This window comes from Gossypium arboreum, chromosome 12 (assembly GCF_025698485.1).
Source record: "Gossypium arboreum isolate Shixiya-1 chromosome 12, ASM2569848v2, whole genome shotgun sequence".
Classification (NCBI taxonomy): Eukaryota; Viridiplantae; Streptophyta; class Magnoliopsida; order Malvales; family Malvaceae; genus Gossypium; species Gossypium arboreum.
The window spans coordinates 87092355-87214549 of NC_069081.1; the positions used below are offsets into that span (position 1 = coordinate 87092355).

Sequence of the window (122195 nt, forward strand, 5' to 3'; positions counted from 1 at the left end):
TACCTAAATAACCAAACTCAATATATAAAATTTTAAAACTATATTTAATACAATAAAATATTTATTATATTTATGTTAGTGTTTATTAATATAAATACTTTTTAATGTGTTAGAAAATATTCATTTTAGTATTTTTAGTACATATAGTGTAGTATATATATTTTAAAATTTATGTCAAGATGGGGTCAAATCCCTCGTAATTTTTCTAACTGAATTGGTGTTTGATTGACTTGTGACACCAACTTAGTCAGGAGCTTAAATAATAATAAGAAATTATATCACACGTGTATGCGTGTGGAAACTACGTATTTACAATACAAAAGTGTATGTAAAAATAACATATAATAAATAATTAAATGTATGACTTGAAACTAATTAACAATAACACATGCAATATGCACATTATTAAAATGAAAAAATGTAACACGCCAAAAATCATAGTATTATATCAAAATAAAATATCGTGGACTATTGTACAAATTGCCATGCTAACATTGTTTAAAACTAATGTTTTACTCTTCATTCCCGTTAAAAAACGAACTCTTTTGAAAGGTTATTTATCAAGTTTAACTAAAATGAGTAATAATTAATTTAACAAAAAAATATAACTAAATTTGAAATTATACCACTATTATTAAACAAAGTATTTCCTTCACTTTATTATATGATAATCACATGTAAACATCAATTCCATTAAAAAGGTAAATTCTCAACAACTATATAACTCATTACAACTACCTTAGCAGTATATAGTAAACAACTACAAGACAAAAACTCAAAATTTTTTAGGATCAAAATTAAGTTATAACTTTTATGGGCAGAAATATAATTTCATCATTATATCTTTATAATTTTAAAAATTAAATCAAATTTTTATATTTTTAAGGAGGTGAAATATAATTTTATATTTATTAATTTAAATTTTTAAAAAAATTTAAAGAACTAAATGAAAAAAATTTATTTTAGGGGAAACAGAACCTACCAACTCCTTCTAATTTTATCCCTAGTAATTGAGCTGAGTTAAGCTTAAATACCATCAAGATTGAGCTCAAGCTCGACTCATAATTCAAATTTAATATTTAATTCAATATTAAAATTATATGTTAGTTATTTAATTTTTGGACAAACACTAAAATAAAATATTACCAAAAAAGTAATAAAAAATCCTTTTATCTTTTTATTTTATCACAAATTTATTAGTAAGATTCAATATAAAATTTACAATTAAATATATCGTATTAAAACTATTTTAATTTAAGAAAATTCTAAATAAAATGCAACATTTAAAATCATTATAGATTTTATTAGATTAAAACAATTTCATTATGATATATTTGATTGTAGTATTTATATTAAATTTATTACAATTAATAAAATAAAAAATAACCAGTATTAGTCGTAAGAGGCAGGAGTCCTGGGGCCATGATCCCCTAAAATAGAAAATTTTCCATTTAGATCCCTTTATAATTTATAAAATTATAAATTAATAATAGTAAAATTACACTTTAGCCCTCAAAAAGATAAAAATTTGATTTAATTATTTAAAATTATAAAGATATAGACTATTAAAATAGTAAAATTATATTTTTACTATCATAAAAATAAATAATTTAATTTTACCCATTGGAAAAATTTCTAACTTCGGCCCCACCCTGATATTAATTTTTTATTAATAATTATACTCATATTCAATATATATATTATATTTAACAAAATTTTTAACATATTAATAATTTTATACATAGATTTTAATAAATTGATTCATATATTTCATATTAAACATCTACATTCTTTTATACATATTTGTAATTTTAATTTATTAGCATGTATGATATGGGCATTTATCTACACACAATGATTTACTTGCAGTCGAGAGGAGACTTCAACGATTAATTAAAGCTACCTACCGGTAAGGCTTTCTTTTCTCTTCATTTATTTTGTAGTGTTAGATGATAAGATGAAAGTAAATTGAAAGGAGCATTGTACAACTATTTCATATAATAGAATTTGTAAATATGAGAGATGATTATATAAAATAGGAGCATCATATCATTTTATATATATTTTAATTATTTAATAATATTTTAATATTTTTTATGTTATTGATATATAATTTAGTAATTTTTGACATGAACTTTGAATCCTAAATTTTATATTTTAAACTTGGCATTTTAATTTAGGGTTCATGGTTCAGGTTAAAAATTTACCAAAATTATATACCAATAATATAAAAAAATTATTAAAGCATCATTAAATAATTAAAAAGGATACAAGATGACGTAGCACCCTATTTCATACGATTTTTTCTCTAATATAATAATATTATTTTACAAAATAAGTTATGTTTCAACAATATTATAAACTACTAATTATAATTTAATAAAATATTATTACTTACCAACATTATAAACTACTAACACGGCTAAGCAACCCAATGTTAAGATTATGTTTTTTGTTGGGTGCTGTAACAAGATGCAACATGTTTGTTGCTTAGCTTAAAACTACATAGACTACAAGTAGAGGAAGCACACCACAGTGAAACTGAAATACAAGATACTTTCTCATGCTTCAGTAGTCTGTGGTTCAGATTTCTTATTATTAAAGATGACATTGAAGAAATGAATCAAACACCGAAGAAGAATAGGCACGGCAGCGGCGAGAATGACGTAGCGGAACCTCACCGATTCGCTGGGAGTAACAGCGAAAATAGCGGAACCGTAAGTGAAGATCATGGAAATGGTGGCAATAACAATTTCGAGTTGGAAAGGGAAGCCGTGGGTGAGAGAGGTGATGACAAACATGGAGGCAGAGAGAGAAAGGGTGTTGGCGATCAAGAAAACACAGTAGTCTCCAGGCTGGGATGCATAAATGGCTCTGCCTGCACGAACTCCATCTTGCCATACTCCGCCAGGAGGGTTGACACCGGCTTGGAAGGTAACGGAAGCTATGAGGGTTGCTACTATTAACATAATGTTTCGAACATCGCCAGGCTTGTCTACTTTTTCTTTATACCGGAAATTCTTGTACCAGCTCTCGCCTGTGCTTAATCGCTGTAGCACCTTTTTTAAAACGACAGACATTGAAATCCGCTGAGAAGAAGACTGAATTTTTGTTGGTCAGTTTTCTTTTTCTGTTCTTCAATTTTAGTCAGTGGTGTATATATAGGACTATCATGCGTCACCTTTATGACGATTGCACAGATGATGTGGTCTGTTATAAATCCTTACATATATGCCAATGAGCCCATTATGAAGCTCATTGAGGAGGATGCTCCTTAACTTATAATTTTTGTTTTACTTGTGGGTTTTATTTTTTTACAAAAATTATGATTAAAAAATTTAAACAAAATAATATATATATATTGTTGGGAAGAAAACGAACAACCGAAACAAAGCGAAAGCACAACCGGTGTTCTTTCTCTCCCTATAACTCCTGTAAAAAATTATGGCAAGTACAATAACACAAAATATGTTCTCTAGGAACCTTAATCAACCACAAATCAACTAATGCAACTACAACAAAAATAAATAGAGACACCAATATTTTTACGTGGAAAACCCCTCTAAATCAAGGGTAAAAACCACGGGACTTTAGAGTCCGATAAAGAGCTCCACTATCATCAAATGTTCAACTATAAGATCACAATATCAAGCCTACAACAAGCATTCAACTCCGACAAGGCTAACAATATGTAATCTTTAGCAAAAGAGAGAAAAATGAGAGAACATCACCAAAAACATAGCTGCTGAAAAATGAGTATTTCCGACGCTACAAGACTTGGATGAAAAATCCGACCGTACAAAGTCAAGAACACCTTATCGCCTAGCTGCTGTCCAAAAATCAGCTCAACCGAACCACGGATGGACCTTCGATCGAGAGTTGATCACTGCTGCACCAAGCTTGAAAAACTGATTTTTCTATTCTCTCTTTTTCTCCAACGAGCTTCAATCTCACTCTCTGTTTTTCTCTTCTTTTAAATTGAGAATTTGACACTCAATAATAATAGAAAGGCTGCCCACATCCCACACATAAAAAGCCAAAAAAAAAAATTGGCTTTTGACAAAATCAAAGAAAGACAAAACATTGTGGCAGAAAATATGGGTTTCCCACATAGTGGGACCCATACCCAACAAATCTCCCCCTCCAACTATGTGGGGAATGCCTCCATGCCGGAGGTCAAACAACATGCTTCAAACTTTCCTCTTGGTAAGCCTTCGTCAACATATCAGCACCATTATCATTAGTGTGTATCTTCTCAAGCTCTAACAGCTTAGCTTCAAGAACATCTCGTACCCAATGGTACCTCACATCAATATGCTTAGATCTTGAAAAGTTGAGTTCTTACCAAGATGAATAGCACTCTGGCTATCACAATATAGGACATACTTCTCCTGAGTAAAACCAAGCTCATGCACAAACTTCTTCATCCAAAGCATCTCCTTACACGCTTCGGCTGCTGCAATAAACTCTGATTCGGTGGTGGACAATGCAACACACTTTTGCAGTCTCGATTGCCATGCCACAGCTCCTCCTGCATAAGTGATTAAGTAACCTGAAGTAGATCTCCTCGAGTCAATGTCTCCGGCCATGTCTGAATCTGTATACCCAACAAGAACAGGTTTCTCATTGCCGAAACAAAGTTTCATGTTGGAAGTGCCACGAAGATATCTCATAATCCACTTCACTGCATTCCAATGCTCTCTGCCTAGATTAGAAAGAAACCGACTAACTGTACCAACAACATAAGCCAAGTCTAGTCTCGTGCAAACCATTGCATACATCAGACTACCCACAGCTGAAGAGTAAGGAATTTTCTGCATCTCTTCCTTCTCCTTTTCTGTGGAAGGACAATGCTTAACACTTAATCTAAAGTGCATAGCAAATGGAGTATTCACCGCTTTAGCTTTGTCCATACTAAACCTTTGAAGTACTTTCTCAATGTACCTCTCTTGTGATAACCATAATTTCTTGGCCTTTCTATCACGTGTCAATCTTATGCCAAGAATTTGCTTTGCTGGCCCCAAATCCTTCATTGCAAAGGATTTACTCAACTCTTGTTTCAACTTCTCAATTCTAGAAGCATTCTGACCAACAATAAGCATATCATCAACATAGAGCAAAAGAATAATAAAATCATCACCAGAGAATCTCTTAACAAATACACAATGATCAGAAGTAGTCTTCTTGTAGCCTTGCTCCCCCATAACAGACTCAAACTTCTTGTACCATTGCCTTGGAGCTTGCTTCAAACCATACAAGCTCTTCTTCAATCTGCACACATAGTCCTCTTTCCCTTGTGTAACAAAACCCTCTGGCTGCTCTATGTAAAGCTCTTCTTCCAAGTCACCATGAAGAAAAGCGATTTTTACATCCATTTGTTCAACCTCTAAGTCATAACAAGCTGCCAAACTCAGTATAGTTCTTATAGAGGACATCTTCACAACCGGAGAAAATATTTCTTCAAAATCAACCCCCTTTTTCTGAGTATAACCCTTGACGACCAATCTAGCTTTGTATCATGGAGATGAAGACTTCTCTTCTTGCTTCAACCTGTAAACCCATCGATTCTTCAAAGCTCTTTTACCCTTAGGCAATTTCACCAATTCAAAGGTATGGTTCTTATGCAAGGATTGAAGTTCGTCTTTCATCGCTTCAACCCACTGATCTTTGCATTCACTCTCCATAGCCTCTTCATAACATTCAGGTTCTCCCCCGTCAGTCAAAAGAACATATTCATTAGGAGAATACCTGACAGAAGATCGTCGATCTCTGGAAGACCTTCAAAGTGGAACTGCTGGTGGAGCTATAGGTGCTTGTTGTTGATCATTCACAACATCATCCATAGGAGTATCAAAGTCACCTATAGTCTGATGGTCACATCTAACATCACCATGCACATCATCCTGGATAGGATCTGGTGAAGAGTCTAGGGGAACCGGATTCACATCGATCAAGTCACCACTACCTTGTGAATCCACTTTCTTCGTCTTATCAATGTCATCAATGGTCTGATCCTCAATGAAGACAACATCTCTGCTTCTCACGAGTTTCTTTTGAACTGGATCATAGAGTCTATAACCAAACTCACCATCTAGACCATAACCAATAAAAATGCATTGTCGAGCCTTGGCATCCAACTTGGATTGTGACAGCCCAAAATTGACCCTAGTCGGGATGTGGTTTCGGGACCACAAAATCGAGGCATAAAAATAATTTAAAATTTATTTTGATGCCTATGATATGTGTTAAATTGTGTGTGACATTTTTGATGATTTGATTTAGTGTTATAAATGTGAATTTCACTAGAAAGGGCCTAGTAGTAAACTTTGAAAGTATGATAGGGAAATGTGTGATGACTAATTAAAACATGCATGCAAAACAATGGACTTGCATGTCAAATACCCCCTTTTTATAGGTGGTGGCCGGCCATGGCAAGAGAGGATGGGCAAAACATGTCATAAACATGTTTTGTTGGTGCATTAGGGAGAAATAATAAACAAAGGAGTATGGGTAAGAAAAGAATGAAAAAATGTGTGTGAGTGTAGTATTCCCCCATTGCCGTGAGTTGTAGAGAAAGAAAGAAAAAATTTGTTCATCCTTTCTTTGAGCCAAAACTAAGGAAGAAGGAGGGATTTTTGCTCCATTTTTGGTTTAGAAGAGATCTAGAAGGAGATTTGGCTATACTTGCATCAAGATTAAGGTATGTTTGAGGTTGTGTCATGAGATTCATGCATGTTTTAGTTGCTAACTTGATGTTCATGTTAGCCCATGGTCCAAATCCTTGTTGTGCCATGGAAATGGTATTTGGCCAAGTTTGATATTGTGTTAAAGCCATTGCATGCTAAATGTGAAGCTTGTTGATGATGCATGCAATGATGGATTGACTACTCTTGAAATTTCTTTTAGCATTCTTGAGTAAGACATTGAATCCTTTGTTTAACCATGACCAAAAAAAATTAAAGGGGCCATGGTATGCTCATGAGCATGGTTTATGCTTCTTGCATGTTAGTTAAAATTTGTGTTTTGGATGGTTATGGACACCTTGAAATTCGGCCTTGCACCTATATGTGTATATATGTTTGCACATGATGTTTTGGTAATGAAGTAAGTGATAAATATGTTTGTTTAAAGAAGAAAGTGTTGAAGAATGTTTGTGAAATTGCAAGTACATTCGGCCTAGTACACATATGATGTGAAAATCTTACAATTTATTGTTGATTTTGTGCAAGTATGACTAAGTATAATCGGCCACATGAGGGGAATTATTGTGCATGCATTCGGTTAGAGGCAAGCTTAATGGTGCCTATTCTTGACTTAGGTAATCGGCTACCTTGTTGTGAGCTAAGGCCAATGTGTGCGTAATTAAAGAAAATTGACTAAAGTGCTTAGTTATGTGATGTTGAGTCAATGATGTGTGTATTCGGCCAAGGCTAGCAAGCGAGACTTTAATAAATTGAATTTGTTTGAATTAGCTCAAGAGCTTAGAGGGCCACAATTGGATAAGGGGAATGAAAAAGTGATCGAATAGTCGTTGAAGCCGTTCGACAACATCCGAGGTAAGTCTTCAAGTAATGACCCTACTTGAATTATGTGAAATGAAATTATGGATGTGTAATGATTACTAATATACGTGTGTATGAGTATTTGAATGGTACCCGGGCTAAGTCCCGAAGGCAATTACGCTAGTGATTATATTTGTGTTTGAGCCTTAGTAACGAAAATGAAACATGAATGTGTAATGATTATGGATGTATGTGTGCATGAGCAATTGAATGATATCCGGGTTAAGACCCGAAGGCAATTGTGCTAGTGACTTTATCCCGGCTAATACCCGAAGGCATTCGTGCAAGTTGTTATATCCGGGCTAATACCCGAAGGCATTTGTGTGAGTCGTTATATCCGGGCTAAGACCGAAGGCATTCGTATGCGTGTGGTTATATCCGGTTGTATTCAAGAAGCTTGGGTTGAAGGTGAGCATTGGTTGCTGTAATACATTTAATTAGTGCGCTCGAAAAGCCCAAAGGATAAGGTATGTTTACATGTGCAATGGAAAAGTCGATACGTTTGAATAATATTCGTCAATCGACTAACGAATTTTCAGCTCTTGAATTGGTTGATATCTTGTGAATGTATATGTTGATGAAGTGTGAAGTAAGTATGATTATGTGAATGTGTATAAATGAAATGATTCATTTGGCTATGTGAATGTAATGCTTTAGTTAAAGCCGATTTCATTGCTTGAGATTTACTAAGCATAAACACGCTTACCCGTTGCTTTGGCTCTCTGTTTTATAGATTTTGCTCGCTAGCGATCGGATTCGGGATCATTGAAGTGAAGTCATCCACACTATCAAACCCCCTTTGGTACTCTTTTAGTTGAACTTTGGATATGGCATGTATAGGACTACCCTCGGTTGTTTTCAAGTGCTTTTGTGATGTATATGTGTACGGCCATGCGAAAATGGTTCGTAAAAGTGGAGTACTGGAATTAGACCATTTGTGGTTTGTAATTTTATATGGTTTCATGATGTTATTATGGATTGGAATGGGAGTGTTGGTCACATGATCGGCCATTTGAATGGCTAAACATGATCATAGGTGGACCTATGTATGACTAGACTATAGTTGGTCCATGGAAACTACAAAATAGGTAAGGCCTACCTTAAAAACAGATGCTGCCAGTTGCAGTGACGTGAATGTGAAAAATCACCAAAATTTGTAGGAAGGGTATTAAATTGTGAATAAGTTATGCAAACAAACCTTGACGAGTCTATTTTCATATGAAAGTAACGAAACGATCATATAAACAGTATACCGAGAGATATTAAAGTTCTCGTGAGATAGGGCCAGAACGATTTCTGGGTCCCCTGACGCGACTTTGAAAATTTACTATAAATTATACAGAAAGAATTAGAAGTCATTCCTTATATGTGCAGATTCCATTTTTATTCTAGTTTCATTAGAAACAAACGGCACCAGTATTAAATCCCTGTACAGAGAGATATTCAAGTTGTAACGTACGAAGGTCAGTGTAGTCGACCCCTGTAACATGGGTGACTTTAACTAATAAACTGTACCAATCGGCCCAACCAAAAATTCTAGAAATAAATCCATGGATGGACATATGAGTCTAAATTCAGGGAAAATTTACGGAATCAGTTTCCGAGTTTTGAAACTCAAGATATGATTTTTAAGGCGACAGTGACGCAGTTTTCCAGCCTGTCTGGAAATGCCAAATTGGTCGGTACTTTAAGAGGATTTGTCTCGTTAACCCCTCGTGTCCGACACCGGCGATGGTCTCGGGTTCGGGGTGTTACAATTTTATTGGTATCAGAGCTACGGTTTAGTCGATTCTAGGACTACCGTGATATGTTTGGGGTCTAGCTATACATGACATTAAGTGATAATTGATAGTGTGGTGATTTCTGACATTCTGAATTTGTGTTTGTTTATAGAAATGGATCCCGATCCCAACCGAGCAATAGCTGATGATGTGGAGAGTGTGGCGCCTGCTCCCGCGCAAGGGACAGCGCCGACGGACTCTCAGCCTATGGCCAGCAATCCGAATGATGAGGCTAGGCAAGCCTTTTATAGCGTGATGAATGATTGGTTCAAGCAATACATTCGAACTAACACTACTGTTCCACAACCTCCATTCCCGACTAATGCAACCCCAAGACCTACAATACCTCCGTGGCTGAACAAATAAGGTCAAGTAAGCCCCGGTCGGCGAGATTGAAAACATGGGGCCACCGAATTTAAAGCTACGGATGACGACGATGCCGAGCAAGCTGAATTTTGGTTGGACAACACTATCCGGTGCTCGATGAGCTATCTTGTACACCGATGAGTGCTTAAAGTGTACTATCTCCTTGCTACGCGATTCCGCCTACTATTGGTGGAGTACTCGACTTCGGTTGTGCCTCTGAGCAAGTAACTCGGAGTTTTCCAAACCGAGTTCGAAAGAAGTATATTAGTCGAGATTCATCGACCAAAAGCGAAAAGAATTTCTTGATCTTAAGCAAGGCTCTATGTCCGTTCTCGACTACGACGAAAATTTGTTAGACTCGATAGATATGCTCGGAATGTGTTTCGTCCAAGCTATTATGTAAACGCTTGAGGATGGGCTGAATGATGATATAAGGATGTTTGTTGGCATTCTCGAAATACGAGTTTGTAGTACTTGTTGAGCGAGCTTGTAAAGTCAAGAGCTTAGAAAGGAGAATCAAAAGTTGATGTGGGAACTGGAGAATTTGAAAAGGTCCTCGGAAAGTCTCTTCAACAGCATCAAAGAGATTTCGAGAAGATGTGAGCGGTCTAGAGGCGCTTGGCCTTTTTAGACGAAATCGTGATCGACCCCGTGGGTATCGAGGCACTTCGGTCTCCGGTGTTGGGAATGATCGTCGAAACCGAATGGACTATCAGCATTGTGGCAAATGGCATTCGGGAGTCAGAGGTTCCGTGATCGCTCTGCTATAAGTGTGGATCGGCCGACCACTTTATCAAGGATTGCCCGAGGTTGCTTGAACAAAATGTAAGTCGAGTGGAAACCCGGTGCTACCAACGTCAAGTAGGCCATCCAAATACGGGCAATGCTAGTGGCAGCCGAGAGAGGTCGAGAGATGCTACAACAAGACCCGAGGCTCGTGCTCTGCTAGGACTTATGCCATCTGCCGCACGCGAGGATCTTGCCTCACCGGATGTCATTACGGTACATTCACTCTTTTCGATACTAATGTGATTGCTTTGATTGACCTCGGTTCTACTCATTCTTATATATGCGAAACCTTAGCATCTAGTAAGACTTTGCCTATTGAGTCTCTCGAGTTTGTAATTGGTGTCAAACCCTTGGGTCATTACGTGCTTGTCAACAAAGTGTGTAAGAAAAGTCTCCTAGTATTTCGAGGTTCTTGTTTTCCGGCAGACTTGATGCTTTTGCCGTTCGACGAATTCGACGTTATTCTTGGTTTGGATTGGTTGACCATGCACGATGCGGTTGTAAATTGCAAAAGCAAGACTATCGATCTGAGGTGCCCGAATAACGAGATAATTCGAGTTGAGTCTACGGACTTAAAGGGGTTGCCAGCGTAATATCGCAATGTTGGCCCGAAATATGTAAGAAAAGGGTGCGGCGTACCTTGCGTATGTGCTTGATGACAAGGAGTCGAAAAGAGACCCGAATCTGTGCGCTGGTTTGTGAATACCGGATGTTTTCCTCAAGAATTGCGGGTTTACCACTGTTCGGAAATAGAGTTTGGCATCGAATTGGTACCGGTACCACTCCAATTTTGATAGCTCCGTATCGTATGGCACCAACGGAATTAAAGGAGTTGAAAGCTCAGTTGCAAGAATTGGTGGATAGAGGTTTTGCTCGTCCGAGTTTTTCACCTTGGGGTGCGCCAGTGTTGTTTGTGAAAAAGAAGGATGGAACCATGAGGCTGTGCATCGACTATCGTCGACTTAATAAAGCGACGATAAAGAACAAATATCCGTTACAGCGATCGACGATTTGTTCGATCAAGCGAAGAACCTCGGTGTTCTCGAAAATTGATTTGAGATCGGGCTATTATCGTTGCAAATTCGAGATTCTGGACGTACCAAGACGCCTTGAGCGAGATATGGTCACTACGAGTTCCTAGTGATGCCGTTTGGGCTTACTAATGCCCTGCGGTATTTATGGATTTGATGAATCGAATCTTCGCACCATATTTGGATCAGTTCAGTAGTCGTGTTCATTGATGACATCTTGGTCTATTCAAGAAATGAGACCGAACATCTTTGAACACCGAGGTTAGTCTTTGCAAATTTTACGGGATAAGCAATTATATGCTAAGTTCAGAAGTGTGAGTTACGGTTAAGAGAGTTAGCTTCTTGGGGCATGTGGTATCTGCATCGGTATTCGAGTCGACCGAACAAAATTTCAGCCATACTTAACTGGAAGCCTCAGAAATATTACCGAGGTTCGAGCTTTTTGGGGCTTGTCGGTTATTACCGACGATTTGTAAAAGTTTCTCAACGATAGCCACGCCAATGACGGCTTACTCCAAAAGAATGTTAAGTTCGAATGGACGGAGAAATGTCGAAAAGTTTCGATCAACTGAAAACTTATTTGATGAAGCCCCAATTCTAGTGCAACCCGAATCGGCAAAGAGTTTGTCATCTTTAGTGATGCCTCCCTACTTGGGTTAGGTTGCGTATTGATGCAAGAAGGTCGAGTTGTGGCCTATCGTCGAGGCAATTAAAGCCACATGAGAAAATTATCCGACCCATGATCTCGAATTGGTCGCCATCGATTCGCCTTAAAGATATGGCGATATTACTTAGTTGGTGAGAAGTGCCATGTGTATTCGGATCACAAAAGTCTCAAATATTTGATGACTCAAAGAGACTTAAATCTGCGACAAAGACGTTGGCTCGAGCTGTTAAAGGATTATGAGTGGTCATTGACTATCACCCGGAAAGGCGAATGTGGTTGCGGATGCCTTAAGTCGTAAATCATTATTCGCTTTCTGACGATGAATGTGCACTTGTCCGCTCGATCCGAAAATGTGTTAGTAGCTGAATTGAAAGCCAAACCATTATTGATACATCAAATTTGTGAAGCTCAAAAAGTCGACGATGAGTTGGTTGCAAAAGGGCCGAGTGTGTTCGAACAAGGAATCGAGTTTTAGATCGATGATGACGATTGTTTGAGGTTCGTGGTCGTCTGTGTGTTCCAAAGAATTGAACTTATTTCGATAATTCGAACGAAGCCCATTGTAGCCGAATGGCAATCCACCCGGAGTAATGAAGATGTACAATGATTTGAAACGTCGGTTTTGGTGGCATGGTATGAAACGAGACATCTCGACTTTGTTTGAGATGTTTAATATGTCAACAAGTGAAAGCGGAACATCAAGTGCCTTCGAGGATTACTTGATCGATCACGATACCCGAGTGGAAATGGGATCGAGTCACAATGGACTTTGTATCCGGACCGCCATTTTCAATGAGTAAGAAGGATGCGGTTTAGGTCGTGGTAGATAGATTGACTAAGTCGGCTCACTTTGTCCCCGTGACGCACGGATTTTTCAATGGACAAACTAGCCGAATTGTGCGTTCTCAGTTGTGAGATTACACGGGTGCCTATTTCCATCGTGTTCGGATAGAGATCCGAGATTTACCTCGCGATTTTGGAAGAAGTTGCAAGAAGCTTTGGGTACCAAGTTGCATTTCAGACCGCCTTTCACCCCAAACCGATGGTCAATCCGAGCGGATAATTCAAATACTTGAGGATATGTTGAGATGTTGCATCCTCGAGTTCGATGGTTCATGGGAAAGGTATTTGCCTTTGATTGAATTCGCTTACAACAATAGTTTTCAATCAAGTATTAAGATGGCACCCTACGAGGCTTTGTACGGTCGTAAATGTCGTACACCATTGTTTTGGACTGAGCTCGGTGAAAGCAAAATTTTCGGGGTGGATTTGATTAAAGATGCTGAACAAAAAGTGAAAGTAATCCGTGAAAATCTGAAGATAGCCTCCGATCGTCAGAAGTCGTACACGGATCTGAAACGAAAAGACATTGAGTATCAGGTGGGGGATAAAGTGCTCCTTAAGGTTTCGCCTTGGAAAAAGATACTCAGATTCGGCCGTAAGGGCAAGTTGAGCCCGAGGTTCATTGGGCCATATGAGATATCCGAGCGAGTCGGTCCAGTTGCATATCGTTTGATTTTTCCCCCTGAACTCGAAAAGATTCACGACGTCTTTCATGTCTCGATGCTTCGACGCTATAGATCTGATCCATCGCACGTGATTAGTCTATCAGAGGTTGAAATTCAAGCCAATATGAGTTATGAGGAAGAACCGATTCGTATCCTATCACGTGAAGTGAAAGAGTTGCGAAACAAGCGGGTTCCGCTAGTGAAAGTGTTATGGCTCAAACACGGATAGAAGAAGCTACTTGGGAAACCGAGAACTCTATGAAAGAGCGATACCCAACCCTATTTACCGGTAAGATTTTCGGGACGAAAATTTCTTAAGCGGGAGAGTTGTGACACCCAAAATTGACCCTAGTCGGGATGTGGTTTCGGGACCACAAAACCGAGGCATAAAATAATTTAAAATTTATTTTGATGCCTATGATATGTGTTAAATTGTGTGTGACATTTTGATGATTTGATTTAGTGTTATAAATGTGAATTTCACTAGAAAGGGCCTAGTAGTAAACTTTGAAAGTATGATAGGAAATGTATGATGACTAATTAAAGCATGCATGCAAAACAATGGACTTGCATGTCAAATACCCCTTTTATAGGTGGTGGCGGCCATGGCAAGAGAGGATGGGCAAAACATGTCATAAACATGTTTTGTTGGTGCATTAGGGAGAAATAATAAACAAAGGAGTATGGGTAAGAAAAGAATGAAAAAAAATGTGTGAGTGTGGTATTCCCCCATTGCCGTGAGTTGTAGAGAAAGAAAGAAAAAAAATTGTTCATCCTTTCTTTGAGCCAAAACTAAGGAAGAAGGAGGATTTTGCTCCATTTTTGGTTTAGAAGAGATCTAGAAGGAGATTTGGCTATACTTGCATCAAGATTAAGGTATGTTTGAGGTTGTGTCATGAGATTCATGCATGTTTTAGTTGCTAACTTGATGTTCATGTTAGCCCATGGTCCAAATCCTTGTTGTGCCATGGAAATGGTATTTGGCCAAGTTTGATATTGTGTTAAAGCCATTGCATGCTAAATGTGAAGCTTGTTGATGATGCATGCAATGATGGATTGACTACTCTTGAAATTTCTTTTAGCATTCTTGAGTAAGACATTGAATCCTTTGTTTAACCATGACCAAAAAAATTAAAAGGGGGCCATGGTATGCTCATGAGCATGGTTTATGCTTCTTGCATGTTAGTTAAAATTTGTGTTTTGGATGGTTATGGACACCTTGAAATTCGGCCTTGCACCTATATGTGTATATATGTTTGCACATGATGTTTTGGTTATGAAGTAAGTGATAAATATGTTTGTTTAAAGAAGAAAGTGTTGAAGAATGTTTGTGAAATTGCAAGTACATTCGGCCTAGTACACATATGATGTGAAAATCTTGCAATTTATTGTTGATTTTGTGCAAGTATGACTAAGTATAATCGGCCACATGAGGGAATTATTGTGCATGCATTCGGTTAGAGGCAAGCTTAATGGTGCCTATTCTTGACTTAGGTAATCGGCTACCTTGTTGTGAGCTAAGGCCGAATGTGTGCGTAATTAAAGAAAATTGACTAAAGTGCTTAGTTATGTGATGTTGAGTCAATGATGTGTGTATTCGCCAAGGCTAGCAAGCGAGACTTTAATAAATTGAATTTGTTTGAATTAGCTCAAGAGCTTAGAGGGCCACAATTGGATAAGGGGAAGGAAAAAGTGATCGAATAGTCGTTGAAGCCGTTCGACAACATCCGAGGTAAGTCTTCAAGTAATGACCCTACTTGAATTATGTGAAATGAAATTATGGATGTGTAATGATTACTAATATACGTGTGTATGAGTATTTGAATGGTACCGGGCTAAGTCCCAAGGCAATTACGCTAGTGATTATATTTGTGTTTGAGCCTTAGTAACGAAAATGAAACATGAATGTGTAATGATTATGGATGTATGTGTGCATGAGCAATTGAATGATATCCGGGTTAAGACCCGAAGGCAATTGTGCTAGTGACTTTATCCGGGCTAATACCCGAAGGCATTCGTGCAAGTTGCTATATCCGGGCTAATACCCGAAGGCATTTGTGCGAGTCGTTATATCCGGGCTAAGACCAAGGCATTCGTATGCGTGTGGTTATATCCGGTTGTATTCCGAAGAAGCTTGGGTTGAAGGTGAGCATTGGTTGCTGTAATACATTTAATTAGTACGCTCGAAAAGCCCAAAGGATAAGGTATGTTTACATGTGCAATGGAAAAGTCGATACGTTTGAATAATATTCGTCAATCGACTAACGAATTTTCAGCTCTTGAATTGGTTGATATCTTGTGAATGTATATGTTGATGAAGTGTGAAGTAAGTATGATTATGTGAATGTGTATAAATGAAATGATTCATTTGGCTATGTGAATGTAATGCTTTAGTTAAAGCCGATTTCATTGCTTGAGATTTACTAAGCATAAACATGCTTACCCGTTGCTTTTGGCTCTCTGTTTTATAGATTTTGCTCGCTAGCGATCGGATTCGGGATCATTGAAGTGAAGTCATCCACACTATCAAACCCCTTTGGTACTCTTTTAGTTGAACTTTGGATATGGCATGTATAGGACTACCCTCGGTTGTTTTCAAGTGCTTTTGTGATGTATATGTATGCGGCCATGCGAAAATGGTTCGTAAAAGTGGAGTCTGAAATTAGACCATTTGTGGTTTGTAATTTTATATGGTTTCATGATGTTATTATGGATTGGAATGGGAGTGTTGGTCACATGATCAGCCATTTGAATGGCTAAACATGATCATAGGTGGACCTATGTATGACTAGACTATAGTTGGTCCATGGAAACTACAAAATAGGTAAGGCCTACCTTAAAAACAGATACTGCCAGTTGCAGTGACGTGGATGTGAAAAATCACCAAAATTTGTAGGAATGGTATTAAATTGTGAATAAGTTATGCAAACAAACCTTGACGAGTCTATTTTCATATGAAAGTAACGAAACGATCATATGAACAGTATACCGAGAGATATTAAAGTTCTCGTGAGACAGGGCCAGAACGGTTTCTGGGTCCCCTGACGCGACTTTGAAAATTTACTATAAATTATCCAGAAAGAATTAGAAGTCATGCCTTATATGTGCAGATTCCATTTTTAGTCTAGTTTCATTAGAAACAAACGGCACCAGTATTAAAGCCCTGTACAGAGAGATATTCAAGTTGTAACGCGCGAAGGTCAGTGTAGTCGACTCCTGTAACATGGGTGACTTTAACTAATAAACTGTAGCAATAGGCCCAACCAAAAATTCTAGAAATAAATCCATGGATGGATATATGAGTCTAAATTCAGGGAAAATTTACGGAATCAGTTTCCGAGTTTTGAAACTCAAGATATGATTTTTAAGGCGACAGTGACGCAGTTTTCCAGCCTGTCTGGAAATGCCAAATTGGTCGGTACTTTAAGAGGATTTGTCTCGTTAACCCCTCGTGTCCGACACCGGCGATGGTCTCGGGTTCGGGGTGTTACATGGATCTTTCATCCTTTGGAACATGAACAAATGCTTTACAACCGAACACACGTAGGTGATCATATGACACGTCGTTACCAAACCAAACTCTATCTGGCACATCACCTTTCAAAGGAACACTAGGAGACAGATTTATCACATGTGTCACTGTATTCAAAGCTTCAGCCCAAAACGATCTTGGCAACTTTGCATCTGACAACAAACATCTGACTCTCTCAATCAATGTTCGGTTCATTCTTTCAGCTAACCCATTTAACTGTGGAGTCTTTGGTAGTGTTCTCGATGTCGATTCCTGTCATGAGACAATACTCATGAAACGACCTGTGTACTCGCCACCATTATCGATGCGAATGCACTTCAACTTCTTCCCAGTTTCCCTTTCAACTGATGCTTGAAACTGTTTAAACACCTCAAAGACTTGATTTTTAGACTTCAAAGTGTAAACCCATAGCTTTCTTGAACAATCATCAATGAAAGTTACAAAATAAAGTGCACCACCATGTGATCTTACTTTTATCAGACCACAAATATCTGAATGGACCAACTCTAGCAATTCTGATTTTCTATGAGGAGGATAGCTTCTAAATGAAACTCTTCTCTGTTTTCCTGCTAGACAATGAGCACAATTCTTCAGTGTAGCATTCTTTAAACCCGAAAGTTGATTCTTCTTCGCTAAACAGTTAAGCCCTTTCTCACTCATGTGACTGAGTCGTTTATGCCACAACTCAGTTGAGCTGTCATTCACTGTCACATTCACCGTTTCTCGAGAAGTCAAAGCTTACATCAAGTACAAATTTGAGCTCTTCTTTCCTCGAGCCACAACCAATGAGCCTTTAGTCAAACTTCCACCGCCCTCACTTTGAAGGTGTTACGAAATCCTCATCATCAAGCTTTCTGCAAATCAAATTCAAGCGGATATCCGGTGCATGTCGACATCCTTGAGAGTTAACTTTGTTCCATTGTTACTCACCAAGCTAACATCTCCCATACCAATAACCGAAACCAAACCGTCATTACCCATCTTCAATACCCCAAAATCACCAGGAGTATAAGATGTGAAGAATTCCTTCCTTGACGTGACATGAAGTGATGCACCAGTATCAATCACCCAACTAGTCTCGTCGCATGCTAGGTTGACCAAATTCTTATCACAAATAACTAACAGATCTTCACGAGCAACAGTAGCAACACGCTCAGATTTTTCATCGTCATTCCGATCGTGTTTATCACCACCACCTTTGTTCTCTTTCTTCCACTTGAAGTAATATTTCTTGATATGACCTTTCTTACCACAATGATGACACTCAAGATTCTTGTATCTCGATCTTGACTTGCTTCGGCTTTTATATCTACCCTTTCTATCTTTGTCTCTGTTTCTTCCCCTGTTCTCGATAACCAACACCTCGGACTGTGATGTAGAACCCTGAGATCTTCTTCTAACCTCTTCATTCAACACACCACTCTTAGCCAAATCCAAAGTAATAATATCCTGTGGGGCAGAATTAATGAGCGAGACCCGAAAGGTCTCCCAAGAGTCTGGTAGAGTAGCAAGCAACCAAAGTCCTAAAATCTCGTCATCAAATTTGACACCCATACCAAGCAACTGATTCATCACACTCTGAAATTCACTAACATGGTCAGCTATAGACATTCCTTCATTATATTTCAGCACCATCATTTTCTTCAGCAAAAACAACTTGTTATTGCCCGACCTCGAAGCATACAAGCTTTCAAGCTTCTCCCACAATGTTCGAGCATGTGTCTCCTGATCAATGTGGTTGTAAACATTTTCTTCAACAAATTGCCGAATAAAGCCACACTCTTATTGATGCTCAAATTCCCATTCTTCATCACTTTTCGAATCAGGTTTTTGAGTAGTAAAGACCGGAAAATGCAAAGCCTTCACAAACAACAGATCCTTCATTTTATTCCGCCAAAGTTGATAATTTGTGCCATTCAACATAATCATCTTACTCGTATTAATTTCCATAATTATCTGACACAATAACCAAGCTCTGATACCAGTTTGTTGGGAAGAAAACGAACAACCGAAACAAAGCGAAAGCACAACCGGTGTTCTTTCTCTCCTTATAACTCCTGTCAAAAATTATGGCAAGCACAATAACACAAAATATGTTCTCCAGGAACCTTAATCAACCACAAATCAACTAATGCAACTGCAACAAAAATAAATAGAGACACCAATATTTTTACGTGAAAAATCCCTCTAAATCAAGGGTAAAAACCACGAGACTTTAGAGTCCGATAAAGAGCTCCACTATCATCAAATGTTCGACTACAAGATCACAATATCAAGCCTACAACAAGCATTCAACTCCGACAAGGCTAACAATATGTAATCTTTAGCAAAAAAGAGAAAAATGAGAGAACATCACCAAAAACGTAGCTGCTGAAAAACGGGTATTTCTGACGCTACAAGACTCGGATGAAAAATCCGACCGTACAAAGTCAAGAACACCTTATCGCCTAGCTGCTGTCCAAAAATCAGCTCAATCGAACCACGGATGGACCGTCGATCGAGAGTTGATCACTGCTGCACCAAGCTTGAAAAACTGATTTTTCTATTCTCTCTTTTTCTCCAACGAGCTTCAATCTCACTCTCTGTTTTTCTCTTCTTTTAAATTGAGAATTTGATACTCAATAATAATAGAAAGGCTGCCCACATCCCACACATAAAAAGCCAAAAAAAAAAAATTGGCTTTTGACAAAATCAAAGAAAGACAAAACATTGTGGCAGAAAATATGAGTTTCCCACATAGTGGGACCCATACCCAACATATATATATATATATATATGCTCGAATTAAAATATTTTCCGATAGTTTCATCATCATTAAATAGTTTATCTTAAAAAGTTTCGATTGAGTCTTAATTCGATTGGCATGGATATTGTTGATAATGCAGGAGGACATGGGTTTAAGTGTGCTGAAACGCATTATCCTTCTATTTATGAGTTGGGAAGGGACTATGGGCAGCTTTAAGTATTGTGTAAAAAATAACAGATATTATCAGAACCTATACTGAAATTGTTCAAAATCTTCCACCACATGAATTTGATTAATATTCTACCTCATTTTATTGTGACAAATGGAAACAATAAGATTATGCTACATAGAAGTACTTGCCAAAACGGAAAATTCAAATTACTTTAGTACATATATATATATATATAGATTATTTTTAGATTTATTCTGATAAAATAAAATTTGTTTATGGTTATTCAATATTATTTGACAAAATTTTAAAGGGGGGCTTTGGAGGCTGAATGACGCGGATTGCAACTCGCGATGTTGAAGGCGTTTGACAGTCGAAAGCAATTTGTGGCTGCGTGAACTAAGGTTGTGGAAGAATATATATTACAAGTCTGAAGAAAAGTAGATGTTTTTATGCTCAGAAATGTTTTAAGTTTTGTGATTATTAGACAAGTTTAATCATGGGGGTTATGTTTGGGATAATACTGCATGGACAGTGACTTTTTCTTGGTCTGTTAAGCATGTTTAGTTGTTTCATCTTTTATGTTTCTATTTATGAATGTCTGATCTAATTTGTCTTAAGATTACCTACTTGCATTTTCTGTATTATTTTAATATTAAATATTAGAAAAAATTTAAAAATATATAATTTATAAAAAAGGAATAATTGTCAAGTTTATTATTAAAATTTTAAAACATGCATGCATGCATGCATGCCTACCTCGATGAATAAGGGGAAAACGTACCGTGAATATGAAGCTATAGCCACGCTTGAGGACATCCAAAAGGAGAGTTCTTCTCCACATCATCTTAATGAAATCCTCGGACATTCCGCATAGGAATTTGTTTACAATATTTTAATTTAACTTATTTTTTAATTAATCTCGAACAAATTTATTTGATTTAACTTAAATTTTATTTCAATTAAAATAAATTTAAATCGAACTAAGATAATAAAATAAGAACTCGAAATTTTTCTTACTCGAGTAAACTTAATTTGATCGAGTACTTACTAGAAAAATTTTCATTCTCTAATTCTCCTATACTAACCATAATAATTAATAACATGCGATACTCGATTAAACATTATAATTTAAACTTCCATGAGGATGCTTTTAAAATTGAAAACTTTTCTAAATAATTTTTTATAATTTATAAAATTTTAAATTAATAATGATGAAATTGTACTTTTAACTCTCTTAAAAATTGTTAAGTATGATTCCTATTTCAGTCAAATTTGAGAAATAATCTTCTAGTTAAACTCTATTTATTTGTTTCAATCAAATACTGATTAGTTTAGATTATTTTTTTTAATATTTGACCAATGAATTTGGCCTATAAATAGGCTCTTTTACAACCTTAGAAAATACACCCATTAGATATTAGAACTCATAACACATTTAGAGAATTTGGCGTTTACATTTTGAGGGTTCTTTGTTTTCGGGTTTTCAGGGTTTAGTTTTTATCTCATCTTTTGTACTCTTCGTTCTTTTGCCATTATAGTAAAATTATCTTTGCCTGTGATTTTTTATCCTCTTTGGAGGGGTTTTTCCATATTAAATTTGTGTGTTCAATTTCTCAATTTATTCCGCTATTTTTTTTACTTGTTCTTAATCGGGTTAATCCTAATAAGTGGTATCAGAACTAGTTCAATTTTCATAGATTAGTCCATTCAGATATGGCAGCAACAAGGTTTGAAATTGAGAAGTTCAATGGTGAGACAAATTTTAATCAGTGGCTAGTTCGGATGATGGCAATTCTAGTTCAAACCGGCTTGAAAAAGGTTGTTACTGGGAAAAAGTCTGAGATCTAAATCAAACAGAATGGGAAGAGCTTAATGAAAAGGTATTGTCTGCAATCTAGTTGTGCCTCGCGAATACGGTATTGTAGGAGGTATTGATGGAGAAAACTTCATTCGCCTTATGGAAAAGGTTAGAAACTCTTTATGCGACTAAGTCTCTGGCTAACCATTTAGTGTTGAAACAACGTCTATTTATGTTTCGCATGAATGAAGGTGAGCTTCTTAAAGATCACATCAGTCAATTCATTACTCTTTTAAATGATTTAAAGAATGTTGAGGTTTATATTGACGATGAAGGTCAGGCTATGCTATTATTGTGCTCTTTACCCCCTTCATACAAGTCTTTCAGGGAGACCCTGATTTATGGTAGAGACAAACTCTCGTTCGAAAATGTGAAGGGTCATTTGTTGAGTAGAGAAAAACTCGACAATGAGTTTGGTTTGGCTAGAAAGGCAGATAAGCAAGCTTCCGTTTTGGTAGCATCAAAGAAACAAGATAAAAGGTTTCGCTATTGTAAAAAGTTAGGTCACGCCAAAGCAGATTGTTATAAACTGCGAAATAAAAGAGCTACTGAAAGTAACAAGGAAGATGTAGCTGGTGCTAATTTGGCCGATGAAAGCGGTGATGATTTCTTATTAGTGTAACGAGCAATAACTCCAAGCTCACGTCTGAGTGGATCCTAGATTATATTCGAGATATTCTTTCCACATGTGTCCTAATAGAGCATGGTTCTCCACATACAGTTCAGTTGAAGGTGGAGTTGTGCGCATGGGAAACGATTCATCTAGTTTAGGTAATTGGCATTGGTATTGTTAAAATTAGGATACACGATAGGACAATTAGAACACTCTCAGATGTTAGGTATGTACTTGATTTAAGAAAGAATCTCATCTCATTGAGTATTTTACACTTGAAAGGATGCAGAATCAACATCGAGTCGAGCGGCATTAAAGTATCTCGTAGAACTCTCGTTTGGTTAAAAGGTAAAAGAACTGTCAGTCTTTATATTCTGGAAGGTTCTACAGTGACCGGTGAAACTGGATGCCCATCATCTGTTACAGAGTCTAAGTCAACTCGTTTGGAGCGGAAGTAACTTGGTCATATGAGGGAAAAATGTATGACTGTTTCGTTGAAGAGAGGTTCTCTTTTGGATGCAGGTTTTGAAAAGTTAGGGCACTGTGTTCGTGAAAATCAAATTCAGGTTAGTTTTGATTTGGCAGTGTACAAATCAAAGGCTAGAAGTCTTCCAGTTTCTAAGCACAGATTCGACTCAGTTAATTCCCTGCATGGTTCAAGATAGGCTCGTGGCGGGCTTTGGCAAAGATGGCGTTGTGGAAGTATAAATCAAGGAGGAGATTTGTTAAGTATGACTCCTATTTCAGTCAAATTTGAGAAATAATCTTCTAGTTAAACTCTGTTTATTTGTTTCAATCAAACACTGATTAGTTTAGATTATTTTATTATTATTTGACCTATGAATTTAGCCTATAAATTGGCTCTTTTACAACCTTAGAAAAGACACCATTAGATATTAGAACTCATAACACATTTAGAGAATTTTGTGTTTACGTTTTGAGGGTTCTTTGTTTTCAGGTTTTCGGGGTTTAGTTTTTATCTCCATCTTTTGTACTCTTCGTTCTTTTGCCATTATAGTAAAATTATCTTTGCCCGTAGTTTTTTATCCTTTTTGGAGGGATTTTTCCACATTAAATTTGTGTGTTCAATTTCTCAATTTATTCCGCTATTTTTTTACTTATTACTTAATTGGGTCGATCCTAACAAAAATAGTAATAATTTGATTTAATCTTTTAAAAAATATAAAAATATAAACCATTAAAATTATAAAATTATATTTTTACTATCACAAAAATAAAAATTTAATTTAGAAAAAAAATTGCCAGCAGGCGGCTATCGTTATTGTCTGATAAGTTTAATTGCTGGTCGTATTGCCCACGTGATTGTACCTCTCTCTTTTTAATGTAATTCAACTCAGCTGGCTTTTATTTCAAAATAAAAGAAATTCGTAATAATTTTTTTAATTTTTTAAGAATAGTTTTTGAGAAATAAGTAAAATTTTAAATGATTCGTGAGAAATGGACGTGATTTTTGAAAAATAATAATGATAAATTTTATTTAATTTATTTTAAGAAATAAATTATTTACATGACCCTATTAATTTATTATATATATATATATATTTTTAATTGAGTTGGTATAACACGAGACACTAATTCAATAAATTTTTTATATATAATTAAAATTTTAGATAGTGACTTTGTCGGTGAAAAAATTAAAAACATAAAAAATTAAAAGGTGAAGAGTTATTTAGTTGCTAAAAAGAAGTAATAAAAAAATTAGAAATTCTATTATTATATGAGTATGCGGGTGAAAATAATATAATTAGAAAATAGTGATATATTTAAAATAACATATAATAAATAATAAAATGTATGGTTTGAAATTAATTAATTATAGCATATAAAATATATATGTACAACATTAACATGAAAAAATAGATTAATTTGTGAGTAAAATAAAATTTAAGCATAAAAACACATCATATTAAGAATACTAAATGGATACAATTGTTTATCACAAGATTGTTATCAATCTTGAGTTAATATCGAGTTGACTTTGACACCAACTCAATCATCTACATTATTAATATATGCAATTGATAGAGGTAGTTAAGTATGCATAATATGATAATATAAATATTATATTAAAATAAAGCTTTAGTTTAGTAGTAAAGTTAATATTTTATTAATGTAAATAGCATGGGCTCAAATCCCACCTAATTTTTCTAACCTAATTGGTGTTTGATTGACTCGTAACACCAACTTAAATAATAATATGAAATTCTATCACACGTGTATGCGTGTGGAAACTACGTATTTACAATACAAGTGTATTTAAAAATAACATACAATAAATAATGAAACATATAGTTTGAAACTAATTAACAATAATACATGCAATATGCACAATATTAAAATGTAATAGTCCAAAAATCATAGTGTCATATCAAAATGAAGTACATGTGGACTATCGCACAAATTGTCATGCTAACATTATTTAAAAATTAATGTTTTAACATACATTCCCATTAAAAAACAATTGAACTCTTTTAGTAAGATTAATTGTCAAGTTTACTAAAATGAATAATAATTAATTTAACAAAAAATATAACTAAATTTTAAATTATACCATTATTAAAAAACAATACTTTTCCCTCCACTTTATTCTATGATGATCACATTTAAACATCAATTCCATTAAAAAGTTAACTACCTCAGCAGTATACAGTAAACAACTACAAAACAAAAACTTAAAATTCTTTTTAAGGGTCAAAATTAAATTGTAACTTTTACGATGAAAAATATAATTTTATTAATATATCTTTATAATTTTAAAAATTAACTCCAAATTTTATATTTTTAGAGGGTAAAGTGTAATTTTATTTTTACTAATTTAAAATTTAAAATTTTTTAAAGGGCCTTAATGGAAAATTTTCTATTTTAGGGGGAGTCGGGGCCCTGCCAACCCCTCCTGATTTCACCCCTAATAATCGAGATGAGTTAAACTTAAATACCATCAAGGTTGATCTCAAGCTCGACTCATAATTCGAAATTTAATATTTAATTCAATATTCCAATTATATGTAAGTCATTTATTTATTTGGACAAAAAAAGTAATAACAAAATCCTTTACTTTTTTATTTTATCACAAATTTATTAGTGAGATTCAATATAAAATTTACAATTAAATATATTGTAACACCTCAGACCTGACCCAAACATTATGGCCAAATCTGATGATGTCACATGATAGGGTGTTTGAAAACTAAGTTTCTACAATAAATCCATTTCCGTTTAATTACTTTTCTTATCTCTTATTAAATCCAAAATCCTTACTCGTTTAATCTATTGTTTTAAACATAATTCATTGCGGAAGCTTTTAAAACCGTTTCGAGTAAATCGTGTGTTTAGAGAAAACCTTGTTTTTTTGAAAACTGAGTTTTGCAATGTCTAGCAGTTATAAATCCATAAAAATAGATAAAAAAACCAAATTTAAGCAAAAGTCTCAAAGAGTCCCCAAATTACATCCAAATAAACCATTATAAATAAAACCATAAATCATAAATTATAAATCGTAAAAGTCCAAAAACTGTGATCACCCTCGAGTCCTCCGCCTCACTGACCAGTCTAGGTCTAGGGATTACCTGTGCACATTAAACAGAGAGGGGTGAGTTTACGTAAACTTAGTGTGTAATCCCACAAAAAGCAAACAACAGTAAACACAGTGCACAGTTGAAAAACAGTCTTGGGCCTAAGCCCTTTTTAGTATCAATATTAGTATGCACAAGGGCCTTAGCCCATCACAGTATTAGTAATAGATATACAATATTCAGTAATAAAGTCCTACCCAACCAGCCTCTACACACTATTTCCATCCAACCCTACACTCCATGTGGGGATTAAATCAACCCACCCATCCCTACACTCCAAGTAGTATCGAATACGACACAAAATAGTATTTTGTAGCTGAGCTACCAGTATATTAGGCTTAAGAGCCTTTCAGTACACTTCCTCTAAGTAAAATCAACCCAACCCCATGCAATACAACATACAATACATGACATGCTAAACCAACCCCATGCAATGCAACATACAATACATGACATGCTATCTCATGATATCAGTACATATAATCAGTAAATGTATACATGCATACTATCATCATGCTCAATATATATCCATCAATCAGTCCGTTCACACAATTAGGGGTCTAAGTAATGCTTACCGACCTTACAGTAGGTTCATAGTTGACTTGGGCGACTCGTGCAACCTTAGCAATTAATTCAGTGAAAATGGGATCACATGCCCATGTGGCCTGTCCGTGTAGGCTCACACTCTCGTGTGGCCTATACGACCCAAATCTGCTTTGGCCCAAAATCCCACACACACGTGTGGTTACCCTTGTGGACCCATACGCCCGTGTAGCCCACACGGCCTGAATTATTCCAGTCCGTGTGTCGCACACGGCCTGCCTAGCCATCACACGGCTGTGTCATGCACGCAGGGCTTGGCCTCGTATAACACATGCCCGTGTTAGGCACATGGCCTACCACACGGGTGACCAAACGACCGTATGGCATCGACAGTAAGGTGTTCGGCTTTTGTCAAAACCTTGTTTTCTATGCAATTGAGTACACACCTGGTTTCAATTAAAGATAAAACGATCCCCGAGCACTCTAGAGTCTAGTTTCGACCATCCAAAAACCAATCTCAATCACTTAAACCAATACCAAACCGAATTGTTAAGAACAGACAATCCCAAATATTTCTGACAATTCATACCTTGAACGCACAATAAAGAAATCGTACTTCCTCGGCACCGATTGAAACCCACAGTCGCCTAAGGGTCTCCTAAACACGAAATAATTCCATTAATTACCGATTCAAGAATATCAAAACTAAAACACTCTTACCTAACTTATCGAAATAGATGAAATCAATGGCTACACCCAAAAAGACGATTTGAAAAAATAAAGAAAACAAAAAGAGCAGGGGGAAGAGAAGAAAAAATTGGCTGTAGAGAAAAAAGATGGAGGAAAAGAAAAGCAAAGAAAAAAAAACTGGCAGAGGAGGGAGTTAGGCGTCAGTTACAAAGATGACTTTGGGGAGACTGATTCACTCAATCCCACTACCCACATTATCTTAACCATCCACTATTCAGTTATTAATTACAAAAATAACTCTCCCTTGCCCACACAAAGATTCGAACCCACGACCTCCAGCATACTAACACTCCACCTAACCACCAGACCAGCAGGCCCATTCTGTTGTATACCTACCAACATTTAAATAAAAGCCTATTGGACAAAGTTAAGGCTTTACTCATTAAAATCTAAAATTTTTCCAAAAGAATGGCTTGAACTTGGGACTTCTCACACACACCCAGAACATTTAACCACTAAAGTAGATACACAGTTGTGTCACACATTCGTAAGAGCAAAAATAAAAATTTTAAGGCGTTACAACTCTACCTCCCTAAAAGAAAATTTCGGCCTCATATTTTACCTAATCATAATAAATAAGGATACTACTGACAAATCGCATCCTCAGACTCTCACGTAGCCTTCTCAGTGTTATGATTCCGCCACAGCACCTTCACTAAATGGATAGACTTCTTTCGAAGAACCTTTACATCGCGATCCACAATCTGAACCGGATCTAATTAGTGACCGATCCCACACGCTTTAGAATCTGGTACGGTCTAATAAACCTAGGGTTCAGCTTGCCCTTACGACCGAACCTTAGAATCTTCTTCCATGGAGAGACCTTAATAAAGATCAAGTCCCTCACAGAATACTCAATCTCACGCTTCTTTAGATCAGCATAAGATTTCTGTCTATCAGAAGCTGCCTTTAGATGATTTCGAATCAGTCGAACCTTATCCTCTATCTCAGAAACCAACTCAGGACCCAATATACGACGCTCACTTAATTCAATCCAATATAGCAGTGTACGACACATACAGCTATATAAAGTTTTATAAGGTGTCATCTGAATGCTAGACTGGAAGCTGTTATTATAAACAAATCTGCTAGCGGCAGATAGTCCTCCGAACTGCCTCAGAAATCAATAACATAACTCCTCAATATATCCTCCAATATCTTAATAACCCTCTCAGACTGACCATCGGTTTGAGGATGGAACGCAATAGTGAAGTCCAATCTCGAACCTAAAGCCTCATGTAACTTTTTCTAAGACCAGGACGTGAAGCGAGGATCCTTATCAAAGATAATCGAAACTGGTACCCCATTCAGTTTCACTATATTAGAAATATAAAACTTCGCCAGCTTTTGCAAAAAATAATCTGTCCTAACTGGGATGAAGTGTGCAGACTTGGTCAATCGATCCACGATGACCCACACTGAATCCTTCTTAGTGGGTGTTAAAGGCAACCCACTAACGAAATCCATCGTTACTCGCTCTCATTTCCATAACAGAATCTTAACCGACTGCAGCAAACTTGAAGGTAACTGATGCTCAGCCTTAACCTATTGGCATGTCAGACATCTAGCTACAAAATCAGTAACCTATTGCTTTAATCCTGGCCACCAATACAACTCTCGAAGATCTCGGTACATCTTATTCCTACCAGGGTACATACCGTAAGGGCTACTATGCAACTCTCTCAATATAGACTATCTTAAATCAGAATCATTCGGCACACATATCTGGCCTCGAAAACATAAGACACCCTCAGAGTTCAACCCAAAGTTTGTAATACTACCACTTTCAATTTTTCGAAACCAAATACCCAAAGACTCATCATTTAGTTGTTTACCCTTAATTTGCTAGATCCAAGCTGGTTTAACCTACAGCTTAGCCAACAAACTCCCATCTCGAACAAGCTAAATTGAGCAAACATCGCTCTCAAATCTGTCATAGCCCTATGACTCAATGCATCGGCCACCACATTGGCCTTGCCAGGATGGTACTCAATGGTACAATCATAATCCTTAAGCAGCTCAACCCATCTACACTGCCTAAGATTTAGCTCCTTCTGAGTAAGGAGGTATTTGAGGCTCTTGTGATCAGTGTAAATGACACACTTCTCACTATACAGATAATGCCTCTAGATTTTTAGAGCAAAAACTACGGTGGCCAATTCTAAATCATGTGTCGGATAGTTCACCTCAAGCGTCTTAAGCTGACATAACGCATATGCTACCACCTTACCATCCTGCATCAACACACATCCCAAACCGGCATGTGATGCATCACTATAAACTAAATTCCTTTCCAGGTTCAGGCTGTATCAGAGCAGGAACCCAAGTCAGTACAGTCTTGAGCTTCTCAAAGCTCTCTTGTTGCGCATCAGTCCAAACAAACGGTACACCCTTACGTAACAGCTTAGTTAAAGATGCTGCAATCAGTGAGAAACCTTCTACAAACTGTCGGTAATAACCTGCCAGCCCCAAAATACTGTGGATCTCAGATACATTTTTAGGCTGCTTCCAATCCAGTACAACCTCAATCTTTCAAAGATTGACCCGAATCCCCTCAGTAGACACCACATGACCCAGAAATGTTACTTTACGTAACTAAAACTCGCATTTGCTGAACCTAGTATAGAGTTACTTTTCCCTCAAAATTTGAAGAACAATCTTAAGGTGCTCGTTATACTCATCCTCAGTCCTCGAATAAACCAATATGTCGTCAATGAAAACCACTACAAACCGATCCAGGTAGGGCTGAAACACTCGGTTTATCAGATCTATGAAAGCTGTCGGTGCATTAGTCAGTCCAAATGGCATCGCTAAAAACTCGTAATGACCATAACGAGTCCTAAACGCCGTCTTACGTACGTCAGCCTCCTTAACCCTCAACTGATGGTACCCAGATCAGAGATCAATCTTAGAGAATACTGAAGCTCCTCGAAACTGGTTAAACAGGTCATCGATCCTTGGTAACGGACATTTGTTCTTGATGATCAGCTTATTCAGTTGCCGATAGTCAATACACATCCTCATGGATTCATTTTTCTTCTTAACAAACAGTACTAGCGCTCCCCATGAAGTTACACTAGGGCGGATGAACCCACGATCTAACAACTCTTGAATCTGGGCCTTAAGCTCTGAAAGCTCTTTCGGTGTCATTCGATAGGGAGCGATAGACACCGGAGCTGTACCAGGGAAAAGCTCAATCCCAAACTCCACTTCCTGACTCGGAGGTAAACCTGGTAGCTCCCTAGGAAAGACGTCCGAAAAATCTCTTATAGTTTGGATATCCTTTAATATAGAGTCTCTAGAAGCGAAAACACTTACGTAGGCCAAGTACGCCTCACATCTTTTACGAACTAGCTTCTCAGCCACTAGTGCAGAAATCACATTAGATAGGTAATTCTGACGTTCTCCAATCATGACTACCTCATCATCCTCCTCAGTTCTCAAGACGACCCTCTTGGTCGCACAATCCAAGCTTCACAATGCTTGACCAACCAGTCCATCCCTAAAATCAGATCGAACTCCCTAAATGGAAGCTCCATTAAATCGGCAAAAAAGATCGCCTCTTGAAACTCTAACGGTATATTTTTGAATAACTTATTAACCCTTATAGACTGCCCAACGAACTCAGTACAAAAACCTCACTCGTAGCGCTCTCAACTGATAACCCTGATTTTTAGAAACAGAGCAGGCTATATAGGAATGACTAGATCTTATGTCTATAAGAGCAAGATATGGTACATCAAAAATAAAGAACATACCAGTGATGACGTTAGGAGCATTTCTGTCTTCTCAGTGATGTGCCGCATAAACCAAAGTAGGCTGCCTCTCCTAAGTCTGTCTAGCACCTCTGACTGGTACTCTTTGTCCACGGCCCATACCGTTACCACCCCTAGCCGGACCATGGCCCCTCAATGGCTGCTAAACTACCCTCTGTGGCTGAGTAGTACCAGTACCCTGAGCTTGCATCTGATCGACCCTCAATGAACACTCCCTAATACGATGATCCAATAATCCACACCTCAGACACATCCCAGTCGTCCTTCAACACTTGCTGTTGTAGCTTCTACCACAATCTACACACGGCTGCAGCCTAGTAGAAGCGATAGGAGGCCTAGCTCTAATCGGCCCATCAGTCTTGGCCTTTTTCTTAGGCTTCTGTATCGAACTTTAGGGCTCTGAATCCTTATTGTTCTTACCCCTCTTTTTATCTTTGTTTTAGAGCTCAACACGCTTAATATCCTCGACAATCTTTTCCTTCTAGACCAGAATAGAAAAATCTCACTCCCTCTACGGAGCTATCAGAACTCTTAAATTATCTCTGAAGTTACCCTCAAAGAAGACACACCTCTCATACTCCGATACCATCATACCTCGCGCATAACGACTCAATCTTAGGAACTCAGCCTCATACTTGACCACTGATCGATCTCCTTGAGTAAGATTCAGAAACTCTCTCCTACGAGCGTCCACAAAACTGGCTCCCACATATTTCCCCTGGAAGGTGGTCTTAAAATACTCCCAGGATAGACGTTCGGACTGAGTGCCCTCCTTAACAGTCAACCACCACAGATAAGCCTCATCACACAACAACGAGACTACACCCTTTCTACTTAGGCATGCAATCCAGGTCATCCATAATGCACTCTATGGCCTCAGTCCAGTACTCGGCCACATTAGAGGCAACTCTAGTGGCACCCCTAAAAAGCTCAGCTCTATTGGATGAGAGTCATTTTGTAACAGACCCATAACCCTCAGATCCAGTATTAGGCCCAACGACCCTCTCAAATATCCTTAGCATAACTTGGGACAATGCTTTGCCCCTAGCCATACGATCTTGAGACCCAGTCTCAGTAGCAGGCGACACTAGAGTTTAACTCGTGTCCAGATTTGGCATACTACCCTATGAAGAGGACTCAGCTCGAGTCCCCTACGGTCTCTACCTTGGCCTCTAGTACCCCGTCCATAGATACGTCGTGCGCTCATGCCTATTCGAGTTTATGCTATTATGAATTCTATGAAACAACTACAGTTTTAGTATTTATTAACAGATGTTTTACGTAAAGCAATATCATAAGTTCAAAGTTTGTTTTTTACAATTACAGTCTCTATCAGTTTCAGTTTTAGTTTCACTATAGTTTTAGTATACACTAACTAGAGTGTTTTCAGAACAAAATTGCATAACAATTTACCAGAATACTTACAGGATCGGAATTGGAGACTCGGTGTACCACATTCTTAGTCAATTCATTTCAAACAATTTGAAAATCAACTATTAAAAACCAAGTTTTTAAAACCCAAATCCAAAGCCGAGTTTTTATAGCCTGGCTCTGATACCACTAAATGTAACACCCCAGACCGGCCCAGACGTTATGGCCGAATCTAGCGATGTCACATGATAGGGTGTTTGAAAACTAAGTTTCTACGATAAATACATTTCCGTTTAATTACTTTTCTTATTTCTTATTAAATCCAAAATCCTTACTTGTTTAATCAATTATTTTAAACATAATTCATTCTGAAGCTTTTAAAACCGTTTCGAGTAATTCTGTGTGTTTGGAGAAAATCTTGCTCTTTTGAAAATCGAGCAGTTATAAATCCATAAAAATAGATAAAAATCGAATTTAAGCAAAAGTCCCAAAGAGTCCTCAAATTACATCCAAATAAACCACTATAAAAAAATCGTAAATTAGAAATTATAAATCGTAAAAGTCTACAAACTGTGGTCACCCTCGAGTCCTCTACCGCACCGACCCTTCTAGGTTTAGGGATTACCTGTGTACATTAAACAGAAGTGGGTGAGTTTACGTAAACTTAGTGTGTAATCCCACAGAAAGCAAACAACAGTAAACACAGTGCACAGTAAAAAATAGTCTTGGGCTTAAGCCCCTTTCAATATCAGTATCAGTATGCACAAGGGCATTAGCCTATTAGAGTATCAATAATAGTTATACAGTATTCAGTAACAAAGTCCTACCCAACCAGTCTCTACACACCATCTCCGTCCAACCCTACACTCCATGTGGGGATTAACTCAACCCACCCATTCCTATACTCCAGGTAGTGATGAATGTGGCACAAAATAGTAGTTTGGAGCTGAGCTGCCAGTATATTAGGCTTAAGAGCCTTTCAGTACACTTCCTCCAAGTAAAATCAACCCAACCCCATGCAATGCAACATACAATACATGACATGCTATCTCATGATAGTAGTACATATAATCAGTAAATATATACATGCATACTATCATCATGCTCAATATATATCCATCAATCAGTCTATTCACACAATTAGGGGTCTAAGTAATGCTTACCAACCCTACAGTAGATTTACAGCCGATTTGGGCGACCCGTGTAGCCTCAGCAGTCAATTCAGTGAAAATGGGCTCACACGTCCATGTGGCCTGTCCATGTGGACTCACACGTCCATGTGGGCCACACAGCCGAAATCAGTCCAGCTCGTGTATCACACACAGCCTACCTAGCCATCATACAACCGTGTCATGCGCATACAGCCTAGCCTCGTCGGACACACACCCTTGTTAGGCACATGGCCTACCACATGGGCGACCACACGCCCGTGTGGCGTCGACAGTGATGTGTTCGACTTTCGCCAAAACCTCATTCTCTATGCAATCGAGTACACACTTGGTTTCAATTGAAGCTAAAACGATCCCAGAGCACTCCAGAACCTATTTTCGACCATACAAAAACCAATCCCAGTTACTTAAACCGATATCAAACCGAATTATTAAGAACAGGCAATCCCAAATATTTTCGACAACTCATATCTTGAATGCACAATAACAAAATCGCACTTCCTCTGCACCTATTGAAACCCACAGCAGCCTAAGGGTCTTCTAAACACAAAATAACTCCACCAATTCAAGAGTTTTGAAATTAAAACACGCTTACCCAACTTACCAAAACAAATGAAATTGATGGCTGCACCCAAAAAGACAATTTGCAAAAATAAAGAAAACAAAAAGAGTGGGGGAAAGAGAAGAAAAAAACAGATATAGAGAAAAAAGATGGAGGAAAAGAAAATAAAAAAGAAAAGAAAAACTGGAAGAGGAGGGAGTTAGGCATCGGTTACAAAGATGACTTTGGGGAGACTGATTCACTCAACCCCACTACCCACATTATCTCAACCACCCATTAATCAATTATCAATTACATCTCAAACTCTCGGTCACCAAACTGAGCAAAAATAACTCTTCTTTGCCCATGCAAAGATTCAAACCCACAACCTCCAGCATACTAACACTCCACTTAACCACCAGACCAGCAGGCCCATTCTGTTGTATACCTACCAACATTTAAATAAAAGCCTATTGGACAAAGTTAAGGCTTTACTCAAAAAAATCCAAAATTTTGCCAAAGGCATGGCTTGAACTTAGGACCTCTCACATACACCCAGAACACTTAACCACTGAAGCAGATACAAAGTTGTGTCACACATTCGCAAGAACAAAAATAAAAATTCTGGGGCGTTACATATATCGTATTAAAACTATTTTAATTTGAGAAAATTTTAAGTAAAATGCAAAATTCGAAATCATTATAGATTTTATTAGATTAAAACTATTTCAATATGATACATTTGATTGTAGTATTTATATTGAATTTCTTACAATTTCAATATGATACATTTGATTGTAGTATTTAATAATGGTAAAATTGTACTTCACCCCTCAAAAAAGATAAAAAATTGATTTAATTATTTAAAAATTATAAAGATATAGACCATTAAAATGGTAAAATTGTATTTTACCATCGTAAAATATATAATTTAATTTCACCCCTGAAAAAATTTCTAGCTTCACCCTGTTATTAGTTTTTTATCAATAATTATAGTCATATTTAATATATATTATTTTTAATAATTTTTGACATATTAAAAATTAAAGGCGTTACATATATCGTATTAAAACTATTTTAATTTGAGAAAATTTTAAGTAAAATGCAAAATTCAAATCATTATAGATTTTATTAGATTAAAACTATTTCAATATGATACATTTGATTGTAGTATTTATATTGAATTTCTTACAATTTCAATATGATACATTTGATTGTAGTATTTAATAATGGTAAAATTGTACTTCACCCCTCAAAAAGATAAAAAAATTGATTTAATTATTTAAAATTATAAAGATATAGACCATTAAAATGGTGAAATTGTATTTTACCATAGTAAAATATATAATTTAATTTCACCCCTAAAAAATTTCTAGCTTCACCCTGTTATTAGTTTTTTTTATCAATAATTATAGTCATATTTAATATATATTATTTTTAATAATTTTTGACATATTAATAATTTTATACATAGATTTTAATAAATTGATTCATATATTTCATATTAAACATTTAAATTATTTTATACATTTTTGTTGTAACACTCCAAACCCAGCCTTGATTTAAAACCAAATCTAGAAGAGTTACATCAACACATCGAAAACTGATTCAGTAATTATCCAGAAAACCTTCAAAACTTTACTTAATTCTTGGTGGAAAATCTTTTCAGAGTTTAAAGTTGAAAACCGAAATCTGTTTTGTCGACTTGAGTGATTTTGTAGTTACGCGTCAAAAATTATTAACTACTGAAGAATTTAGCAATAACTAAGACGAGCTCAGAAAAAAATTTTAAACCCAAAAGATCATGAACATTTTCACATTATTGCAAAAAAATCTGAGCTCCCACACCCCATCTGGTCCTAAGTCAGACACTTACCTGAAGACACAAAGATAAACCAGTGGTGAGCTATAAAGCCCAAATGTATAACCAACATCAATTACAATTAATAAAATGTAATACATAAATCAGAGTAACACGGAGAATACAATAACAAGTATAAAAGTAGAACGAAGCAGACCAAAAGGCATAACTAAAAATTCATAATGTCCGTAGCTGGTTCTAAAAGCACTGTTGCACCTTTCAGCTGATCAAACAAATCATTGATACATGGCAATGGATACTTGTTCTTGATAGTGACTTTGTTAAGCTGTCTATAGTCGATACATAACCGCACTGATCCGTCCTTTTTCTTGACAAACAATATAGGAGCACCCTAGGGAGAAAAACTAGGCCGAACAAATCCTCTGTTTGTTAACTCTTGCAATTATGCTTTCAACTATTTCAATTCTATAGGTGCCATTCTATATAGAGCTATCGATATTAGAAAAGTTCTTGGTACTAACTTAATAGCAAATTCAACCTCTCTGACCAACAGTAACACTGGTAACTCTTTTGGAAATACATCCGAAAATTCATAAAAAGACGAAACTAACTCTAATTTCAATTTTGAAGCCTTGGAATAAAATATATTAGGTACGTCTCATAGCCCTTTTTGACATATTTCTGTGATGACATAGCTAAAATAACATTAGATGTACAACATTAGATGTACCATCGAATCTATCTGATTCAACCCAGATTATTTCACTGTTCTGACATCATTTGGAAGAAGGCTTTTTTCGCCTCACTTCCCTTGCCCTTAGCTACAGGCCTACTATTAGCAACTCTGTGTACGGAGGCTTGCACATTACTCTCAACCTCACCGAAATCAGCTTGTTTGGATGACATCTTTTATCTATACCAAAATATAGTTCAATTTGAGTTAGGAGATATCACACTATCACATGTTATAAAGTGGCATGTATTTCTAGACTCCATACATGCTATGTTCAGTCCGAACTGATTAAATCTTAGCTTTAATACCACTAAATGTAACACTCCTAACCTGTCTCCATAGCCAGATTAGGGTTACGGAGTATTATCGATCAATCGAAAAGGAATTATCAATATAACATTAAAATAAATTAATCTCATTTAAAACATATCAAACATGTGCATTTTGTCCCTAAATTGAGCCTTTGAGGCCCTAAAAATAGCTTAAAAGCAATCCGAGACTAAATTGAAATAATTTAAAAATTTTAAGAAAAAGATGCAAAAATCAAACCATTTCAAGTCCAATTCATACCTAACTATTCATACCATTTGAGCATACATTCAATGGATTTAAACATCATTCAAACACATATAAACATGTCATTTCATACATTCTAATTCATTTAACCAATATGTCATTCAAAGGCACCACATTTATACCAAAACATCATTTACCAAAATGAACCAATATTGTCATATTCTAAGCATGCAAACCTAGTTCATTTAACAACTACATAATACCACAAAAGACCATTTTTAAACCATCACACACATACCAAAAGAGCCACATATACAAGTACTTAAGAATGCCTAAAATGACCTAACCTCAATAAGCATTAAAAGTTTATCAAATTCAAAAATAAACTTCACAAGCATGATCATACCAAATCACCATTAACACATTCATGAAATACCATTAAAAGATCCTATACATGCCATTATTTACCTTGGCCAAAATACTTAAAAACTACCAAAATGGTTGCTAAATAGTGTGATAGGACTCTAACGAGCTTCCAACCAGTCGAGCTTCCTATAATCGATAGAACAAAAGAAAGTAACTACGTAAGCAACAAATGCTTAGTAAACTTGTACAAACTTAAACACAACTTACCATTTCATTAGCACAATTCATAGTTTAAGAACAAAATCATTACCAATACCATAAGTTTAGTACAAGCCTATACAACATCATTAAACTCACAAGTTAGTGCACTTGTCCATGATACAAATGAATTCAGCTATAAGATAAGTAGATTTCCATAGATAAACACATCATTTAATTCATCAATGTTTTCATAAGATCATGATTCATCTCATTTGCATATTTACCTTTTCATTTCCTTTTCGTACCCATTGAACTATCTAGAATTACATCGGATACTCGGGAATGCTCACACATAGTGTGTCTTTCCATATAACCATAACCTTTCTTTTACATTAATGCTCACACGAGCTGTGAAATGGGCCTGCTAACACGAGCTGTGGGTTGGAATGTAAGCTATACGATGCTACTCACACGAGCTGTGGAGAATCTGTAACAAATGCATGACCTCAGCCATCGGTAGGACATTCAAGACCACTACCTGAAAATATGAAATCCCTAATGACATGTCATTTGTATCCTAAGAATTCTTAAGATTCAAACGAGACTCGTTATCCATCAATTCATCATAGCATTGATACACTTATATTCAAATTCATTTATATTAAAATAACATAGAAAAAAATCAATTTAGCTAACATAAAAATGATTATAGTTCAAACAAACTTACCTCGACAACTAAAGTCGTAGTAGTAGAGTCGAGCTAATCCGAAGCTTTAGCTTTTCCTCAATTTAAGTTCGATTGTAGTTTATCTTGATCATGCAATGATGAATTCAAAACGAAGCTCTCTCCCCTTAAACAATGATGGATTCGACCAACAAAGAAGAAAATGGGAAGATGATAACATTGTTTCATCTTTCTTTACTTAATTTTCTATTTAATTACTAAATTACTATTGACCCTTATCATTAATCAATAATTTTAATAAAACCTTGTCCATGCATATCCACTAACTCTTTAAATGGCATAATTACTAACTTAGTCCATTAGTTTAAAATTTCATAGCCATTTGACCCTTTTAACTAATAGACTCAACTTTTTGGCCTTTTACGATTTAGTCCTTTTCGCCTAATTAACCATTTAAACTTCAAAATTTCTTAACAAAATTTTAATCTGACCTTAATATATTATCCCATAGATATTGAATAAATACTAAAATAATAATTTACTCATTGGAATTGTAGTCCCAAAACCACTGTTTTTGACACCACTAAAAATGGGCTGTTACAGACTATGGGTGTAACATCCCGTTTTCTGTAAAGTAGGAACAGTGGTTTCGGGACTAAAAATATGAGGTTAAATAATTTATTTTAATATTATTTTGTGATTTAAAACATGATAGTATTGTCGTATAAAAATTTTGTTAAGAAATTTTACCGTTTACATGTTCAATTTGATAAAAAGGACTAAATCGCGTAAAGTGTAAAAGTTGTGTTCTATTAGCTAAAGGTACTAAATAGCTATAAAAATTTAATGAGGAAGTATTTATATGGTAATTAGACCATTAATGAGTTAGTGGATGATAATGGCTTGACAATCTTGTAATTATCAATGTTTTAAAAGAGTAAATAGGTAACTAAGTGAATAAAGACAAAAAGTTAGTAAAATTAAAAGTAAAGTATCATCTTTCTTCCTTTTTCGACAGAAAATGAAGAGGAAGAAGCTATTTTTGGCTGAGAAGCATTCGTCCAAGCTTCTATTGTCCAATTAGATCAAGAAAAGCAACGTATGGATTTAAATCGGGGAAAAGATAAAGTATTTAATTAAGCAACCGTTATCTCCGTGCGAATTTAAGGTAAGTTCGTGGACTCAAACTTAATTTTATTTTTAATTATGGTTTAAATTAATTAATGCTAAATTAGCTCTTGATATAAAATGTATGCATATTATGGAATTAATGTTAAGGAAAATGAATGAGGAATTTATGGAAGTAAATAATTGTACAATCATCGATATATTTGACTAGTGCTGGGCGCAATCTTTGTTAGCTTATCTGACTAGTGCTAGGCACACAACCGTCGGTTTATCTGGCTAGCGCTGGGCGCAAGTACTGTTGGTTTATCCAACTAGAGCTAGGCTCACAATTATTATCGTCAGTATATCCAACTAGCACTAGGTGCAAATATCGTTGGTTTATCCAACTAGAGTTGGGCTCACATTCAATATCGTTGATTAATATGACTAGTGCTGGGCACCGGGTGCCATGTTGCTAATAGATCTTGCGATAAGATTACTTGTGTTATCGAAAGAACTGAAATTTTATTTGGTTAAGTTATAAATTTTATACTAATATTGATTACTTTTGTGTTTAGCTAATAAATGGAACCTATTAATGGTAAATTGATTTACATGTTGGCACATAGTGTGCAAGATACCCATGTATCTAATATTATTCTAAGTGGTTCCACGGGCACAGTTCTATTACGAGGTTATATGAGTTCAATACGAACTAGTACAGGTATGTATGCAAAATACACGGAATTAGTATACATTTATGACTTATGAATACATGGCATGGCCAACTTGGTTGATGATTATGTGTTAAACTTATGGGACAAATTAAGTTGTGATATGCTTTGTTTTAAATTCTTAATTGTGGTTCAATGGGCATGAGAATAAAGAAAGATTGGCAAATGCTTCGATTAGAATTGCTATAAAAGCATGGTAAGGTATGAGTTTTTGGATGATTGGAATATGTTTAGTCATATGCTTGAAATATGAATGCACATAAGTAATGTGAACTTATGTTATGGTATTTTGAATTGATTTGCTAGTTATTGTGATATTTATAATGAGAGGTTATTGTTGTTAGGCTAAGGCCAAGACATGTTGGATTATTTTAAATAGATTATGCTTATTAATTGAAATGATAAGCTTTATTATTGAATTACAAACTTACTAAGCATTACATGCTTATTTTATGTTACTTTCTTTGTGTATTTAGATATCGGAAGCTCGCCCGGGGTGGAAGTTGTCGAAGATTTCATCACACTATCTATTGGCTATTTTGGTATTTGTGGTTTTGTAATTTTGGTTATAATGGCATGTATAGGTCATTTTGGCTAATGGTAGCCTATATGTCTTGTTATGTATTTAGCCATTTGATTTGGCTTGAAAATGGTATATGTTTTGTTACGTAAACATGTGTAAATATGTGTATTTAGCCATATATGTGTTTGACCATTTAGGTAGATTTTGGAAGTTTAATTGATATATTTTAAAGAAGCCAATTAAGGTGCCTATTAGTATCATGGTTGAGTGTGATTTTATAAGATGTTATAAGCTTTTTATTTATTGGTATTGAATGTCTAATTATGCCATGATTATATGCAAATTGAGAAGCTTAGGTTGGTACCAAGTTGGGTGAGAAATATGGCTTGGAAAATGGCCTATTTTGGTCCACACAGACAGAGACAAAGGTGTGTGTCTTAACCGTGTGTGACACACGGCCTAACACACGAGCGTGTGTCTTGGCCGTATGACCCTTGCACCTAATTAATGTAAATTAAATTGTCCACTCGGCCTAGCACAAAGGCGTGTGTCTTGGCCGGGCATGTGGCTTGGCCGTGTGACCCAAGTCAGAGAGTTACACAGGCATGGGCAAGGGTTGGGACATGGCCGTGTGCCTCACATCAAATACCGACATGGCATGAGACATGGGCATGTCACTTGGCCATGTGAGCCACAGGGCCTGGCCACACGGGCGTATGTCCCCTGCACTTAGGAGAAATTTTATGATTTTACGAAAAATTCTTTGAGCTTCCGGTTTAGTCCCGACTTGATTCTAATCTTTATTTTGGGCCTCGAGGACCCATATAAGGGACTTTATGATTGATTATGAATGGTTTTTTATTTGAATGTGAAATGAACATGAAATGTCTGTTTGTTCGATTATAAGTCTGGTAATGTTCCGTAACCCTGTTCCGGAATCAGATATGGGTTAGGGGTGTTACAATGAGTAGTTCTAGGCATTATTTCAAAAAAAATAGATATCATTAGAACTTATATTGAAATTGTTCAGAATATTCCACCACATGAATTTGATTAATATTCTACCTCATGTTGAAACTTTATTGTGACAAATGGCGACAATAAAATTATGCTACATAGAAATACTTGCCAAAACGGAAAATTTGAATTGCTTTAGTATGTATATATAGATTTTCTTTTAGATTTTTTTTTAGATAAAATGAGCTTTGTTTACAGTTCTTGAATATTATTTGACAAAATTTTAAAGGCTTTTATAAAAATGTTTCTAAAAGCAATAAATTTTCAAGAACTTTTAAATTATTTTCACTATTTTAAATATATATTTATATTATAAAAATAAAAATAATTATTTATTAAATAAAAATAGAACTTGACTCGATTTCAAGTGATTGTGATTTTCAAAATTGCATTTAATAAACCATTTAAGCACATCAATTCTTGTCATTTTCATTTTTTAGCTTTTCTTACTTGCCTTAGTTTTAAGATATCCTTATATTCGAAATCTTGACATTGTTAGAAATATAAAATTATTGACTTAAGATAATTTTTAAAACCAAATGAAAAATTTTAAAATAATTGCTTATGATTGTTAGTACCATATTTATTTCTATCCATAAACCTCGAAAATTAACTTAAAATCTCATATTGCAATAATTTTTTTTTTGAAAATAAAATGACCACAAGGGTTAACTCAATTTATTAACATCGCAAATTACAGCATTATGAATTTCTGACGAATATTCCATTTCGAAAAACACATTTTGGCTTCACTGTACATTTTTTTACAAATCAAATGGGCTACAATATTACAATTTCATCTGATCCAAGTTAATTTGGCCGAATTAAAGTTGTTGAACTCAGCTATGCATGTCTTAATTCGCATGCTTATTAAGGTGAGGTCAGAAGCTAAGTTCCTTCTCCTATTAACCAGGCCCACGTGATCCATCTCAAAAATTACCTTTATTTTCAATTTGCATGCAATTTTAATGCTTTCTTCCAAAGCCACGCACCTTGCCTCTTCCACTGACAACCTTAACCCTATTGTTAGAATTAAGTGACCCAAATTCTTATTTAAATAAAATACGATGGAAAATAAAATAAAAGTAAAATCCATATAGCACTAGACTTCTTTTATTTTATTTTAGAATAAGGTTTTTAAACCTTATTAAACTCCATCTATTTTATATTGATTAGATAAGGTGTTTCAATCCTACTAGAATATGGCTTTGCAAGCCTATAAATAGACATAGTCTATTCCTCTTGTATTTGAGTAAAAAATTTTCGACATAGTGAATTTTCTTCTCCTCTGCCGTGGTTTTTTTCGAAAGGGTTTTCACGTAAAATTTATGTGTTCTTTATTTTTATTTATTTTATTCTATTTTATTTTTCACAAATTGGTATCGAGCTTAGGGTTATTCATCTCGATCACGGTAATGGCGTCTTTGAAATATGAAATTCATTGTTGGATCGCAACACCGATTTGCGTTGTGGCAAATTAAGATGCAAGCGCTTCTTGCAGATGGATCTAGAGGATGCCCTGCTAGGATAGATAAGATGCCTTCGACATTAACGATGAAGAAAGAAGCGTAAGGATCGAAAGGCATTAACACAATTACATCTGCATTTGTCCAACGAAATTTTGCGAGGATGTGATGAAAGAGAAAGCGCATTGCATTATGGAAGAGGCTAGAACAAATATGTATGTCGAAAACTCAAACAAGCAAGTTGCATATGAAGCGGCGTCTTTATGCTCATCGTTTGGAGGAAGGTGCGTCGTACGAACACTTAATGTGTTTAAAGAAATTCTCTCAAACTTGGAGGCCATGGAGGTTCGATATGATAAGGAAGATCTAGGGTTGATTCTACTTTGTTCGTTGCCCTGTCTTATTCAACCTTTAGAGACACGATTTTATATAGCCGCGAGTCTCTCACGAGTTGATGAGGTTTATGATTCTTTAACCTCGTATGATAAGATGAAGCATCTTGTGGTTAAACCCAACTCTCGGGGAGAGGTCTCATTGTTCGTGGGAGACAAGACCGGAATGTTGATGATGATCGTGGTAGAACACGAACGGAATCCTCGTGGTAAATCTAAGGGTAGATCGAAATCTTCAAGCAGAGGTAAAACTTGCAACTTCGCAAGAAGAAAGGGCACATTAAATCTGAGTGCTATAAGCTACAAAATAAGATTAAAAGGGAGGCTGCGAATCAAAAGGAAAACAACCGAAAAATTCCGGTGAAGTGATGTTGTAGAAGACTACGGCGATGGTGAACTTCTAGTTGCTTCATCAATGATTCTAAAGTGGCGAGGAGTGGATACTTGATTCAGTTTGCACCTTCCACATGAGTCCCAATCGGGATTGGTTTACAACTTATGAAACGATGTCTGAAGGTGTTGTTTTGATGGGAAATAATGCTTCATGTAAAATCGCGGTGTTGGAACAATTAAAGTTAAGATGTTTGATGGAGTTGTCGAATACTTAGTGACGTGCGGCATGTTCGAATTGAAAAGAAATTTAATTTCGTTGAGTACTCTTGATTCAAAAGAATGCAGATACACAATGAAAGTGGGGTTTTAAAGATTTCAAAGGGTCCTTGTTGTGATGAAAAGGCAAAGAAAGATTGCCAAGTTATATGTTTCTGAGGTTCTCTTATCTTGGTGATGCAATTGTCGCTTCCTCTTCCTTGTCGATGATGATATTACTAAACTTTGGCATATCGCCTAGGGCATATGAGTGAGAATGGCATGGCGAATTAAGCAAAGAGGACTTCTTAATGGGCAAGGAATTTGCAAACCGAATTTCGTGAGCACCTTGTGTTTTGGGAAGCAAAGAGAGTTCGATTCACTAGAGGAATCCATAACACGAAGGAAGCGTTGGAGTATATCCATTACGATCTGTGGGGGCCGTCCGAGTGCCTTCGAGAGGTGGAGCTAATTATATGCTAACCTTTATTGATGATTTTTCGAGAAAAGTTTGGGCGTTCTTCCGAAGCGAAAAGCGATGTGTTTTCCACATTTAAGTCTTGGAAAATTATGATTGAAAAAGACGGAAAAGCAGATAAAATACCTCCGTGCAGACAATGGCTTAGAGTTACGCTACGATGAGTTTAATAGATTGTGCAAGTCGAAGGGATCATGAGACACTTGGCGATTCGTCATACTCCACAACAAAAGCGGCGTTGTAGAACGAATGAACGAGCGATCATGGAGAAGGTTCGATGTATGTTGTCAAATGCCAACTTACGAAGTCATTTTGGGCGAAGCGACCTCTCTGCATGTTTTTGATCAACCGATCTCCATCCGTTGCCATTGAGAAAAAGACTCCACAAGAGGTATGGTGCGTAATCCCGCTAATTATTACGATTTAAAGATTTTTGGGTGTCCTGCGTATGCTCATGTTGATAATGGAAAATTGGAACCGAGATCCATTAAATGCGTTTTTCTTGGTTATAAAGTGGTGTAAAAGGCTATAAGTTATGGTGTCTGAAAATAGAAAAGTTGTGATTAGCAGAGATGTTGTTTTTGATGAAACGCTATGCTACCTAACTTATCTCTTAAAGACTCTTCCAATAAAGAAAACCAAAAGCGGTGGAGCATTAGATTAATCTGAATCAACTCCTCAAGCCGAGACAAAAATTGAGAATAGAGTTGCTTCTTCACCGCAATACTCTATCGCCAAAAACAGGACAAGAAGAGAAATTAAACCTCCAAAGAAGTATGCCGAGGTTGATCTAGTTGCTTATGCTTTAAATGTGGCTGAAGATATAGATGCGAATCAAGAGCCATTTAATTATTCGAGGCGATTAGTGTGAAGACTCGAGAAAAGTGGATGTTTGCTATGCAAGAGAAGATGGAATCACTCCACAAAAACAGAACATGGGATCTTGTAAAACTTCCTAAAGGTAAAAAGGCATTCGTTGTAAATGGGTGTTTAAAAAGAAAGAAGGGACTCAGGAGTTGAAGAACCGGATATAAAGCAAGGCTTGTTGCAAAGGGTGACAATGAGTGCAATCTTTCTTACAAAAGATCAAATGTTTCATGAGAGAACAAAACACATTGATATTCGGTATCATTTTGTTCGTGATATTATTGCTCGTGGTGATATTGTTGTGAGCAAAATTAGCACTCATGAAAATCCTGCAGATATGATGACTAAGTCACTTCCTATAACCAAGTTTGAGCATTGCTTAGACTTGGTTGGTGTTCATTGTTGAAGTTAAACCCTTAAGGGTTTTTGGAAGAGGTGAAGAACTTGTTTATTGAAAGTTCGCGATGAAGAACTTGTTCATTGAGAATTTGTGTCAAGGTGGAGATTGTTAGAATTAAGTGACCCAAATTCTTATTTAAATAAATACGATGGAAAATAAAATAAAAGTAAAATCCATATAGAACTAGGCTTCTTTTATTTTATTTTAGAATAAGGTTTTTAAACCTTATTAAACTCTATCTATTTTATATTGATTAGGATAAGGTGTTTCAATCCTACTAGAATATGGCTTTGCAAGCCTATAAATAGACATAGTCTATTCCTCTTGTATTTGAGTAAAAAAATTTTCGACATAGTGAATTTTCTTCTCCTCTGCCCGTGGTTTTTTTCCCGAAAGGGTTTCCACGTAAAATTTATGTGTTCTTTATTTTTATTTATTTTATTCTATTTTATTTTTCACACCTATAAAGCCCCCCCACCTCCTAAAACAAAGCCCTCATCATCTCTAGCAATTGCCCCATACCCGATTCCATTTGTGAAAGTAAAGGCTCATTTATAAAGTTGTATATCCAGAACTCCTTATTCAAGCTGCTAGCTCTTTCCTAAATTATCTTCGCCTCCTCTTCTTTTCCTCTAAAGATGAAATTGTTTCTATTGTTCCAACAGTTCCATAAAATCGCCATGAGATTAGCCATTTTTCTTTTGTCAAGCACTCTTATCATGTCTTCCAACCAGTCAATACAGTGATCATACTTCTTTGAAATAATGCTGTCAGACCATCCACCTAAAGCGAGAACCGCACGAGATGTCGGGCAGTCTTTTAATGCGTGTAGCAGAGTTTCAATTTCAGCTCTACACCTTCGGCATCTCGTGTCAAAACTGTGTCTAATAGAAGCAATATTTTCGTTCGTCGGGAGGATTTCATGCCCCACACGCCAAGTAAAGACATGAATCTTCGGTAATGTATCAAGCTTCCATAGAGCTTTCCAAAAAATTTTGTGCGGGCCATACCTCATTTCTTTCAACTGCAACCATGAGTAAGCAGACTTTGAGATAAACCATCCATAAGGGTTGTGGAACCAAATAACTTTATCATCTTGGCCCTTGTCCCCTATTGGTATGTTGCAAATCTTATTACCCCAATCAGGCCCATACACTTTTAACTTTCTAAACATTCCAGCTTCTTCTATCCTCAAGCCACAGGTCTTTCATGCTCATCACATTTTGGTTGAAACTGTCTCCTCTAATTGTTTCCCCATTTGGATCTTCCATTCCCTAGTTGTCAGCCAGGATATTTATCATTTCTCCATTCCCCACCTACCACCCAAATCCGTCTTTAAGAACTTCTATTGCTGCCGCAATACTCGACCAGGTAAAAGAAGCTTTGTCCACTTTTTTGGCTTTAAAAAAATTACCCTCAGGGAAATATTTCGAAGACAGTACTTTAAAACATAGAGAATCTTTGTTGTTTATAAGCCTTCATACTTGACGCCCTAATAAAGCCAAATTGAAAAACCGAACATTTTTAATTCTAAGACCTCCCATTCCCTTCGGTTTGCACAGAGTCTTCCAAGGGACCATAGTCCAAAATCTGCCTTTATCTTTTCCTGCCCACCACGTTTTACTTAGCCTGGCTTGGATATCCTAGATCACTCTTTTGGGAGCTAAAAAAATCGACAGCACATACGTTGGTATAGATTGGAGAACTGCTTTGATGAAGGCTTCTTTGCTACCAAAAGAGAGCAACCTCTTGGTCCAGCTATTGATCCTGCAAGACAATCTATTATTAGTCTCTTTGAAAGCCTCTATTTTCTTCTTACCGACTGAAATGGGAAGGCCCAGGTAGTTGTTCAGGTTTTCTACCACCGTCATGCCTAGAAGATTACTGAAGTTGTTTCTTTGAGCTCTAGTAGTGTTGGGACTAAATTGTACCATTGACTTCTCGAAATTAATCTCTTGTCATGAAATGTTGGAAAAAAATATTAAGCATATTAACCAACATTTCAACATCACTCTTTTTATTTCTCACGAATAGAAGTGCGTCGTCAGCAAAGAATAAGTGATTTATCCTAAGCCCATTTCTACTGGCTCGGATTCCACTTAGGATATTATTATCCTGAGCTTGGATGAGCATTTTTAAAAATGCTTCCATGTAAAATAAAAATAAATAAGGGGAGAGCGGGTCCCCTTGACGGAGACCCCTCTTGGGGGTGATAATATCCGATAAAATATTATTACATTTAACCATATATTTAACCGAACGAACGCAATTCATAAATTTGACAATCCACTTCTCATTGAATCCCATATTCTTCATAATTGTTTCAATAAAGTCCCACTCAACGCGATCATATACTTTGCTCATATCGAGCTTGACAACGAACCCTTTGTTAGGTCCGTTTTTAGAACTTTTAAGATAGTGAATGAGCTCATGTGCAATTAGAATATTATCATGTATCATTCTCCCCAGCACGAAGGTGCTCTGATTTTGACTGATGCAGCTAGGAAGAACCACTTTGAGGCGATTGGCATAAGTCCTCAAGACGATCTTGTAGACAAACCTGCATAAACTAATAGGACGGAAATTAGTAAGCTCAAATGGGCTCTAGTTTTAGGAATTAAAATGATCATAGTTTCATTAAGGTTAAAATATTTTTGTGCCCATTAAGAACATCCAAGCAGAAGTTAATAGTGTCGCTTCCCACAATCTCTCAGTGATGTTTGAAAAAATTTCCTGAGAGTCGGTCAATACCAGGAGCTTTATTTGGGTCCATCTGCTTAATGGCCTGGTGGACTTCATCCTCTGTATAATCCCTCGTAAGCCACTCGTTTGTCTCTCTGGTCACACACTCTCTAATATACCCCATCTCATGTATATTAACCCTTTGTAACACCCCAAACCTGGCCTAGAAGTTAGGCCCGAATCTAGCGCGTCACATTGAAGTGTTTTTCGAAAACTATGTTCTCATTGAAAACCCTTCTTACTACTCAAAACCTCTAGCCATTTTAAAACCGTGAAACGTTAATTCCCTTAAAACCGTACTTGTTGCGGAAGCTTACTTTTAAATAGTTACGGAAATGAAATATTATGAAAACCAGTTGTTGTTTTGGAAAACTGTCTCTACTTCTAACAGATATTAAGCATACTAAATAAATTTCCCAAATAAAAAGTTAAGAAAATAAAGAGGCCTTAATACAACCCAAATCAAAAACCAAAGTGCTTAACTAAATAAACGAAATAGAAAAACATGTGCAGTTGTGTGGTCGTCTCCAAGTCCCTTTGCGACACCGATCCACCTAACGCTGGGGATTACCTACACAGTTAATAAACGGGGTGAGTTTACGAAAACTCAGTGTGTAATCCCCTTACTAGAGTAACAGTCGATGAAAGCATGAATTGAGAATCGATCGAGCGAGCCCATTACAGTAATAGTACAATCCAGTTCAGAGCATACGTGGGCCAAAGCCCGTTACAATATCATTTGGGTCACAGCCCATAACAGAATAAATTGGGTCTAGCCCATCTTAGCCTCAGTTGGGCCGAAGCCCACATTGCAATAATATCACAATAATATCATACATGCAATGCTGTGTAACCCACCCCAATAATCCAACCGTTACACACCAACTCCGTCCCCCGTACACATCATGTGGGGATGTAAATATCGATCCACCCATCCGATACACATCAATGGTAGCCCGGTTGCGGCACTACCTTCATTGCAGTAAGCTGCTAATCAAATATTAGGTTTAATAGCCATCGGTGGATCCACGATCGTCAAGCAACCATGCGATCCTCATATACTTCCTTCGTTCTATAATTCTCAACCCATGCAATATGTCGTGTATGTCATGCTCAATCATCACACGTGTATGCAGAATGGCCATACTCAGTAACAGTAAACATATATTAAGAATATATCAGTCATACAACCATAGTCAAGTCAATTAAAACGCAGTCATACATTCATAATCAAATTAGTCAAATTCGAAGTCTAAGTCAGTTATTTACCCTCAAGGGCAAAACAATTATTTTACCCTATAGGGGTATGTCGGTCATTTTACACTACAAGGGTATTTTAATAATTTTACAAATCAGGGGTGTTTCAATAATTTTACAAATTAAGGATATTTTAGTAATTTTACAAATCGAGGGTATTTCAGTAATTTTACAAATCAAGGGTATTTCAGTAATTTCACAATCGAGGGTATTTTGATAATTTTACAAATCGGGGGTATTTCGGTAATTTTACAAATCAAGGGTGTTTCGGTAATTTCTCTTTATTATGGGTTTATTACTTATATTGGCCCGTTAACAAGTCCTCGTTGGATAAAGTGAACAGATACTATGCACCAAGTAGGATTCTAGAGAAGAGGAGGTGAGTTATTAAGACCGCTTAAGTACCAAACTCTCCCTAGATCCAATCCTAGATATGCATATACCCATTGCCACACCTTAAGCTTATGACTCGTCCACGGTCGCGATTAATTAATTATTTAAGTTTTATGTCTGTTTGAGTAGTTACCAAAAACTAGGTCCACAACCCATTTACTAAACACTAACAGATCCACACTTATTCATTTGACCCCTTTAGGCCCAATCTCGTTCACATGGCCTAACAGGCCTAATCACATTCATTGGCCCATCAGACCCAACTACTTCCCACCTAACAGTTAGATTTACACAAGCGGGCCCACAGGCCCATCAAACCCATTCAGCCCATCGAGGCCCAGAACAGCCCCAGCACACAAGAATGCTCATGGCGGCTTTCTGCTTTTGTCGATTTCTAACAAAGAAGGGCGTGAATACACACTTATTTATGAGAACGCGCCAAAGTCCATGATCACCAACCTTAGTACATCCTGCATTGGGTCTTAATCACCTTTTTCTTTTTCATCAACTCATCTGGTTCGTTCTATTTAAAGCCAGCTTCTTACCATTTCCCATGCTAGCTTCCCGATGTGGGATTACTTTCAACCATTGGGAAAACTCCTTATTTTCTTATGACCACCTCAACCACAGAGTTCCAGTCCAACTCCACCTCCTACACAGCTCAAACAGTAAAATAAATACTCCATTGTGCATCCCAAGACTTGAACCTTAGACCTAACATTTACACAACATGCCATCTTGCCACTCCACCACAAGCTCTTTCTATGTCATATTTTATCCTTAATTAAATATAAGGTTTATAGGCCAAAGTTTAGGTTCCTTTAAAAGAAAAACCAAAATAAATTGCAAGAGCCAAGACTTGAACCCAGGCTCCCTTGGAACCTTAATGACGCTACAACCATTAGACCACAAGCTTCCTTATGTCATTTATTTACCACAATAATTTAAAAGGCCTTCATCCAAGCACCCAGGGTTTTATATCACTTATTACCAAAATTTTTGCTAAAGCCCAGGTTTGAACCCAAAATTTCTCCAACACTTCTCAAGGCCATTAACCACTAAAGCAGACATTTAATTGTATTATTTCCTTGTACAATCAAATGCTTATATACAACCTTCTTACAAACCCATACTAAAGGCCCAATACTTCTAGGCCCAAATTCGAGGCGTTACACCCTTTGACCTTTTGACCGAAACCATCTCAAGAAATAGTTTTTGGCCACTTGGCTAATGTCCTTGCTATTTGTCACCCAGTTTCCTTCCATATCTTTAAGCTTCTCTATAATATTTTTCTTCAACCGCCTAGTAGCTTTAGCATGGAAATATCGAGTGTCCGATCCCCCTCCCTTAGCCATTTTGATCGAGACCTTTGAGCCCATTAACTTTCTTCCCTAGGATAAAGAAAATCAAGCCTTTTACGAGTTTCCTTCAAAGTCCTCACACTATCCCCTCTACTAGTAGAGTCAATAATCAAATTGATTTTTTTCTCCAGTCTTCGCATTTCACTCTTCAATTTTCCATATTTTTTACGCTGCCAAAGACCAAAAACTGACCTAACCCTATCCAACTTATCCCTATAATCCGTATCAACCCTGTTCCATGCATTACCTATAATATTTTTTGCTTCCCTATCACTCGCCCAGCACAAATCAAATTTGAAACACATTCTAGGGTCATTAGATAAATCTTTTGGTTTATGACCCCATAAGTATAGGAGAATTGCATCATGATCGAACTGGGTTTGCCTCACCGCTTTTGTAGCCATATTACAATAACAATTATTCAAACTAAGCTAGGGTTTAAAACATTATATTATATACAATGTCAAGATTTTTGGTTTCAATTTACATTGGCCTTGGTTCTATATATATATATATATATATATTAAATGACGAGTTATTAATCCAGATTAAAAAATGGTATATTATATACATATCCTTATCCATATTTATAATTATACATTTCCATGCGAAGAACCCACTATTACTTTATTTATCAAACTTTATTTTTTTAAACATTAATTTCATTATAGATTTTTATCGTATCTGATCTTTTTAATACAATACCTAAAACTATCCATAGTTTCTCATTAACCCTTAAATAGAAAGATGATACGCTTCAAGATACTAAAACACATGTCCTCCTACACAGACAATACCAAACCTAATTTTGATTTTACCTAAAATTGTGAGGAGATTAAAGTTAGAAACCATTAACTAAACAAAACTCACAAGCCAATGTTAAGATTATGTTGTGTCTTGAGTGTTGTAATAAGATGTAACATTTTTCTTACGTTAAACTACAATTCTAGGAACCACAGTGAAACTGAAATACAAGATGAATATATAATACTACTTTCTCATGATCATTTTAATTCTCTAGATCAGATTATTTATTACTTCTAAAGACAGCGTTGAATAGCTGAATCAACCCCCGAATAATGAAAGGCACGGCAGTGACAAACATGACAAATAAAAAATTCACCAATTTGTCGGGAGTTACGGCAAAAACTGCCAAACCGTAAGTGACGATCATCGAAATCGTGGCAATAATAATTTCAAGATGGAAAGAGAACCTGTAAGTGAGAGAGGTGACAACAAGTACGGAGGCGGAGAGAGCGATGGTGTTGGCGATCAAGAAAATATAGTAAGCGGTAGATTGGTATGCATAAATGGCATGGCCTACACGATTTTCGTCTTTGTCTTCTTGCCATACGCCACCAGGAGGGGTGACACTAGCTTGGAAGGTAATGAAAGCTATGAGGGTTGCTACTAATAACATAATGTTTTGAACATTGCCAGGCTTGTCTACATTTTCGTCATATTGGAAACGTTTGTACCAGCTCTTGCTTGTGCTTAAAAGGTTTATCATTTTTTTGATTTAAGCAATGAAAATGATACTTAAGTTTTTGGTCATCCTTTTTTTGATTTAAGAAATGAAAAGGATACTCAAGTTTTTGGTCATCGATTCAATATATATAGGTGCTACTTTAATGGAATTGCATGGGTCAATCAACACGTAGGGAAGTTCTTTTATATGAATAATTTTCAACCCTTGACTTTTGAGTTGAGTGGAACTATTTCCATACATGAAATATCAAGGTACTGTTGTGACAATCGACTGGTTGGATTACCTTTTACTAATACAAGCCATTGTAGTATTCAAATTACATTACTAGTCACTCAATTATTGGTAAGCTTTTTTTGTCATTTAACTATGAAAAGTTATAAAATGCTCACCCAACAATTCAATTTTTTTATTATGTAGAGAACTTGACAGCTTTTAAAATTGACAGCATAACCACTTTAATCCTCAACATTTATACATTGTGTGATTTTAGTCTTGATTCTAAAAAATTTAACTCTTCAACATAATGTGTAAATGTTGAGGGTTATATTTTTTTTAGAATCAAGATTAAATTAACACAATATATAAATGTTGAGAATTAAAATTGTTATTATACCACTTTTAAAAGCTAGCACGTCATCTTCCCGTTAGTCATTTAACAGTTGGTGACCAAAAAAGGCAAAATCAAATAGTTGAGTAACCATTGTTGTAAGTTTTCATCATTGGATAACCAAAAAGGAAACTTACAAATAATTGATTTATTTTCTTCAACAAAAATAAAATAAAATTTTATTAATAATTGACAATCAAAACTTAGCAACCTAATGTATTGAAGATTGTGTTATGTTTGAGTGCTATAATAAGATGCAAGTGTCACGAGCCGTAGATCAAAGCCCGTGAAGAATTCATAGACTCATCAAGGTCAACTAATTAAACAAGACTCATTTAATTCACTTGAACTAGCCTATTCATGGAGCACATGGAAAAACTCATCTACTTGAAGTCTTGTGGCTCAGTGAAATAAAACAAAAGTTACCAAGGTAATTATTGTAGGCACTATATCAATCGTTGATGTAATTTGATCTGTACCTTTAGATCTGAGGAAACTCAACTATAAATAAAGGTCTTCCCTCTTATTTGTAATCATTCCATTGTATTTTATTCTTTGAGTTAAAAATATATTTCAAAGTATTTACTCAATCACTTGGTGTGTACTGCTTTTTCGTGACTGTTCAAATCTTTCAAGCTCCTTTATCTTTTCAGTTTACTTTGGTTATATTTAGATGCCTTAAAAAATTTAGAATTCTAATTTTTTAAAAATAAAATTAATTTAAACGAATTTGAAATAAAAAAAATCGCCTAAAACCACCCAATTTTTCAAACTGGCATTCTAACCCCTAGAAACAAATTGCGACGTGTTCCTTACGTTAAACTATTACAAACTGACAATCAACCCTTTGACTTTTGATTTGAAGGGTGTAGGTGAGTGGAATTATTTCCAAAAAGAAATATCATGCTACTTTCGTGACAATCAAATGGTTGGATAAATTGTTAAAATCTGAGACAAATTACGATGCTGGGTTTAATAATTTTCTTGTACTTGTTTTGATTTGAAATAAATAGTTAATTATTAATCGAGCTTTAACTCGATTGGTATTGCATTATTATAAATGCAGGAGGACGTGAGGTTAAATACACTTCAGCGCATTATCTTTCTAATTATTGGTGGGGAGAGATTATACCTAATTCTGAACATTCTATTAAACAGATAAGATGTAACGACCCGATAGTCACGGGTATAGAAAAGTGTGTTTTTGGATATCCGTTTTCGTAAAACAGATTCATAAATGTTTTTAATAAATATTTACGAAGCTAGTTGTGTGGTTAATTAGGTTTTAGTTAGTTGAATTAGTTTGAATTAAGGATAATTAGGTGAAAGGACAAGATTGCATATAGGGTAAAAGTTGAATTATAGAATAGAGAAAAATTAAGGGACTAATTAAACAATTAAACCTAAAATTTACAAGTGTGTGGTAAAAATAAATTCCATGTGTGCAAATAATAAACATATATTTAATAATAAATTATATTTACTTATTCTTTAAGTGAACGTTATTATATTTTATATTATAATATTATATAAAACATAAAGAATAAATAAAGGAAACAAAAGAAAAGAAAGAAACAAAATGGGACCAAACAGGAAAAAAGAAAAAAGAAAAAAAAAAGGAGAATTAGGGATTTTAGGGTTCAAACTCAAATTGGTAAGTCAATTTAGTCTCTTTTCTTGAAGTTTTTTATGTTTTTAGAACTCTAGCATAAAATACTACTTGATTTGTGTTGAAATTTTAGAAATTTGTAGATTTTTATATGTTGTTCATGTTGAATAATTGGAGTATTGGGGTTAAATTGATAAAATTTGAAATTAGAAATGAAATAGGGATTGAATTGTAAAATAAATTATAAGTTTTGAGTAATAAGGACTAAATTGGGAAATTTTTGAAATTTAGGGTTTTATAATGAAATTAGAGAGTTAAGTTTAGTTTTAAGAATAAAAATATAGAATAAATTGTGAAGAAAATAAAGTTAGTTTTGGTTAGGGACTAAATTGGAATTTGGGCAAAAGTTGAATATAAATTGAAATATTCAATGTGAGATTTTGTGTATTGATGATTTTTAATTGTTTCAATTTCTATAGCTGACTTTGTGCCGGAAACCTTGCCTAAGAAGGGAAAGGAGAAAGTCGACGAGGAATAGCCCGAAAATTCTGGTTTGTATTTCTATAATCCAAATTTAATTATTAAAATTATTGTATTTTGATTTCTTGTATATGGTAAGTATGAAAGGTGAGAATTATTGTGTTTACAATTGAGATGGATTAATTTGGTGTGTGATGAAATTGATATGAATATGTGATTATTGTGAAAATTGAACATTGGATATTGTTATACTTGGAAAGTGAATTGAAACCCTATTAACTATATCAGGTTGAGTCGGATATAGTTGGTATACCATAGGATTGGAAGAGTTCAGGGATACTTCGACTTCGAGTCGATGAGACATTGGGTGTCAAATTATTACTACGGATAAATTCGATGAGGTACTGGGTACCAATTTACTTTTGCATAGCCGATGAGGCACTGGGTGTCAACTTATTGTTTCGAATTATTGATGAGGCACTAGGTGCTAAATTGGTGTGTTTTGGTTGGATCCATGTATCCACCAAAGTCTGAGTCATGTTAATAGGGGAAAATAGAGCAAAATGTACTATGAATGGTATTGAAAAACATTGAATGTGGAATGAAAATGAATTGTGTATTATATTGAGAAAAGCTAATTGAAATAGCAAGTGATGAAAATTGGAAATGCCATGAATGGTATATTTATGAAATTGATTATTTGAATGATATTTGTTATGGTGAGATTAATTATATAATTATGGTCATTGTATGATTTAAATGTATATGTTATATTAATTTACCTTTAAGCATTCGGATTATAGAAATATCACTGAGTTCATACTCAACGTACGGTTTATTTTCCGTGCGCAGGTTAAGTGTTAAAGTTTATCGTCAATTCGGCATCCACAACAATCCCGATCTCAAAAGGTGTTGATATATATATATATATATATATATATATATTTCTTTTTGGTATTGGCATGTACTTAGGGTGTTTTATGTTTGTCATTTTGGGAAATGAATGTAAATGATATTAAAGATGATATTGGTTGCTTATATATATACACACACATATGTGTTATGTTAAGGCTATAAAATAGTATATTTTGGTTGATGAATGAATGATTATGACAAAGGCAAAATTTGGGTTGAAATTGGCATGAATTTAGAATTGGCTTGAATAAAGTTTTAATGTATTGTTTTGATAATAGATATGAAGTATTGATGAGGGAACATTGATTATGCCATTAATTTGATTGTTTTGATATGTTTTAGATGTATCTGAATTTGTTTTGGATTGATTGAATGTTTGGCTTTTTGAGTTACTTGTTGTTAAAGATTGCAGGGTATGGTAAACTTGTTGTTTAAGGTTCATTTTGAGTCCACACGGCCAGACACACGGGCGTGTGACTGGACCGTGCGAGACACACAACTAACACACGTTTGGTCGTGTGTCCCCTGCAACTTTAAAATTTCAAAACAGCATGTTCAGGTAATTTCACACGGGCAGAGACACGAGTGTGTGTCTCAACCGTGTAAGGCACACGGCCTAGTACATGGGTGTGTGGCTGGTCGTGTGACCTAAGTCAGAGAGTTACATGGGATCGAACATGGCTTGAAGCACGGACATGTCTAATGGCCACACGAAAAATTCCTAGAGTACCCAATTTGGTCCCTATTTGTTCTTAACATATATTTTGGGCCTTGAGGACTCAAAAGAGGGACAATATGATTAAATTATGATGTGTATGTTAAATGATTATGCAAATGTTCGTATTTGATCTAAAAAGTACAGTAATGCTACGTAACCCTATTCTGGCGACGGATAAGGGTTAGGGGTGTTACATCAGATATAATCAAAATCTAAACAACTAATTAATTAATGAAGCCATTTAAACCATTGACTAATAAAAGCTTAAACAACCCAATGTATTGAAAATTGTTCTCTGTTTCGAGTGCTGTAACAAGATGCAAGTTGCAACGTGTTTCGTAAATGAAATTGAAATACAAGATCAATAGTTCAATACTACTTTCTCAGAATTCTCTGATTTAGGTTTTTCATTATTTTCAAACACCATGTTGAAGAGCTGAATGAAAATCCGCAATATATAAGGCACAGAAGCGGCGGCTATGACGTACCGAAACCTCACTGATTCGTCGGGAGTAACGGCGAAAATTGCGGAACTGTAAGTGACGATCATGGAAATGGTAGCAATAACAATTTCGAGATGGAAAGGGAACCTGTAGGTGAGTGAGATGATGACAAGAATGGAAGCGGATAGAGCTAGGGTGTTGGCAATTAAGAAAACATAGTAGACCTCGGATTGGTATGCATAAATGGCTCTGCCTGCAACATGTCCGCTACTATTATCTTGCCATACTCCACCAGGAGGGTTGACACCAGCTTGGAAGGTGACGGAAGCTATGAGGCTAGCAACTACTAACATAACGTTTCGGACATCGCCAGGCTTATCTCTGCCTTCTTCATACCGGAAACACTTGTACCAGCTCTTGCCTGTGCTTAAACGGTTTATCATTTTTCTCTAATCAAGACAACAATATTGGGTTTTTTTTTTAATCATCAATGTATATATATAGGAAGCACAATGGCCTTGGATGGGTCAGTCAATAGGGAGGAAAAGCTTTGGCATACGACATATGGGATGAAAACAAAACAAAAAAAAAAGGAAGGATTCTCGTCTTACTCTACGAAGAGCAGGCCCAAAGCACTTCACCAATGCATCTGCCAAAGAGAGGGACGCACATGCATTGTATTCTCCGCTATATCTAATTATATTCCTAGTGTCATCGGAGAGATTCAATGGTGGGCATAAAAGGAAAGCTCACAGCAAATAAAAATCAATGTTTAATTTAATCCGGCACAAACTCAAGGTTTATTGAAGAACATGATACGTTCAACTATTACAATATTGGTGATATATCTAAAGCAATGAACTATTATGGTTACTAGGTGATGTCCTTCGCTATACACAGAAAAATTGGTGATATTTATATTACTATTTTGAGAGTTTATGAGGCAGCTTCTGGGTAGTCTATCAACTTTCAGAAGTCGTGGATCTTTTTCATTGCCAATACCAATCCCATTGTCAGAAATGATATCTGTCAAATTTTGGGTGTTACCTCCTCTCTTAATCATGGAAGATATCTTGGGTTACCTCCTCTTATTGGTTGTAATAAGAGCCAAGTCTTCTCTTCTTTTAGAGAAAAATTGAGTAAACGGTTTGGTGAGTGGAAAATAAGTTATCTAAAGCGAGTAAAGAAATTGTTCTAAAAACTATGGCTAAAGCCCTCCGAATTTCTTGCTACGACATTTTTGTCGGTTTGGTATTTATGCTATGAGGTTTGCACAACTCTTGGGCGAAGCTTTGGAAGCTGGTGTTACCTCTAAAGATTTGGAGGTGTGGGAGTAATTTTATTCCGTGTAAGACTCGAGTGTTGGAGAAGGGCTTAAATGTGCTACCAGCGTGTGGGGGGCAGCTAAAGATCTAGATCATGTACTCTTGTGGTGTAATAAAGCTAAAGAATCCTGGAACCTTAATGGTTTAGAATGTCTCAAGGGTCGTTTCATGAGCTTTTAGACAGTTATCTTTGTTAAACTTCTGACAAGAGAAACTCTGAAGAATAGCTATATCTCTTATTCTATTTTATGAACTTAGTACAGCAGGTTATATAAAGGCAAATATCAACAACTTTTAACAAAGCGCAAGCTGCTTATCAGATTCTTTAACAAAGAACATTGTTAATAACTTACTAGTATTATTTGACTACTCTAACATTCTCCTGGTTTTCTTCTTGTTCTTGAAGAACTGAGGGACTAGCAAGGGATATCACACGAAGTGCCTGTTGAATAGAGTCAAAAACCTTGGGTGTGATTGGCTTGGTGAGGGCATCAGCAACCTGTTTGTCAGACGGAACATAGTTGACTTGTAAAGTGCCAGCAAGCACTCTTTCTCGGACAAAGTGATAATCTATCTCAACATACTTGACCTTAGCATGATGCGTAGGGTTGGCAGCCATGGACACAGTGGATGTGTTGTCGCACCAAATGACAGGAGTTTGACAGGTAACTACTCCAACTTCTTCTAGGAGCTGTTTGATCCACAAAAGTTCAGCCACGCAATTTGCAAGGCTTTTGTATTCTGCCTCAGACGTGGATCGAGAGACAACAGCCTGTTTCTTAGAACACCATGCAATGGGATTGGATCCTAGATACACCACATAACCAGTTGTGGATCGTCTGTCTTCAATGGAAGAAGCCCAATCAGCATCGGCATAGCCAGTCAGCTGAAACGAACCTGTGGAGTAGAAGAGTCCATAATTAATAGTTCCATTTAGGTAGCGTAAAACACGCTTGACTGCTCTCCAATGAACCTCTCTGGGAGCATTCATGTATTGGCTCAATTTGTTGACACAATAAGCCAGATCAGGTCGAGTGATGCAAAGGTATTGCAGCTTGCCAATCGTACTTCTGTAAAGAGAACCATCAGCTAGGAGTGGACTTTCATCAACTGTTACCAATTTTGGAGAACCGACAATAGGTGTTGGTGTGGGTGCTGAAGTGGACATATCGGTGCAAGCTAAAAGCTCACGAATGTACTTCTGTTGACTAAGAAACAGTCCCTTAGAGGACCGTTCAACAGTGATGCCCAAGAAAAAATTAAGAGAGCCCATATCTTTAAGGGCAAACTTTGTATGAAGTAGCTGAACAACTCTGTCAATCTCGGAAGGTGAGCTCCCAGTTAAAACAATATCATCAACATAGAGCATGAGCAATAGAACAGTGTCAGAGGCAACACGTATGAACAATGACGGATCGGCCTTAGCAGCCCGAAAATTAAGCTGATCCACAAGATACTGCTTAAGTGTTTGGAACCATGCGCGAGGGGCTTGGCGCAGCCCATAGAGAGCTTTGTTCAGCTTACAGACAAGCTTCTCTCCATGAGGACCAGACTCCTCAAACCCTGGCGGTTGGTCCATGTAGATATCTTCAGCCAGCTCCCCGTTAAGAAAAGCATTGTTGACATCAACCTGCCTTAAAGGCCAGTTTTTCATGACTGAGGTAGCTAGGACTGTGCGAATCGTAGTAGCACGAACTACTGGACTGAAGGTGTCGTGATAGTCGAAGCCTGCATGTTGCGAAAAACCCTTTGTAACTAGACGAGCTTTGTATTGGTCAACAGTACCATCGGCCCTTGTCTTTACCTTAAAGAGCCACTTGCAACCCACAGCTCGTCTATTGGTTGGTAGAGTGCACAATGTCCAGGTGTTGTTGTGAATGAGCGCCCGTAACTCACTCTCCACAGCAGCCTTCCAAGATTCATGAGACAGGGCAGCATGGATGGAGGAGGGAACATCACCAAGTGAAGAGGGTGCGACAGTGACATAAGCTTTAGGTTTAAACACTCCAACTTTACTACGGGTTACCATGGGATGTGTGTTACAGGGAACAGGTAATGGAGGTGGAGGATCGGGAACACGTTGGGCTTGGGTGGAATTGGATGAAGAAATAGATGGGGTTGAATGTGGAGAAGGACGGTTGAGGTGAGAAAATGAGCTAGGTGATAGAGGGCTGCAGTTGTATGAAGGAGCAGGTGTAGTGCGTGAGTGAGTTGATGTGGACGCACAAGGTGTAGGGTGGGTAGACGTCGGTGATAGGACAAGGAGTTTAGAGCTGGACTTTGACTGTGGTATAAAGCTAGCAGGCTTAAGACTATTATAATGAAAAGGAAACACGGTTTCATTGAAGGTGACATGACGGGTAATATATATCTTCCCAAAAGAATCCAAACAGCGGTACCCTTTATGAGATGGAGAGTAGCCTAAAAAGGTGCATGGTGTAGACCTAAAAGCCAACTTGTGTTTGTTGTAGGGTCGAAGGTTGGGAAAGAAGAGGCACCCAAAGACACACATGAAATTATAGTCTGGTGTGGTGTTAAACAACTTTTTATGTGGAGAAGCATGATTTATAGGATGAGAGGGTAATCTGTTGAGCAAGTATACTGCACTAGCAAAAGCATCACTCCAGTAGACCAGAGGCATAGAGGCATGAGCTAGCATGGACAGCCCGGTTTCGACAATTTGCCTATGTTTTCGTTCAACCAACCCATTTTGAGCTGAAGTATAAGGACATGTCAGGCGATGGACTATCCCTTGTTGAGCTAGATACCTTGTCAAGGCTTGAAACTCTCCACCACCATCTGTTTGCAGTGTTTTAAGCTTGTGTCCAATAATTCTTTCAGCTTGCCTTTGAAAATGAGGAAACACGTAAAGCACTTCAGACTTGGTTTTCAAGAAGTAGATCCAAGTATACCGTGTATAGGCATCTGTAAAAGCAACATAGTAGCGAAAGGCACTAGAGGGAACTGGAGCTGGTCCCCAAACATCAGCAAGCACAAGTTGAAGCGGAGCAGTATATTCAGTTGTAGATTTCTGAAGAGGCTGTTTGTGTTCTTTGCCTAAGTGACAAGCAATACAACGAAAGAAGCTTTTATTAACACCAAGAGGAATGTTACATTTGTGTAGAGCCCTTGTAAGAATGTTTGTACAAGGGTGACCTAGCCTACAGTGCCAAACATCAAAAGGTACAGTAGATGTAGCAGTAAGGCCTTGAGCTGAGGTAGACGTTGTTGCACCAGAATCGGTCAAATGAAGTTTGTACAACCCATGCTGCTCCGACCCCTTAAGAAGAACCTCCCCCGTGTGCATGTCCCGAACCTGACACTGTGAAGGAAGAAACTCAAAGATTACCTGATTATCTTTGGTAAACTTTGAGACAGATAAGAGATTCTTTGTGATGCCAGGCACAAGCAATAGAGAGCGCATGAACAATGGACGTGAACGAGTGAGTAAAGAAGACTGACCAGAAGATAGGACAGACAGAGCATCGCCATTGCCAACATAAACCTTACCTGGACCCTTGTATGGAGTGCTTTCTGCTAAAGAATTAGGTGAATGAGTAAGGTGATGTGTTAAACTTCTGACAAGAGAAACTCTGAAGAATAGCTATATCTCTTATTCTATTTTATGAACTTAGTACAGCAGGTTATATAAAGGCAAATATCAACAACTTTTAACAAACTGCAACTGCTTAACAGATTCTTTAACAGCAACCGCTGTTAACAACTTACTAGTATTATTTGACTACTCTAACAATCTTCAGTTGAAAGATGCGAAGGTCTTATGTTGATGGCTGAGTATAGCGTGGAGCATTTGGTTTTACCGGAATCAGGATGCTGCTATCCCGATTATCCAGTTTGCTGATTCGTTTATGGAGGCTTGGCAAGGTGCTCGTAGAGGGTCGAAATGCATCCACCTCAACAGAGACTGCTGCTACTAGCTGGTGCAGGCCACCTGTAAATTGGTTTAACACTGATGCGGCATTGTTTGATGACAATTCTGCTATAGATTGGTCGGCCATTAAAACTTATATTTAATACAATAAAATATTTATTATTTTTTTATTTTTTTAATATAATAAAAATCAACCGTATAAAATTTTCGTTATCCTTCATATGAATTCCCATACATGTACGGGAGATTTTAAAATTTGATGCGTTTTTCTATGATTTAATATTTTTTATGTTCATTTTATAATATTTGTAATTATTCTTTTAATAATATTATTTTTAATATTTAAATTTAAATTATTTTCCTGTCTTTTCACTATTTGTTAGTATATTTCATATTTTTTATTAAACATCATCTTTGATCAATAAATGATGGTGAAATGTTTTGAAAGATTGTGATTATAGATGAGATTTTTAAAATTGTTAATGAAAATAAAGTAAAGATAATAAAAGAAGATAAATTATTAGGGTGTTTAAACTGTTAATCCATCAGTTAATGGAATTGAATTAGTATTAATCGAATTTTTAATCCTTTAATCGTTAACTGAATCAAAATTTTTCAAAAAATTAATGAATCAAAATTTATATATATTTTTGTTAAAACAAGTATAAAACAATAAAATAAATAAATTGATAATGTTCATTTGACCGTATTAACCGAATTAATAATAGCCTAATACATATAATGTATAATATTATTCATTAAGTTTTACTAATTCAATTAATTATCCGGTTTCGAACCGAATTAACCGTTGACTAAAATTCCAAAAACCTTTAATCGGCATCCGACTGAACTAGATTGGTTAATTGATCGAGTAACTGATTTAAACCAGTTTATTCTGTTAATTCGATTTTAACCGAAGTTTGAACACCCCTATACCCTACAAATTATAAGTGAATTTTATTTTTTATCAATAAAAAAAAAGCCACTCACCTTATGGCAAAGGAACGCTTTCACCAGCAACGTGATTCTTGGTGGGTCAAGGATGGTCCCGTCACCATCTACGGTGTGGTGTATACGAAGTCGTTACATGTTGAACAAGTGATTTCTCCACAATCATAATGGTGGAGGGGACTAATACTTCAGATCTGGGTGATTAGCAACAGTGTGATTGGGAGTCGAGATTTGTGCTTCAGTGGATGCGTTGCTTGGTTCGGGTGGGCCGTCGCTAGAGACGTGGACCTCTATCTAGTCTACTATTGGGAGGGGCGACAAAGTTTTTCTTTTTCAGAAGCTAGGTATTTCAACGATTTCTTTGATTTTCAAGATTAAGGCTTCACAGAGGTGATTAAGTTTTTCTTTCTTTTTACTTTGGTTGTAAGTAAGAGGTAGAGGCTGTTATCTTTTTTAGGATTTTCTTTAATTTTTAAATTACAATCTGTATGATACATTGTGGTTTTCAATAATATATAAACACAATTTTTATTTAAAAAAATTATATGCAATTAAGGAAAGAAGCCATGCTAGTAAAAGAAGAGGGAAAAAGCGTATGCTATGCTGAATATATATAAATGGGTGCATTTATGGTTGATTTAATGATTTTCTCTATAAAATACATTTAGAAGGTATTCTTTTTTTTAATTAAAGTCTAACGTGACAGATGAATTGGGTAACATTAATTAAATAATGCATCCAACAATTTCCATTAACATATTATAAAATTAATTAGAAAGGCTTGGTGAGTTGCAGTTATGGTCAACCATGACTTCATTGCCAAGAATTCAAGCATTCAGTGTGTGCTGTCCATTTAAAATCCAAACCAATCCTGTCAATAATCTCAGGATGTTGAAAGACGGCGGCTTTAAACTGTTTCCAATCACGTAGCGCCGTCGTTAAATCTCTGAACTTTGCCTTTGAATTACGACAACAGTTGGCATGCATGGTGGTTACGGCCGTGATGTCTTTACTGTCTTGACAGAAGCCACTAAAATACCTAGTTTCCAAGAACTTTACTTTGAGATTCAGTTTCTGCAACAGCCCACCACGGATTAGGTCTTGCAATACATCCTGTTCTTTCTTTCCTGTCGAGTTATTCTTCTGAGAATACCATGTATGGAACAATGAGATGGTTTTGCTGTTGGATCTTATGTAATAGAAACCTGTGTTGATATATTTGTTTTCCGGTCGGGGGTCGTCGTTGAATGTATCGACGCTGATTTCTAGATCAGCCTCTTCGAGTGGACTCAGTCGTAGAAATGGATTCCTTAACCACATTACGTCTATGTCCTGATAAAATTTTTACACACTTTCGTAAATAAATAAAGTGTCCAATGAATCGTTTACGAATAACTTATTTTTGTTTGTTTCTTAATCTTTTAGATGAATCAATATGAACAATAAATATTTATTATTATCAAATTAATGTGTAAATTAAGGAAATAATTGTATGAAATTGAAATTTTACGTTATTTATATCTTTTTGTAAGAGAAAATAAATCAAATTTTTACAAATATTAAATTATAATTTCATACAATCTCTTCTCATAAATTAGACTATGTTAAATATATAATTAGGGTTTTGCTGATAAAAACAACCGTACCGTAAATATGAAGTTATAGCCACGCTTAAGGATCTCCAAAAGAAAAAGAGTTCGTCTCCACATCATATTAATAAAGTCCTGCGACATGTAAACCTTCTCTCCCGCAAAATCCACACCTTCCGTCACCAATCTGTAACAGTGCAACCGCCGAAACTGACATCGTTCGTAAGCCGTTTGATCGACGGCGACGAGCAGCAAATGTTCGAGCAATGGCCTAGTATTTTCTCCTACCCAAAAGCTTTCCAAGAAAAGATCGAGCATCGTCGCCTCTTCATTAACACTTCTTTCAACATAAGCTTTGTTGATCACCGCAATGATGACCGTCCGGTTCGGCATTGAAGCTTTCCTTAACGCTAACTCAAGCTCATCTTTTGCTCCAATACCAGGCTACAACATAACAAAACAAAGAGAATTCAACGTCAAATTATTACATGCATGCATGCTGTAATTAAAGATTATAAATTTAAAGTTCTTACGAAATTAGAGGGTGAAGAGTTGGTTTCATTGTAATTCCCGAAAAAAGGGCCTGAGAACCATACGAAAACGTACACAGCTATAGCTACGAGGAGATAAATCATTACATGGCTTCCCGGAAAAAATTGCTTTGAATTATGATCCATGTCTGAGAAGATGATTGTAATTTCTTAACGGTTGTCCGGGCAGAATTTGAAGTCTCGTAAATGGAAAATTACTAGAAAATTTTCGACGTTAGAGTGGATCAGAGCTAAACATTTTGCTGGAGTTATAAAATAAATTGAAACCCAGGAAAAGAACAAACTCAAGATTTTTAATATGAAATCCTAAAATAATTTCATTTTTCATAGAAGTTTCGAAGGAAGCTATTGTTCCAATATCCCTTCTGTGTTTTATTTGTAAATAGTGAAAGTTAGATGATTGGTGGTGGTGGCGGCGGCGGCGATCGGAAGTGGAGGTTTTGGATTGGGTTAATATTTATGATTGGGAGTAGGGTGGCGTTGGATCTCTCTTTATTTTACTGATTATGCGTATTGTTAGGATTAGAAAGTTTGTAAACATAGATAGAAATCGAAGGCTTATCTTCTTAAATTAGTTACTTCTCCATATATTTCAACTATACTATAATAATAATAATAATAATAATAATAATAATAATAATAATAATAATAATAATAATAATAATAAGAGTAAACTACTAAAATAGTTATTTTTGTTTGTTTCAACTTATATTTTAGTTATTAATGGTGTAACGGTTAGCTGACGTGGCACGTTAAATCATCATTTCAAACGAAAAATTTAGGTTAAATTCTACAATTGGTCCCTATATTTTTTTTCATTTTGAGTAATTTAATTTTTTTTCTTTTATGTTCTTTTAATTTTTATTTTATTTTTCATTCTCTTGTGTTTCTTGCTTCTTTGTGAATGAGAAGTTCGCTTTGAAATCGTTCGCCCTACATCCAACCCCGAGTATATGCTTCAACAGGAATCACGCACACAAGAGTAGATTGAATAATAGACGTCTAGTGACATTTTAGCTTTCCTTCTCTTTCAAGACCTATTTGAAAGAGAATAACGTAGTTTTTTTTATGTTTTGCATTTGTTAAAATTAATCTATAAGCTCGTCTCACTCTAAAAAATTAAATTGTTCAAAAAACAAAAATATAGAGATTAGTTTTAATACCTATATTGTTATTCTGGTTTTTTTACATAAGAGTTTTTCCAATTAGTTGTTATCTTTGTTGGCCCAAAAATGTTGTAAGAAATGGGCCAAAAAGTTAAAACTGGATTTGAAATGAAAATGATCCGGCCCATTAGCCCAAGAATTGCTTTCTTACCTCATACGATGGCTCCAACTTGTTTGTTTCCCTGGAAAATACAGAGTCAATGGCATCGAGAGCTGCAACACCGTCTTACCCCAGTGGTGCCAGGATCGCCGATTCTCCATGCTTCCCACAGTACACTGCTTCTCTCAAATGTAAGCTATCTCTCTTAATTCTTCAATCTCTATTTTTGAAACAATTTTTTTTTCGATCAAATTGAATCATTAAAGCCCGAAACTTTACTTTGCTTGAATCATAATATTGTCCTTGTCTTACTTCAATATAGTTGTATTATAATTTTCTTGAAAGGAAAGTTAATCAAATTTGTCTTTTGAATTAAAAATAATAGTTCTTGAAATTTTCCCTCTATGCTACCTTGTGGCAGGTTAATTGAATGAAAGTGGGATTAATTAGATTGTGTAACAGACTAAAATCAAGAGAAAAGAATTTTATGGGAAAAGAGTAGTGTAGAAAAAATTGATGTTAAACAAATATAAGGAAGAGATAGTAGAGAAAATTGCTTTTGAATATTTTCTGTTAATTTTAATTCGGCACCTGTTTTACATATATAAAGGATGTCGTACTTGACATACCTTGAAAAATCAGAAATTGATAAAAACTAACAGTAACAAAAATCAGCAATTGGAAACAGCCAAGAAAAATAATAGCTGTAATGAAATGACATTGCTAATGGATGTTTTGGAGTATTTTAAATTTGTCCTGCAACAGTACTTCCTCCATTGAAGCAATCCTTGTTCTCAAGGATTGAAGTGTGGATATTTTTGTTGAAGGTCTTGTAATATCTCCCAAGAAGCATCCTCTGGAAATGAATTAGTCCATTCAACAAGAACTTCTGTCATGGCCCGATTCCCTCTTTTTGTCATCCTCGATCCAGTACTCGAGTAGGTTCCTTAACAATAGTACCATCATCGGCTGTGAGAGGTAATTGTGGTTGTGCAATCTTGCTGCCAATATGTTTTTTAAGCTGTGAAAGATGAAATACAGGGTGAATTTTAGAGCCTGGTGGTAATTCCAATCAATACGCCACTTGGCCAACCTTGCTAACAACCTGAAATGACCCATAATTCTTGGGAGCCAATTTCATATTCCTTCGATTATGAACAATATGCTGCCTATAAGACTGGAGTTTAAGATAAAGCCAATCACCTTGCAAAAAATTTCTCTCACTATGTTTCTTGTCAGCTAGATAAAACTATGATCCACCGAAGCAACTAAGGATTGACCTACGAGCTATGGTAAATGGATAGGAGGGGGTTGCCCATGGACAACTTTGTAGGGAGTTGCTTGTTTAGAAGAGTGGTATGATGAATTATACCACCATTCAGCAAGGGCCAGACAATGCAACCATTCTTTAGGCTTCTTGCCGGTCATGCACCTCAAGTATCCCTCTAAACTTTTATTGACAATTTCTGATTGATCGTCGTATAGAGGATGGAAGTGCCTTCCAACCAGGTATGCACCCCATTTCTTGATTGGCAACAACACTGCCATCATCTCTTTTTCATATATACATAGTGCTTGATGTTATAGACCCAAAGCTTTACTAAAGTAGGTCATCAGTCGCCCTTTTTGGGTAAGCACAGTTCCCACCCTCAAGCTGGAAGCATCATTCTCTACAATAAGTTCCACATTGAAGTCAGGCATAGTTAGTACAGGAGCTGTAAACATAACTCATTTGAGCTCTTGAAAAGCATGTGTGGCTTTTTCCGTCCAATTCCATCCATCTTTTTTTAACAAAGCAGTTGAAGGTTGTGCAATTTTGCCATACCTCATAATGAAACTTCGATAATATCCCGTTAGCCCCAAGAAACCTTGTACATCTTTCCATTGGCCAATCCTTAATACAGTTAACCTTCCTCTCACCCATAGTAATTCCCCCTCTGCTGATAACATGGCCTAAGTAGTTCACTTCCGTAGCCCCAAAGCTGCACTTACTGGGTTTTACATAGAGCTGGTTGGATTGAGGAACATCCAACACCTATCGAAGATGCTGTAAATGAGTACCCCTATCAGGTGAGTACACCAATATATCATCAAAAAACACCAGTACAAATTTTATAAGGAATGATTGAAAATTTTGATTCATTAAACTCTGAAATGTGGCAGGAGCGTTGGTTAGACCAAACGGCATAACCAAAAATTCGAAATGCCCTTCCTCCATTTTAAAAGCCGTTTTGTGGATGTTGTCCTCAAACAGTTGGATTTGATGATATCCCAAAAGAAGATCCAACTTTGAGAAGTATGTTGCATGTACTAATTCATTGAGGAGCTCATCAACAAGAGTTATGGGAAACTTATCCTTGATGGTAAGTTCATTCAGTTCCCTACAATCAACACACAACTGCCATCTTCCATTTTCTTTCCGTACCATAAGCACGGGTGAAGCAAAGACACTGCTACTATTGCGAATAATACCAGCTTCTAGCATTTGCTCAATCATTTTCTCCAATTCATCTTTTTGTATACTAGGGTACCTGTAAGGTTGAAGCCTCACTATTTTTGTTTCATCAATCAAGGGTATACGATGGTCTTGCAATCGAATGGGGGGCAGCTTAGTGGGCCAAAAAAAAAAAAAAACATCATCATATTCTTGAAGTAATGTTTCCAAAGTGAAGGATTCAGGGGCAGCATTTGACTTCACTTGGTTGTGAATCACCAACCAGAAAATAGGCACATGGTTGTGGTCTAGTACTAGTTAACAACATAGAAACTAACTTAGCCTTGTGTTTCGAATTAAGCATCTCTATCTTGTTCAAATGAGCTCCTTGCAAAGTCACCCATTTTGAACCCATTTGAAATTGCATCGTCAATGCTGAGAAGTCCCATAAGATAAGGACCTAGATTAACTAGCCAATGTACCCCCAAGACAATGTCACAACCTTAGCTACATTGCAATCCAAAAAGTTGTGAGTATTGCCGTTATCGATTAGTACCACTACTTTCTCTTAAACAAAGTAGCAGAAACTCGCATGGTCTGATACCCAGTAGTACCCTAAATCGCATGCAAAGACAAGATTGGTTGCTCATTGCCATCCCCTTCGGATCCTAGTAACTTTGGTGAGACTCAACAATCAGCTTCCTGCTGCCCCTTATCATCAATTCTCTCAGCATTGAGTTGATATAACTGTGATTTGAGGCACTTATGGCCTACAGTGTATTCAGTGCCACACCAATAGCAGAGGCCTTTTTTTCTCCTTTCTTCCATTTTAGGAGTTAATGGTGATTGACAGTAGGATGAGGTAAAGTGGTATTGGGTTTGGTGATATTAGAGGTGCTTGGTTTTGCAATACTAGTTGGTGAGGTAGAGCTAGTTTGTGAATATTTTGGAGTGGGTAGTAATGGAGGTAAAGTGGGTGTAGTTGGCTTTAGTATGGGCTGTGTATAGGTAGTGTGATAGGGATGAGGTGAATTTGGAGGTCTCGAATAGGTAGCAGGGCTGCTTCTTTTAATGGAAAAGTGTATTATAGCTTCCACTTGTTTTGCTAGGTGTAATGCCTCATTTAAGTTTTTTGGTGTAAACAATTTCACAGAAGGTGCAATATCAAACTTCAAGTGTTAATGAAAATACTGAGAGCATAAGGTTTCCAGAGGTCCAACAAATTCAATAAACTTAAAAATTCATCATGGAAGTGATCAACAGTACATGTCTGTTTCAAAGCAACTAAGTCAGCCATGGGGTCCTCATATTCACTGGGAGCAAAGCGATCACACATTTCAACCAAATACTTAACCTAACTCAGGTTCTCCTTTCCTTCTTGCGATTTGACAAAATAGTGATGCCATTGGAGTGCCTTTCCGTCTAAGCTCGACATTTCTGTTCGAACCTTAGATGTTTCAAGTACCTGTTCTGCCTCAAAGAACTGTTCCAATTTTATCACCCAATTTTTGAAATCATCCCCAGAGAAACAAGTGCCCATCGACACAAGACTGACCAATCGTAACTGGCAGTGCATTGGGTTCAATCGAAAATGGTGATTTTGCACTAGCTCCAACTCCGGTCACACTAGATTCTGCTGGGCTTTTACCTTTATCAGAGAAAATATCCCCTTGTCATCAAGTCGAGAAACCCCTTGAGCTCTGACTTAACTTCAACTTTCAGGTCCTCCAACTTTTTGTCAGGTTGTTGAACCTCTTGTTTAATATTAGCCACATCTAGTTGTTTTTACCCAAGCTCTTTCTGAAGTCGTGTTTTTGTCATGGCTGCCAGGAATCAAAGGCACTGAATACCACTGTAACAGATTAAAATCAAGGGAAAAGAATTTTATGGGAAAAGAGTAGTGTTGAAAAAAATGAGGTTAAAGAAATATACGGGAGAGAGAGTGGAGAAAATTACTTTTGAATATTTTCTGTTAATTCTCTTTCACTACCTGTTTTACATATATAAAGGGTGTTGTACCTGACATACCTAGAAAATCAGAAATTGACAAAAACTAATAATAACAAAAATAAGCAATCGAAAACAGCCAAGAAAAATAATAACTGTAATGAAATGACATTGCTAATGGACGTTTCGGAGTATTTTTAATTTGGCCTGTAATAGTTTGTTGCTACTTGATTTATATAATCTAGAAAGAAAGGAGATAATTTTTTAGATGTAATGTAATGTAACCAGGTTAAATCTTGTCTTTTACATTGTTGTTCATGAATTATGGCAATGTTGGAGCTTTTGGCAACTCTGGGTTTCTTTAGCATGGAGATCTTATTATGGAGTTGAATAACTATATGAAAGAATTAATTGTAAGCAATGCACATATGCTTGAAACATGGATTCTTTTTTGTTATTTGATGCTATTAGGGATTGAACCCCAAGAATCCAGCATTTACCATCGGTAAGACATGGCTTTTGGCTTGGAACATGAATATCAGTGATACCTTTCTAAGATAATGTTTGTTACCTTTTGCGGAGTAGATTGCCATTGGTTTCTCGAATATAGTGTTTACAGCTTATTGGATCACTCTTTACACATGAAGTAGGGAAGAAAAAGCATGGAAGCTTCGAAGCAAATATGATTCTTTGTCATCATTAACTAATTCCCATTGATGTCCTAACCTTTTTCTTTTTAGATAAAGGCCAATTTTTAATGTTGAAGTGTTGATCTTCAGGTCTGGAAGAATATGGCTCCGACAAGAGTAAATGCCAAGAACATTTTGATGTTTACAAGGAATGCAAGAAAAAGGAGGTATTCCATTTTCTTTTTCCATTTGTTGTGTATATTCCATTTGTTTGTAAGTGGCTATAGTGCACTGAGCATTTCATATTTTTTGCTTTTTCCCCCCTTTTTGCCAGAGGGAGGCTCGTTTGGAACGCAACAAGAATCGGTCCTTGTTCTCATGAATCCCTCAAGATTTTCTTCACTATTCGTATGAAGCTGAAGTTATGAGTTCGTGGGGGGTTGATAATTTTCTCCTGTTGAGTTGCTATAGAGTTAAACCGATACTCAACATAAACTCTGTATAATTGTTGACTACCTTATGGAGTATAGAAATTCAATACCAATGTTCTTTATTGTGTGCAATAATAGCAACTGTGGTTCACTTAGCTATGGCATGTATCTTAGAATTTCTGTTTCAATGTAATGAGAAGTTTAGACTTTAGTATCAATTACTTATGCAAAATAATCCCAAATCGTTTTATTTTAAGCATTTGGTGCAAGTTTCTTTAGTTTCTTCCCTTCTTATGTGGAGATTATTGTGCAAAAAAGAAGTTAAATTCTTGGAATCTGCTGTTTCCATGAACTTCTATGTTTGAATCTTGATGATGGCTTCATCTTCTACTAATCTGGACCTTTGAATTTGTAAAAGTACAACACATAGATTCTATAAAAGCAATAATACATCAGGTCATGATGTTTGTACTTGGAGACATACTCCACGTTTAGGCTCAAAAACCTTTGAATAATCCCTTAAACCCTTTTTATGAGGAGACGGACTCCGTGTTCTGGCTGTATAACCAGCCTGAATGGAGGGGAGTGAACATATGCCGGTGATAGAGAGAAGCAAAACTTTGATAAAAGCAGAGATAGAGCCACCTTCAGTTCTGCCATTGCGAAGTGTTGTCCAGTGCATATTCTAGCCCCGATGCCAAATGGCATGTAAGCCTGTGGAACCTTGCAAGCCTCAACAATCCCATTAGCAAATCTTTCTGGATTGAACCGGTGCGCATCGGGACCCCATAGCTGAAGAGATTGTTGTAAAGCTGGGATTGGGATTTGGATGTTCATGTCTTTGGGGATCATGATGCCTTTGAAATCAATGTCTTCCAACGCTTGTCTTATCACAAAAGTTGCAGGTGGGTATAGGCGTAATGTCTCTAGAATCACCATTGTGAGCTGCTAATCGGGAAAACAATCATTAAACATAAATGGATGATCGATGCAAAGCTTGTTGTTACATTGACATACCGTCTTCATGTTTGTAAGTGCATTAGCATCCAGAAGAAATCCATCTTTACAAGTTTCAAGAACCTCGGCACGAACACAAGCTTGCCAATCTGGAGATGCAGCTAATAACATCAAGGTCCATGAAAGTGTAGTAGCTGTGGTTTCATAACCAGCAAAATACATGTTTTTGCAATTGTTCACTATGAACCTCTCCTTAGATAGTCCTTTGTAATCATCATAGGTCTCAGCACCGTCGAGTATCATCTGTAAAAGATCCTTCCCGTGTGTAGCCTCCTCGGTGAAATGATTCACTACACTCAATATCAACGAGTCAATTTCTTTCTCTAACTTCCATATCTCTCTGTTGTTTTTACTTGGCAGGTACCTTCAATATTTTGCAACAGCAAGTTCATATATGTATGTATATGTATATGAAGTTGAAGAATGAACGTGGTGAAATTATATACCTCATACCAGGAATCCCAATGTAAGTTTTAGCCATAGCCATTTGCAGTGCTTTTAGCTTTGAGAATATTTCTTCCCCTTTGGAATAATTGCTGCCAAAACAAGCTCTCGAAATTATATCAGCAGATAAGCTTCTCAAATCCTCATCAACTATAATCTCTAAAATGCCTTTCTCCCATTCAACTCTACTCTCCCAAGATTTTAGCATTGAAATCGTAGCATCCACCATTAGGTTCACCATTCCCTTTATAAGCATTGATATTACACGATTGAAATGCTTGTAAAATGAAACATGAGAACATTGAAAGGGTTGGGGTACCTTACCTTAACCTTGTCAGGAAAGAACTCAGGAGCTATGATTTTTCGTTGGTGTGACCAAATGGGGCCACTGGACGATAAAATGCCTTGTCCTAGCAGAGGTCCTCGGTCCTTAGTTAGATAGGATGGCTTCCCTAAGCTTAATGACTTGTGTAAGCCAATTTCTTTCAACATTTCCATATCTGTTGTGCAAAGTAGTTGCAGGTTTCCAGTTGAATACAAGAACATAGACCCTGTCACCACAAAAGTGAAACTTTTACATCTGCAAACTATCAAATACTGCAAAAAGATCCCATTTTTATTGGGAAGAAAAATGCCTACCATATTCATTTCTCCATTTGTCTAAGTAAGGATATAGAGTGGGAAACCAGTGATGAGAAAAATACGGTTTGAGATCCTTGTGAGCAGATTTTGCAGTAGACAGTGCTTGAAGTTGGATCCTTTTCATTTCATGGATATTCCCATATAAGAAAGAAGGGCATGGTCCTTTGATTCCTTGGTTTTGAAGTTTCAATCTAAGCTTTTTTGGCTTCAACAACACGCCATTGTAAAGATGAAAAAGCAACCCCACAAATCCAGTCAACACAACTGATAAAATCAACAAATTTAGCCCTTCCGTTTTTTCCTCCATTTTCCTTTCATACCTGCTTCAATCTAAGCTCTCCCCTCTTTCCTAAAACTCAAATTGTTAAAATATACTCTACTAGTTAATCAATGACAAAGAAGGCTTGAAAATGACATTTCTTTTTAAACTTATTTTATATTTGCTGTTTTTATAATGGCTTGAGTATGGGCTTGGGCATTGTCCAATGGAATCCTAAGGAATTAATTTTAATAAAAAGAATCTGCCAAGAAAAGAATTGAAAAATGGAAAAAGGAAATGGAAAAGGAGAGAAAACATTACAAGCACCAAGCTTAAGCCAAGCCACCAACAAGGACAAGAAAGACAAGGGAGACAGAGCACCTTGTGGAGCTCGTGTATCCTTCTTTCTGATTAAGAAACCCTAGTTTTCACCGTCTCTAACCAGCCCCTTTTTTATTCTCCATTAATCGCCGCCGTTTTCATCCTCCCATCTCCCTCTGTAAAACCCCTTATTTCTCGAATCTAGGGCTCCTTCTCGTCTTCAAAAAAGCTTGAATTTTTGTATTAATATCGAAAAAGTTGGGAGCTTTTGGAATTTGGGTTGTTAAAAAAAAGAAGTTATGTATAGTCATAGAGATCGGGAAGGAGGGCCATTGGATCGGAAGCGCATTAGTGATGTGCTGGATAAGCATCTAGAGAAGTCGCCCTCGTCGACTTCGAGGGGATTGAATAGCAAAGACAAAGAAAGGTCCTCCGTTCCTTCAACTTCCACTGGTAAATCCCAGCTTGATCATCGCTCTGCATCGCTTTCCAAAGCCAAATATTCTGATGGTTAGTGCATTTCCATGGGAAAAATTGTTTTATTAATCTTATCCATTTGCAAAGCGCATTGTTGAAGCCAAAATTCTTGGGATTTTGGCTTGCTGAAAATAGGTTGTTGGTAAAGTTGAAGTTTGTGCCATGTCCTCATAAGCTTTGTTTTTTCTTAGAACTCTAATGATAAAATCTTAGTATTATCATGTTTTAGCTAGTTATAATTCCTTTCTTATAACCTTATTGTCATGTTTTACATAAGCCACAACAGAAACTATTTGGATCGTCAATAATGATTGATAAACAAGTAATTTAAATTTGAGATTCTTCTCAATGACCTGTTATTACTGTTCTTGATTGCAGAGGAATCTGAAACAGACAGTGAAGAATCTGATGTTAGTGGTTCTGATGGAGACGACACGTCTTGGATCTCGTGGTTTTGCAATTTACGAGGCAATGAGTTTTTCTGTGAAGTTGATGATGAATACATTCAAGATGATTTCAATCTTTGTGGCTTGACCAGTCAAGTTCCTTATTACGACTATGCGCTGGATTTAATATTGGACGTTGAATCTTCTCATGGTAAGCATTTCATTGACATGGATTGCAGCATATGAACTTTGTTTGATTCAGTATTCACTCGTAGTATGCGATATCATTTTCCTAATTTTAAACCTGTCTTTAGTAGATGTTTTTGCCTACTTGATTCATAAATACATAAAATCTTGTTCTTGGTTCTTCCTTGAGTATTTTGTCCCGGAAAGAATTTTAGATAGCCAATGGAAATTTTCTGGGAAATAAGGTGTGAGACAAAAAAGTATCATGGAGCTGTAAGCATTTCATTGACATGGATTGCAGCATATGAACTTTGTTTGATTCGGTATTCAACCATGGCATGCGATATCATCTTCCTAATTCTAAACAGCTCTTTAGTAGATGTTTCTGCCTACTTGATTCATAAATACATAAAATCTTGTTTGTGGTTCTTCATTGTGTGTTTTGTCCCGGTAAGAATTTTAGATAGCCGATGGAAGTTTTTTGGGAAATAAGGTGTGAGACGAAAAAGTATCATGGAAGCCCTAGGAGTCGGATAATAGGCAAATCAGTCTCTATATATTAAATCAAAGAGCAAATTGGTCCTTCTATTAAAAATTTCATCCATTTCTACTATTAAAAACCGGTCCCTGTATGTCAGAATGAGGTATACTTGGCCCACCACATGTAACTTTCTGGTTATTCTATCAGTCACGTTAGTTTTTATCAATAGAAATAGATGAAATTTTTAATAGAAATGACTAGCTTGCTCTTTGATTTAATGTACAGGGTCTAATTTGTTCATTTTTTGAGTATAAATGCACAATGCCATTTGACTCCTAGTATAAGGGCCTTCATGGTACTTTTACCGGCATGAGACAGCTAACCTTTGTAGCATTTCCAAAATCACAAGCTCATTTTACACTGAATGAATTGAGGAAATTGATTGTTGCAATTGGTTTAAAGCTTGTGTTTGTATAGCATTTCCAACCATATAGCTTGCAGTTATAATGTTAGCATTTGCTTTTCACACATTTTTTATTGCTTGATATCATTTGTATCATCTGTCTTTCGGATTTTATAGGTGATATGTTCACTGAAGAACAGAATGAATTGGTTGAATCGGCAGCTGAGATGTTGTATGGTCTTATACATGTTCGTTACATATTAACTAGCAAGGGAATGTCTGCTATGGTAAATTTGCTGTTATTTAACTTATTCTTTCTTTTTGCTTTATGTTGAGTTTGTCATGTTTGAAGCTCTGCTTGCAACTTCAATTTCAGTTGGAGAAATACAAAAGCTATGACTTTGGGAGATGCCCAAGAGTTTATTGTTGTGGACAACCTTGTCTCCCAGTTGGTCAGTCAGATATTCCTCGTTCAAGTACGGTGAAAATCTACTGTCCTAAATGCGAAGATATATATTATCCTCGATCCAAGTATCAAGGAAGTATCCTTTCTATTTCATCTAGAATTTTAACTTTTTATTATTTCTTCCTTGAAATTTTCTATTTGACTGGCTTTGAGGACTAAAATACCTATAGTTTTGTTTCTCTAAGATGGTACACTTGTGAAATAAAAACACATATCCTACCAAGACTACTTATGTTTTGGACTACCCTCTGTCCTGCATGTGTTTGTATGCTGTAAAAGAACCATGGTGGCCCCTATAGTAAGAGTTAGATTGTATTTTGCCTCTTTTACTCAAAAAATGGGCAAACTAGTCCTTGTAAATTAGATCAAAAAGCAAATTGGTCCCTCCTATTAAAAATTTCATCCCATTATATTGTGAAAAATTGTCGTGGCTGACAAAATAACCAGATAATGACATTTGGTGTGCCACATGTACTTCATATTGACGTACGGGGACCAAATTTTAAAGGTAGAAACATGAGATTTTTAATAGAAGACCAGATTGCTTTATAAAGGGACTAATTTGCCCATTTTTTGACTAAAGGGGCCAAAATGCAATCATGACTTTTTTTTATCTAAGTGGATTAATTTGGTGGATTGGAGTAGTTGTGCTAATTTTATGATGACAATCAGAATTGGCATTATTTGGATGTATGTATTTCATTACATTCTTTCCTTAATCAGTTTTTAACTTCTCAATCACATCCTTCCCCTACATTTGATGATTGGGTTTGGTGGGTCAGAAGAGTACCTACATTAGTGGGAGACACCGGTATATATATGTGCATATGCATATGTAGCATAGGTGGAGTTTAACATTGGTATGACTTGTTTTATTTCATGTTTGCTTTGTTGTTCAGCATGGTTATGATTTTCTTGACATTAACAAGATATGGATGGAGCTTATTTCGGAACGACATTTCCACATCTATTTCTGATGACGTATGGGCACCTAAAACCACAAAAGCCAACACAAAACTATACCCCAAGAGTTTTTGGGTTCAAGATCCACAAGCCCTGAGATCATGTAATATTTTCTGTAAGTTGTTTTGAGCGGGATGACGATTTTAACTTGAGCCTATCATGGCCTAACATGCAAGCTGAAGTGGGATTCCATAAAAAATAAACAGGTATGGGAATGAAGAAATAGCAGAAGGAATCTGTCTACAATTAAACTCACAGAGCGTTTGAAAACATAATTTACTTTTTTGCTTTTCATGCGTTGTTGTTGGGGCGGGGGGTGGGGGGTTCAGGATCTGTTTTTGTGGTTTAGCTGAGATATCCTTTCCACCCTTTGTTGACTTTTGACTACACATTTCGCCTTTTTCTCTATATATAACTCTAACAAATGAGCTTCCTCTGGATTTGTATTCAATAACCAAAAAACAAAAACAATAAGAAAGCCAGTTATATGATATATTCACTGTTTCATTGTTCTGTAGTGTTTTTTTTATTCTTGTTGTTGTTGGTATTATTCCTACGTTTTGGGTAAGAGTAAATTATTGTCACACATATAACGAGTTCTTGACAAGAATAAATCATTATTACATGTATGCAGTAAATAATTCTTACGAATCCAATAAACCAAACACGGGAGCTGGTTGTCATGTTAATTGTATTGCATGTTGAGTCGCATCGTATTGAGAGAAATGAGTAGCCCTTATTTGAAGGGAGTTGGACGAAAGAGTAGGAGAATTATTGTTTATATTAAGTTAATAATTTAAAGAAATAAACTCTATTGTTAAATAATCTGGTATATATATATACTGAGACAAAAACTATAATAACAAAATTAGATTAATGGTTTAACAATAAATAATTAAAATTAAGGATTGTTTTCTTTATTCAATACAATTACTAGACCAAAATATTATTTTTGAAGGTATTATTAAGGTGGTACTTTAATATATGTACAAAAATATAGTTTTAGAATGGGTAAAAGTATCATAGAAGTTATATTAGGAGTTAGACTGTAAATTAGTTTTTATATGTTAAATAAAAAAGTAAATTAAATTTTCTATAAAATTTATCATTCTCTATTGTTGAAAACTGACGTATTATAGAATTTAGATGACTCGAAATTTTGCAATAGAAAAATAAACTTTTGAGAATCTTCTAATTTTAGTAAAGAAATATTACAATTATATGGTGATTTTTAAGTAGAGTTATGTGATTTTATTATTTTTCTCGTTTATTTCTGTTAAAAAAATTAACATATTACATGAGGTGTGCTATATACAGTTTATGCTAAGTAATTAAATCTAGGATTTGATTGTTTTTTCAAATAAAGAAATTAACATACGATAGTTTTACAACCCATTCATCAAAAACCTAAAAAAAGAGTGGCATTTTGAGTAATAAGAGTTTAATTCAAAGGGGGATTCAGAAAAAGGAAAAAGGTCGGTCTATGTGTTTAAAATTAAACCAGAAATTCCACGCTCCTCTTTTGAAAAAAAAAAATTCCCAAGAAAGGCTTCTCTGCTTGAAAAGCCAGGAAAGATTAGAAATAGAAGGAAAGGGTGATTGAGAGAATTTCCCAATTCGATTCCGAAAGGGCTAAACTCTTTTTTATTAGCAAGTGTTATTTGTACGTATGTAATGCATCACAAGAAATCTGAACTTCAGATCGGGAAAGAAAGCAGCGGTGTCTCTTCCGATTTCAATCCTAAACCCTCCACCGTTCATCATCATCAACTCCCACTTCATCACCTTCAGAAGCATTTTAATTACCATCATCGTTTACAACAGAAATCCGATGCAACAGCGGCGGAAACGGTCACCGGTACCACACCGATTTCGGTTTTCCCTCAGATAATTACCCAGAACCCTCCAGAAAATGGCACAATTGCTCCTCCGCCTCCTCCATCTTCTTCCTCTTCTCCGACCCCTTACAAGAGACCCCTTTTGACCCAGACGCGTTCTCTTACCAAATCCCCTACTTTGTACCGCTTTACGACGCCCCGTCATTTCAATTCCCAAAATACCACTTCTTTTTTTTCCTTCTCCGTTGCTGCTAAATCCTTCGTTTATAGGATTCTCCGTCGTTTCAAGAACCTACGTCGGCTCCGAGTTCACCTACGTTTAATCCTTCTTTTATCTCTTCCTTTCTTCTACTTCTTAGTTTCGCACCCAAGCCACTCTTTTTTACTCGACTTCCTATCCGCTTTTGCTTTCTCAGCTGCCCTTCTTTTTTCCCTTAACCTTGCCCTCCCACGCCTCCCTTCAATTTGTTTGTTCTTATCCCGTTCCTTTCCAATTAAGCTCAAATCGTCATCTTCATTCTCAAGGTCTCATTTTCCAGTGTTATGGTCCGTTGGGTCTCGACCAAAATCCGAAAAGAGAGCAAATTCGGGGTGTTGGGTTCAAGTTTATAGCAACGGAGACGTTTATGAAGGGGAGTTTCATAAGGGGAAGTGTTCAGGGAGTGGTGTATATTACTATTATATGAGTGGACGATACGAGGGTGATTGGGTGGATGGGAAGTATGACGGCTATGGGGTTGAAACGTGGACTAGAGGAAGCCGGTATCGTGGACAGTATAGGCAGGGTCTTAGGCATGGATTTGGGGTCTATAGGTTCTATACTGGGGATGTTTATGCAGGAGACTGGTTGAATGGGCAGAGCCATGGCTGTGGAATTCATACATGTGAGGATGGAAGTCGATATGTTGGGGAATTCAAATGGGGAGTCAAGCATGGACTTGGACATTACCATTTTAGGTAGCATAAAGATTGGTTTATTGATTTGTTATTGTTTATATCTTTCTTGGCTTATGCTAGGAATAGTTTTTAGTTTCTGTTTGTTGCTTTAATTGCCGGTTGATTGAGAACTTTGTTCATTTTCTGCCCTGTTCTTACATGGTTGGCTTGAGTAGCAGATAGGTACAACATAGGGAAGTTAGTTTATGTTTAAATAAAGCTTTGTGATGTCCGGGTTGCCTTTGTCATTCAAAACTAGCTATATGTTTCTTGCCATAGTATTGTATTTAACCAACTCATTCTGGATATGAACCTTTTGATTGTTTTATTTAGGAATGGAGATACATATGCTGGGGAATATTTTGCAGACAAGATGCATGGATTTGGTGTCTATTGTTTTGCAAATGGCCATAGGTACGAGGGGGCTTGGCATGAGGGTAGACGACAAGGGCTTGGAATGTATACATTTCGAAACGGGGAAACACAATCTGGACATTGGCAAAATGGCATTCTTGATGTACCAAGTACACAGAGCACTTCATATCCCGTATCTCCTGTTGCTGTTTATCATTCTAAAGTGCTAAATGTGGTGCAGGTACTTATGCTTTTCTGCTTTTAACTTCCACTGGTATTTCTTTTTAAATATCAATGAAGAGGTATTTGGTGCAGTAGAGAGGGAAAATAATTGCTCAGCCTTGTGTAATTTGTATAGAATATGTATTGTAGAAAATGTGTAGAAGAAAGGCCTAATACTTTTAGGCCTTGTGTCACTTGAAAAATGCAAAATTTTCCGTGGCTTGTTTTGTTATTATGAATTATGCCCTTGGATGCGATGCAATTCGCCCTTACAGTTTTCATCATTTTCCCGTCGTATCAGACGGAATGTGACAGTGTGAAACTTGATGATGATGACTTATTTCTTGTTTATGTTATGAGCAGGAGGCTCGAAGGGCAGCAGAGAAAGCTTATGATGTGGCGAAGGTAGATGAGAGAGTAAACAAGGCAGTAGCTGCAGCTAATAGAGCAGCTAATGCAGCAAGAGTGATAGCAGTTAAAGCAGTACAAAAGCAAATGCATCATAATAACGGTAACAGCATTCCCATTGTGTGAACTTTCTAACAATGGCTCATTTACCTTTGAAAATGTATTAGATAGCAGCAAGGGATTGATGGCTAATGCGACTTTACTTTCAAATAGCTTTGTGTTTTATACTGTCATCTACTTGCAGTCTTGGTTCTTTCATCAATAGACTGCAGTTTTTAATTTGCTTGAACGAAGGGTAAAAGAGTGTTCAATCCATTTTAACATAAAAGCCTGTATACATGCTGGGAAGAAAATCCTTTGCATAGAAGAGAAGAGAAGAGGTGGAGAAAGATGGTGATGGTGATGGTGATGGTGATGGTGATGGCACCTTTTTCTAATTATTTTTTTGCTTTCCTTTCTTGTTACGGTTTTGTAGAGATGAGTTAAGATGTATAAGTGCTGGTGGGCAGGTGAAACCTCATCCAGTCAATGTTGTATTTGAACTTATTTGGTTCTTTCAATGAAGAAAATCATGCTATATGCTATGTTCTTTTAAAGTTATTTTTAATTAATTTTAGCACATGAATTTGCTCAGGTTTCATTCAATGTTAAAACACACCAAGATCAACCCTATAATGGTGCTTTGTGATTTAAGTTGTAGGAAATGTTCAAAGGAGGAAGAAGATCCTCAACAAAATATACATGAGTTAGAAACTGGACACCACTGAGTTAAGTCCCAACCCTTTGGCAATGCACCATTTTCAACATAACTAGAATCATCAATCTCCATATTTTGGCGAGGATTTTGCTGGCATGGTATCCCGGTTCCTCTGTTTACCAGCAAGTTTTTTTTAACAAAGCTCCACGAGTGCAACTACATGCTTCCTTGCCAAGATGATCCTGTCCTTGCCTTCCAAATACTTTGAGTTGGAAAGAGAACAAGCACAGAAAGGGCACAAGAAGTTGCCCTTATCGTCATATCTTGCAGTAGAACCCATGCAGCTTCTGTGAACCGCGACTGCAGATCACTAGAACCACAGATCAAAACCTTGCCGCTTAGGTTACACTTGACACATAAGTTCTGTTTTGTAGGGCCAGCTTTCCCAACAGGATTTTTACTTGGTCTGCTCTGCGAACTTAAGAAAAGACTCCTCTTTATGGCAATATTAAGCCGCTCATCTTCATTTTCATATAGCTGATCCATACAAGGATGCTCAAAGGTCCTTGTGGCAACATGCACATCTTCTTCACCTTCACCTGCTTGAGAATCATGTCCCAAATGACAACCGTCTATTTTAGTAACTTTAATAGTAATTCCTGACTCATCTTCCATCTGCTTATCACCATGCAAGCAATCAAACTTCTTTATATCACCTTTCAACTGTTTGAAAAAGGGTCAAGAAAGTAATGATAAATAAATAAAAACATGAGCGCTAAAAGAAACTAAATGAATGAAGATTGATACCCCATTTCTCATCATTGCAACAGAAACAAAGACATGAAATTCTGACTTGTTCTAATGAACATTTAGGTAAGAGGGCCTTTTTATGCATAATAAAGGGTTGAACATCCCATCTCAAAAGCTCGGGTCCAGCCTTTTTCAGTTTCGAAAATGAGACCTGATAAACAAAGACATTTGTAACTTGCAATGTATTTCAAAACAACCTGAAGTTCATAAAGCAATGCTGAGATGGGAATATGAATGGTGTATAATTTTACCTCCTGCAATATTTGTTGGAGAACTGAAATATCAAACTTAACTCTTGAATCAGGAGGAGCAACATGTCAGACACCATTTTCGGGGACAATTAGCTCCTCTAAACATCTTAATGCGACCCTTTCGGTTGTATTTTTCCCTGATTCATCTGGAGATACTGGAGCCGATTGATCAAGTCTGAAAGAAGAGAGAAAAAGTGGGTCAACAAACATCAACAGATTTATATTTGTCCATACCGGGTACAATCGAAAGATGTAGATGGGGGAAGCTTGATAAGTATTCAATGCTCCAAAGCCAGGTAAGGCCAGGACCGTCAGAGCGAAAGCTGAATATCGGACCTCGTTTATCCATAAGAACATTGAAGTTCAATACTGTAAGCAGGCATTTGATCTACCTATTATTAAAACAACGCATTTTCAAGAATTTGAACATCTACTTTCCTTTTTCTATAATTATTAAAACAATGAATCAAGCACATCGGAAACGATACACCTTTATAAATCTAAATGGAGCACATTCCAGATTTTCAAACAATACCGGAAATCTTGGTTCCCTTTGTCTGTATATATTAAAGAAGTAGAGAGCTAATATCAGCTATCAACTTCACACAAAATACAAAATGATACGGTTTAAATCTAAGATATGAAAACTTAAAAGAGGAAAAGGGGCAAATGGTGCATTTTAGTTTGAATTAATGAAAAGGTGCGCAACAAGCTTTAATGAAAACAGGGCGTTTTTGTGTAGCATCCATACCGTTAGTTTTAACAATTTTTAAACTGTTTTTATTTCTTTTCTTTTCCAGATATTTTCAGTTGTATTTTGGGTGGGAGGTTATGCAATTAGTTATCACAATTTTCATTAAGTTTCTCCCTTTTCTTTCTTTTCTGATTCTCTCTCTTTTTCTTCTCTTGTTCCTCTCTTTTATGGTTTTATGTTTATCAAAGGTATCAGAGTTTCAACATTTCTCGATGGCCGAGGAGGGTGTTACTATGCGGTTATAGAAGGACGTGGGTGTGTTGTAGTAGGAGATGATAAAGATCCAAGAAGAGTTGTCTCAACTTGATGCTAAGGTGGAAGTAAAGCTCGAGGCTCAGCTATAGGAATTCAAGCACGAGTTTAAGTGTGAGATGCATTTGGAACTTCATAACCTTTGTTAGCAATATTTTGGCAATTCAAACTCTTCCAACAACGTAATTACAACAACACAAACAAAAGGCAAAGGCATCTTGGGAGGGCCACCACCTGGATTTCCTCCTAAGGACCCTTTGGAGGTGCCTTTGCCATTAGTTATTATTGGCGTGACTAACTTGCCTCAATCCTACGATGGAACCTTATTAGATCGTTCATATAGACTATATTGCCCACGATTTGATGGATCTAACTTCAGAGGTTGATGGTCAAAGCTTGAACAATATTTTGTGGTTGAAGGAGTGGCTGAAGTGACAAGATTTGGACCATCATGATGCATTTGGAAGGGAGAGTTTTGGACTAGCATCACTTCTATGCCCCAAAACACGGAGAGCTTCACTTGTTGGATTGGGATTGTTATGCTCATAGTATGAGGGAACGGTTTGGATCTAGCATCTTCAAAGATCCTACAGCTGAGTTGGTGACTTTGAAATAATAAGGGACAATAAAGCAATTTCATGATCAGTTTGTCAGCCTACTGAATCAATTGCCACTTCCTGAACCATATGCCTTAAGTATCTTTGTAAGTAATCTAAAACTTGAAATTAGCCAATACTTACAATTGTTTATGCCTCAATTTCTTGTAGAAGGGTTTCACATTGCTAGGCAAGCGGAGAGCATCTTAGGTCAACCTCTTAAAAAGGGATTCTTTGTTAGCTAAAGTTTCTTTTTTTTTTGAATGAAAAGACTGATATTATTAGCATAGGCTCGAAGTGCCAGGTGGTTACATCAAAATAAAGCAGAAAAGACAAATATCACTGGACAAGTAAAATAATAAAAACAAACAGCAAGAAAAACAAAAAAGAAACAGACCAAACGTCTAAAACCATAAGTGCTCACATAAAAACATTCTAAAAACCAAAAAAGAAAAAAACAAAACCCACTCTGGCCTTCAAACAAAAAAGAGAACATCCACAAATACCAGCTAAAAACAGCTTCCTTCTCCTTATAAAAATGATTCAGATTTGAGAGGAAAACCCAAGTGCTTTGAAACCAGTCATGGAGATTCAGAGAACCTTCTCCACTACAAAGCAAACTGTTAGAATTAAGTGACCCAAATTCTTATTTAAATAAAATACGATGGAAAATAAAATAAAAGTAAAATCCATATAGAACTAGACTTCTTTTATTTTATTTTAGAATAAGGTTTTTTAAACCTTATTAAACTTCATCTATTTTATATTGATTAGGATAAGGTGTTTCAATCCTACTAGAATATGGCTTTACAAGCCTATAAATAGACATAGTCTATTTCTCTTGTATTGATTCAATTTTTCGACATAGTGAATTTTCTTCTCCTCTGCCCGTGGTTTTTTCCCGAAAGGGTTTCCACGTAAAATTTGTGTGTTCTTTATTTTTATTTTATTTTATTTTATTTTTTCTCAAATTAGTATCAGAGCTTCCGGGTTATTCATCTCGATCACGGTAATGGCGTCTTTGAAGTATGAAATTCCGCTGTTGGATCGCAACACCAGATTTGCATTGTGGCAGATTAAGATGCAAGCAGTTCTTGCGCAGATGGATCTGGAGGATGCCCTGCTAGGGATAGATAAGATGCTTTCAACATTAACAGATGAAGAGAAGAAGTATAAGGATCGAAAGGCGTTAACACAATTACATCTGCATTTGTCTAACGAAATTTTGCAGGATGTGATGAAAGAGAAGACTGCTGCTGCATTATGGAAGAGGCTAGAACAAATATGTATGTCGAAAACTCTAACAAACAAGTTGCATATGAAGCAACGTCTTTATGCTCATCGTTTGGAGGAAGGTGCGTCTGTACACGAACACTTAACAGTGTTTAAAGAAATTCTCTCAAACTTGGAGGCCATGGAGGTTCAGTATGATAAGGAAGATCTAGGGTTGATTCTACTTTGTTCGTTGCCCCCATCTTATTCAACCTTTAGAGACACGATTTTATATAGCTGCGAGTCTCTCACAGTTGATGAGGTTTATGGTTCTTTAACCTTGTATGATAAGATAAAGCATCTTGTGGTTAAACCCGACTCTCAGGGAGAGGGTCTCATTGTTCGTGGGAGACAAGATCGGAATGCTGATGATGATCGTGGTAGGACACAGAAACGGAATCCTCGTGGTAAATCTAAAGGTAGATCGAAGTCTTCAAACAGAGGTAAAACTTGTAACTTCTGCAAGAAGAAAGGGCACATTAAATCGAGTGCTATAAGCTACAAAATAAGATTAAAAGGAGGTCATGAGTCAAAGGAAAACAACCGAAAAATTCCTATTGAAGGCGATGTTGTAGAAGATTACAATGATGGTGAACTTCTAGTTGCTTCTATCAACGATTCTAAAGTAAGCGAGGAATGGATACTTGATTCAGGCTGCACCTTCCACATGAGTCCCAATCGGGATTAGTTTATAACTTACGAAACAGTATCTGAAGGTGTTGTTTTGATGGGAAATAATGCTTCGTGTAAAATCGCAGGTGTTGGAACAGTTAAAGTTAAGATGTTTGATGGAGTTGTTAGAACATTTAGTGAGGTACGACATGTTCCAGAATTGAAGAGAAATTTAATTTCGTTGAGTACTCTTGATTCAAAAGGGTACAGATATACAGCTGAAAGTGGGATTTTAAAGATTTCCAAAGGTTCCCTTGTTGTGATGAAAGGGCAAAGAAAAACTTACAAGTTATATGTTTTGCAGAGTTCTACTGTTACGAGTGATGCAACTGTCGCTTCCTCTTCCTTGTCAGATGATGATATTACTAAACTTTGGCATATGCGCCTAGGGCATATGAGTGAGAATGGCATGGTAGAATTGAGTAAAAGAGGACTTCTTGATGGGTAAGGAATTTGCAAACTAAATTTCTGTGAGCACTGTGTTTTTGGGAAGCAAAAGAGAGTTCGATTCACTAGAGGAATCCATAACACGAAGGGAATATTGAAGTATATTCATTTTGATCTGTAGGGGCCATCCAGAGTGTCTTCGAGAGGTGGAGCTAATTATATGCTAGCCTTTATTGATGATTTTTCCAGAAAAGTTTGGGCGTTCTTCCTAAAGCAGAAAAGCGATGTGTTTTCCGCAGTTAAGTCTTGGAAAATTATGATTGAAAAATAGATGAGAAAATAGATAAAATACCTCCGCACAGACAATGGCTTAGAGTTCTGTTCTGATGAGTTTAATAGATTGTGCAAGTCAGAAGGGATCATGAGACACTTGATAGTTCGTCATACTCCACAGCAAAACGGCGTTGCAGAATAAATGAACAGAACGATCATGGAGAAGGTTTGATGTATGTTGTCAAATGCCAACTTATCGAAGTCATTTTGGGCAGAAGCAGCTCTACTGCATGTTTTTTAATCAACCGATCTCCATCCGTTGCAATTGAGAAAAAGACTCCACAAGAGGTATGGTCTGGTAATCTTGTTAATTATTCTGATTTAAAGATTTTTGAGTGTCCTGCGTATGCTCATGTTGATAATGGAAAATTGGAACCGAGATCCATTAAATGCGTTTTTATTGGTTATAAAGCTAGTGTAAAAAGGGTATAAGTTATGGTGTCCTGAAAATAGAAAAGTTGTGATTAGCAGAGATGTTGTTTTTGATGAAACTGCTATGCTACCTAACTTATCTCTTAAAGAATCTTTCAATAAAGAAAATTAAAAGCAGGTGGAGATTAAATTAATACAAAGTCAACTCCTCAAGCCAGAATAAAAGTTGAGAATAGAGTTGCTTCTTCACCATAATACTCTATCACGAAAAATAGAACTAGAAGAGAAATTAAACCTCCAAAGAAGTATGCCGAGGCTGATCTAGTTGCTTATGCTTTAAATGTGGCTGAAGATATAAATGCAAATCAAGAGCCATCTAATTATTCTGAGGCGGTTAGCTGTGAAGACTCAGAAAAGTGGATGTTTGCTATGCAAGAAGAGATGGAATCACTCCACAAAAACAGAACATGGGACCTTGTAAAACTTCCTAAAGGTAAAAAGGTTGTTCGTTGTAAATGGGTGTTTAAAAGGAAAGAAGGGACTCTAGGAGTTGAAGAACCCAGATATATAGCAAGGCTTGTTGCAAAGGGTTACAGTCAAATTCCAGGAGTGGACTTCACAGATGTGTTCTCTCCAGTTGTTAAGCATAGTTCGATTCGAGCTTTGCTTGGTATTGTGGCCATGCATGATTTGGAGCTTGAGCAGTTAGATGTAAAAACTGTATTTCTACATGGAGAACTTGAGGAGGATATTTACATGCAACAACCAGAAGGTTTTATAGTCTCAGAAAAAGAGAACTATGTTTGCTTGTTGAAAAAGTCCCTTTACGGTTTGAAATAGTCACCAAGACAGTGGTACAAGAGGTTTGATTCCTTTATGACTTCTCATGATTTCAAAAGAAGTAGTTTTGACAGTTGTGTTTACTTTAAGAAAAACAGTGATGGTTCTTTTGTGTATCTACTTCTTTATGTTGATGACATGTTGATAGCAGCAAAAGATAAAGGAGAGATAAGAAATGTCAAAACCCAACTAAGTAAAGAATTTGAGATGAAAGATTTAGGACCAGCAAAGAAGATACTTGGAATGGAGATTATCAGAGATAGAAAAACTAGTAAATTGTACCTAAATCAGAAGGGGTACATTGAGAAAGTTCTTTGCAGGTTCAATATGCAGAGTGCTAAGCCTGTTAGTACTCCTTTAGCAGCCCATTTCAGACTTTCATCAGTTTTGTCTCCACAATCAGTTGATGAGATTGAGTACATGTCACATGTTCCATACTTTAGTGCAGTGGGATCTCTCATGTATGCTATGGTTTGTTCACGTCCAAATTTATCATATGCGTCAAGATCCAGTTAGCGATACATGGCGAATCCTGGTAAAGAACAACAAAAGCGATTCATGGATTCTAAGATACTTACGAGGTACTACTGATGTTTGCTTACAGTTTGGAAGAACTAAAGATAGAGTCATAGGGTATGTTGATGCTGATTTCGCTGGAGACCTTGATAAAAAAAGATCTCTCACAGGTTATGTCTTTACAATCGGAGGTTATGCAATCAGTTGGAAAGCCACTTTGCAGTCTACAGTCGCTATGTCTACCACTGAAGCTGAGTACATGGCGATTACTGAGGCTTGTAAAGAAGCTATTTGGTTGAAGGGACTTTTCAGTGAACTCAATGAAGACCTTCAAATCAGCACAGTATTTTGTGATAGTCAGAGTGCCATCCTTCTTACAAAAGATCAAATGTTTCATGAGAAAACAAAACACATTGATGTTCGGTATCATTTTGTTCGTGATATTATTGCTCGTGGTGATATTATTGTGAGCAAAATTAGAACTCATGAAAATCCTGCAGATATGATGACTAAGTCACTTCCTATAACCAAGTTTGAGCATTGCTTAGACTTGGTTGGTGTTCATTGTTGAAGTTAAACCCTTAAGGGGTTTTATGGAAGAGGTGGAGAACTTGTTTATTGAAAGTTCGCGATGAAGAACTTGTTCATTGAGAATTTGTGTCAAGGTGAAGATTGTTAGAATTAAGTGACCCAAATTCTTATTTAAATAAAATACGATGGAAAATAAAATAAAAGTAAAATCCATATAGAACTAGACTTATTTTATTTTATTTTAGAATAAGGTTTTTTAAACCTTATTAAACTTCATCTATTTTATATTGATTAGGATAAGGTGTTTCAATCCTACTAGAATATGGCTTTACAAGCCTATAAATAGACATAGTCTATTCCTCTTGTATTGATTCAATTTTTCGACATAGTGAATTTTCTTCTCCTCTGCCCGTGGTTTTTTCCCGAAAGGGTTTCCACGTAAATTTTTTGTGTTTTTTATTTTTTATTTTATTTTTTTCACACAAACTATGACAGTCTTTGATTTGTCTGCATCCAGCTCCTCCAGTCCCTTTCCACAGACCACGTTACTGAAGCTGAAACTCCATCAACCCCAAATTCAGATCTTTGGCTTCTTCGCCCTTCCGCTGCCAAGGTATGGGCTACATCATTAACAGAATGAGGAACAAAAAGGTAAACTACCTTTTCAAAATAATGTTCTAAATCTCGAATGTGATGGATAATAGGTCTGAGGATCGATTTATCTTCTACCCTTGCTTGTAGCTTTTTGATAACTGTCAAAGAATCCCCTTCTACGACTAGGCACCAGAAACCCATCATTCGCGTGAACAGTAACGACCTTTCACATGCCCGTGCTTCAACAATGAACGCATCAGCAACATCCTCTATCAGATAAGTTTCAGCTCCTCTAATTTCACCTCTAGAATCTCTGGCTAAAACTGCTATTGTAGAAGTTCTAGAATCTCTTTGAAAGGTAGCGTCAAAATTAATCTTGATGAAACTCAAAACTGGAGACCTCTAATGCCCTTTTTCTCAGAAAACCATCAGAACCATCGAGTTTCTCTTTGCAAAGATTTACTTCCTGAACATAACCACGAATGAACCCAAGCACTTCCTGTAGAGAAAATTTGGCACCTTCATGAATCAATTGATTTCTCCTATACCACATGGTCTAAATAGAAATTGCAATAATTTGTTTGCTTTGATCATCTGCTACTATAAAAGTTTTGACAAAGTGAATCTTGTAGTTGGAGGTGTTATCAACAGGAGCAGTTTTAATTTGAAGGGAAGCCCATACACCCTGAAGAAGACTACAAGACCACAACAGATGATCAATGTCTTCTGACGCTTCTTTGCAAAGAGGACAGACAGAATCATTCCTCAACTTTCTTAATAATATATTACTGTAGTGAGGCAAATAATTATTAAGCAATCTCCAGATATGTATTTTAATTTTCTCCGAGATGTTAATAGACCACAAAGACTTGTAAAAAATCTTGTAGATATCAGCAGTAGAGTTGATGTAGTTGATGTTCTGTAAGTAGTCAGTAGCAAGAACTCTATAACCACTTTTCACTGAATACTCTCCAGACCCCTCATACTTCTACACCAGCAAATCCTCCGTTTAAGTCTCAGAAATTGGGATGGAAATAATAGGTTGCGCATGATCTTCATTCACAAGGCTATAAATAAGTCCCTTATTTCAGGTGCTTGTCTCAGATTCAATTAATTGATTTACTGTCGTCCATCTTGGATTTATACGTTACCCTGATATTCTGTTGTTTTCCACTCCAGGCAACCAAGGATCATTGAAATGTTTACCTTAACGCCGTTGCAGATTCTTCACAAAACTCCATTAGCAATCAAATCACGAGCGTTGCAAATGCTCCGCTAGGTAAACGAAGTGTAAGAACCTATCTTGGCTGATAAAATATCTGAATGTGGATAATAACGAGCTTTAAGGACTTTGGCTAAAAGACAATTGGGCTGGGATAAAAGACGCCACACTTGCTTTGCTAATAACGATTTATTAAACAAATGCATATTTTTGAAACCCAACCCACCAACACTCTTTGGTTTACACAAAACATCCCAATTGCTCCAATGAATACCCTTCAGCGATTTATTATTAGCCCACCAAAATTTATTCATAATATCTTCAAGCTTCCTACATAAGAGTTTAGGCAATTCAAAACATTGCATTGCGTAAACTAGGATAGATTGTAGGATTGATTTGACGAAAAATTCTTTTCCCCCCATCGATAAATAGCGTAAAATTTAGCCATCTATGCGTCTTCTGAACCGGTCAATAAAATTAGCAAAAGACCAACTCTTCTTACGTCTAACCATCATTGGCAACCCTAAATATTTCTTCGGCTTTGAAGCAACCCTTACTCCCAATGTAGTAGTGATGCTATCATTGATATTGACATTAACATTAGCCTTGAAGTATATCAAAGATTTTTCAAAATTCACCCTTTGGCCTGAAATTGTCTCATACTCCTTTATAACATCACCCACCACCTTAGCCCCTTCAACAGATGCGTCCCCAAAAAGAATACAATCATCCGCAAAAAATAAATGGTTTATCGAGAATCTTTCTCTTTCAATAGGAACTCCCCTCATCAACCCCTTTTGCTTAGCTTCTTCAATAAGAGTTGAGAATCCAGTACAAACAAAAAAGAGATAGGGACTAAGAGGATCACCTTGGCTTAAACCTCTCGAAGGTGAAAACCATTCATTGCTCGACCCATTAAGATTCACGGAATAAGAAACCGAGTAAACATATCTCATGACAAGAACAATCTAGTCCGCATGAAACCCTAAATGATTCATTATTCTATCCAAAAAATTCCATTCAACACGATCGTACGCTTTACTTATATCAAGTTTCAGCTCAAAATTCCCCTTTTTTTCCTTTCTTCTTCATTTTTAAAGAATGAAGCACCTCATAAGCAATAAGAACATTATCCAAAATATGTCTTCCTAAAAGGAAAGCCCTTTGAACTTCATTAATACAACTTCCCAAAATAGTACTCATACGATTCACCAAGACTTTCGCGATAATTTTGTAAACAACATTATAAAGGCTTATGGGTCTAAATTGAGAGAGATTTTTCGATTTATCAACTTTAGGAATTAAAAAAATATGGGTTTTATTAATGGTTTCAATCTCAGATTTACCATTCAAAATAGATAAGCAATAGTTAGACATTTCAAGACCAATAATTTTCTAGTACCTTTGAAAGAAAATTGCTGGAAACCCATCACTTCTGGGGGCTTTCAATGGTTCCATCATCTTAACAGCACATGCGATTTCCTCCTCCGTAAATTGTTGAAGTAGAGAATCATTCATATAATCAGTGATTTGTTTTTCCACTAGCCCAAAAACACGCTCATCTGCTCCAATTTCAAAGGCCGAGAATAAATCTTCGAAAAAATTCGAAGATAGTTTTAACATCTCCTCTGTTATATGAGCCCTTGTGCCATTCATCCCTTCTAATTCATTAATTCGACCGTGATTCTGCCGTTGAACAGCCATTTTATGAAAAAAGCTGATATTTCTATCTCTATTTTTCAGCCAGTTAACTCGAGCTCGTTGCTCCCAAAATAATTCTTCCTGATCAGCCTGAAGATTAAGTCCCACCTGTACATCTGTAATTTCAGCAAGAACTTCATAAGTTGGATCCCGATCATAAAGGCAATTTAATTTTTCCTCCAGTTCCAAACGACTTCTCTTTGATTCTCTAAATCTGATTCTGCTCTATTTCTGAAGATGTTGTCCAAGACCCCTAAGCTTACCAAGGATACTTCCAGCTGTTTCTCCCCAACTTCTTTGAATTTCTCCCTCCAAAGAATTATCCAAACACTAACTAGCTTCAAATCGAAAAACATCTGAAGACGTGTTTTTCCTCTGATTTTCAAAAGCATCCAGTAAAATCGAGCAATGGTCTGAGAATGAATGATTTAAGTGTTCAACTTGGTAATTAGGACAAATATTAATCCAATTCAAAGTCGCAACACTCCGGTCCAGCCTCTCCCTTATATTTGTAGAGAAAAATCTTCCTCTCTCCCACGTAAACCACCTTCCAATGTAGCCAAGGTCATTGAGTCCACAATCTTCCAATGCCATTCGAAAATCATGCATCTGATGATCAGCTCGTAGTCGTCCTCCTTTCTTTTCAAAAGAGCTCACAATCTCATTAAAATCCCCCAGGACAATCCAATGGATCTTTTGATCTTGCCCCAAATGCCTAAGTAATTCCCAAGACTCCCTTCTATTCTTTTTTTCTGGGTTCCCGTAAAAACCCATTAAATGCCAAGTAGTATCACATTCAACATCTTGAACATCGACATCAATATGAAACGATGAAAAAGACTTGAGGCGAATCAACGAATTCCCCTTCCACCCTAGTGATAAACTGCCTTTTGATCCCACCGCCCCAACATCGATTCCATTCTCAAATCCGTATTTCAATCTCACCGATTCCATCTTTGTAGTAATTAATTTTGATTCCATGTGTTACATTTTCCTGCTCTTAGCAAGCCAAACACTTTTTGTAACACCCCTTACCCGTATTTAATGTCGGAACAGGGTACAATACATTACCAGACTTAAACACAATAAAAATACAGAAATCGTGATCATAAAACTTCATTCCAAATTAAATATTATTCAAACACATGCTTAAAGTCCCTTATACAGGCCTACGAGGCCTAAAATATTCGTTAGAAATAGTCCGGGACCAAATCGAAAACTTTAAAAGTTTTGAGATAACTTAAGAAAATTTTATCTTGAAACAGGGCCACACGCCCGTGTGAATAGGGACATGCCCGTGTGGGTAGGCCATGTGGTTACCCACGCCTGTGTCCCAAGCCCGTGGAGCTCTCTAACTTACATTCAAGAAGAAATTCAAGTCACATGGCCTAAGCACATGCCCGTGTTGCTAGGCCATGTGATAATTAAATTTCACAATTAAGGTGCGGACTTCACACGGTTGCATCACATGGCCATGTTGAATCTCGTGTGAGTCACACGGCCAAGCCACACGCCTATGTGCTAGGTCATGTGCCCAAAACTAGACATTTTGTTTCTCATTTTTAGGTTGCAGGGGACATACGGCTTTATCACATCCCATGTGGTAAGCTGTGTGTCTACCCGTGTGAACAAAAATAGGCCTTTTAAGGCCACATTTCTCACACTTTTTGATATCACCTGCACTAAATCACATTTATACACTAATAGAGTCCAACCAATCAATTATTTCAAGGCAAAACATGTATATTTCATTTTCAAACACAAACATTACATTCAACTTACTTATATACTTAATCATTCATATAATTACGTTATCAAATCAACCCCTATATATGCCATATAAATCAAAAAGTTGTTTAACAAAATCTACCGGAATAAATCTGGATAGTGTGATACTCGATGTAGATCCGATCATTCGTATGTATATAAGTCAATCTACAAAACAAATAACATACACAAGTAAACTTATAGAAGTTTAGTAAGCTCATAGGCATAAGAACATAAATCTTACCGAACATTGTACATAATCGTATAACTTTTAATTTAACTAATTCTTCCTGTAAATCACAAAATCATCAATAAGCTCATTTGAATAATTTCTATGCTGCTATTCACGAATTTAACTCTTATGGGCCCATTTCTCATTTACTTCCATAGTTAAATTAGGGAACAATAATGGAATTGAGTGCTTCATTATCACATTGCCATAGTAAAACATGGACTTGCACATAGTCACATATCACACACCGAAGCCATAACCCTGCCATGGTCTTACACGGATCACATATTATACCGATGCCATATTTCAGATATGGTCTTATACGGAGGCACATAATCACATCATACCGATGCCATAGCCCAACCATGGTCTTATAAGATAGTACATATCACAAAGTATCGATGCCATAGCCCAGCTATGGTCTTATACGGGCGCACATATCACATCTATTTCGTCAAATTCATCATGTCCATTGAATGAAAGCACTCAAAACCATTGTTCCTACTAATTTGCACTTTTAGTTAAATATCATTTGATAATTAATACAATTTGATAGTGTTCATCTACAATAAGTTACCTTAGTAATCATAATATTTTCATAATAAAACATTAAACTTTTCCATATGAACTTACCTGGGATGATTTGCAAAAGTCGTAGAATTTTCAGGGACTATTCTGTAATTTCTCATTTCCACGATTCACTTCGTTTTCTTGATTTATAATTATAAAATCATTCCCTCATTAGCATCTAATTCAATTATATTCTATTTCAAAATTTATGCTCTTTAATTTTCAAAATTACACTTTTACCCCAAAACTTTCTAAATTGTTACATTTAGTCCCTATTCAATTTATTCATCAATTGAACTAATTTCTCTCAAATAACACTTTATTTAAACATTATAATCTATTTCACAGTCTTTGACGCACAAATTTTCAACATAAAACCCTAATTACAACAACTTTCACAATTAGGTCCTAAAAATCAACTCCTATAAAAAATCTCTTCCTAAAATCATCATATAATAAAATTAGAACCCCAATTCCATACTAAATCATCATAAACTTTCAGCTCTTACTCATGGAAACTTTTTAAATCATTCATAAAAGCAAAAACTAATGGATTAGATAATAGGACCTAGTTGTAAAAGTCTCAAAATCACAAAAATTACAAGAAATAATCAAGAATTGAGATTACATGTAGTAAAAAATATGAGAGACCAACTTAAGAAAACCCTTAATGGTGTTTTTGCTGGAGAGGATGATGAAACATAAAGAAACTTCTAGATTTCATAATTTAATTCAAATTTTAACTATTAAATTTTAACTAAATTACCAATTTACCCTTAGTTCACACCATTTCTCAGCTAATACTCACCTAACCGTCCAGTCAATTTTATTTTGGGCCAATTTGCTCTTTGAGTCCCTCTTATTTATTATTTAAGCTATTTAATCACTTCCTATAGTTTTACATATTATTTAATTTAGTTCTTGTTCTTCCATTAACTATCAAAATGGTAAAATTTCCTAACGAAACTTTAATACTAACTTATCAACACTCCATATATATTTTTAAAAATATTTATGGCTCAGTTTATAAATTTGAGGTCTCGGTACCTCGTTTTTTCATCTCATTTTATCTACAAATTTCCTTTAATTCATAATTTCACTAAAAAAATATTTCTAAAACCACACTTAAATTTTACTTATTAATAACTAAACTTACATGTCGGATTTATTGATCTCAAATCACTATTCTGATATCACTGAAATTTGGGCCGTTACACTTTTGCTCAATTTGGATCTTCTATGCAATGGAGCAACTCTGTGGCTGGGGGATCTGGTGGCTCTAGGGTGCATTTTAAAGGGCTGAGTCCAACTGTTATGGAAGGCAAGTAACAAAAAGGGGTTGTGTTTTTGGTACGGAGCCAAGTATCATAGTGGCCCAACTCTACCAAATGTTGTTGGAGTCTCCTTCTGAGGAGGATAGGGATGAATTTCAAGAATGTTTAGAGCAATTGGAACTTTTTTGGAGAGGGTGATCAACCCTAAGGACCTATCTTATCCTTTTAGGGCTAAGGTTGGGGCAGTTGAGGCCATTTTTCTAGTGGATTCAAGGAGTACACATAATTTTGTAGACACTTGTTTCATAGCTCGATTAAATTTACCAATCTAGCAACAATAGAAATTAAGGGTGATTGTGGCTAATGGTAGGTGTTTGTTTACTAAGGGCACTTGCAAGGGAGTTCGATGGGAGACTCAGGGTTCGATTTTTACTACAGATATTATGGTTTTACCCTTGAAGGGATGTGATGTAGTTTTGAGCATACAGTGGCTTTTGTCTCTTGGGTTAATTAATTAGAATTTTTTAGTCCATGACCATACAATTCTCCTCCAGTGGTATTCCTTGCACCAATAAGGGTATCCTCCATGGTCATATTTAGGTGATGTCTACTGGCCAGTCTGCTAAGTGTCTGTCTATGGCAGGCCAAGATTTGGGACCTTGTGTCAGATCAGGTCACTTTGACAACAACTCCTGTAGTATATCCTGTTGAATTACAATTGGTTCTGGATAAATTTGCTAATATATTTAGAGCTCCTCCTGGCTTACCTCCATTTAGGTTCTAAGACCATAAAATACCACTTAAAGATCAATGTGTTGTGGTCAAAATTCAACTTTACAAGTACTCAACTATGCAAAAGGATAAAATGAAAAAAAAAATGATTAAGGGGATACTTTAATGTGGTATTATCAAAGGCAACAATAGTTCATTTACCTCCCCAATTTTTATGGTCAAGAAGAAAGATGCCAGTTGAAAATTGTTTAGACTAGACAACTCAACCAGTTGACCATCAAATATAGATTTCCTATTACATAATTGAGGAGCTTTTGGATGAATTAAGGAAGGTTAGAGTTTTCTCCAAAGGTTAGAGTTTTCTCCAAGTTAGACTTGAGATCTAGTTACCACCAAGTCAGAATGTGTGAAAGAAACATTCACAAGACTACCTTGAGACTCATGACGGTCATTATGAGTTTTTGGTGATGCTCTTTGGGCTCACCAATGTTCCTTCAACTTTTTAAGGATTGATGAATGTCATTGTCAAGCCACTTTTGAGGAAAATTGTACTAGTTGTCTTTAATGACATACTTGTGTACTTCACTTCTTGGCTTGACCATTTGCTACATCTTAAGGAAGTGTTTCTAATTTTAAGGCTGCACAAATTGTTTGTTAAACAGAGAAAATGTTGCTTTGGTACTAACAAGTGGAGTATTTGGGGCATATTATCTCCAACGGAACAATATCTATAGATCAGGATAAGATCGAGTGCGTAGCTAACTAGCCAGTTCCTACATTTATCAAATAATTAAGGGGATTCTTGAGACTTTCAGGGTATTATGAAAGATTTATCAGAAACTATGGCTCAATGACTTAACCCTTAACAAGTTTACTAAAAAAGAATGCTTAGAACTGGATTGATCAAGCCACTGTTGTTTTCCAACAACTTAAGAGGCCTTATGTTCAGCACCAATCTTAGCTCTTCTTGTCATATCTCATTTTTCAATGGTAGCAAAAAAATGGTTTCGAGACCACAAATTCCAATATGTGAAGTCATGTTCTATGGTTTAGTCAATGTTTATGAAGTTACATTAATGTCGCATTAAGTTTTGGTGAAGAAATTTTAATGTTTACTTAGTTAAATTAAGAAAAAAGGACTAAGTTGTAAAAGGTTCAAAATCTGGACATAATTGAATTATAATGATTTGATAGGTTAACTATCAAATAAATGAGGACTTATGAAGTAATTAGTCCATAAGATTTTGGATAGACGGTTAAGGGCCTTTTTAGTTATTAATTTATAAGTTTAATTCTAAAGGTAAAATGGTAATATAATAAAACAAAACTAAAGAAAACTAATTAAAATTAGTATCATCATCTTCCGCAAGAGAGAAACTGAAAATTAAGGTGCTAAAACACCAATTTTATCAAGCTTGAGGTTCGACTATGTTCATTGCTTGCATGTAAGTATTTTCCAACCCGTTTCTTGTAATTTTTATGTTTTTGAGATCATTACAATTAGGCCCAACTAACTTGTACCTTTGTTTTTGAAACTGACAAAGATTTTAGATGTTGTCCTTGAAATCCTTGTTATTTTTTATGTTAAATGATGATATTGAAGTGTTAGTTGTTGATTAAAAACTAGCTTATTAAGTAAATTGTTAGTTTTTGAGTAAAGGATTAATTTGATTAAATATTAAAAGTTATAAGAAATTCTTGTAAATTTTGAATAATTAAGGATTTTACTATTTTTTAATAAAATTTGGCTAGCCTGGGATATTTGGGAATTTTATTAAAATTGGAATATTGAGATTAGGGACTAAATTGTGATAAATGTAAAAGTTTAGGGAACATATGTAATTAATGAAAAGTTAAGGGTCATATGCGTTAAATTGGGTGTGAAATGTATGTGAATTTAATAGATTGTTATTATATAGATCCAGACTTGAATCAAAAAGAAAATAACTGAGAAAAAGGGAAAATTGTGAAATAGCCCTGCGTGTTAACCAGAAGTGAATCATAGGTAAGTTCGTAGTGACTTGTTCTTAATTTGATTATCATGTAATTTATGTTGCTATATTATTTTTAGTTGAATAATTGGAAGACATGTTTATATACTCCGCTGAATGTTGCAAAATGTTAAATAGATAGGTAAGAATTGAAGAAAATATTATAAGAGTGTTATTTGAATTGTGTCAAGTCTTTATATGAATGAGGTGAATTGGATTGTGATTATGGAAATGATAAAGTGCTTTTTGAATGCACATACGTGCCTCTGTTTGTACTTCGATATCCCTGAATGCACATACATGCCCATGTTTGTACTTTAGTACCCCTGAATGCACATACGTGCCCCTGTTTGTACTTCGGTACCCCTGAATGCACATACATGCCGCTGTTTGTACTTCGGTACCCCTTGAATGTATTATAATGTCTCAGTATTTCACCATTTATGCTTTCGAAACTTTGAGTAATTGCTTAATATGTGAACCGAGTTTAGTCATATTTAGAGTATATGTTATATAATATCCTTACTAAGCTAAGTAAGCTTACGAGTTTCCTTGGGTTGTTTTGTAGATAATCATTGCTGACTTTTTGGAAATATCAATCAACTAGCTCACACTATCCATCTAAGTCAATAGTTTTTGCATCTTATTTTTGGGTAGTGGCATGTATATATATATATATATGAATATATGAGTTTTATGAATGTTGAAAGTTGTAGTTAATGAGTGAGATTTTTGGTTTTCTTATAGTATATTTTGTAATGATGGAACAAGTATGTATATAATGCATAGATGAATACTTTGATGTGTAGTTGTTGAATGATGTCGTTTAGAGTTGCAGTGTGAGCTTTATTTTGTAATGACATATATAGGGAGGTCTTTTGATTGTTTTTGTGACAATGTTTTGGTATATGTTTTTGTTTAAAGCTTTGTTTTTTAAATAGCTAAATACTAGTTCAAATATAGCAAAATTTGGTATGTATGTGAATCATGAATGTTTGATGCTTTGTTAATGTATTGAAAAATATAAATGTGGTACCAATGAGAGTACACTGATTCAGCACTTAAGATGATTGTTTTGACATGTTTTGAGCATGTTTAATTATGTTTTGAGTAGGTTAAATGGCTAGCAATTGGGTTGTTTAGTGTCCAAGTAAGCATGATTTGGTAAACTTGATGTTTAAGGTTCATTTTGGTATACACGGCTTGGGACATGGGCTTCCATACAGTTGTGTGCCATACACAGTCTAAGACATGGTCTACGGCACGGCCTTGTGTATCAAGTCAGTGAGTTACTCTGTCTCACACATGGCCTACGACACGGCCATGTGATCTAAGTTAGTTACACAGGTAGAGACACAGGATGGGACACGATCGTGTGTCCCAATTTCGAATGCTCACACGGTCTGGGTTATGTCACACGGCCTGGACACACAGCCGTGCAACCCCTACATCTCAAATTTTCATGTTTTTCTCAAAAAAAATTGATTTTTCTCAATTTAATCCCTCATTGTTGCTAATGTAATTTTAGGGTCCCGTAAACCCGAATAAAGGCCCATGTGCATATTTATTCTATGATATGATATATGTTTATAAATTAATTGAATACTTGTTATGGAATTAAGATAAATTGTTTTGTTTGGTTCTGTAACACTCAGATCCTTAATCCGGCAATGGAGACGGGATATGGGAATTACATTTCTAGACTTCCAGCTGAAATTTTGTGTAAACACTGATGCCTAAGGATATAGAGTTGGGGCAGTGTTATAGCAACAAGGTAGACCAGTAGCTTTCTTCAGCAAAGGACTTGGAGTGAGGCATCAGTCACTGTCAATATACGAGAAGGAAATGCTTGATGTAATGCTAGCTATCAAGAAATGCCTATTTAGTAGGCATACACTTCAAAATAAGTACAGATCACCAAAGTTTGCATTTTCTTTCTGATCAGGTTGTAATCACCCCTTTTCAGCAACGTTGGGTGGAAAAAATGTTGGGTTATGATTATGCAATCCTATATAAGTAGGGGTCAAGCAATGTTGCTGCTGATGCATTATCTAGGAGGCAATCTTTGATGGAGGGTCAATTTTTACAATTGTCTGGCAACACTGTGAGTTCCAGATTGCTTACCAGAGTGCAAGCTTCTTGCCAACTTTATGATAAGCTTAAGAGGTTGTGTCTTAAGTGTCTAACAATAGAACCAAATCCATCCAAAATACACTTCGGATGGTAGATTTTTAAGAAGAAAGGGCAAGATTGTGGTAGGAACAGTGGCAGATTTCAACTAGGAGCTGTTTCAGTATTTTTATGCCAGTACTATAGGAGGGCATTCTGGGGTCCATGTGACAAAAAATAGAATTTCAAGTGTACTCTACTAGAGGGGAATAACTAGGGGTATCGGAAAATAGGTGAAAGAGTGTTCCATTTGCTAGAGGTGTAAGACAGAAAATTTGGCAAAGCTAAGACTGTTGCAACCCCTTCTCATACTTGAAAGAGCATGGTCATTTATCAATATGGACTTCATAGAAGGATTACCGAGTTCCAAGCGAAAAAAGGATAATTCTAGTGGTAGTGGACCATCTTACCAAGTATGGCCACTTCTTGGCTCTCTCCCATCCTTTCACTGTTGCTGTGGTGGCTCAAGAGTTCATGGATCACATTTACAGATTACATGGGATGCCAGATTCGATAATCTCTAATAGGGATAAGATCTTCATCAATAATTTCTGGCAAGACTAGTTTAGGGAGGCAGGAACCAAACCGTAGATGTCAATTGTATATCATCATGAATCTGAAGGGCAAATTGAACTGTTAAATAGATGTTTCGAGGGATATTTGAGATTCATGATAGGGGAGAGGCCCAACGATTAGCTAAGCTGGATAAATTGGCTAATTGGTGGTACAATTCATCCTTTCACTCAGCCATGCAACTCACACCGTATGAGGCTTTATATGGGCAGCCTCCACCCCAACATATGCCTTGCTTAGCTAGGACATCTATAGTAGCCATTGTGGACAGAAGCCTCCAGCATCGTGAAGCAGCAAGGAAAATGTTGCAGTGTCACTTAAACAAAGATCTGATAGGCAGTTTGAGGAGGGAGGCTTTGTTTACTTGAAGTTACAACCTTACAGACAACATTTAGTAAGGAGAGTAATGAATCATAAGATTTCTCCCAAGTTTTTTTACCCTTTCATGATAGAAACCAGGGTGGGGAAGGTGGCTTACAAACTGCAGCTACCTCCAGGGTCTCGAGTGCATCCCACTTTTCATGTTTCTCAACTCAAGAGACATGTGGGAGCAGTCCAGGTTCAGCCTACCTTACCTATAATGGATGTTTATGGTGCTTGGGCTAAGGAACTGACCAAAATCATTGACAGAAGGATGGTGAAACGGGGCAATCATGCTATGACTAAAGTATTAATAGAGTGGGTAAATTCTTTCCCAAAAGATGCCACCTGGAAGCCTTTGCAGCAACTGAAGGATGCCTTCCCCCATATTAATCCTCGAGGACAATGATCATTTCGAGGAGGTATTTGATACGAGTCAAATCTGAGATATGGAAACTTAAGAGGAAAAAGGGCAAACGGTACGTTTTAGTTTAAATTAATGAAACGATGTGCATCAAACTTTAATGAAAACGGGGCATTTTGGTCTAGTGTCCATACTGTTAGTTTTAACCAATTTTTAAATTGTTTTTTTTTTCTTTTCCCGATATATTCAATTGTAATTTGAGTTGGAGGTTATGCTATTGGTTATCACAATTTTCATCAAGTTTCTCCTCTCTTCTTTCTTCTCCGATTCTCTCTCTTTTTCTTCCTTCGCTCCTCTCTTTTCTGGTTTTCAATAAAACCAGAAACGGAATTAAAATGTGAAGTTCTTTCACTTAGGTTTCCAGTAAAGAAAGTAACTAACATCTTAAAATTCTTACACAGAAATTGAACCTTAAAAATTTAGAGTTTCCACTATTCAAAACAAGATCGCAAATGAAGGGAAAAAGAGATTGGAAGGCTTTGGAGATGTGAGATGAGGATCCCAATGAAAAAAAGCTTAGTAGACAGGCAACGGAAATCCCAAAAGCTAAGCTGCGTGGCCAATTCCCAACCTCATTTGTCTTTAATATTTTCGCCCTAAAACCCGACCGAATAGTAAAAACGAAAACTTCAATTTTTTCCCGTTTTTCTTTTGGACATTTTATAGGTTAGGATAATTAAAATATAATGTCTTAACATATTTAAAATATTATTAATTAATACATTTAAATGTTATGGATTAACTGTTGTTTGACTACTATATCATGCCGATTAAAGAGTATCAATACTGTCTTTTCATAATTGTTGTGAAGTGAATATTTGCATTAACGATAATAATAATAAAGTTCAGACATAGCCAAGAAGCATGGAACTTAACAAGAACCCAATGCTAGATTAGGCTAGGCCAGACATGAATTTTCTTCTACCAAAATCAAAGGGAGCAATCACTATTCACTACACTTTGCTATGTGCTAAATAAAGAAAAGTTTCTAAAATCCTTGATCTGTTGGGATGCGAAGGCCGAAAGTCCTCCAGCCGCAAACAGTAGCTACCCCTAATTTCATTCAACACACTTTCTCCTTTCTCTCTTTTAATCATCCCCAAGGTGCTTCCCATAACATCCCCGCCCAGCCCTATTTCCACTAGCTGCCCAGGTTCCTCCCCACCCTCACCTATTAACCGTCCTATCTCCTTCAGACTCATCACATTTTCTACTATCATTTTCCCAAAAATACGTCCCAGAAATTCTGGAGCTTTTGGCGCGTCATTCACTGCGTCCTCCAATGTACTCAGGACAGATTCAAACCTGAATATAACAAAACATCAATATCATCACTTCAAAATGTTATTATAATCAATCATTACAGTAAGCTGGCTTTATATATCTTAAATGATCCTCCTACCCTTTAACAAGTTCAGCCTGGCTCAATACACCATCATGGGACCTTGTCAGGTTGACAAGTAGCTTCGCCAAAAGATCCCGCTCTATGTCTTTCCTCTCAAAACAGTCCGTTACCCATAGCGCAATCATCGTCGGATGGAAGCTTGAAGAATTCAAATCTTTAATGCACAAAGCAACTTCTTTCTCATCTCTGGCGCTGTTTCAATTATACAAACAATTGCCTACTGCTTAATAATAGAAATCAGATAACAACTAACGACAGCAAATATAGATATGCAGTATAACTTCAAAATTTACCATCAAAACTCACTACTTGTATTTTAAATCAACACATCAGTATCGTATTAACATCATACTTCAAGCAAAAGAACTTTCTCAGGTCAAATTAATGTGTTTGAGAATATATATACATCTTAACATCATACTTCAAGCAAAAGAACTTTCTCAGGTCAAATTAATTTGTTTGAGCATATATATACATCTTATAGGAAACAAGTCTAGTCTAACAAACTCAAAAATCAAATAAGCCAAGAGGATACCTGTAAAATTCTTTAATTGCCTCCATGGACAAATCATGCAGACGCTCCTCGGAACAGCCCTTTTCAGGAGGAATATTTTGACTGAAACCAGATGATTGGCTTTGTGAGGACGGTGAAGCTGCAAGAGGTCTAGCAAAACTGCGATCTGGGGTCCTCGTGTCCCTATTACCAAAATGCATGCCACGTTCCTGGGAACTTGACTGCTCATAAGCACCTGTTGGTGCAGACCTATCTGACCCAAACCTTGCCATGAGATCCTCTCTAGGACCATAAGTCATTTGCTCTGAACCAGAACTAAATCCATTCGTTCCAGCAGTTCTTGAATCTCCGGAAATTGAAGAAATATTAGCTAAGGGAGTACTGGACATTACAGGTGGTCCTCTAAAAGACATCCCTCTACCAAGGCCACCCTGGGGGCCCAAAGTAATAGAATCATCACCGGTAGGTCTTTGAGGCAAAGGAACTGACAGAGTCCTAGACTCCAAAGACTGTCTGTCATCCATGCGAACATCCTGAGCCCCAAAACTATGAGGTTGACCCTGCAGTCCCCGGAAACTACCCATTTGAGAACCTGGAGAAGATAACATTGACCCTCGTGCACTAAAATCCATGGCTGCTCTCTTTGTAGCAGCATTGAAGCCAGGACCACGAGCAAGCCTACTGGATTGTGCTTGTCGCTCTTGAGCAGCATCTCTGTGCACTTCCTCAATCTTTTTAGGCCCTTCAACTTTCCTCCTCTGCTGCCATTTATTCTTTCTCAGATCAATAGCATCCTTCAACATGAACCTGATCCTAGAAGATAATTTCATATTGTTTGACAACTTCGCCATCATCTCAAAATAAGCATCCATATGCACCTTTGCCTTAGGATGGTCAATCATTTCTCCAATCGTACTCATTAATTTGCACAATGCCTCGACATCTTCCTCATCAGGATTCTCGTATTCACCAAGTAGTTTCTTGATGCATTCATGCATTATTCTCTCAGTTAACATTTTCTTCTTGTACAACTCCCCAATAAGTCTAATGTTACCTAACATTCGTCTTCGAGCCTTGATTCTCTTCTCCTCTCTTTCTTCCTCAGACAGCTTAGCCTCACCCTCTTCCTCTATTTTATTTGCTTCTTCTTGCTCTCTCTCCCCTCTCTCAAATTCCTCCTGGCACTTGTTCAGCAGCAATCTCTTGAAAGTTATCTTTTCATTGTCTTCGATAAAATCAGGCAACTCCCCAGCCAGACACTGGCAGAAGTTTGCATACATTTCACAAAAAGTAGGCTCCATTAAAGCTTTGTCAAAGATCTGTGAGATGACACCAGTGAGTGTACCTGCATTGTCGATGTTAACAGCTTTTACTTGCTCGAAGAGTTTCTCAAAATTTTGAGGGGTTAGCTTGTTCAAAATGCCCTTCAGCTGCCTTTGCTTGGCTTCTTCCTCATCAGCCACTTTACCCACTTGATACTTCCTTTCAGCTCTGTGCATTGTCTGCAGTGGACTTTGTGGAGAGGGAATCAAACCCTTTTGCTGATACATAACACCACGATGCCACCTGTCAGCATCAGGACCACCGTGCTGCATCCCTCCATGTGGACTCATATGCGGCATTGGTCCAGCAGGAACCCCTCCAAGATATGGAAGAGGCGTTTGTGCCCGCGGGTGCCTTAGAACACCAAAGTTACCTCCTTGGACAGGCCGAAAACCTGCAACAGCACCATAACCAAGATCAAGTCGCGGATCCCTTCCAGGGCCAAAAGAACCAGGTGGTCTAATCCATCTGTCATCATCAACAATTCCACTAGCACGGCGATCTAATCGAGATCCACTAGATTGCCTATCTAATTTTCTTCCAGGACTAAGGTATGAATCACGATCAACAGCATGAGATGCATTGACATTTGATGCCATCAAGGCCGCTGCAATATCAGAAGCAATATCAAATCCCTGTGGAAGATCAGTATATTGTCCTGCAAACTTAAGAAGAAAATCTCTGGAATACTTCTTCTTTATATTCCCACTTCCATCTTCCTCATGACTTGCTAATCCCCCATGAGCCTGTTCGTCAGTGTCTAAAGTTTCCATGTTTGGTGTAGATATGTCAGCAGCATCTTCCCAATCATCGAGTTCAGCTTTGCTCTGTGTAATTTTCTCACTTTCTATGGCATCCACCTGAAGGGCCTCATGAGATGCCTGTTTCAAATTAACACCAACAGAACTGATTTCTGTACTTGCTAAAGGTGCGACAGTCTCTTTCTTTTCCTCAGGACCTTTATACGCCATATAGAGATCAGAAGTTGTCCCAGCAGCATCCGCTTTCTGAAGAATTTCTTTTAGTTTTTTCTTCCCACTAGTTATAGTACTCTTTGTCCTACTAAGTTGTGGTGCATGTTTGTCCTTTGAACTAGGTAGCAGAACACCTTCCCCTTCATAATTTGAAATTGACTCCAAGAGGTCAGAAGTTGGGACAGGTGCAGACTGCTGGGCTGATATAACAGTTTTAGTAGCAGTCATCTCATAGCTATTAGAGGCACTAGAAGAAGGATTGGAACCAAAGGTCATGAGAACATGAGAATTTTCAATACCAGTAGGGTCAGCAATTCTAGAGGTAGAGATATCCTTACTATCAGTGGCTTCCGCATTTTCTACCTTGCCTCCCAAATCTTCATTGTGTACCCTCTGCTCAGTTCCTGGGGTACGAACAATATTGTTGGTAGCTGCTACCTTTGATGCAGAATACTGGTCAGATTTAAGCTCTGTAGATTTCAAGGGAACCAGTTGAGAAGATAAGTGCTCTTCAGGAAAATGTTTTTCCTCTTCATTAGTTCCACTAATTTCAGACCTTGGTTGTTCATCCAGCTTGGAAGAACCATCAATCTTAGCATGCTGAACAATGTCAAAGCTATCAACTTTACTGCCAGTACCAGAAACTTCAGAAGAAACAGTGTTTAAGCTTTCTATCTTGCTCTCTGTCTTCGGGTCTAAGGAAGAAGGCAAAGCATCATTAATGGATGGTAATTCCCTGGTAGATTGAGACAAAACATCAATAGCTGCTAATGATGTTAAAGCTTTTTTAGCCTCTAGAGCTTCAGTGACTGCACCATCTGAAGAGACACCACATTCTGCAGGGTTGGTAGCCAAGTTGGATGTTGATGTAGACTGTACAGAAATGTGTCAGACAATGAAAACTGTAACATAGTAAGTTCATCAAAAAAAGAGAAAAGGAAGATACCTGAACTGGTGGCTGAATTTGTCCTTCCTGACCTGGTTTCTTCTGATAATTTTTTATAGAGTTTGACCTGCTCAATCCCTCCGTCCTCTTGCCTTCATTACTGGCAAGAACTAGCGTAGACTCCCTAGACGTGGAATCTGAAGCAGACGATACACAATTAGATGTCTGGCTCTCATCCAAGTTAGTCACTGGAACTCCACCAGAGTGTTTAGCTGTAGCTGGTAATGACTCCGATGTTAAAGATTCATTACCAGATTTTGGCTGTTGTGCAGAGCTCTCCTGGAAAGTATCCAAGTCCCTTTGAGCCTCAGATGAACTAACCTCGCTAGCTGGTGTAGAAGGTTTTAGTGCCCCAGCCTTTTCAATAGAAGGCAAGATACTAGAAGAAGAGGAATCTTCAAACTTCTCCCCGGCAGAAACAGAAGCTGGTTTAACTGTCACCTGTGTTAAACCAAAGTTAGTAAAGGGCATAACATTTTGTGCATCATGTACAGGTTCCACATTCGCTGATTCTAAACTGCCACGAACAAGATGAACGGATTTATTAACTGCCAATGAACCATGGGCAGCTGCTGAATTCATGAAAGAAATGTTTTGATGACCCTGGCTACCAGGATTGTTAAATCTCGGTCCTTGGGTATTGGGTGCTATCTGGTTACTAGCCAATGGCCGTGAACTTGGTGGCAGATAAAATCCAGATTTGGTATTATAGGAATTGGAATAGTAATTGATTGAATGAGGAGCAGCAAAGGATGGAATTGGCTGGGATTGGATTGGCATGTTAGAATGAGGCCTTGGAACTGAAGAACCACCATCTGCACGTGTATCTGTTCGTTTATCAAGCCTTAATTCTTCATGAGTATCGGGGTGAGTAATCTTGACAGGAGTGGTTTTACGTGGAACACCAAACTTTCCACCTTGCTGTTGAGAATACTGAGGGGTAATGCCCATCCCCAAGTTGCCCAATTGTGGCGGAAGGTGGCCACCTATGGATGGTGTGAAACTCAAGCCCCCACCCTGATGCATCATCCCTTGAGGTGGCAATGGAAGAGCCTGAAGACCTGCAACAAAGACTTGCTGCTGCACCTGGGGTCCATTTCCCATAGCTAAGGAAATATGCATTGGCATTTGCATTGAACTGGCAGTAACACTTTGAGACTGAATCTGTGCATTAGGCCCACCATATTGAATGGGAACATGAGGCTGGTGATGAAATGGCATCTGCATAGATGTCATTGGTATATTAAGAGGAGACGGCTTCTGTGTCTGGTTTGCAGGGGGTACTGAAGAAGGTTGTGCATCTTTTTTTATCTTGGGCACTGGATAAACCTCCCCAGAACTAGATTGCTCAGTTGCAACCGAATCCTTTCTTGGTAGCTGCTGTCTAGGAATGGGAATGGGCAAATTCGGCACACATTTAAAAGAAGAATGATGCCGTGCCTGCAGGAAAAAAAATTCATTTAAATATAAGTATATCCCTAAAAGTCCAAAACTATATCAGTTAAAAAGCATCTAGAGTATAAGCATGAGAGACCAACAACTAAGATGGGCCCAAACATGTCTTATTCATATTTTTCTTCGGTTCTATAGGATCTGTCTCTTAACAATCAAAAAAGTAACCAAAGTGAGCAGACGGAAGAGATCTTTCAGTTTTATGCGTCATAACTTGCATGTTTCTTCACAGTTAAACTAAATGAAGGAGAATCACTCACTAATTTTATGATCCAATACTCCCTTATCTTATAAAATTTTTTAAAAAGCTAAGGCAAAAACCTTATATGGTACAGTTTATGTAAAAGACGAACCTGATTACATTTCTGTTCATCCAAATTTGGGGGTGCTGAGCTAGTTCGAGCTGGAACCTGATTCAAATAAGAACACATGCTGTTAGAAACAAGTTTTTGAATGGTGAAAGATGGAACGCCAAGATGAATGATACCTGCATTCCGTTCATGAAACCAGGAGTTATGGACCCGAACTGTAAAGAGAATGCTTTGGATGCATCTTCTGGTGTTAATCCATCAGAAACAACAAAAAGCATATAAGTAGTTGCATCAGCTTAGAGCTAACTAGAAAAACTATCAAGTAAACAAACAGCCAAAACTATTACCCAATTGAAGTAAATTTGATCCTATAAGCTTAGTACACAAGCACAAGATAAACATACCCTTTTCGCTGGTTGAAGGGAAACTAGTGTCAGAACTTATGGCGGCAGGTTGAGAAGTTGCAGCGTTTGAAACAGGTCGAGTGCTATTCTGAATGGTGTGCGATTGAACAGGCTGGGCAGCGTTGCCTGCAATTAATGCATCTGATGCTCCTATGAGAAAAATAAAGGCAGATGCAAATAACAAAAATTTAATCATGTTTCTTCTACTGTAAAACTATAGAGCTAAGCAAGTTTAAGAAATTTGAATCATACCCAGTAACTGGGGTTGCAAATGAGCACCATTTGGTTTGGTGCGGGCAGCAGAACTACTACTAGACTCGGTAGAACTCACGACCGGTGAATTTAACCGGTATTGCCCTCCTTGTGCATTGCTAGACTTCTTAAGACTATCGTACAGAGTACCAACCAGAAAAAAAAAAAAAGGAAATCATGAAATTGCCTATAAAACCTTAATCCTATGAACCCTAAATAAAGTGACAATCAAAACGGATGATGACCAGTTGTTGTTACCTTCGATTAGAAGACAAAGAAGAAGATGAAGAAGGAGACCGCGAAGGGGCAGGGCCGCCGCCAGCGCCCTTACTGTAAACGCCTGAGGAGGACCGCTGTTGATTAAAACTGGCTGATCGCCCGGATTTTCTGTATTGTTGTTCGCTTTTCTCCGACCTAGATTGATTGAAGGACATATCCCACACTTGATTCCTCCTATTCCCCTCTTTGTTTTTTGTTTACCTTCTTTTTATCTCTGCATCCAAACAGATCGCAAAATCCATATAATTAAAGAAACAATCATGATATTCTAACATAACGGCAATGAGATCAATCAGCGAAAGACAGTAACTGTGAACTCCAAAGAGTTTGCAGAGAGAGAATTAGGGTTTCTTTTAATGGCTAGTCATGTCGATTACGCAGCAGAAGTAGAAGAAGAAACGAAAATAAAATAAAAATTAAAACTTTAGTTTTTAAAATAAATAGAAAGAGAAAGAAAGATAAGCCAAATTAAAAAACAAAATAAAATAAAATAGAGAGAGAGTTACTGGTAAGAGTAGTGAAGCGGAATTTGGTCAAAAAGTCACTTTTAGTTTTTGGAGGTGAAAAACAGAGAACGAGTTCTATGTGAAAGAGTTCTCCCATCTAAAACCAATATATTTATTTGCTAAAAATACATAGTAATGTAAAATTGATAATTAATGTTTATATGCACTTATTAACTGGATTTTCTTTATATCTTTTATTAAAGTATATATTAATATAATACAAAAGACTTATTGAGTTTTAACTCGATTGATATTATCAATATAAAAAGATGTAGATTCGAATTTATTCAAATGTATTATCTCTTATTTATTGATTGAGGAGAATATATATAATGAGAGGATTATATTAGAGATTCTTTCCGTCGGAGGTGAGAATTAATGTAAAATACGAAACCTTTTAGCACAAACCAAGTTGGGATTAATGGATATTAACTGGACTTAATTAATACAACACATCCCATTCAAGCTTTACCCCAAAACTGAATCCACCGCTATACAACAAGATCATCTAACAGCATGCTACCCCCAAGCCGAAGCTTATTTGTTGTTGATTCCCACCACTCCAGATCGGATGCAACAATCTGATCATGGACACATTCATTTCAACCACTAGCTATTCAAATGGAGAGTGGATTCTTGTAGTCAATAAGGAAGACACTCAGCATCCACGACCTCTGCATGTTACTGTAGAAACAAGCAAGCAGCCAGCCAGCCACCGGTAATTTATGCAATGAACCAAATTTACATAAGAATAGCTATTATTCGGTTTAAGAAGCAGGTCAAAAAGACCCCTTTTCTCACTTCCATTCAAAAATTATTGTATGGAACACCGTGTCTTCCCTCATAGTTCCTGTACCTCTGTTCTTTATGTCTCCTTTCTCCTTGCGGTGGTTTCAGCTCCACGCATTTAGTTCCCAGTGCGGTAAAAGTCTCTGATAGACTTCTGCAATCATCTCAACCATCAGCCACATCTTTTCCAACTGTTCCTATTTTTATATTCATCCCTGACAGATGCGAAGCACTCCCTGTAATCATGAGAATGCTAAAATGCCACCAGGGATTACACAATCAATTCAAGAGATGCCACCAGGGATTACACAATCAATTCAAGAGATTCTGGATTCATTTCCTGTTTATGTCTGCTTCTAGAGAAATAATCATATGTAATGTACATGAGAAATTCTAGTAGGAGACTTTTCCCCGATGTTGCTTTAGAAAACTCAACATCTTCATGTATGTTACGGTATGCTTGGTCCATTATTTTATAAGAAACCTCGTCAAATTCAAAGGAAATCTCATTTAGCTTCTGACACCACATTAGTGCCCTTCTAGGCATCCCCTGCTTGCAAAAATGGGACAACAATACATTAGTAGTAATGACGTTGGGAATAAAGGCCATCTTAAGCAATTTAGCGGTTATGATCATAGCACGATCCAGTATGTCTTTACAAACACCATTCATCATTGTGTTGTATGTCACGGTGTCTGGAACAACACCTGCTGAAAGAAGTTCATCTAGCATCATCACAGCTCTATTCATTTTTTGACTACTACAGAAACCATGAATCCGTATATTATAGGTTGTGATGTCTGGTTCCCACCCATTAGCATACATGTTATTCATGAACTGATTGACTTTGACCATGTCAAATGCTTCACAATACCCACCAATCAAAGTGTTATAGGTTACAATATCTGGGACCAAGCCTGCACGATGCATGTCCATAAATGCATCAAATGCTGATTTCATCGTGGCATGTTTACAAAATCCATTAATGATGATATTGAAGGTAAAAATGTCGGGAACAAGACCATTTTGCTTCATCTCTCGTCTCAATTTCTGCGCTTCATTTATCCTTCCAAGGTTACAAAACCCAGCAATCAAGGAGTTATATACAAAATTATTTGGCATTAATCCTCTGTCTGACATTTCAAGAAACAAATCATATGCCTCCTCAATCAGACCAGCTTTGGAAAGTCCATTGATAAAGGCTGAGAACGCAACAGCGTCAGGGTATATCCCCCTACATTGCATTTCATTCCAAATATCTTTAGCCCCAGCTAAATCCCCCTTCCTGAAGTAACCTTCCAAAAGCACAGTAAAAGCCACTTTATTGATGGGAAAACCCTTGTGCATCATCTTATACAAAAGCTCCCTAGCTTCCTCCAGCCTCCCCTTCCTGGATAAACCCATTAGCAAAGAACTACATGTGGACGATGATGGAATCAGGCTGAATTTCATCATAAGTTTAAAGACTTTGTAGGCATCCTCTTCCAAGCCAGCTCTGCTGTATGCAGCAATAACAGAGTTAAAAGCAACAACACTTGGTCTCATCCCTTTCTCCAGCATATTCTCTAAAAATTCCATGGCTTCATCCAAACGGCCTGCCCAACATAACCCTGCAACTGAAATGTCACACAATGAATGATCTGGAAGCAAATCCATTACCAATAACTCTCTCAGCAACCTATCTCCATCCTCTTTCCGTCCAAACTTGAAATGCCCTGCAGCCAAAATATTAAAAGTTACAGCATCGGGAATTATACCCTTGGATCTCATTTCTTCATAAAGCATGTTTGCCTGACCAACATCTCTTGCCTTAACATGCCCATTTATTAAGGTATTATATATTGCGACATTAGGGGAAAGACCAATCTCTTGAATCTCATTAAGAACCTTTCTTGCCTCCACCACATTACCCTCAGAACACAAGGCATTAACAATTATATTAAATGTTAAAATGCTTGGGTTACAACTCCTCTCTATCATCAGTTGGACCCAACCAAGTGCGCTTGAAGTCCATCCACGGATGCAATTGGCATTTATTAGAATATTATATCCACAAACATCCGGATTACATTTATACTTCCCCATCACATTAAGCAAACTCTCCGCAGTCCTTAGATGACCCTTTCTGCAAAAACCAAGAATCATGGCATTGAAAGTATAATTGGAAGGACAAGGTCCTTCACGAATCATATCCCTAAACAGCTTCCACACACTACCATAATCACCAACTCTCAGCAAAAACTCAAAAAGGGTTGTCATTGCAGAAGAACTTGGCACCGCACCCATATCTCTCATCCTACACAAAATGCCTAACGCCCGTGTACCCATGCCCGCAGTCAAAAAAGCCCGCATCAACGTATCAAGAACCGAGAAATCCGACTCATAATCATAATGACCCTCCCACATAAACTCCACCAAATCCTCACTCCTAGTTTCCCCAATTCTCCTAATTACCCAGGAAACAACATCTTGAGCAAGATACCGTAGGTTCTGAGAAGCTAAAATATGAGCAACGGTGCAAGAAGATCTAATAGCATCCTCAGAATCATCCCTAAATGCAAACCTAAAGAATGCAAATGCAGTCTCTCTGGTTCCTATAATATTCATGATTCTGACTAAGAAGCTCGGGCAAAACTTGTCAGAAAAACCGCTCAATAGATATCCATGTCGCAACTTGATCACCTTCGAGAGGCCAACAGTGATTCTACGGCGTTCATTCAAATTAATGAAGTTTAAAGAACTGGTGACAGTTGCTTTATTAGAGTTGCAAAAAGGGGAAAACTGATTCAAGTAATCGAAGTCTGTTGAAGTTGATGAAGAAGAAGAAGAAGAAGAAGAAGAAGAAGAAGAAGAAGAAGAAGAAAATGGCCGAGTCTGGATATTTGGGGATTTGTGGAAATTAATAAGATTGAATAAAAATAGGGTTCGTAAGGAGTGAGTAAAACAAACTCGTTGTTTTGGTAAACAAGTGAGATAGATAGGGGAGTAATGCACCTGGAAAGTAATGCCCATGTAGCGTACTTTAGCAGACGTGCAGAGCTGCGCTTATCTTTAACGACGAGTTTTCCCGCAATCGAGCGGCGGACTCGGTGATCGGGTGGTTCAGAAAAGGCGGCAACGATGGGGAAAGATCCGTTGCCGAATTCAACTAAATGGTGTTTCATTTCCATCCTTTTTCAATTATGTTAGATGGTAGACGTGGGCCCTTTTTAGATCTTGTGCTTGTGGGCTTTATTCAATTTATGAAACTATAAATGTTTGTTCTTTCTTTTATGGACTTGTTTGGTTCTGGGCATTTGGTGGGGGTCTATCATAGCTGCCCTTAATGTCTCTGAAAACAAACGATTTAATCCCTATAAATTTTGAAAGTGATTAATTAAAGATAATTCATCATAATCTTGATGTATTTTTATTAATTGTATAAAATTTCATGGGTAGAGTAACAAAATTAGCCCCTAAAGTTAATACATTTTGTTAATTTGGTCTTGATTTAACAAATTTAGCTTACAACATTTGCACATTCCATCAATCTTTTCCTGACTTGACAAATTTAGCTTGCAATATTTACAGACCATGACAACATTCACATAGAATATATAAACATTGAGTGCTTAATTTCTAATTATAACAATCAAAATAACTTATAATTGAATGAAAACATTAACATTCTGATTAATTGTCTTTAGTTGCTCACTTTCAAAATTGAAAGGGATTAAATTGCTCCAATTTTTTTAGTGAGACCAATTTGTTCAATATCGAAATTGATAATGACATGAGAGGTGTTTTTATCTAATTAATTCGAATTTGATTAAAAATGTAAAGTTGTAAATTAAACTTGATGTTTAGTTCAGGTGATAAAAACTTCATCTCGAGCTCACATATTAGTAATGTCTTACCTTAACCACTCTTGGTTCAATAAGGATTAATCTCAAAATTTTATGTGATTTGGTGTATATGTAAAATAAAATAGATCTTAGAATAAAATTAATATAAATTGTTGATACCAAGAATCAATAGGAAGGAAAAGTTGGCGAAGGTGAATGACGATTCACACATGGAAGCTAGAGAGTTGTCATAGAGAGTCGGTGAAAGAGAATGTGAAAGAAATAATGAGGGGGTTGGTCGAAGATAGAGAGTGATGATTGTGTCCATCCCACTTGTTCAAATGAAGCAACTTATATATCAGATGTCTAAGATGTCAGGTGTAACTATAATGCCCTGAATAATTTAAGTCTATTTTTGTGAATTTTGACACAAGTGTGTATTTGCTTTAGTGGATTTGGAAATTTTGTTATCTTTGACCCTAGCCTTATCCTTGGTAAGTTAGGTTATATTTTATCTTTAGTAAATTCATATCAGAATGAGTTTGTTGGTTTGAGTGGTAAGGAGTTAGTTTATTGGAGGTCTTGTGTTTGATTCATTATGAGAGCGTGGTTGATATTTTTGTTTCGGTTGTGAGATAGTGGTTGGGTGGAAGTGAAATTCTAATAGAGTTGAGAGTTAGTGGGTTAGTGGGATTTAGTGGATAGTGGGTGGTTAGGATATATATTATTAGATTTAATTTAATTTAATTAGTTTTTTTTTCAAAATTTTGGTTTCTCTATCTCCTCCAAAATTTTGACGTGAGTTTTCTTCCTTCATTCTTCCCCTTACTTTCATTTTTCCCTTTTCTAATATGTTCGTAATTTTGTTCGTTATTCGCGTTGTATTTCAGTTTTTGGTACTCTTCATGTGATTCAGATAAGAGGGGCTACATTTGTTTGAAGTAGCAATTTTGGTAAGTTGTGTTGATGTTTTCTCTCCGTAGTAGCATATTCGATGTTTTAAGGAATTTGATTTCTGTAAATTTGTGGTGTAGGAGAAGGTTGTGAGTAGTAAAGTCTTACTTCAACAGCCTAAATCGAGCTAATGTCTGTTTGTGTCATCGGTAAGTTATATGCATTATTTTGGGTTACGTGTCGATCTGTAAATTGACTGCTAATTGGTCAATAAGATGCTATTTCTTAGGTTTCGAAGGGCTCGAGATTATTGTAGCATCTAAAACGAATCAGGTGTGTACCCTAAACACGAAAAATTGAGCTTCGACGAAAGCCAAAAAAGTATTCTGTAGATGCCACATAGGTGCGTGCCTGGATGTGTGGTTGGCCGTGTGCGAGACACGCCCGTGTGATGGTGTGAGTGTGGCCATGTGGGCCACACAAGCTAGGCCAAGTTAAGTGTGTGGGCCCACACAGGTGTGTGGGTTTGGTCCAGGCCATGTGGGCCATACGGGCAAGGCTAATCTGGGCGTGTGGGCTGATACATGATATTCGCGACAGGTTTTAAAAATTTATAATTAATCGCTCTTGAAACTAACTATTATCACAATAAAGGCAAATGTACCTATTGAACAGTAGTATAGTTTTAGCAAGACTGAATTGTCAAACCCAAAGGAACCAAGAGTACTAGTAATTACTTTCTTTTTATTATCTAGCCTAAAAATTAAGGGATTTGTTTATCTAAACTAATTAACTAAACTAATGGTGCATAGTGAGAAAATTGGGAAAAGCTTTTGGGAAAACTCAATTGATTAAGACAATACCCAAGGAAAAATCCACCTAGACTTCACTTGTTATTTGACTCTAAATCAGACGATTTATTCATTTGACTTGATCCGTAGAAATCCCTAAGTTATATTATTATCTCTCTCGAGACTAATAACGTCTAACCCTAGGTTGATTAATTGAAATCTCTTTCTAATTAACACCCTAATGTTGCATTAACTCGATCTATGGACTCTCTTATTAGGTTTCACCTTAATCCAGCAAAATCTTGTCACCTTATCTCTAGGCGTGCAATCAACTCCGCTTAATTACGACAAATTTACTCTTAGACAGGGACTTTTGCTCCTTTGAATAAGCGTATTAACTTGAATCAATATCCTGGAATATTAAAACAAGAATTAAGAACACATAATTAAGAACAAGTCAAATATTTATCATACAATTCAGATAATAATAACAAGATCCATCTTAGGTTTTATTCCCTTTAGGTATTTAGGGGGTTTTGTTCATAATTATGAAAGAAAAAATCTTAAAAGAATAAAGATAACAAAACATAAAGAAAACCCAAAACTCCTGAAGGAAATTGAAGGGAGATCTTCAGTCTTGACGATGAATCCAGCTTTTGAGATGGATCAATCGACTTCTCTTGAGTAATTCCTGCCTCCTGCCTCGTGTGTCCCCTTCTAAGTGCCTCCTCAGGTGTTTAAATAGGCTTTAGAATGCCTAAGACCCTAAAAAGTGGCCTTTTCTGAATAGAACTATACTTGGGCTCGACAGGGACACGCTCGTGTGCCACGCCCGTGTGCAATTGCTTCAGACCGTGGTCAAGGCTGCTAAATAGGCATGGGTATGTGGTCTACTTGTGTGAATCGTGCTTCGATTCTGCCAAATGGACACGTCCGAATGGCCTACCCGTGAGAGGAAGTCTAGGCCGTGTTGATTTCCCATGTTCGCCCATTTTCTCCGTTTTTGGCCCATTTCTCGCTCTTTTTACTCTCCTATGCTTACCTAACTATAAAACATGAAATTAAAGGATTAGGAGCATCGAACTCTCCAAATCTAAGGAGAAATCATCCATAAATGTACTAAGCATGGGATAAAAATATGTATAAATTATAGTTTATCAAATACCCCCACATTTAAGCGTTTGTTTGTCCTCAAGCAAAATCCTCAACTCACAATCAAAATAAATTATTCTCAACTTATAATCTCTATTGATAATATCTCAAAATAAACCATAAGTAATCATACATTGAGAATTCAACTAGAAGAACATTAAAGTTTCAAACATTCCAAGTTGAGCATTTTATCACAAAAATATAGGTGTCTCCCCTCATTTAAGTGATTGCCTTTGATTCAAAATATCACAAAGTTTAACATCCTCACTAAAGATTCACTCAAACCTGTCAAAGTGTTTAAGGACAATAAATGAAGCACTCATTAGTCAATATGAACAGTTATTACCATAGACTTGTATGAAAATCAAATCTCCACCACTATATATTGAGATGATACGTCAATCAAAAGGTCTTTAGAGGGTTGTAACGTGGCTTTGGTTAGGGGGTGTGGTCACAAGCTGAAAGAAAAGGTTAGAATCGAGATTGAATTGAAAAATCACCTAACTAGAAAAATAACTAATCATTAATTGAAAACAAGTGAGCTTTTTCTCAGAATATGGAATTAACACTTAAGCTCAAAAAACAACGAATTACTACTAATATATAAGTATGTATTTTTTTTAAGAACAAGTCATAGGCTATCTATCAAAAATAAAACATAGCTAAGCAATTTATTCAAATCAAATCTCGACAAAAATAAGGATCAAGTTAATTTAGGGGATTTCAACAATAATGGGTTAAGGGTTAATGTTGAGGGTAAATCAATGAATGGGTTGTTAGGCTCAAGGGGGTTCACTAAGCGTTAATTGTGAAGGTAGGTTTTTATGGAGTAAGTGGGTTAAACCTAGGTGCTTTTATCATCTTGACATATCAAATCAAAGGTGTGGTCTTGACATGTATAATCAAGCAAGTTTTAGAATAACAGGTCAATATTGACGTACTCAAAGCAACAATAAAAGTGAGCATGAAAGAAATAATAAATGCTCTAAAGGCTCAAGATCTCACAAAAATTATGGATTTTTGATGTTTAAACCTGTGAACTTCAACTCAAGATAATACCGAAACTTGGGGGGAACAACCTAAAAATTTTTAATTCTCAAAAATCAACTTTATCATGCTTGATTCTCTAATTTCTTAAAGTTTAAACAATCAATGCATAAATGCCTATGTTTTAATTCAAGACATATCAACAAAAATCATAAATTAATCAAAATTCATTCTAATGATGATATGAGAAAATTATTTGAGAACAAGACAAAATTCCGGGATTTTTCTGATAATGATATAAAAGGTCCCCCAACACTTAAGATGTATATTGCCCTCAATGTACAAAGTTAGATTTATTGAATTATATAGATATATAATCATAAGATAGGGAGAGGAATGAAACT

At 36.5% G+C, this 122195-nt stretch overlaps 9 protein-coding genes across 16 annotated transcripts; 3 read left to right on the forward strand and 6 right to left on the reverse strand.

Annotated features, from left to right (window-relative positions):
- Positions 1 to 2290: 2290 nt before the first annotated feature.
- LOC108478793 (uncharacterized) lies at positions 2291 to 3155 on the reverse strand. Its single transcript, XM_017781252.2, has one exon. The coding sequence runs from the start codon at positions 3078 to 3080 to the stop codon at positions 2562 to 2564; it is 519 nt and encodes a 172-aa protein (XP_017636741.1). The 5' UTR covers positions 3081 to 3155; the 3' UTR covers positions 2291 to 2561.
- Positions 3156 to 58195: 55040 nt separating this feature from the next.
- LOC108477526 (uncharacterized) lies at positions 58196 to 58720 on the reverse strand. The gene has a single exon (XM_017780066.1). It carries the CDS (start codon positions 58718 to 58720, stop codon positions 58196 to 58198), a length of 525 nt encoding a protein of 174 aa, XP_017635555.1.
- Positions 58721 to 65258: 6538 nt separating this feature from the next.
- Positions 65259 to 66711, reverse strand: LOC108477524 (uncharacterized protein At1g28695-like). The gene is made up of 3 exons (XM_017780065.1): positions 66568 to 66711; positions 66092 to 66478; positions 65259 to 65777 (listed from the first exon to the last, which is right to left on the reverse strand). Exons 1-3 carry the CDS (start codon positions 66709 to 66711, stop codon positions 65259 to 65261), a joined length of 1050 nt encoding a protein of 349 aa, XP_017635554.1.
- Positions 66712 to 67898: 1187 nt separating this feature from the next.
- LOC108479356 (cytochrome c oxidase-assembly factor COX23, mitochondrial) lies at positions 67899 to 73548 on the forward strand. Its single transcript, XM_017781899.2, has 3 exons — positions 67899 to 68042; positions 73012 to 73088; positions 73196 to 73548. Exons 1-3 carry the CDS (start codon positions 67952 to 67954, stop codon positions 73241 to 73243), a joined length of 216 nt encoding a protein of 71 aa, XP_017637388.1. The 5' UTR covers positions 67899 to 67951; the 3' UTR covers positions 73244 to 73548.
- Positions 73549 to 73694: 146 nt separating this feature from the next.
- Positions 73695 to 75702, reverse strand: LOC108479353 (cytochrome P450 714C2-like). The gene is made up of 5 exons (XM_017781896.2): positions 75393 to 75702; positions 75078 to 75304; positions 74756 to 74997; positions 74310 to 74673; positions 73695 to 74237 (listed from the first exon to the last, which is right to left on the reverse strand). The coding sequence occupies exons 1-5, from the start codon at positions 75700 to 75702 to the stop codon at positions 73812 to 73814; spliced, it is 1569 nt and encodes a 522-aa protein (XP_017637385.1). The 3' UTR covers positions 73695 to 73811.
- A 572-nt stretch (positions 75703 to 76274) lies between these two features.
- LOC108479355 (putative casein kinase II subunit beta-4) lies at positions 76275 to 79652 on the forward strand. 2 transcript variants are annotated; one of them, XM_053022710.1, is made up of 6 exons: positions 76275 to 76485; positions 76831 to 77049; positions 78086 to 78195; positions 78285 to 78450; positions 79304 to 79440; positions 79544 to 79607. In XM_053022710.1, the coding sequence occupies exons 1-5, from the start codon at positions 76275 to 76277 to the stop codon at positions 79432 to 79434; spliced, it is 837 nt and encodes a 278-aa protein (XP_052878670.1). In that variant the 3' UTR covers positions 79435 to 79440; positions 79544 to 79607. The 2 variants fall into 2 exon arrangements, with proteins under 2 accessions (XP_052878670.1, XP_017637387.1); XM_017781898.2 differs by having other exon boundaries at positions 76275 to 76428; positions 79304 to 79652.
- Positions 79653 to 80691: 1039 nt separating this feature from the next.
- Positions 80692 to 83691, forward strand: LOC108479903 (uncharacterized). The gene is made up of 4 exons (XM_017782753.2): positions 80692 to 82132; positions 82445 to 82706; positions 83051 to 83198; positions 83340 to 83691. Exons 1-4 carry the CDS (start codon positions 81012 to 81014, stop codon positions 83372 to 83374), a joined length of 1566 nt encoding a protein of 521 aa, XP_017638242.1. The 5' UTR covers positions 80692 to 81011; the 3' UTR covers positions 83375 to 83691.
- Positions 83692 to 105778: 22087 nt separating this feature from the next.
- On the reverse strand, positions 105779 to 117268 carry LOC108478172 (eukaryotic translation initiation factor 4G-like). Of its 7 annotated transcripts, XM_017780596.2 has the most exons (11): positions 113158 to 113339; positions 112827 to 113061; positions 112569 to 112702; positions 112317 to 112466; positions 112089 to 112156; positions 111955 to 112011; positions 110401 to 111589; positions 110150 to 110286; positions 106928 to 110076; positions 106390 to 106584; positions 105779 to 106292 (listed from the first exon to the last, which is right to left on the reverse strand). In XM_017780596.2, the coding sequence occupies exons 2-11, from the start codon at positions 113000 to 113002 to the stop codon at positions 105941 to 105943; spliced, it is 5607 nt and encodes a 1868-aa protein (XP_017636085.1). In that variant the 5' UTR covers positions 113003 to 113061; positions 113158 to 113339; the 3' UTR covers positions 105779 to 105940. The 7 variants fall into 7 exon arrangements, with proteins under 7 accessions (XP_017636085.1, XP_052879624.1, XP_017636081.1 ...); XM_053023664.1 differs by lacking the exon at positions 113158 to 113339 and adding an exon at positions 117138 to 117268 and having other exon boundaries at positions 110150 to 111589; XM_017780592.2 differs by lacking the exon at positions 113158 to 113339 and adding an exon at positions 113354 to 113503 and having other exon boundaries at positions 110150 to 111589.
- LOC108478175 (pentatricopeptide repeat-containing protein At5g01110-like) lies at positions 113749 to 117166 on the reverse strand. The gene has a single exon (XM_017780600.2). The coding sequence runs from the start codon at positions 117153 to 117155 to the stop codon at positions 114447 to 114449; it is 2709 nt and encodes a 902-aa protein (XP_017636089.2). The 5' UTR covers positions 117156 to 117166; the 3' UTR covers positions 113749 to 114446.
- Positions 117269 to 122195: the final 4927 nt, after the last annotated feature.

Bases quoted from the DNA above. Each gene is read 5' to 3' on its own strand.
- LOC108478793 (XM_017781252.2), bottom strand. From the start codon at position 3,080: ATGTCTGTCGTTTTAAAAAAGGTGCTACAGCGATTAAGCACAGGCGAG.
- LOC108477526 (XM_017780066.1), bottom strand. From the start codon at position 58,720: ATGATAAACCGTTTAAGCACAGGCAAGAGCTGGTACAAGTGTTTCCGG.
- LOC108477524 (XM_017780065.1), bottom strand. From the start codon at position 66,711: ATGGATCATAATTCAAAGCAATTTTTTCCGGGAAGCCATGTAATGATT. The intron at 66,479-66,567 runs GTAAGAACTTTA...GTTATGTTGTAG, and splicing joins ACTCTTCACCCTCTAATTTC to CCTGGTATTGGAGCAAAAGA. The intron at 65,778-66,091 runs GTACGGTTGTTT...AAATTTTATCAG, and splicing joins GCTATAACTTCATATTTACG to GACATAGACGTAATGTGGTT.
- LOC108479356 (XM_017781899.2), top strand. From the start codon at position 67,952: ATGGCATCGAGAGCTGCAACACCGTCTTACCCCAGTGGTGCCAGGATC. The intron at 68,043-73,011 runs GTAAGCTATCTC...GTTGATCTTCAG, and splicing joins GTACACTGCTTCTCTCAAAT to GTCTGGAAGAATATGGCTCC. The intron at 73,089-73,195 runs GTATTCCATTTT...CCTTTTTGCCAG, and splicing joins AGGAATGCAAGAAAAAGGAG to AGGGAGGCTCGTTTGGAACG.
- LOC108479353 (XM_017781896.2), bottom strand. From the start codon at position 75,702: ATGGAGGAAAAAACGGAAGGGCTAAATTTGTTGATTTTATCAGTTGTG. The intron at 74,998-75,077 runs GTAAGGTACCCC...ATGCTTATAAAG, and splicing joins TCTTTCCTGACAAGGTTAAG to GGAATGGTGAACCTAATGGT. The intron at 74,238-74,309 runs GTATGTCAATGT...CCCGATTAGCAG, and splicing joins CACTTACAAACATGAAGACG to CTCACAATGGTGATTCTAGA.
- LOC108479355 (XM_053022710.1), top strand. From the start codon at position 76,275: ATGTATAGTCATAGAGATCGGGAAGGAGGGCCATTGGATCGGAAGCGC. The intron at 76,486-76,830 runs GTTAGTGCATTT...TCTTGATTGCAG, and splicing joins CAAAGCCAAATATTCTGATG to AGGAATCTGAAACAGACAGT. The intron at 77,050-78,085 runs GTAAGCATTTCA...CGGATTTTATAG, and splicing joins GGACGTTGAATCTTCTCATG to GTGATATGTTCACTGAAGAA.
- LOC108479903 (XM_017782753.2), top strand. From the start codon at position 81,012: ATGCATCACAAGAAATCTGAACTTCAGATCGGGAAAGAAAGCAGCGGT. The intron at 82,133-82,444 runs GTAGCATAAAGA...TGTTTTATTTAG, and splicing joins CTTGGACATTACCATTTTAG to GAATGGAGATACATATGCTG. The intron at 83,199-83,339 runs GTAACAGCATTC...ATCTACTTGCAG, and splicing joins GCAAATGCATCATAATAACG to TCTTGGTTCTTTCATCAATA.
- LOC108478172 (XM_053023664.1), bottom strand. From the start codon at position 113,002: ATGTCCTTCAATCAATCTAGGTCGGAGAAAAGCGAACAACAATACAGA. The intron at 112,157-112,316 runs GTATGTTTATCT...GATTAACACCAG, and splicing joins CCCTTCAACCAGCGAAAAGG to AAGATGCATCCAAAGCATTC. The intron at 106,293-106,389 runs GTAGGAGGATCA...TGTTATATTCAG, and splicing joins CAGGCTGAACTTGTTAAAGG to GTTTGAATCTGTCCTGAGTA.
- LOC108478175 (XM_017780600.2), bottom strand. From the start codon at position 117,155: ATGGGCATTACTTTCCAGGTGCATTACTCCCCTATCTATCTCACTTGT.